The sequence below is a fragment of the Mangifera indica genome, chromosome 2 (assembly GCF_011075055.1).
Source record: "Mangifera indica cultivar Alphonso chromosome 2, CATAS_Mindica_2.1, whole genome shotgun sequence".
In the NCBI taxonomy this organism is placed as follows: domain Eukaryota; kingdom Viridiplantae; phylum Streptophyta; class Magnoliopsida; order Sapindales; family Anacardiaceae; genus Mangifera; species Mangifera indica.
This window is the reverse complement of record NC_058138.1, coordinates 21,373,068-21,490,061: the sequence shown is the minus strand read 5'-3', so window position 1 is coordinate 21,490,061 and position 116,994 is coordinate 21,373,068. Positions and strand designations below refer to the sequence as shown.

The 116,994-nt window shown below is 32.9% G+C and overlaps 12 protein-coding genes and 1 pseudogene across 31 annotated transcripts; 6 read left to right on the top strand and 7 right to left on the bottom strand.

Annotated features, from left to right (window-relative positions):
- The first annotated feature begins 3,790 nt into the window (after positions 1 to 3,790).
- Positions 3,791 to 9,657, top strand: LOC123201347. Of its 6 annotated transcripts, none has more exons than XM_044616821.1 (9): positions 3,791 to 3,935; positions 4,622 to 5,157; positions 5,899 to 6,290; positions 6,418 to 6,667; positions 6,848 to 7,013; positions 7,109 to 7,211; positions 8,223 to 8,354; positions 8,633 to 8,848; positions 8,957 to 9,657. In XM_044616821.1, the coding sequence occupies exons 2-9, from the start codon at positions 4,926 to 4,928 to the stop codon at positions 9,233 to 9,235; spliced, it is 1,770 nt and encodes a 589-aa protein (XP_044472756.1). In that variant the 5' UTR covers positions 3,791 to 3,935; positions 4,622 to 4,925; the 3' UTR covers positions 9,236 to 9,657. The 6 variants fall into 6 exon arrangements, with proteins under 6 accessions (XP_044472756.1, XP_044472776.1, XP_044472746.1 ...); XM_044616841.1 differs by lacking the exon at positions 3,791 to 3,935 and adding an exon at positions 3,941 to 4,001; XM_044616811.1 differs by lacking the exon at positions 3,791 to 3,935 and adding an exon at positions 3,954 to 4,258.
- Positions 9,658 to 9,728: 71 nt separating this feature from the next.
- Positions 9,729 to 14,621, bottom strand: LOC123201333. 2 transcript variants are annotated; one of them, XM_044616798.1, is made up of 3 exons: positions 14,290 to 14,621; positions 12,167 to 14,127; positions 9,729 to 10,621 (listed from the first exon to the last, which is right to left on the bottom strand). In XM_044616798.1, exons 2-3 carry the CDS (start codon positions 13,760 to 13,762, stop codon positions 10,235 to 10,237), a joined length of 1,983 nt encoding a protein of 660 aa, XP_044472733.1. In that variant the 5' UTR covers positions 13,763 to 14,127; positions 14,290 to 14,621; the 3' UTR covers positions 9,729 to 10,234. The 2 variants fall into 2 exon arrangements, with proteins under 2 accessions (XP_044472733.1, XP_044472725.1); XM_044616790.1 differs by having other exon boundaries at positions 12,167 to 14,142; positions 14,290 to 14,611.
- A 4,727-nt stretch (positions 14,622 to 19,348) lies between these two features.
- LOC123209262 (diphthine--ammonia ligase) lies at positions 19,349 to 26,583 on the bottom strand. Of its 4 annotated transcripts, XM_044627167.1 has the most exons (13): positions 26,410 to 26,580; positions 26,239 to 26,310; positions 25,541 to 25,620; positions 24,381 to 24,606; positions 24,258 to 24,290; positions 23,378 to 23,460; positions 23,195 to 23,267; positions 22,572 to 22,671; positions 22,326 to 22,490; positions 21,853 to 22,184; positions 21,032 to 21,366; positions 19,942 to 20,296; positions 19,349 to 19,785 (listed from the first exon to the last, which is right to left on the bottom strand). In XM_044627167.1, the coding sequence occupies exons 1-13, from the start codon at positions 26,485 to 26,487 to the stop codon at positions 19,570 to 19,572; spliced, it is 2,148 nt and encodes a 715-aa protein (XP_044483102.1). In that variant the 5' UTR covers positions 26,488 to 26,580; the 3' UTR covers positions 19,349 to 19,569. The 4 variants fall into 4 exon arrangements, with proteins under 4 accessions (XP_044483102.1, XP_044483101.1, XP_044483103.1 ...); XM_044627166.1 differs by having other exon boundaries at positions 22,326 to 22,671; XM_044627168.1 differs by having other exon boundaries at positions 22,326 to 22,671; positions 25,513 to 25,620; positions 26,410 to 26,570.
- A 1,668-nt stretch (positions 26,584 to 28,251) lies between these two features.
- On the bottom strand, positions 28,252 to 35,758 carry LOC123209155 (serine/threonine protein phosphatase 2A regulatory subunit B''beta-like). The gene is made up of 13 exons (XM_044626959.1): positions 35,167 to 35,758; positions 34,231 to 34,470; positions 33,935 to 34,040; positions 33,747 to 33,846; positions 32,386 to 32,491; positions 32,044 to 32,134; positions 31,537 to 31,678; positions 31,217 to 31,364; positions 31,017 to 31,126; positions 30,451 to 30,607; positions 29,794 to 29,919; positions 29,542 to 29,692; positions 28,252 to 28,792 (listed from the first exon to the last, which is right to left on the bottom strand). The coding sequence occupies exons 1-12, from the start codon at positions 35,317 to 35,319 to the stop codon at positions 29,552 to 29,554; spliced, it is 1,620 nt and encodes a 539-aa protein (XP_044482894.1). The 5' UTR covers positions 35,320 to 35,758; the 3' UTR covers positions 28,252 to 28,792; positions 29,542 to 29,551.
- Positions 35,759 to 37,239: 1,481 nt separating this feature from the next.
- On the top strand, positions 37,240 to 42,034 carry LOC123197687 (protein prenyltransferase alpha subunit repeat-containing protein 1). Of its 4 annotated transcripts, none has more exons than XM_044612025.1 (10): positions 37,243 to 37,452; positions 38,027 to 38,350; positions 38,758 to 38,868; positions 39,193 to 39,283; positions 39,623 to 39,691; positions 39,833 to 39,910; positions 40,227 to 40,316; positions 40,789 to 40,839; positions 41,423 to 41,659; positions 41,765 to 42,034. In XM_044612025.1, exons 1-10 carry the CDS (start codon positions 37,370 to 37,372, stop codon positions 41,888 to 41,890), a joined length of 1,260 nt encoding a protein of 419 aa, XP_044467960.1. In that variant the 5' UTR covers positions 37,243 to 37,369; the 3' UTR covers positions 41,891 to 42,034. The 4 variants fall into 4 exon arrangements, with proteins under 4 accessions (XP_044467974.1, XP_044467968.1, XP_044467960.1 ...); XM_044612045.1 differs by lacking the exon at positions 37,243 to 37,452 and adding an exon at positions 37,521 to 37,537; XM_044612039.1 differs by lacking the exon at positions 40,227 to 40,316 and having other exon boundaries at positions 37,240 to 37,452.
- Positions 42,035 to 42,442: 408 nt separating this feature from the next.
- On the top strand, positions 42,443 to 45,004 carry LOC123209207 (annotated as a pseudogene).
- A 185-nt stretch (positions 45,005 to 45,189) lies between these two features.
- Positions 45,190 to 48,463, bottom strand: LOC123209205 (pentatricopeptide repeat-containing protein At1g08610-like). 2 transcript variants are annotated; one of them, XM_044627067.1, is made up of 3 exons: positions 48,287 to 48,463; positions 48,075 to 48,130; positions 45,190 to 47,373 (listed from the first exon to the last, which is right to left on the bottom strand). In XM_044627067.1, the coding sequence occupies exon 3, from the start codon at positions 47,154 to 47,156 to the stop codon at positions 45,399 to 45,401; it is 1,758 nt and encodes a 585-aa protein (XP_044483002.1). In that variant the 5' UTR covers positions 47,157 to 47,373; positions 48,075 to 48,130; positions 48,287 to 48,463; the 3' UTR covers positions 45,190 to 45,398. The 2 variants fall into 2 exon arrangements, with proteins under 2 accessions (XP_044483002.1, XP_044483003.1); XM_044627068.1 differs by lacking the exon at positions 48,075 to 48,130.
- A 1,592-nt stretch (positions 48,464 to 50,055) lies between these two features.
- Positions 50,056 to 66,070, top strand: LOC123208858 (exportin-4). 3 transcript variants are annotated; one of them, XM_044626460.1, is made up of 32 exons: positions 50,066 to 50,370; positions 50,736 to 50,823; positions 52,394 to 52,502; positions 52,695 to 52,793; positions 53,577 to 53,619; positions 54,142 to 54,213; positions 54,302 to 54,397; positions 54,547 to 54,783; positions 55,040 to 55,223; positions 55,613 to 55,724; positions 55,821 to 55,907; positions 56,600 to 56,738; positions 57,023 to 57,119; positions 57,233 to 57,289; positions 57,395 to 57,504; positions 57,980 to 58,078; positions 58,758 to 58,831; positions 58,966 to 59,041; positions 59,383 to 59,619; positions 60,026 to 60,097; positions 61,377 to 61,448; positions 61,544 to 61,608; positions 61,698 to 61,800; positions 61,893 to 62,024; positions 62,454 to 62,597; positions 63,355 to 63,462; positions 63,584 to 63,634; positions 63,700 to 63,777; positions 63,853 to 63,966; positions 64,253 to 64,449; positions 64,618 to 64,687; positions 65,181 to 66,070. In XM_044626460.1, the coding sequence occupies exons 1-32, from the start codon at positions 50,260 to 50,262 to the stop codon at positions 65,367 to 65,369; spliced, it is 3,522 nt and encodes a 1,173-aa protein (XP_044482395.1). In that variant the 5' UTR covers positions 50,066 to 50,259; the 3' UTR covers positions 65,370 to 66,070. The 3 variants fall into 3 exon arrangements, 2 of the variants coding, with proteins under 2 accessions (XP_044482396.1, XP_044482395.1); XM_044626461.1 differs by lacking the exons at positions 61,377 to 61,448; positions 61,544 to 61,608; positions 61,698 to 61,800; ... (7 more) ...; positions 64,618 to 64,687; positions 65,181 to 66,070 and adding an exon at positions 60,256 to 61,347 and having other exon boundaries at positions 50,057 to 50,370; XR_006500848.1 differs by lacking the exons at positions 58,758 to 58,831; positions 60,026 to 60,097; positions 61,377 to 61,448; ... (9 more) ...; positions 64,618 to 64,687; positions 65,181 to 66,070 and having other exon boundaries at positions 50,056 to 50,370; positions 59,383 to 59,519.
- Positions 66,071 to 67,002: 932 nt separating this feature from the next.
- LOC123209772 (RNA-binding protein 42) lies at positions 67,003 to 70,878 on the bottom strand. The gene is made up of 6 exons (XM_044627909.1): positions 70,526 to 70,878; positions 69,946 to 70,123; positions 68,937 to 69,034; positions 67,470 to 67,566; positions 67,255 to 67,340; positions 67,003 to 67,165 (listed from the first exon to the last, which is right to left on the bottom strand). The coding sequence occupies exons 1-6, from the start codon at positions 70,757 to 70,759 to the stop codon at positions 67,112 to 67,114; spliced, it is 747 nt and encodes a 248-aa protein (XP_044483844.1). The 5' UTR covers positions 70,760 to 70,878; the 3' UTR covers positions 67,003 to 67,111.
- Positions 70,879 to 74,643: 3,765 nt separating this feature from the next.
- LOC123205119 (putative lysine-specific demethylase JMJ16) lies at positions 74,644 to 89,990 on the top strand. Of its 4 annotated transcripts, XM_044621964.1 has the most exons (14): positions 74,644 to 74,776; positions 74,933 to 74,988; positions 75,548 to 75,553; positions 76,908 to 77,213; positions 77,350 to 77,421; positions 77,755 to 77,832; positions 77,952 to 78,482; positions 78,638 to 78,862; positions 79,125 to 79,286; positions 80,298 to 80,666; positions 86,281 to 87,679; positions 87,779 to 87,882; positions 88,386 to 88,583; positions 89,339 to 89,990. In XM_044621964.1, the coding sequence occupies exons 4-14, from the start codon at positions 76,911 to 76,913 to the stop codon at positions 89,660 to 89,662; spliced, it is 3,765 nt and encodes a 1,254-aa protein (XP_044477899.1). In that variant the 5' UTR covers positions 74,644 to 74,776; positions 74,933 to 74,988; positions 75,548 to 75,553; positions 76,908 to 76,910; the 3' UTR covers positions 89,663 to 89,990. The 4 variants fall into 4 exon arrangements, with proteins under 4 accessions (XP_044477899.1, XP_044477888.1, XP_044477878.1 ...); XM_044621953.1 differs by lacking the exon at positions 75,548 to 75,553; XM_044621943.1 differs by lacking the exons at positions 74,644 to 74,776; positions 74,933 to 74,988 and having other exon boundaries at positions 75,010 to 75,553.
- Positions 83,812 to 85,091, bottom strand: LOC123205128. The gene is made up of 2 exons (XM_044621988.1): positions 84,248 to 85,091; positions 83,812 to 83,963 (listed from the first exon to the last, which is right to left on the bottom strand). The coding sequence occupies exons 1-2, from the start codon at positions 85,035 to 85,037 to the stop codon at positions 83,926 to 83,928; spliced, it is 828 nt and encodes a 275-aa protein (XP_044477923.1). The 5' UTR covers positions 85,038 to 85,091; the 3' UTR covers positions 83,812 to 83,925.
- Positions 89,991 to 100,326: 10,336 nt separating the features above from the next.
- On the top strand, positions 100,327 to 101,663 carry LOC123206890 (protein LIGHT-DEPENDENT SHORT HYPOCOTYLS 1-like). The gene has a single exon (XM_044624169.1). It carries the CDS (start codon positions 100,963 to 100,965, stop codon positions 101,563 to 101,565), a length of 603 nt encoding a protein of 200 aa, XP_044480104.1. The 5' UTR covers positions 100,327 to 100,962; the 3' UTR covers positions 101,566 to 101,663.
- A 7,153-nt stretch (positions 101,664 to 108,816) lies between these two features.
- Positions 108,817 to 113,948, bottom strand: LOC123196721 (probable low-specificity L-threonine aldolase 1). 2 transcript variants are annotated; one of them, XM_044610823.1, is made up of 10 exons: positions 113,838 to 113,948; positions 112,862 to 113,315; positions 111,978 to 112,089; positions 110,963 to 111,013; positions 110,760 to 110,831; positions 110,541 to 110,673; positions 110,335 to 110,397; positions 110,030 to 110,129; positions 109,565 to 109,631; positions 108,817 to 109,470 (listed from the first exon to the last, which is right to left on the bottom strand). In XM_044610823.1, the coding sequence occupies exons 2-10, from the start codon at positions 113,302 to 113,304 to the stop codon at positions 109,432 to 109,434; spliced, it is 1,080 nt and encodes a 359-aa protein (XP_044466758.1). In that variant the 5' UTR covers positions 113,305 to 113,315; positions 113,838 to 113,948; the 3' UTR covers positions 108,817 to 109,431. The 2 variants fall into 2 exon arrangements, 1 of the variants encoding a protein (XP_044466758.1); XR_006497726.1 differs by having other exon boundaries at positions 110,339 to 110,397.
- Positions 113,949 to 116,994: the final 3,046 nt, after the last annotated feature.

Below are 116,994 nucleotides of genomic sequence, written 5' to 3'. Positions count from 1 at the left end.
TGAACGCCTAAATGGGTTGAGAGAGACCGCCGAAGGGAAAGGAAGTTTCAAGAGGAGAGGTTGCTGACAATGGTGTCGGAGATGACACTGAAGATATGAAAACTAAACCCTAGGGGAAAACTGTCATTTTTTAAAATTTCAGTTGGAGGAAAACTTTTAGTTTATAAAGTTTAGGGGAGAAAAAAGAGATAAAATTTTAAGAGGTTAGAGTTCAGTTAATTTTAACTGTTCGCAGGTTGGTATTTGAGATTTTCAAAGTTAAAGAGAGATACTTGGGAAAACAACATACTTTAGGTGGGAAATATTCCTTTGGCCTTAAAATTTTTAGTTAGAAATAAAGATAAAATCGTTATTTTATCCCTAAACCCTAAAATCTTAAAAATTTTTATCATTTCCCCCACTTAATTTAGAAAATTAACAATTTTTTCTATCATTAAACTTTGAAAAACTTAGATTCCTCCCATTTCTATGTTTCATCTCCAGTGGCTTAAGGAATTTGGTCAGTGATAAAAAAAAAGTGACAATCTTCTTCAACAAAGAATGACCCATTGTTGTCCAGATCAGAAAGAAGCAACAAAGGACGACGCTTTGTCATCCTCTATTGTTTCTTTCAGACAATGTTTCGTCATCTTTCATAATAATGGGTGGCCATCTTTCGTGATGATGGGTGATCATGGGTAGAAAACATCGACTGTTGATTGAAATAGTGATGGCCAGAGAAGGAAAAACCTAGAGTTGAAATTAAATTTTTCAAACTTTAAGAATAGAGTGAAGTGTTAATTTTTAAAATATAGTGAAAAAATGATACAAATTTAAAAAATTTTAAAGTTAAGAGTAAAAGATTTTATCTTTGTTTTAAACTAAAAATTTTGATAATAGTTTACATAAAAATATATGTTTGAATTTTTTATTTATTATAGATATAATTTTGAAATTATATTAAATTTTGGATAAAAAATGGTTATTGGGCCCAATATAAATTGCTCGAACTGGAGTTCAAATTTGATTAATCGAATTAATTTCAAATTAAAAGTTGAATTTGTTTTGGTAAATCATATTCAAGTGACGATTTTGGGTTGACTTGTATTAAGATTCGGTCAAATCAAAAAAATCCTTACACCTAAATTTTTTTGTAAAATGACACATGTACCCCTAAAACTAAAAAATTATTTAAAGCACAAATACAGATAGTGGTGACGTGGTTCAAACCCTTTAACTGCCAGCCGACAAGCTTGGTAAAGTTTCCAAAAGTATGCTTGTATTTTTCAATGCTGCCGTAATCATTCCCATCCACTAACTTTAATGCTTCCCCACTTCCCACCTCTTTATTTTCCATCACAACTCCTCAATCTTGATCATCAGACCAACAACGGCCCTGATCAAACCACAACACAACGTCTTAACCGCACAGCACATGGTAGTCTTGCTAAAGTAACATCTGGTCAGAGCGATCTTCGAGATACTCGCATTCTTAAACGTGGGAAACTAACAAGGGCCTCCTATGAGTTAGTCTGACCAACAATTGAGTCTCACAGATTTTGGTTTATAACATTTTGGTCCCTATCATATAGGAAGACTCTAAATTGTTCAGTTATATTTTAATGAATAACAAATGTGTACTCGCATATTTTTCATTTATAAATAACAGAACCAAAGATTTTTCATTTATGTTTTAATAAAGGCCAAATGACTATTTCCCATCCAAAGTATGCATTTTTGTCAAGTTTCCTCCTATTAACTTTGAAATTACCATTTACCCACCTGTGACCTGTTAAAATTAACGGTTTAAAAAATAAAATTGTCATTTTGTCTGTATTATTAAAAAAAAACTTATATTTGATTTTATTTTCCCCCTTAACCCTAAAAATTAACAATTTCCTCAAACCTAAGTTTTAAAAAACTGTATTTTCCCTCCTAGGGTTTTCAATTTTCTGAGTTAGTTTTTCAACACCGTTTCTTCCTCTCCGGTGACCTCCAGGCCACTCCTCTTCCTCTCCGGCATGGTCTCCTTTCTACGGTTGTCCTAGAAGCTGTCGTCGACGAAGACAACTTGTCTTCGTCTAGACGGAGACGAGTTGTCCTCGTCTCTGACAAAGACGAATCGTCTTCGTCTTCGTCAGAGACGAAGACGACTCGATGACCGTGCCTAGCATAATTATCGAAAGGAGGAATCATAGGAGAGGAAAAGTCCCCTGAAGGTCGCCGAGAGAAAGAAACGGCACCGAAAAACTAACTCTGAAAAATTGAAAACTCTAAGGGAGAAAACACTGTTTTTTAAAACTTGGGTCGGGAAAAATTGTTCGTTTTAAAAATTTTAGGAGGAAAAATAAGATAAATTTTTCAGGGATTAGAGTTCCGTTAAATTTAACAGCCCATGGATGGATAAATGATATTTTCAAAGTTAATAGAGAAAAACTAGACAAAAACGCATACTTTGGGTGGGAAATAGTCGTTTGGCCTTTAATAAATGACAAAGTGTGCTTAAATATTTTAATGAAGTCTACGCAATTATGTATATTTATAGAAGGTGCGTTGGGCACGTAGGAATAAATGAGATTCAATAACGCCTGTATTAGATTGAATAAATTTTTTAAAATGAATCAATGAGCAAGATTGTAAATAATTTTGTAATTATCAAGATTCAAATTATGATCAAGGTCCGAGCCAACACGGCCAACAAATTTTGGGTATGACTAAATCCGCTACGACACATAAATATGTACAGAGTTTTATTTTAATTAAATTGATTCGATGTGATTTAATTATTTTAAATTATTTTAATTCGAATTTAAATTAAAAAGATTTGTTTGATTGTAAATATAACTTAAATTTGAATCAAATATTTTTTTATTTAAACTGAATTTAAATTACTTTTAATTTTGATTTATTAAGTTTAAACTAAATTTAAATTAAATTATTTTTTATTTAAATTAAATTTAAACAAATAAATATTCTGATTTATTCAATTATATCCACTCTTAAATTTGTATATAGTATCAAGGTCCATAAATGAATGCGCTTGCGGAACAAACGACACCAATTTTGATATGATTTATTGCTTGCTCTATTCCAATCTGTATAACGAAAACATTTTAATTATAATTATTATTTTTAATTATAAAATTTTTTATTTAAATAAAATTATTATTTTAAAACTGAATTGGGTACACTGAAGTGATAAAATCCTAAATTTAGTAATACATCCTGAGCCCAAAATAGAACAGGTCAAAAGTTTGACCTTATATTGCGCATATAAATTTCTTGATACTTGTGTAACCTCACATTTGCGCCTCCATTTACCGGACTAATCTACAATTATTTAATCACGAGACGTCGCTTTGGCAAGAGGGCATGGGTAAAATAAAAATGCTTGATAAATTTATTATTGCCAAGTTGTGGGGCTACATGAAAGTACACGTGTCAGTCAAGAATAGAGACCATCCAACGCCGTGGATGGACCAGAGAAGGTGTCACGATTCTCAGATCATATCCCAACCACTTCCCCACCAAATAAATTTGGTTGTTTTAAAGCGCCCCACATTTCCCGAAGCCACGAATAAGATAAAGCCAAATCAAAGTTTCATTCTTTACTCAACAGTTAATAGTATTCACTGATCAGAAAGCACCTTCTTGTTTAATAATTTCACCACTTCACTCGCAAAACAGCTTCCTTAATTTTCTTTTTTTTGAAATGACAGCCAGGAATGATGATGACTTGAGAATTGGGACTTGACAGTGAAAAGAGAAGACGATGACAGGACTTGAGTGGCCTGCACTTCAAATGGGGGGACCCCACTTGGGCAGGAATATTTTCTGAAATGGGTTTCTTTTGTGAACTGCAACAAGTGACACGAAAATCTAGCTGCGGATAAAATTAAGTGACAAAAAAAAGCTCCTTTTATTTCTTGAGAAGCCAAGCTAAAAACGTACTTGGGGTTAGTCTTTTAATGCATTTTTCTTTGCCTGTCTCTCCTTGTGGCGGTTCATGGTTTTGTGCCAAAGTAATGAAACTTGGTTACGGAGTCATTTATGGGTTCATTTTATCGCTGCATTTTCTGTCATTTCTTAAGTTATAGAGCTTACAGTTTGGAGCTTTCTGGCAACTCGCCTTTTGTGGCCATTTTTTAATCATTTGGCTTTGGTTATCAACTGCTTTCTTAAGGCTAACTGGGGTCGGCATATGTTTTTGTGCATGTTACTATTGAATGGGATTCTTAATTATGATAATTCGGATTAGGATCCAGTTACGGCTGTGACTGTGAGCTCTTTTCTTTAGCTTCTTCTAGTTCAAGCCACTTTGATATTTTTAGGATGATCATGTTATAGTCAACTTCTGTTTTTTTACGTAATTTTCTCTCTGCTTTAGCTGAAGTTTGTCCAAGGGACTCTTTACTTTCTATGTTCGTTTCTTTTTTTCTTTCTTTCTTTTTTTTTTTCAAAGATTGCCTTTATCTTTCCGCTGGGTTCCTGTAAGTTTAAATTTTGTTCCTTTTTCTGTTCCAGAAATCTTTTAACAACTCTAATAAATTCTGACTCTGTTTGTATGTTTTATGTCTAATTGTAAAGTTAATTTTGATAGATTGTATAGAATTTTGATTTATCTTCTCCTTTTTTTTTGCAGCTGGAAGGAAGATAGAAGTGGATCAGCAATTATTTAAGTATTTTTAATGTGATTTTTATGGTTGAGAAGTCGAGAGAAAATATTTTTCATATTTTTGTGTCTTGGAATAATTAGAGATAAATCCTTTTTCAAGCATTTGCTAAAGATGAAAGTCCTAAAGCACAAATAGAAAAAGAATTGAATGTAGTTTCATGTGACTGAAGTTATTAGTTAGCAAGCCAGAAAAAGTTTCAAGGAGAAGGCTAGAAGAGGCTTTTTGAGGTTCTTTACTATTTTAAGTACCTGACAAATTTTGGTGAACAAGATGGAGGCAGTGAACCAGAAGTCTATTGAAAGAGTTGTATCACAGAGAGCTCTGCAAATGGGGAGTTCATTTCCTTGTCAAATTTGTGTTGTGGGTTTTCTCTGTGGAGTATGCCTCACCTCTCTGTTTCTTGCTACTCTTACTTCATTTGGTAGTTTTGAGTTTGGGGGAATTTCATTGTCTTCCATATCAATGGGAACTCCACCTGGGAATTCAAGTTCAGAAATTATCAGTAAGTGAAATTATTTCTTCTTTGTTCTTGATTTGGCGAGTTTTCTTTCATTCTTTCTTCTGCTTATTTCTGCTTTGTGGTTGTGTGCAATCTTCAATTTGGTTCATTTTTTCAACCTTTCCTGAGAAAATTTCATCACCTTAATTACTTGACTAAAGAGGAAAGAAATGACATTCTGAAAAATTTGAGAAATCTTTGAAGCTGAATAAAAGGTTAGTGTCTCAAAAATAATTTTAATTGGGTTTCAGTCAATATTAAGCGCAGTTCATGGCTGTGAGATTTAATTAAAAAATATATATATAGGGAAGGGAATGATCAAAGAGTGTGTTCAAAGTAATATAAAGTCAAGAGTAATTAATTGATTACATTTATACTTTACTTCTGTAATTGCCTTTGACTTGATTTGCTAGATCATACTTCATGCTCATTGGTCCAACACACAAGCTTTGCTAGATTTGCTTATTATTGAAGTTAATGCTTTTACTTTTAAACTAGTGAATGGAAAAAACATTTTTTTGGCTCAAAAGCAATCAGAATTGGTAATGAACGTAGAGATAAATCGGAGAAAATTTTTAGGCTTTTGAAACTATTTTTACTTCATATTATCTTTCAAGTCATCCTCAATATGATTAGTGGTTATAGATGGATCATTGATTTGCATTGGAAAGCTTCATTTCTTACTGATAACTTGTAATGCTTTGCTTTGATTCTTAAAAGGAATTTTCTTGACTTGCATTGTAGATGTGGTTACAAGTACAGATTGCAAATTTAAATTGACAGAAAAAGAGAGATGGGTCGATTCACATCGAAATGAAAGAGAAGCTGAAGATGAGAGAGTGTCCCTATTATATTCAGCTTGGGGTGCTTTACTTACTGAATCAGCAATTGAAGAAAGAGAGTTTTCAAAAAGGTTTGGACTGGAAAGATCCAGTGTGCCAGAACCTCCTCATTTTGAGGACTGCAAGTTGAGTGCACGAGTAAATACACGCCGTGATACCCAATCTGAGAATGGGGACTTCCCTCCTTGGACAAGTTGGAAGGGACTACTGGACACGTATCCCACATCCACAGCCAATGAACAAATTAAACATTTTAGGCAGCGTTCCATTTTAGAAGGCTCTTATCCTCCTTGGGTATGTATTTGATTTACACAATTGAATCACAATGCATGTCGCAGCGATACTTGGAAACTGCAACATTTATGTTTGATGTATGTGTTTAATATTTATCATGCATTTTAAATATGTGAGCTTTTCGCAGATTACAGGGTCTGATGAGGAAAATTATCCCCTTACTAGGAAAGTGCAACGTGACCTGTGGGTCCATCAGCATCCATCAAACTGCACTGATCCTAATATAAGATTTCTTGTAGCTGACTGGGAAAGATTGCCTGGGTTTGGTATGGGGGCACAGATTGCTGGAATGTGTGGGCTCTTTGCTATTGCAATCAATGAAAAAAGGGTCCTTGTCACAAATTATTTTAATCGGGCTGATCATGATGATTGTAAAGGTATATGGTGACAATCTAGCTATAAATCTCTGTAAGCCCTTGTACCAAAGGGTTTCAACCCAAAAAAAGTAGAAAAAAAGTATAATTTCCTCAGACATCAAAGTGGTGAAAGATTTGGTTGAGAAAAAGGCTAACAATCATTATTTTACCGGGGACTTCATATGTTCACTGTTTTTGCAGGTTCATCTAGATCAAGTTGGTCTTGCTATTTCTTTCCTGAGACCTCACAAGAATGTCGAGACAGGGCATTCGAGCTTATGGGCAGTAAAGAGGCATGGGAAAAAGGAATCATAACAACAAAAGACAATTATACTTCAAAGGCAATATGGGCTGGAAGGACTCCTAGGCAAGTGATTACATGTTTAACCAGTTTCTACTAAAAAACTTTTGTTAAGTTGCCATTGGAGGCCATTGATATATTAATTTCAATATCTTTAACAGGGTATGGGGTGAACCTTGGAGTTATTTGCAGCCCACAACAGAAATAAATGGCAGTCTTATCGCCTATCATCGCAAAATGGATAAAAGATGGTGGAGAGCACAGGTGCCCCACAGAATTCAGCTGAAAATGAGAATTGTTTCTAAAGTTAATTATATAATACAATGTTTAATTGAACAACTAAAAATGGATTGCATTATTAAATATTCTATATAAAATTAATGATTTAAAAATTTAATAGGGATAGTATACATTTATGTCAACTCATCAAATTTAAACCATTAGATTGATTTATGATTTAGTGTTACAAATTTATGACAACAATTCAAGTTGACATAGCCTAAGCCATACTTAAATATTTAGATGTGAATGAAGTTATATTAACTTAAACTTTTTCTTAAATTGTTAACCCAAATTTAGGGTTTATTCATTTGCAAATCTTAATTGTTGAATTGATGTGAAAAATACATACCTTTAACTATCCTTTTAAAATCATTAGATTAAGAAAAATGTTATGTAAACACACTTTTAAATGCACAAATGATGTGTCATCATATGATTGAGCGTTATCTTTATTTTTAATTCAAAATCATTCAATCATATGATGACATATTAACTGTGTACTCAAAAGTGTGTGCGCATAGTCTTATTGTTAGATTAAAATGCATCAATGATCCTAAATTTTTGTCAACAATTTAAGCCAGAGTTTAAAGTTACTTTAGGCTACCCTTAGTGTATTTTGTATTATAATTAAATTAGCTTTAACATGAATTGATATAATTTGTTCCTTACTAACAAGAACCTAGTTTAGTATATATATTCTCAAATTTAGTTGGCATTTCCCAAGTCATGGGACAATAGAATATTTATATCTAGTACATTCTGTACTGTCTATTCTAATCTCAAGAATTAATCTAGTCTAGTTGTGCCCAACCAGCCAACAAAATGCTCATGTATTTTGATCCTACTGTCATTGGATTTTTTAAATTGCGGATCTCTTAGGGCATTTTTTTTGGCTATTATATATATATATCTTTGAGGAACATTTCCTATAGTAAGCAAATGGGATTTCTAATGGTGATGATGTGATTCACAAGTTCTTCACATTACTGTCAGGCAGTACGCTACTTAATGAGATTTCAGACTGATTACATGTGTGGTCTGATGAATGACGCTCGCCATGCTGCATTTGGGAAGGAAGCTGCAAAAATGGTTCTTGCAAGTCTTCCCAGAGAATGGCCAAAGGTTGTAAGTCTTTGACCTCTGCAATTTTGTTTGCCTGTCTTTTAAAGGAAAGGCAATTTTATGTCTCATGCACTTGAAAGGTTTTTTCTACACTGGTGCCAAAAATTATTAAACAGATTTCATGATCACAAATAACTATTACCTTTTTTAATGGGAAACCAGTAACCTATTTAACCCAGATCTCATTGCAAAATCTACAAGAAGTTGCAAGGATCATGTTGAAACTTATTCTAAGAAAAATAATTTAAAATAATTATCTTCAATGAATTCTTTAATTGCAGGATGTGATGAACAACTCAAGATCTGATATAGAAGAATTTGTATGGTCAAGTCACAAGCCATGGATCCCAAGGCCACTGCTAAGTATGCATGTGAGAATGGGGGACAAGTCATGTGAAATGAAGGTGGTTCAATTCGAAGAGTATGTGCGTCTTGCTGTTCGTGTTCGAAAGCGCTTTCCACATCTCAACAGCATTTGGCTCTCCACTGAAATGCAGGTTAGCATTTGCTACTTTTTCTCTCTCTCTACATTAGATATAGTATTTTAGTTTGTCTTTCCGATACACTATCTTAATCTTAAATATCAATGATCTTATTACTTTCAGAAAGTTGTTGATAAAACAAAACAATATCCCCATTGGAATTTCTACTACACAAACGTGCCACGTCAAGTGGGAAACATAACAATGGCAAAATATGAAGCAAGTCTTGGTAGAAAAACCAGCACAAACTATCCCCTTGTAAATTTCTTGATGGCTACTGAAGCTGACTTCTTTATTGGAGCTTTGGGTTCAACATGGTGCTTTCTTATTGATAGTATGAGGAATACTGGTGGAAAAGTAATGGCCGGATATTTGAGTGTCAATAAGGATCGATTCTGGTAGAAATGAATATGAACCATGGAGTTGTACAGCTGTGTTTGAAATTTGATTCAGACCTCTTCAAGACTGCTAAAGTCTTAAGAACCCTAATACCTCCCTTGGTGGTTGGCCAAAACATTTGTGATGACAGTACAGTACTGAGGAGTGGGGAGGTTACTTGGCATCTCAAAGCTGAATCTAATCTATTCTTCAGCTGAAGTAAGAATTCCGGTAGATTTATGAGGCAAGTTGAGCGCGGAAGCCAATTCTCTGATACCATGGGAAATCATTTTATCTGTTTGTGGGTTGGTAGACACTTCTTGTATATTGTTTGTATTGTACATGCAATCTAATGTAACATATATGTAACTAAAATCACCATATCCAATTTCGTATCTCCTGGAAACCATCTTCAGCTAAGAATAAATTCTCTCTTATAAGAATAATTGGCAGAACTGGTGCAACTCGTATGAAAAAATTGTTCATGGAAAACAATTCAGAAATAAAAGCAAATATGTGTTATGTAATCAAATTCTTCATTTTCCTTGAAAGAAACTAAAAAGAAGAGGGTATTATTGGCTACAATCTTGAAAAAGGAATACCAAACACAAAACTGTAAATTTGATGTTCACTGACTAAGATACAACATTTTTCAGTCTAACCGAGACTAAAATGGAAACAAACAATTAACAAAACGAGGGGATCCTGTTCCTCACCAATTTCACATCACATGACAATACAACAAGTGATCGCGTAAACATTATCTGGTAAATCCTATGCCAGACAGTGCTAAAATTAAGAATAAATGTCAGATGGGCACAGGAAGCAGCCTTAGCTCCTCCTTTCCCCGCTAAGTGGGTTGAAACCGAACAACCTGTATAGAGAGATTCCCTGTGCAACTATTCTTTCGCATCTTCAGTCAACTGATGCCTCTTATCACCACCTGTGTTTAAAAGTACATATTGATTTCCTATGCGATTATCACCACCTGTGTTTAAAAGTACAAAGAGATTTCCTATGCGATTATTCTTCCACTTCTTCACTTGCCTGATGTACCCCATCGCCACTTTTCGCTGCCGCTGCCTGTTTCCTGTGTTTCTTGCTCTTGGCTTTCTTGGCTTTCATGCGGCGCTTCTTCTCATTGGCATCAACCCAGGTATAGTCAGATGGTATCAGGAAAGGATCAATATCATCCTTATACTGGTGACTATCACTATCACTTGACTGGCCACTGCGACTCCCTTTCATCCATGAAATCCAAGAGGAGGATCCTTCTGATTCTTTTGACTTGGAATCCTGGAAATGTGCTGGGCTGGAGAGAGGGGTTGAAAACTCCTCCAGTGGCTGCAGCTCCTCAAATTTTGTAAAAGTAACAAGGACCCGAATAGTTGGAACAATAGGGATAGCAACCTGCACAAGGGAATATCAAAGATTATCACAATGTTCAAAAGAGTGTCTAAAGCACAAAAGATTAAACGCAATATATTCTTTTAGAGGACTGGTTATACAATTGGCATAAGATGAACAAAAATTCAATTAAACTGTATTTATAGTACAACAATTTAGTAAATGCCAGTTTCATGGAAAATTATCCAGAAGCATTATATTAGTATGACATGAACACAACTCAACTTCATAACATCAGGCATTTAAACACAGATCACCACCCATTAGACAGGCACAATAGTTCACACTTCCACGATCATATATAAAACAATCATCATCTACTATACAAATAGCAATTAAAGACAAACACAGCATGGAATACTGATAAGCAACTGCATTCTCCTACAAGAGAAACTATAACCATCCAAAAAGGAAACAGAGTTTTTACTTTTATGTGTGAGAGGAATTTTTTACAACTAGCTGCAATTACCATGGATTTCCTAAAATATTTGCACACACATTACAAGGCATAAGTAGATATCAAAGTTCATAAAAATTATTTTTTAATGCATCAGGCAAAGCCAGACCAAGCCAAAAGCAGCTTATCTGAAACCAGATCAATTATCTATAATATAAGACATGACTTGATCTTAACAACCAAAACGAAAACAGAGCTAACTACCAACAAAAATATAGTTCTGACTGGTCCAAGCTTTATTGGGCAAATACAATTCTTAGGCATGAGGATACAAATTCAGAGGTCCCCACTCCACTTCCTGAGCTATGAAGTCACAACATTCATTAAGTTTGCATCTGACTACAGTAATATAATTATTGAAACTGACCTAAATAGCTCTTGAAGCATGCATATACTGTATTGTGACAAAGGATGATAGAAGGAACTGCTCATAGCATCTATCTAATGCTAGGCCAGAATGCCTGTAGCAACCAGGACACTGGTCAGACGTGAGTACAAATTAAGATGTGGGAACACTGATCCAGAAATAGCTCAAACTCGAATTTATGTGTCAAAAATTAACATTTGGGTAACTGGACTCGTGAGAACAAAAGGTAAAGGTCTCCAGCAAAGAGATGAATATGGATTGATGTTTATCATGCAGCTGAGTAGAAGTTGCTCCTGGCTTTGCCCAAACCAAATGCACAGTCCATATTAAAACCATAACAAGAAGCTTTCAACCCCAAAACTAAAAGTTAAAGCACCTACCAGATCTAAGATAACTTCAAGCACAGATTCATTTGTCTCCAGTCCCAAGACAACTTTTTTTCAACTTTAGAGGAACAGACTCATCTTAAAACCACTTAGCTTATTTATCAATAATCCTGAACATTGTTACCCAGAAAAACAGATGGGATAAAGCACTGCCCTTCCCAAAAAGGTAATAATTGTAAATAATTGCATATAAAAAAAACTATATAACTTGTTTATGGAACAAAGCAGTCAGGTTAGCCGTGATAAGAGCAGCAGACAGCAAGAGAAACATACGAGAGGATAATTACGAAATCTATCATACTTAAGATAAACATAAAAGATAATACATCCCAGGTTACCTTGACAGGAAATGTTCCATGCGGCAGCTTGGTGGTCAAAAGCTCCCTAAGTCTCCTAACAGCCTTAACCTTGTTGGCTAATATGTCAAGTAAAGGCAGGAGCTCATCTGTTTTTAGAGGAAAATCTGGTGTCAACCAGAGGACAGGTCTCAAACCTTTTTTATATTCGCTCTCATTCTTAGATTCACCAATGGGTCCTTTCTTCTTTTTCTTCTTGCTGCTTTTGTCCTTTCCCTTCTTTAAATCACCCACATCCTCCCTCGGATATTCAGATGAAGATTTTTGATTAGCAGCTGGCTTCTGGTTGCTACCTTCTGGTGCCAACTTTGAGAATTTCTTCAAGAGTTTTGAATCCTCGGGATCATCACTGTTATTCTTGGTACCTTTCTTGCTCCAACCAAACCAGCTCTTCTTTTCCTTAGCAGCAGTATCAGTTTCACCATTTTCATAGGGGCCTCCCAAACCATTTTCTTGAGACCCAGGGACCCCATGTTCATCATCCTCACAAAGACCATCCGAGTTTCCCGTTCGAAGTGCAGAATCCAATTGTATCCTTTCCTCAGCCGTCAATACATCATCAAACTCATCATTATCACCACCATTTGCCAACCTTTCTTCATCTTCCACGGCAAAAAGTTCTTCATCAGTCATAGCACCCGGAACCCGCCTTGACTTCACACTAACCATCACATGAAGCATATCATAAACTCTGGCCTTCCAATTTCCAACCATCTCAGTTCTCTCTTGTCGCCTCCAATTCAAGTGAGGAACAAGGTCAGCCTGAGTGACATCAATGCCAGGTCGATACATATTAGTTTGAGACATCAAGGCCACTTCATGGGCAACTTCTGATTCTGTTGGCTGTGCACCTGCCCCTTCTAAAGCATTTGTGACTTCTTTCTCCTTATGTGAAAGAACAATCAAAGAACCAGGTGGCAAAGTTACATTACCATCCTCTGAGGTATAGCCCTCTCCTAAAAAGAGAAATGTTTGGTCCGACCGTTGAATGCGAAAGCCATCAAATCCAGCAAGGGTCATATCTGCGCGGAGATTGGATCCACGCTTCCAAATGCGATAAGTATCTGATGGGGCAATGCGACCAATAAACGGAATGACCGAGCTTTCAAAATGAAAAGTTATCTCCATGTAAAAATCACGGATACGATTTGCTGAGGCAACAATACGTGGAAGTCTTCGACACCATTTTGCCCAGGCAAAAGGCTGATAATGCCTAGCAATAATCATAGCTATTGACTCCTCTCTTGAGCAAACAGCTTCTTGCAAAGCACTCCAACCATTCTCATTCTGAAGGCTCCAATCTGCCCCGGCCGCCATCAAAATCTCTGCAGAGATTGGATCCCGCAGTCTAACTGCAAGGTGCAAAGGGGTTTCACGTCCAGGAACATCCCGCCGATCAATGACAGCCGAGACAGCATCAGCTTGGAGCTCAGCAGCAACAGACTCCTCTTCAGTATTAACCTCCCCAGCCTTGGCAAGCCGTGGGAGGTTAGCAACAATGTGCTTCAAGGAAGCATAGTCTCGGCGTGCAACTGCCAAATGAGCAGGACTATGGACATATTTGGTGAAATCTTCCATTGATTTTTTTCCCCAATTCACTTTCTAACTCACTTCTAAACGATAATTTCTCCCATTTTTGTAAAGCAAATGAAAAAAGCTAAAAAGCTAATTCTAATGAAATCCGCTATAGTTCTATCCTCGATACCAAGATTAGGGTTATAATCAATCTAACTGCAAGAACTTAAACAGCCCTTAAAAATAAATCAGTAACGTCTCAAAAGGTTAAGATTCACACAACTGCAATTAAAAGACTAAAGCTGTGTTATCTTCTTCGTATTCCTCAACTTTCTTTCCTTTTCTCAGCTCCCAAACGCTCTTATCACACTTCAATTGCCTGACTTTGAGCTCCACAGGATGCACTTGAGCTTCTACAGAGCTCAAATCTGCAAAAATTAAAACTAAAAAAGGAAATTACAAATAAGTCCAAATTTAACAAAAAAAGCATTTAAAAACCAAATCAAACGATCATTTTCTTTTCTTTTCTCATTTTCTTGGCCTCAATTTTCGCAGGAAACAAACAGAAATTACTGACGACAAGAAAATACCTGAGAGAGGAGGCGAATTTGAGGCGATCGAGTGAGTTAGTTGGTGATGAAAGTTTAGATTGATTCAGGTTCAAAAATTTTCAGGTAGAGAAAGAGAGAGAGAGAGAGAGATAGAGAAGGAAAATAATCAGACGGTTGGTGATAAAATGGAATAGGAGATCTAACGGTCTGTATGTTGCCTTCACTTACTCCAACTCCACCATTACTTTCTGACTCAGACTCGGACTCGGTTGTTTAACTCAGATCTCTCTCTATCTCTATCTGTGTCCGAATATTTTTTCTCGTTGCGTCTCTTCACCTTTTCTTTTCTTTTTTTCATTTTTTCACTCTCCCTGGCCGTTTTAGAGCCAGAGAATGCTTTCGCCTGTGTTTTGAGTTAAATTACTTATATGCCATCAACCTATTTTTTAAATAAATATTTTCCCTAAATTAGTTTAATTTATTTCTAAATAGAATGAAAATTGTTGATCTTTATATTTATTAATTATTTAATAAATTACTTTATTATAATTATGCTTTATATCTAACAAGTGAAAAGTCGATTATGACATCAATATTATGCAGAAAGGATCAAGTCTATTACAATATGGAGGAAAAAGCTATATTTTTTATTTTTAAAATTATAAAGATTAAAATAATAATAATAATAATAATTTAATTGTAATTTTTATTTTCCAGTTTTATTTTATATCGATGAAATTAATGTTAAAATCTATTTTGTTGGAAACTGATTAAATTACATTTGTGCCCATCGTTACGGGAAAGTAATTAACTCTCAGACAAAATTTTGCTTTTTATGAAATAATTCATTTAAAAAGGAATTGATTAAATTTTTTTAAAAAAAAAAATGTGCAAACACATAATATCTATATTTTTAAAGAGAAAACAAGAGAGAATGCATTTCCTCTGAATCCAAATATACATAAATATTTTTTTATAATTTATGGGCATAATTTTTATTATTATATATTAATAAATATTTTGTGATTTAATTATGAATAAGGATTCGTAAAGCTTACTTAAAGATAAATTAATGTGTGTAAGAATGATTAGTGCATGGATTATTACTAATTATTATCTTATATCAATAACAATAAAATTATACATATTTATTTTAAGTAAATAAATAAATAAATATTTAATATGTGTTATGATATAATTAAATAATTATCATAATTTATTATTTTTATAATTCTAGATTTGACCACATTTATTTACTTTTTTTTTTTCATATTTTTATAATTAATTATTTAAAATTTATCTTTTCTAAAATCAATTCTTGGGTATATACTATATCCTTGCATACAAATCCTATTTATGCTCAAATGATTAACACTTGGTCTCGTTCTCGCATATCAAATAATCGGTTTGACATTTATCATAATCGATCATTTAAAAAAGTAACAATAACTAGTTAGATATTTACATCAATTGATCACTTTTATAATTTTTTTGAATAAAATTGTTACAATGAGATCGACATAATTATTAAAGGCTAGTAGACCCCTTTCGGCTAAAAAGAAGTTCGGAGGAGGGTGAAACTTTCTATCACATTTATGTACAAAATCTTGCCCCGTTCTCCAAATAGGGTGTGATAAGGGCGGTGGTTAGGTAGCTCGAAGTTAAAAGGGAAGTAGGAAGACTTGTTCATGAGCACCGACGGTTTTGGTAAGCAAAATAGCCACCAACAAGTCTTGGTTGCAAAGCCAAGTCATTTGATTTTAACTGAATTTTGTATGTGAAGTGAAAATAGATTTTAAATGAAATAGAGAGACACCTCAGACTCACGTGGAACCTGACTGGATTGTACTTGTATGTTTTTTATAGCCCATGTGGCTCTAAAAGAGTACTTCTCTTCCTCTTCATTTTTGGTCCATGTTCTCAACTTCCCCACCTTCCATCTCCCATTTTTTCACAATGTGGTCCATTCCATTTATCTTTTTTTTTTTTTCATAATAAAATAAAAGGGTTTACTTGGTCATTAAAATATAAGCTTTTAAAATTTAAGAATATTTTTATATTAAAAAATTTGAAATTACTTAATTCATGTCACGCATGTATCTCGACTATAATTTTAAAATAAAATTATATATTAATAGATATAAATAAACTGACATGTCAATATATGATTAGATAATTTAATTATTTATTTTATTTTTAATTTAAAATTTTTAATAAAATAATAATACGTCAATTTATTTATACCTATTAATATCTAATCATTTATATATAAAAAAATTATTTATAATTCCCTATTGCATTAATATAATTATAAAAATTTTCTAAAATGAAAAGGTGGTGTGGTGGGAAATAATTCCTATGCATGTCGACTGCACCATCCTTGTTCAATATCTTTAAAAAAAAAAAAAGTGTTGTGGCCAGAAGATGCCATATTTATTAGACTAATAAGAACCATAAAATTTGGGTCTTTTATGCGATTGAGTTGGATTTAGATTGAGACATATTTATATAAAAGGTCAGGCAAATCTCTTTTTATAAGGTATGTAATTTCAATTATTTGTGCGGAGCATACTTAATAATGATTTGATTTGATTTCGTTGAGCTAATAACAATATGTTGCCCCTTTTCGCTTCTCAACAACTATAACTCACTGAGACACACATGCTTTTCTCTTAAAAATGTCTATCGGTCATGCCCATTTTGGTACCTTTCACCCATGTGCCCGTTGCCTCTCACAACTCATATATCCTTTTTCTTGCTCTCTCTGTGGGAAAGTCAGGCCCCTCCACACCGTACTTTGTGTGCATTTTGATTTGAGTAAAACGAAATTATTATAATAATTTATTTTTTATTAATAAGGTTACTTTATTTAATTTATTAAATAATAAAAAGGTTAAGGTATTAAATGATCGATAAATAATTTTAATTTCATTACAAATTTATCTCAATTTAATTAATTCAGTTTACTATATTAAAATATTTAAATAAAATAAAATATCAATATTTTTTATTATTCTAATCAAATAGAATAATTTTTTATATATACTAATTAAATTAATAATAAAATATAATATTTAATCATATGATAATATATTATTTATATATTTAATTAGATATTAAAAAATAAGTGTATATAATATTGATCTTAATCTATATGCATTGTTAATTTATGTTTATTAATTGTTTAATGTATCTAAAATAAATGATTCTCCAAATCACACATACTCTTAGGGCTAAACTGGTATCATTTCAACATTTTTTTTTAAAGAAATATATATACTGAGCATTTGCCCATAAATCATTTTAACAAATAGGTTAACTTCACGGGTTCTTTAAGATATCATTAACTCTAACGTCATAATAACTTTTCAATACTATTAATTGCTCTAATTAATTGCCAAAAACCTCCTCTATCATCAAAACAAATACATACATAATCACCAAAAACCTCCTATATTATCAAAACCAATACATACATAATAACCAAAAGCCTCCTATATTACCGAAAACCCCTTACATTATCAAAACGAAAACATACATAATTACCAAAAGCCTCGTATCAGATCAAAACCAAAAACCCCCTACACATACGTACAAGGTCACTACCAAAATTCCGGGCTAATAAAACAGAGCTACACTACATGGGCAACTGTCGATTCTGAGGCACAGGGATGAAGATGATGATACCAATTGAATTGAGCCTACAACTCACTAAATATGAGTAAGATACTTGCCTTCCACTTGCTATTTTATCACTTGTCCACTCCTTTTAAAATTTATATTTACTTTTTTTTTTTTTTTGTTTTTATGTCTATTATTGATACGAAGATAATACTTGAGAATCTCCCTGGAAAAAAAAACATTCAAAAGCTACATTACAATGTTGACCATTTGAAGGATTCACTGGTGTTTTTATTTGTCATTGATTTTGAATAATAATAAAACAAGAGCTATCATTCAATCAATTTCATTGTATGCAACAATGATTTTTTTTTCTTTTTTATCATATTGTTCCATTCAAATTCCTTTTCACACCTTCTAATGTCCATTTCAATTCCTTGTCAATGCCTTTTAAGAAAATTCTTGAATTGCATCTCAAATTGACAGGTTAACGTGAGTCATTATACAGCCTTTAAATGGGAATCCATTTTCCCATGGATTGTAACTTTCATACTTTGGTGGGTCTATGATATTCTTTCAACTACCCATTCAAAGGATATTTATATCATCCCAATAAAACTATTTTTATTAATAATGACTAGTAATTTATGTATTAGTATTGACGTGTCATTATTTAATTAGATAATTTTAATTTATAAATAAAATAACATACAATCACACAATGACACATCATCATTAACACACAAATTAGTATTTATTATTAGTCTACATGATCTTACTAATATACTCTAGTCAATTGTACGATAGAACCAGAGAAGTAAGAACAAATTAAATGAAAAGCTAAAAACATGCTTTTAGTTTAGTTTCTCAACATATGGCAACTCATTATTCCCAATTTTATTGAAAAAAGGTTTATACAAAAACATTTTTATTTTTACTATTTAGACGCAATTTCAACAATACCCTTTACATTGTCAAACACAATGAAATTATAAGAAGTTGACTGCACAATCCAGTGACAGAGTTCTAGAAGCAAAAGAAAATTCGTACATGAACTTGTCAAAGACCGTTTAAAAGCACTTAATATAAAATTCTCCTAAGAAAATTCTGGGTATGAATATTCACTATACCTAGGTCCCATGAAAGCTACAAATAACCAACCATTTCATCAATAATTCAATTGATATTTTGTTGTCAATTAAGATGGGGTACGAGGGTGACCACTACATTCAATTTTACCACTTAATTCAATAGCTTTTAGGAATTAGACATCAAATCACTGATTTTTACAAGCAAAAGTGTTCATGCTTCTCATTTATTTAATCTAATTTATGATAAATTTAAAAAATAAATTCTGAATTGATCTATGAATGAATTTTAAATGAACATTCACAGCAAAAATCATAAGAATTAAACAAAACCTTACCTCAATATCCCTTGATTCTGATATTGTTTTCACCTGTTCCACATGGAAAGCTATAAAATTAAAATTTGATTAATAAAGCACTTAAAATCTATTGTAAAAAATCTGAGGTATCAATGCCCAAAACTTTTAGCCCTCAAATGAATACTGTAGCTTGACCAAATTTTATCATCACTTGGTTTTACATGCTACCCCCAATCTTGGCGAAAAGATCAAGAATGTTATGAAATGGTTTTTCTATAAATATCTTAACATCAATTAAACTTTCCCAAGTTTCAGCATCTCTGCGCAAATAATTCGCAAGTAATTATATCATTCATGGATGCAGCAGACTTTCCAGAACCTAAGACTGGAACAAGGTTAAAAATGGTTTCCCCATCAATTTTCAGCCTCTGATCCATTCTAGTGAGTTCATTGAATGAATTGGTGAAGATGGCCGACAGTGTCTCCATGGGCATGCCAATGCTTGTTGGGATGTAGAGTCTCAAGTTCTGCATTCAAGAAACATCACTTGGTGAGAATATTTTGGGGAAAAAAGAATTAGCAGAAACAGAAGCAAATAGAATAATAAACACCTATTCAAAATTTTGCATTTAAGAAAGAGCACTTGGCTAGGATAGTTTAGAAGCAGTTGTAATGAAACTGACCATTACATCTCCCCAAGAGAAGTTATTTTCTATGATTGTTTTATTGAGAAGATACATGCAAAACTGTGATATTCTTTCCATTTGTCCCTCTGTCAGAGAAGTTTGATGAGTCACATTATGATTGGCACTTTGAGCCTCTGAACAGATATTGGCAGCAACTTCACCAGTGATACTTAAAAACATAGCACATATCTTTTCACCAATAACACATTTCTGAAGGCAAGAATCATGCCAATCTGCATGCTGGAAACCCCGATAATTAGGTGTGTTCATACGATATGGGTCTTGCACAATCTCACTCTCTGTTTCCAAATCCTCCGTGACATGAAGAATGGGTTTTATTTCTACAAGTGCTCTGCAATACCAAAGGAAATGGAGTGCATCTCAGTTAAGTGCAATTGATATCATAACTCACATGGAACATGATACAACAATGTAAATCCTCAATAAATCCCAAGGTTCTATATAGCAATTGCCTTTGGTGAAACAAATCATAAATTCCAATGATAAGTTCTTTCATCATAAAATTATACCATGCATTACATACAATATGTTTATTCAAAAAATAAATCATCAAATCAAACATGCAAGCAATGAAATCCTAGTACACATTTATCTATGTTACATGCAAAACCTTGCTATGCTAGAACATAATCAAGCTTAAAGAATTTGAGCTTCTTCTTATGAGCTTAAGGATTTGTAAATTGGGAAGAAAATCTCTCTTCTAATAATTTCCTGCCCAGTATACAACATCTGGAGTCACCAACACCACTTTGTCAATGTTAATAAGTGATATTAAGGGAGTGGCTTGCATAGTGCTGACTAGGACCCCAACATCAAGGTGCTTTCAATTGCTCTGACAATTTGTCACTGCACAAATGATATATACTAGTGCAACTACCATAACACTAAGAAAGCCTTAAGGATTTGAATACTTAGATTATACTTCCCAATTTTAGTATGTGAATGCAATGGTTTTTATTTGGTCCCCTTCAGGCAAGCAACTATATCAGGGAGACCCAGATAAAGTGAAGTCTGGTTCTCCAAACCTAAATTTATGACAGAAACAGTAATTGCAGAGGCTTCTTACCTTTTTGGTAGATCAGAGACAAGGACATACAGGAAAATGGGATCAAGTACTTTAGACATGCTTCCTTCTAAATAAGAGATTCTCAATTGCTTCAGAAAATTGTCCAGCTTGTCCAGTATTTTTTGTCTCTCAGACAATGCAACACGTGCTGAACAGTAAATAACAAAGAAAATAGTTGACGTAGATATTGAACTATTAAATCTTTTTGCCACAGCTTCACTGTTTTGTAGTGCTTGCTCCAGCTCTGTAGCAAGGCCTCCATCACACAGAGCCATGGTGGGAGGATCAAGGCCCAACTGTCCAGCCATGTGAAGTACTTCCTTATGCAAGGTCGCCTGAAAATGACAAGACCACATTGAATATGTAAGAAAACGGTAGCAAGAGTATACAAGTAATTAAAGATCCCTTAAGAACTACTACTATCACACCATATTCAACTACAAGCACATATCTCACTGAAAGCTAAATGTGGCAGCTTTCTTTTAGCATTAAACATAGGACCTTTGAACAATCCTTCATTTGGAGAGCATAGGATAAACCGTATCCCTTAACATCCAAAAACATAATCCTTGTGATGCAAAGCCTACTTCACAAAAAAGCTTGATTAAAATATTTATAGGGATTATAGTGTCGATGGTAGTATCAACAAAATGGTGCAGAAGGTGGTGGGGGTGGAGTGGCAACAACAGCCGTAATTGAGATGGAAGAGGAAATAGCATTCTTGCAACTTTAACACTTAAAAAGGTGAAATTTTTTAGTGACTCTACAAATGGACCCCAAATAACAGAATGTTAATAGTGTAATCTAGCAATTTATTATACCTGACTATATGGTCCAATGCAACTCGGTGCCCAGCAGGATATACTTTGTACATGTAAAACCTTTTTGCTTTTATCATTTCCCACTAGAACTTCAATGTATGCCTTTCCAAAACCAGATTCCAACAAAGGCAGTTCAATTGTACTGCGGGATGGAACACCAAGTGGGCACTTCTCCTGTGTAATAAATTTCACATATGTCTCATTTGCTATTGCAAAGTCATTCATATTAGCAATGTAGAGATGTACATAGAGGACATGCTCCCAGCCCAAACCATATCCGACAAGTTGTGATTCAATTTGCTTTAGCACAACTGTTAAATCTTCTTGCAAACCTGACAATTAAAAACAATAAAAAACAGCCAAGTGTCATAGCGCAGTCAGAAGCAAAAGCAACCGAGAACATATTTCTACACAAAGAAGAATATTTGCATGGAATTTCCAGGGCATAAATGTCTCAACCTTGTGATGTTTACCTGCTGAAGTTTTGCATGAAACTTGCAACCAGCAACTTATAGAAAATGCATTATCTTTCTTTGTCTTAGAACTGTAAAGTCTGTGATTTGTAACTTCAACTAGATTGGTAACTTCAGCAGTAGACTGGCTAATACTCTCACATCTTTCAGGATACTCTCCTTGCACTTCAAATACAACACCAGTTTTCTCTTTACATAAATTCTCAGTTTTCTCACTGCCACTTAATGAAGAGGACACTGACTTACTCTCCAAATGAAATGCCAGGGGATGAAGGACCCCAACTGGGGCAATGGCATCTGGGGAGTGTAGTACAACTTGAAATTCATCGAGCACAATTCGAGCATTCTGAATATTCTAAATGTTAAAAGACTAGCAGGAGATGGTTCAAGAACAATAACCATGAACATTTTCGTAACAGAAACAGCATTTCTTTTTTGTGCAACAGTTTGACATGAGTAAAATAAAGAAATTGTAGTGGTAAACTCATTTTCCTGTTATTTAGTGTTTTGTAAGGGTATTTTAGACTTTTACTTTGATTTATTATTAGGAATTGTTAAATAAAGGTTTTTGGTCTATCTATAAATAGGAACTCATTTTTTCCAATTTGTACTTGATTGTGAATCAATCAGTAACGTATTATCACCCTCAATTTCTGTCAATTTTTCTCCCCTTTCTTCAACCGATGGCAGATCACAAAAGAGAAAAAGAAATGGGAAGAATAATGCAAACAACCTGAACAACCTAATATCTGGTATCAACACCTACCATAAGGTTTTTTATTCAAAATTAAAGCATAAGAAAAGTAAACAGTGATGGTGGTCAATAATTGGATCAAACTGATTGAAAAGGGATCATAGAATGAACATACAACAAAGAGTGGACAATCAAGTGTCAATGTTTCATATTCCCCTCCTTCACCACAGACATTAATCCCATACAATCTGAAGAGATATGACAATATAAACAGAATAAGTATTAAGTTATAATTGGGATACGTAAAACCATGTAATAAATAAATAAAAAAAGAGAAAACATGGCAAGTATTTCATACTCTTTCAACTTATGCAAATAAGGATCCAAGAATGCTATTTCTTTGCCCAAGTGTTTTCCAGGGTCCAACCCCATAGCTGCAACCTGCAATATCAGATAGCTAACTTTTTCTACACTGAGGCTATAGCATGAAAAACAAATTATTCTACGAATTTCTAATTTGAAACAAATAACATAAAGTATAACTAGTAGATTAAGACACGAGAATTTCCAATACTAACTAATGGCATGGATACATATACTCATCAAAGCAAAAGTTTCTTCCCAGAGAATGACAATTGCTAAAATCTTCATATGAAATAATGTTGTAATAGGCAAGATACAGAGTGCAGAAGACTAGGGAATGAATAGCAATTTAGATCTTGTTTCATGTTAAGGAAAAGCAGACAACTCTTGTTTTCTATATTAGCTGGTAACTTGGAGTGTTTCTAGCTAAAGCAACCACTAAGAAAAACTCAGACCAAATATTATTTATTTAAAATCTTAAATAACTATAGCAAATTAAAAAAACAAAGAAGAAGAAGAAGATGAAGAGAACAAAACCAAGTATATGTTCAAAGGGTTACAGACAATTGATCAGATGAAATAATAGGATTTGATGTCTTGTTGAGTGAAAAAGGAATGAGTGGAGGGATATGAGTATATGCAATTAAACTTATAATACATAGTAGTAGTATCTAACTTAGCTAGTTCATAACTTAATTAAGTACATTTCAGCAGTTACTTAATATTCCAAAGAGGAAAAGCACAGTCATATCTCTATGGAAGAAAGTCAATGTAAGACCCTGAAAGTCATAAAATAAATACTTAGAATAACAGAAACAAGTTGAAGTCTTCACAAATTAAAGAAACAAAACAAATAACTGATAAATAAGTGATACCTTAACTGTGATTGCCTTAATACCACTGGTTATCTGGACAAGATGACAAAGAAAAACATCTTGTGTAACAAGAAATATGAATGTTGATCAATAAGCATTTCAAATTCGTTATCAGAAACTTACCATTTCATGAAGGAGAATTGACTGATCTTGCTTCCACAAATATGCCAGAGAAACTAATCCTAACCTAGAACAAACACTTTCCACACGTAGCCTTTGATAATCTGAAGCAATAGCACCTGAAGATACTGCTGTAACAGATGGTATTTGTCTTTTTACTTCATTCAACAAAATAAACAAATCTTCAACTTCATCTCCTGGTGTCATTTTGTAGGTAAGGTTTTTATACCTATACACAAACCACAAAGTAAAGCCAAACCGTGAAAAAGAATGCAATAGATCCATTCATCTTATTTAGCAAATAGATAAAAAACTTCAGCTTCATTGTTCATTCCTCATAAAATACTAAAACTTTCAAGTAACATTATAATCTGGTGCGCAAGAAGAGTTCTCCAATTTTTTGCATAAATTCATAAGCTAGCATTATCATCATCAAAATGCACAGAAACATGTGTATGTACACTGCATTGCATAACTAAAAGATTATATAAACTATTACAAGAAGTTACCGGTCCTACATGATTATATACACTACTAGAACAAGTCACCAGTCCTACATTAAAAGAGATGTTCATATTCATGTCTGAATATAAGTAATCTGAATTGTGTAGACTAAGAATCCACCCATTTCAAATTGATATATCTGTTACTTACTAATAAATAAGTTAAGAAACCACTTGGACTAAAAGCTTAAGATATTAGGTAACAGTCTGCCATTAATATTTAAGTCTAATAGGCTTTCAGGGTTGTAATGTAAGACCATAAGACTGAACAAAGCAAACTGCCATTCATTTGACAGATGAGTAATTCAATCACAAGAATTTTATCTTTGACATCTTATTAAGAAATCATTTGGCTTAAAAGCTTAGACCATTTAAGTATTTAAGTCTTAACAAAGCACAAATTCCGTATGGTTTGATTCTCACATAAATCAAACCCAAACTTAACAAGCATCCACATATAATCAAAGGATTTTTACCTTGATATGAATAACAAGTCCATATCAACTACCATAAGAAAACATAGAGATCTTAAAATGACCAAAACACAAATGCATGAAGATATCTATGTTTATACTAGTCTAGTTATGTAAGGATAAAACTAAAACTTGCCAAAATAAGACAACTGATTTTACCAAAGAATTTCCGTATAAAACGGCTTGCCTTGTAGAGCCTTGTATCCTTCTTCTGAACAATGGCAACCCCATGCACTCAGCATAGCTCACAATTATTTGGTGTCCAACCTGACAAGAAAAAAGAAAAGCATTAACTACCTGATCGTAAAGTTAAAAAAAAAAAAAAAAAACTCTTCACCGGCTTTATTATTCAGAATGCTTTCAAATAAAAGCATTCCATGTATAAGAACTTAAATGAAACTTTGAACGTATTCAGTCATTTTCCAAAAAGATACACTGTTTTTCCTAATATATAAAGCGTTTTTATAGATATAACATCAAGTACTTATCCAGCAAGCACTAAGTATTCTTTTCATTGCAAGAAGAACATTTCTTCATTTCAAATAAACACGACAAAAAGTAAATAAATAAATAAAAAGAACGTATTGACAGTTTGAAAGTACTTTTCAGGATGGAAAAATCATTCCATTGACTTCAATAACACTTCTCTTGTACATACAAACTCTCAAAACTTCTAATGAATTACAATATTATAAACCTAAAGTGTGCTACAGAAGCACTTAACAAAAATTCTTAAAAGCTTTATGAAAATTCACTTTATAAATGCCTCTCCAAAAACAGCTTCAATGAAAATCAATTCTACTCAGAAACACTTTCCGAAAGAGAAATTTCAAAACACATGGTTAGATAAGAGCATAAACAGAAAGAGAGTAAGAGAGTGCTCACAGTTTGATACATATAGCTATCCAACTCATCCACCGAATCATCAGACGGTAACAAATTCGCCAATGCAACAATCTACATATTATCGATCATCACATCAATCAATGCTTGAATATTTTGTAGCAAAGACCTAAAAAGACAAAGTAACAAAAAAAACATAAATTGATGATGAACCTCGTGGCCGTATTCGATGCATTTCATCATGGCGTAACAGCTGTCCTTGCCGCCGCTGACTAACGCCACGACCTTCATCTTCCTCTCCAATCCGCCACTTCACTGCGCCTTGGCCTTTGGTTTAGGGATAACGCTACTCACTGGAGATTGACTGGTTTAGTTACCACGTGCGAATGACTACACTGGTATAATTATTTCAAAGTCTTTTCTACTGTTTCCAAATATTTACTATTTTTGCTAACATTTTTTTATTTTTCTTCTTGTGGTTTTATCAAAAAAAAAAAAAAACTTGAAATTAATAATATAAATTATTTTCATTTTCACTCATCGAATCCCTTTCCATTATTATTATTTTTTTTATGCTCAGAGCTTGTTCTCATACAAATATAGCCTTATCCTTTAGTGTTTTTTAAATTTAAACACCTATTTATAAACAAATTTTTTTAATAAAATCATTATTTAATAAAAAAATTTAAAAATTACATTTTTCCCTCCAATTTAAAAATCTTATCATTTTTCAAATTTTCCTTCAAAGTTTGAAAAACGGTTATTTCCTCTAAGAGATTTGCTCTTCCCAACTGTTTTATAGTTTTCTCTCTTTCTTTTCCCTTAGCCAATCATCTCTCTTTACTTTGATTTTACCTTTATCAGAGACAAAGACTGTCATCTTTATCTCAAATGTCATCTTTATCTTCAAAAAAAGGATAGAAGAAAGAGGCGATTTAACGAAAGAAAAAGAGGGAAGGGCACCGATGATTGAAAAGAAATTGACCACCAAAGAGAAAGAGAAAAAACCTTAGGAGAAAAATTATTACTTTTCAAATTTTGAAGAAAATTTTGAGGAGAAATTATTAGATTTTCAAATTGAAGAGAAAAAATTATAAAATTTTAGTTTTTTAAATTTTTTATTAAATAACCGTTTGAGATTTTTAATAGAATTTATTACATTTTAAAAAAATAGAAGATAAAACTTAGATATTTTATCATACCTTAAATGGGAAAGTCTTTTAGCCTTTTTTTCTAAAGAAATTGTCCAGTTCGAGTACTTAAATCTAAACAATAAAACTATGTATACCTATTTTTGGTACACAATTTGTATACACAGATGAGATATTATCATATGATTAGATGTTTCTTTATCATATGATAACACATGTTTTAAAATCATCTAATTATATGATGACACATCATTGTGTACATAAATTGTGTACCAAAAATAGATACACATAGCATTGCTCAAATCTAAAATAACACATTTATCATAACTATGATTAACTTTTAGCTTGGAAATAGGATTTTTGATGATTTTTCAAAAAAATATATTGTAATTACATATTACTCATATTTTTCGAATTCAGCTGCTTTGGCAACCAAGAAATAACTTATACAAGATGTATTCGAGCAATGCCATTTGTCCGATGTTCCTCTGCTTACCTTTCCTTTTTCCCCCCTCTATTTTTATTTTTATTTTTTATTTTTTCAATTTTAGGAGAATCACATATGAGCGTTGCAAACACTTCTCAACGTGAGATTTATAAATAGATAACCTTAAGGTTCTTGGTACAGTTTTGTGGTATAAAAATAAAGTGTGATATTATATATACTTATTTTAGGTATATAATTATACACATACTAGTATATATCATCATATAATTAGATATTATTTTATCCTTAATTTAAAATTACTTAACCATATAATTACATATATAAATATGTACATATTTATATACTTAAAATAGATACATATAATTTTATTAAAAAATGAATAAAATCTCTCATTTAACACTATTATCTTGGTTTTAATCTAATAACCCCATACGCATCATACTCATGAAGACAGAATTTGAGATAAAACTTAGTATATTAAAAGATAAAAGAGTTATCATTATCCAAATAAATTAGCTATGTATTAAAATAAAAAAGCAAACGTCGCCAGGCACTCAAAGTATCAGCCATCACATGCAAGCATACAAGGGAAAAAAAACCTAAATCAACAAAGCCAAATTGACGTAAATAATACCTTTCAAAATGAAAAACTTGCGAAAAAAATAAATTAAGTAAACAGGTATCGGATATTACTCTTAGCATGAACTTGATTATCACCCCTCAGCAGAACACTCCTGTGTGCAGATATTTCGGTATGATGACGCCGTATGACTTCATTGCAATAATTGTTTAACAAAATTTGCACACGTGACCTCAAAAATCTTCCAATTTGTACATCAAAGTATGATAGATCGCATCAAGCAAAGCTTGAAATCCCCTCTGACGGTAAGAGGTATCAGTACAGCCCCATCGAAGGAATGACTCCTTCGAGTTGAAGGTTTCTCTGTACAATGCCCGCTTTAAAAACAAAAAAGAACTGAAGCTTTTCAGTGAGCACCTGTAGAGAAACTAAATTAAAAGAGTATTTGGAAGATAACTAGAGAGAAAAAAACATGTGAAAACATTTAATCTTCCAGGTTGAATGTAAAGTAAGAGCTCTCCAGCTACAAGAAAAGAGGAATGACTTGAAGGGGAAAAAGCGCGCGCGCACACACACACACACACAAAAGAAAGAAATTAAAAGTGCATTAATATAATTGCTAGTGTCATTTGCATGTTTAAATCAAGTGATGTCATCCACATGTATGTAATTTTTACCCCGAAGGTGTTTCAGTCTAAAAAAAATGTTTTCTTGAGCACTATTGCTGGAGTTAATGGCATTTGGACACCTAGTTCTGAGGTTGTCAAGCTTGGAAAAAAAAAGAATCAGGATTATTTAAGATCTTTCTGGTGCTCACTTTGATGATGTTAGGTCTCTCCTATTACAAAAGTTGCTCCATGCAAGAAAAATCATAGTTTTGTTATCTTTCAATCATCCAGCATCACAATTCTGTTACAGCAATTTGTTTAGCACTACAATTAACAGTGGACCCCAACTCATAGATCATCATGCCCACAAGGACAATACAGTCATTAACCAATCATTTAGATGGACTCTAAGCTATTACTAACTCTCTAGAAAAATGCCATTGCCATCATAATATTAGGGTGGTATAAATTTTAGTGTTGGAGAAATGAAAATTGAACGGACCAAATCATCAACTTTCCATTATCATCTAGACCAGCTCAATGTAAACTGTATCTTACCTAATTAAACTCAGAAAGGAGCCTCAAGGGACTCATCCCAAACTTCTGCACTTCCATTGGAGGCATCTTCAACATCTTCTTCCATTGAAAGCCTAATATATTCTCTATGTGCAAAGCGATCCCATTCTGTCAATGTAGGATTCTCACGCTCCTGTAACATCGGGCACATCACCATTACCGACCAGGTGGTACAAAACAAAGCAGTATCCTCAATTATATCAGTAGAACAACTAAAAAAGTTAGGTCATGTACCTGACGAATAAGAAACGGGTCACGAGATTCAAAGGCCATAAATTTATTCAAGTTGAAAAGAATATTGAAAACACTTCCTGAAAGTTTACTACCTTTCAAGTCATGTAAGGTAATATAGCTCTCATTCTGCAAGCAGAAGATAAAACACAAATGTCAAACACAAATAAAGACTTTAAATCAAGGAAACCTAACTCCTAATGGCAAATTAGAACATCCATCTTCCTGAATAGAAGAAAAAGTTTGCAGTATCAAGGAAACCTAGCCCCTAATGGCAAATTAGGAGAACCATCTTCCTGAATGGAAGAAAACGTTTCCTGTACAAGTGGAATGCAAAAGGAATCTATCTCAGACTTTAAAAAGAAAAATAATACTCAAGCAGCTACATTCCACCACATTTCAGGATAAATAAGGATCTACAAATTATAATCTAGAAGCATTTAAAAATTGATGACCATTAGAAGTCAATTTCCTTGATCATGCTTGCATGCACTCCTTATTATACAAAAGAACCAAGGGGAAAATAATGAGAGAGAAAAAAATGAGAAAACAACTAAATTTCACAAAGAGAAAAAAGCATGAGCCTCTGGTCCAATCATGTCAACTACAATAGGGACAAGAAAGACCACCACTAAAATTGCAAAAGAGGAAAGGATGCACCTCTGGTCCAGTCATGTCAATTATCTGACACAATATATCCTCAAAGAGCACAGGCTCTTGGGCCATGCATTCCATTCGATGCAACTGCTCTTCATAAAAGAATTGCATTTCATTCCGTGTGAGAACTCCATTTCCATCCAAATCTATACACTTGAACCTAAAAAACACATTGAATGTTACGAAACCATTAACAGAGAGAGACTTTTTAATGGCTATATACTTGTGCTTGTATGTATAATATTCATGCGGAAAAGAAAATATTAAGAAATTATCAAAATACAAGGTTCAAGCGAGTTCAATGTACATTGAATACCATTTGACTACAAGTGAAATCAATTTATTTTCCACTACTAGGTTACAATACATTTGTCATCTTCCATTTCTAAAAAATTATTATGGCCATATCATTCAGGTTCACATTTCAGTGTACTAGAATTCAAGGGGTTATGTAGGTAACAAATAAAATGAAAAAATACCTACACTCCTGCAAGAAACTTCTGAAGATATCCTACAGCAGGAAATTCAAAATAATGTTCTTAAGCATAAAAAGAGAGAGATATAGATACCAGTATTCAAGACTAGACTGTGATGACTTGTCCTCCTCTGCCAGTATGAAGTAGACAAAATCTTCATAACCCATCTTTCCTTCAACCTTACTAGTAAACTTTCTTGCAACCTGTGACAAAAAGCATTAAGTTAAATATATCTCTACATAAATAACAGTCATCTTGGTTTGATAAATAAAGAAGCCATCAGCCAGACAAACCTGAGAAAATACTCTATCAACAATCCTGTAGGTAAGTGCATGGTTGCCATATCTGATGAGGTTCTCTTTGTCGATCAAGAAATCATGATCTGTATCCAGCTCCCAAAACTTACAGTATATAACGTAGAAGTGTTCATATGAGAAATACCTGTAAATGGTACATATTAATAAATTAAATAGATACATAAAAAACATAAAAAGTGCATCCTAGATAGAATGTCCTAAACATACTAAGCATGCTTGGATTTATAATATGCTTCGTTGACTGCAACTGATCTATATTAAAAAGAAATATCTTAGACAAGTATTGGTAATACTACCTTAAAACTTTGTTGATGTCTTCTTCTTCATCAGCATGTTGCATTGCATCTATTAAGTTTCCACGCTTAAGCTCTCTAAGGGAAATATGACCACTTCCGGATCTATTTATATAATAGAATATTCTGTATATTACAGTATCAGCTGGTCCATTGCAATAAAATTTAAAGTTAAAAAATAATGCATATGATATAATGATTAGAAAGTTATACTAGTTAAAGTTGAAGTTCCATATTAGGAAACATTTAAAGGCACAGACTGATCCATGCCACATGTTTGTAAAGAATTTTTTGTTCTAACAAGTATATCTAAGGTGACAACTTTTGAAAAACTAAAGCAGATTGAACTATACATGCAAAACAAATAGTAGTTTGGGTAGACTTCAACATTCATAATCACTCAAAGGTCAACACATTTGAAAGAGGGGGGAAGGGAAACCGCCGGCAAAGTGCCAAAGATCTGCAAATTGTGAAAGCAATCTACATCTGACTAATAGATAGAAAACAAACCATATCTGTCCTGAAACTCAGGTGTGCTCTGTAAGAATTCCAATCCCGGATGAGTTGCCAACAATTCTCTGAGTAAAGGTTTAAAATCCTCCTGTTATCAAGGTAGCAAACTCTAAGCTGAAAATGAGCATAAATTAAATGATTTATCACAGACCCTAAAGAGATGTTAATATCAATATTAAAAATAAAAAAATTAAATTCTAAAAAACTATCTAGACAGATTACCAACAATAACATCCATAATTTTCTATCATAAAAAATAAGATTAAAAAATATTATAGAAAAAAAGAGTCACATTATTTAAATATAAATAAAAATAAGAAAAGATGAAGGAAAGTGCACCTTAGTAAGGTACTTGAGATCTGGCTGCTTTAAAATTGAAAATATCTGGGTTGCCATATCCATTGTCAAAATGTTACCATTGATCCAATAATCAACAAATGCATTCCTGCAAACACGTTAGAAGAAAACATTAGACAAATTTACTTTTCTCTGATGCTGCTTATAGTTTTCCATAAATAGCAACCTCCTTTAAAAGAACTGCACTCCAACGAGATTAAATGCAAGAAGTAATTAAAAATGAAGCTAAAATTTTCTGGGCCCAATTGCTTTGTGATTCCACAATGATTTTGAAAAGCTAAGTTACAATTTAAAAGTCAAAGTTGTATCTTAATATTTTAAATATTTTAAGGCAAGTTTGATTTAATATTCAAAATCTATTCCTAGGTTTGAAATTCAGAAAGCACAGAAAATGACTATTTTTTTTCATTTTCTTATTTTGTGCCAACCAAATATGTTTTTCTTAAAATTTCTTGTTCTCATTTGATTGCAAAAAAACAAATAATTGTATTTGCACTCTAAACCAAACAGGCCCCCACTTTTAACAAAACCAATAACTCAGATCTCTAGACAAATTCCTGTGCTGTGACTCAAATTAGTTTTAGTTAAGTGGTAACAAAGTTATGCCTTTGTATCCATCAAAAACACTAAACCACTTAGATCTTTGCCAATAACAGTCTATTCAACCACTATAACCTTTACTTAAAGGAGCTGATAAACTACACAACCTATTAATTTTGGGGAAATTCCATGATACCAAATAGCCTAGATACCAGTTACATTTGACCCATCAAATAAGGAAAAGAAACTATTCATTTTAATCCAATGGTTTTAATTTTACCACCATTGGATTGTTTGGAAGAATGAACATTTCTAAATAGTGCAAAATAACGAAGAGAACCATACGAGAGTTCCAATAATCACATATAACTTACAGATTTGATAGAAAGATTTTTCTTGTTTCTCCAAAACGAATTAATTTAGATTAGTATGACAGAATCTCCTCCAAGTTTGATTCTTCAAATTTTACCACTTTATTCCCAACTTATAATTGAATTCATAACTTCAGTAAAGTTTTTTAATATTTATTCAAGTAGTTAGAAGCATAAATGGCAGCAGAAGCAAAAACAACACAGCGCAAGGGGGACTATGAGATCTCAAGATAGAGAAGAGAGATTGCTATCAGAAACTGCATCTAAATCCTTCAAATACAAAGTGAAAAACTTTAGATCTAGATGATTTGAAGCAAAATAATGTTAAGTACGGCTTACTTAAACACAAAAGACCTTGCAGAATTAACAAGATTGAGATAAATAATCAGAAAGTTACGTTAACACATAAAAATTGAACAATAGTCAGCATACCTTGTGACATAACCAGTGTTATCAATATCTATCTTTTTGAAAAGAGCCATGGAGAAGAAGGATGGTAGCTTGCAGATTTCCCTAGTAACTAATTTGAATTCTGACATAAAAAATGTAATGAAAAGGAAAAATTAGCAGACGAGCAATGGAAAGGGCATGTACTGTGTAGTGTTTAACGCATATTTCACCTTGTAGATGCAGACCATCAGAGTGGCCATAGAAAAACTGATTAATCCGAAACAAACACTGTTCTTTTAGTTCACTTGGTGGTGGACGGCCATTCTGAAAGTAGAACTGCAAGATTTCATATATCCATATCAGATATTATTTAACTTAAACCTCAATATATAACTTTAGTAAACCGAGCACAAAAAAAGATCACATTTAAGAAAAAAATTACAAAAAAGACACCAATTTTTTCCACATTTTTTTTCTTGAATAAAGCACCCAAATGAATTTAGAAAAGAAACAGCATTTTGTCAACCTGGGGTATCAACTCTCTGACAGGCTCGCTAACTACTTTTAGTGGAGAGCCCAAATTTGAAGGGCCAGGCCTCTGTTTCATTATACGAGGAGAACCAGATGTGCTTCTTGGTGAAAGCGGAGGTGCACTGCCAGCAGGAAACAAAGACGGTAATGGATTGGTTGATGAAGCATGTGGGCTAGAAGAGTTCCCAGGGACATTCAAGGGTCCTGCCTTTGCATCATTTAGCAATGTTGTAACCTAGCCAAAAGGAGACAGTAATTAACCAAGATATGACCGACACATGAACTGAAGAAAAATAATAAGATATAGAGATGCAAATTCAAATATAAATAAAAGAAGAAAAAACCAAGTTTTGAAGGTATATCTTCCTAAGTTGCTATGATAAGTAACTAAACTAGGCAAGCTATTCTGTTCTATATTTAAGTAAGAACAATGTCCTCAATAAATTCGGGCAGGAAACTCCTTCCAGTTAACCAAATCTTACCTCAATAAGCCTTGCACACCACCAATATGGTTTCATGTCATTTACATTGTCTAAAATTTGTTCAACCACCATTAAAATTATACATAACACATTATTTGCAAGCTACAAGCCATATTGTCGGTGAAAAATCCCATTAATTGTAAGTCCATCCTAGAACTAAAATTTTGTTGTTTAACTACAATGACTCCACCCAACCCCTTCCTCCACCAAATGTCAATACTTGAAAGAGGAAGACAACAAGTATGAACCATCTCAATCAATTTATCAACAAATGGGGCTCGGTGTATAGAAACGCACCTAAAACTCCTTAAATCAAACAACATGCGAACGCACCATCTTAGAAACTAATCATAAATCCTCAATATACCCATAATTTCTTAAATAAAAACACAAATCAAACATCTAGACCAATTACATCTACTTATGTAGAACAGTGAAATTAAGAATACCAGTTTATTAGTTTCAGGAAGAGAAAGCCATTGCTCGAAGAGATTCTGAGCAAACTCTGGATTGGCTTTCAGTGCCAAAGGAGACATCTCCGGTAATTGCAATAACTCCGCGTCCAGACACGTCATATCTCCGACAACACTTTCCATACTCATTAATAGACCAAATCGAAACGCATATATATTACGTCTTTTGAGTCTTTAGAAAACAAAACATATGATAAAACCCTATATGTTACAAATCGAAGCTCGAAAATCTACTTTGTCAATGTCAACGAATAGATTGCGAAAAAAATTATAATTATCAACATAAAGATATTTTAAAGAAAATGTGGTCTGTAAAGAGAATGAAACCCTAGATCTTTGACAAATCCAAGGGCTTATTATCTATCTAGAAAGTGGTGGAGATGGTGAGGTTATTAGAGAGAAAGAAAATGAGGGAAGGTGTGGCAAAGTGAGGGAAAATTGAAGCAAGATCGATGTGCGATTCAACAGGGTGACTCAAGTGACAAATTTTAGGAAGAGACTTGATGAATGGTTGGAGAGATTTTTATTTTTCATTTTTATTTTGAAAAATGAAATTAAATGGCATCTGAATTTCTGAAATAATTGGACAAAGAAGCAAGACACGTGTTTACGTGCCTTGAAAATTATAATTAGATCTCTCCATTGAACCGGATAAACTCGAGATTTCATTATTGAATTGTTTTGAGATATATGAAAGGCCAAAAGACTTATTCCCACCCATGACATAGTGAAAATCTCAACTCTCATCCTTCAACTTAAAAAAATTCAGTATTTAAAAATACTCATTTTAAAGTTAATTTTTATTAAAAATTTCAGTTAAAATAAATAATAAAATTATCATTTATTAAAAAAATTTTAAAAATAAAATTTTTATTACATTTTCCTCTTCAAATTAAAAAATTTAACCATTTTCTTTCACTTAAAATTTAAAAAGTGATAATTCTCCCCCAAATCCCTAGGTATTTTCTTTCTTTCTTCTCTGGCAACGACGACAAGTTAAAATAGAGAAGAAGAGACAACAACATCTCTAACATCGTTGCCTTCTCTTTCTAGACGAATATCCATTGACGAAGAGACATCTCTATCTAGGAAGAGACGACCATCATTTCAAAACTGAGTTATGTCACCATTGCTCCCAAACCTTTTTACCACAGATGCTTTGTCGTTTTCTATCACTGAGAGAGAGAGAGAGAGGAGGAAGAGAGGTCATATAACTACATTGTCATCGTGTCATAAGGGAGCAAAATCACAATGACAGGTGCTAGGCTGATGGATGCTTGATCTCTGATAGAGGGATGGCCGAAGATGGAGGGAGGAGATCACCAAAAGAAGGGCAACAGATGGAAACAATTTGAAGTGTGAAATGAATGTTCTAAAAGTTTGGGGCTACAAAAGAAAAATATGAAACCCTAGAGTTGGTGGGGGAAATAATCATTTTTTAAACTTTGAATGGAAGAAATTATTAGTTTTTTAAACTTTGAGAAAAAAATATAATAAATTTTTAGTTTTTTAATATTTTTCTAAATAACATTTTTATCCTTAACCCTAATCGTGAATTTTAATAAAAAAGTAGATATTTGAATTTTAAAAAATTGGAGAATGAGAGTTGGCCTAAATAAAATTCACGTATTAAAAGAGGCTGAATAAAAAAATTTGTTTATTAAATTACCAATAGATAGGGCTTTATTTGTTAGGATTTCAAACGTGTAACACATTATATTATAAGGGATCTTATAAGTTGTTAAATTTATAAACAAAAACTTTAAACTACCTTACAGCATCTTCCTTGTGACGAGAACAAATCTGTGCTAAATTGTAGAGACATCATTTATATCTCAAAATGCAGTCTAATTAAGAGTTTTCATATTTTTAAGATAATAATGTCTGAAATTAGAAATTGAGTCAAGGGAATACTTTATTGTTTAATGATTTTTTCATTTTCCCTGAATAGAACAAATTTACGTAACTGCCCTTATTCTTGTTGCTTAATTAAATACTTACCTAGGGCGCTTGTAAGAATTTTCAGAACATTAGGGTTTTCGTTAAATTTTCAGAATCGAAAGGTGTAAATCGTTTTTAGGAAAAATTAACTCAAAATAGGAGTGGCTTCACTCTGCCCTTGGCGAAGTTGATTTTCCTATTGTTTTTCTGTTCTGCCAAACAAGCCCTAAGAGGAAAGATGAGCGAAAAGTCAAATTCCGAAGCTTTTGCTTCGGATCTTCTGAAACAATTTCTCTATATTCTGGAATCCGATCCACTCATGTAAGTAACACAGACATTTATATGGGCATTGCTGAATTTGGTAATTTCAGAATCTCAAAAGTGAAAGACCATATCTTGTTTGATGGTAACTTCCATTCGTAGAGATAGAGGGTTAGATTATCCAATTCTGTGTAAATTCTAGACTGTGCTTGATTATAATTATTAAGATTTTAGCTCAATTTCGACTTGTTTCGGCTTGGCTCTGTTTTTTTGTCTGTCTGTCTACAGAAGCTTTTGTTAGTATAAATTTGAATGGCTTTAATTTTATGATCTCGTTTTTATATCTTTTTTAATTTACAATTTGTCATATAGGGCAGCTTTGTTATATGAATATTTTTATATGTCTTAATTTGGCGTTCTTAATTTTATATTTTGTACTTCATTAACGATTGAGCAAGGAAGTAAACTATTCATGTCATGTATGCTATGCACTACAATTGTGCTCAGTACATCTTCTTTATTTGTTTCCTATAATGTTTTTAGAAGATAATCCAGACATTCCGAATGTTTATCCAGTTTTGATATTGAAATTTTCTCAAACTGTTCCAATTTTGTTGGCTGTATGTGAATGCAGTGATGAAGTAGGGTTCATTCATCCATCACAGTTTGCCGCTTTGAAAGAAGAGGCAGGTGGTTCCCTCAGCTCATCTGGAGGTGGAGCTTCGCAATCACAAAATGCTTTGAATAATGAAATTACTGATTTTTGGATTAGAGATCATAAGTTGGGCATTTCGACGCAAATTGTTATTTCATTGTACAAGGCAGCTAAAAATGCATTTATGGATCTGCATAGGCAATATAAGACATCCAACAATGAGACTCTTGAAAATGTGGTTATGATTCATAGCAGGGCTCTTTTGTTGCTTAGCTGTGATTTTGGCACTGCTTGGAATTCCAGGTTCCCCCATTTGCTGAATTTTCTCTTTCATTACATTTTCTGCAGTTTTTCTTTTTCTTCACTTAGGACGTAGGCACTCCCTGTGATGTTTCATCACTTGTCAAATGCTATACCTTCTTCCCTGCCCCAAGGGAGCTATTCTGTCTGTTGATTGCAATTAGATTCACTAGTAGATTGAATGTAGTAGTTTTCAGTATTTCTTAACACATCAAGTCCTATTTGTCTTTAACTTTCATTTGGTTACTCACTCTTCAAGCATCTGGACCTATATAATCAGCGTAATTAAGATTCAAGGACTGTTTTAGTAAGGCTGACAGAGATTGATTTATTGCATGACCAATAAGTTTTAGTGTAAATTTTTTTCTTGCTCTTAATAGGACACCAAATTGTATTTTTGTGTCACACAGGAAGTTAATTGCATCAAAGAAGCAGCTCCTGCCAATATTTATGGATGAACTTCGTTTGTCAGCTCTTGTTCTATCATATTCACCAAAAAGTGAACAGGCTTGGAGCCACAGGTTATATTACTTGATTTATTATTATTATTATTTTTTTAAATTTCTGTAGGCAAAGTATGTGGCATAAGTATCAGGTTTTTGGCCTTGAGACTACCTTTGTGACATAAGGATAGCATCAAGATTTGATAAGAAATACACAGTGCATCTTGCTTGTTCTAATTGTCTGTTGGCCCCCTTCTCTGCTTTCTCCCTTTCCTTCTGAATTCTGATGGTTGCCCACCTAAATATAAGTCTGAATTATGTGATTTTTTAGGAATTAAATTTTTACTTCATTATGGATTTAAGTGTAAAAGTTATTCTTACTCATATATCAGTTATTCTCAGGCGGTGGGTAATCAATATGCTATCTGGAAGATGTTCAACTCTGCAAGATATAATAGAGAGAGAATCTGAGCTAGTGGAAAAATTTGCCGAGGTTTAAATTCAGTACAGGAACTGAATCCTATTACATTATTAAGGTTTATTAACTTTTAAATTGAAGATTTCCATGATTGAATATGTTGCATTTTGATTTTAATATCAACACTTAGCAGTTGGCTTGATACATATGTGTCTAAGTAATGAGCCAGATCAGATAGAGGAAATCTTTGGATAGTTACAGTTACCCACTGCCACATATATTGGTAACCAAAGTAATGACATATGACATACCTTATCGTTCAAGTAAACAGTATTGTAAAATGATGAGGCAAAATGTACATGGGGGAAAACTGGTCCTTAATCTAATTTTGTTTTTTTTTTTTTTTTGGTGTAGAAGTCAAAAATGAACTATCGTGCTTGGAATCATCGATGTTGGTTAGTTTCCTACATGACAAGAGAACAGGTAAACTCTGAGGTTGTTGTATTGTGAAGTCATATAATAGTAACTTGTTTGTTAGCTGTTATATTTTCAGAATGTCACTTCTCTTATAATTAGTAAATCTGTTTTATTTCCTATTATTTACTAAATTTCTTGTGCCTTCAGGTGCTACATGAATTGAAGAGATCTAGAAATTGGGCTGGGTTGCACATTGCTGATAATTCTTGCTTTCATTATCGCAGAGTGAGTTCTTGTTGTATACATATGATCTGAAGTTAATATGTGAGTTCCATGCCTAAAGAAGAAACAGTTTGTTTGAAGACTAATGAGAATAACATTGTCAAACTGTTAGTTGCTGTGCTATTGGATAAAAATTGTAATGGCTTTTGCTCATCTTCATGCAGGAGGATCAAAAGTTGATCAGGACATAAGTTTTTAATAAAGATGGTGGAATTGCTTAAATTTAAGACACAAATGACTTAGAACATGTCAACATAAATTGAAGCATTACATAAAAACCTTCATGTCTCTTATGGTCCAATTTTTCATTGATTTTCAGAAGTTAATGCTTAGGAACTTTGAGGGTCTCCACCATTTTCAAGAAAATGATTCTTTTGGTTACAGTGCCAAAGCTTATCAAGTCTGGAAGGTATAAAAACTCAGGATATATGTTCAATGGCAATTTTTACCTATCTTAATCATCTTACAGTCTAGTCTGCTCCATATGTGCATCTGTTGTGTGTGGACACCTTGTGTTGTTGAAATTTGCTACCTTTTCAAGTTTAAGCTCCTTTGTATGTTTTTCATTATCCTATATTGAGTAGTCTCAGTTGATTTAAGGAAACATTTTATATTTCTTAACCTCAGATGGATCATTATTTACTAACTTAAGAGTGTAGGCAGTAATGAGAAATATGCAATTGCAACACTTGTGTGTATCCTTGTATTTCTCTTAGCAATCATTGAAGAGGTTTATTTTAAATTTCTTGAACAGAAATAGGTCCTTCTGTACCCAAAGGAAAAATTATATATGTGTTCATTTTCGACTTGTGTTGCTCCCTGCTTATGCTTTATGTTCAAACTTTAGTTTATTTATCCCTTTGATACTGTTGCTCTAACAGGAAGAGCTTGATTGGAATGAAGCTTTGATAAAACGCTATGTTGGGAGAGAGGTATGACACTCTGTGGTCCCTCTTCTTTTTCTTTTCCCTTTTCAGAAAGAGGAGACAGGATCACTGGCTTGTCAACCTGGGACTTCGCAACTGATTTCTTGATTTCATAATTTTGAGCATTTTGAAATGTTATCAGCTCTTATCATTGTTTTTGCGTAGGGTATGGGTACTCAAAATCAGAATAGGACCTCCAACTTCTACCACCATAGTATTCCAAATTGTGGGTTTATGAGAGTGATATGTTTGAATGTGTGATTTTAAAAAAAAAAACCTTTACTATATTTTCATTGTTATATTTCATACATGCAATGTTGGAAATAATTGATTTAAAATATAGCCTGGCATGATATAAGTGCTTTGGAAAGATTAATGCAAAATTTGTAACTATATTAGTGTTAACCTCTTTTTAACAGTAATTCATTATATCTGAGGCACTGCACATGGTTTCATTTCTTATTGAATCAAATGCAACCTTTTTGTGGGGTAAAAGGCACAATTTTAGTTTTATAGATCTTAATTGTAGACTTGTATATCACCACTCCTCTTGATGTATAAACTCCTTTGAAGCACTCGTTTTTTGCAGGCTCTATGGCTTCATCGCCGTTTCCTCTGCTTGTATTGGATGAGATATCTTGCAGCCAATCTCCTTGGTATTTCAGGCCAGTCAGAACCAAGATGCAGCATAGATAATGACATTAAAAGCTTTTTGGACCATGAGTTTTGTCTCTTAGATTCCTGTTCTACTGTTCCTGATGATGACTTTGAAGATTTCCAAGCACAAGCAATACATTCTGCTTCCTACATGCTGTGGTTAACCAAGGTAATAATTATTAGTGCTTCATAATCTCCTTTTTAATATTCTTTGAAGAGGTTACTGCCTCAAGTTCCCTATCAGATGCTTAAACATTACCTTGTTGTGCATCAGCATATTCCTAAGTCTCAGGGGATTGATCTTCAAGATAAGCTATCAGACCTGCTAAGAGTGTTGAACAAGGTGTGCCCGGAAAGGTCCTCCCTTTGGGATTATTTGGTGAAGAACCATTGTGAGTGACAGAACTAGACCTTAGCTTTCATCGATATACTACATTAATTTTTCTCTTTTCTGTTGTTTGGATTGGTTCTGTATTTCAACTTTGTTGTAACTTACTTATATGTAACATACTGTTTGCTTACATGGATGAGCTTCCCAGTTAAATATTGTGCACACTCTGGATCATCTGCTTATGCAATATTTTGTTATCCCAGAAAGTTTCAATGGATTCTTTTCAAGTACAAAACTTTACCAAATCCAACGGACTCAAGTTTCTGGAGCTTAGATTGTTGATGCACTCATTTTAAGCACAAGCCAATTCAATTTCCAACTCTAAATGAATGAAATTAGCAAACTATATGGTAATCAAATCTTTTAATCCAAAATTGTAAATAAGTAATATCGTATGTATAAATAAATAGTATATATTTATCCATATAATTTGATGTTGGGTGATTTTTAAGGGAGAGAAAATATGAACAATCAGATGACTTAATTACACCCCAGTATGTGCAGATATATAATGAAAAAGAATTGAACTCATTAATTATATATAAAATAAAATATCGATCAGCAAAACCTTCCTATAATTTACCCCGACAACAGAGCATTCTTACCCGACCCGATATCCATATATCTTATGTGGCTCCTTATCCTTAAGATGTCTTTCAAAATCCGACCGGAATCTGCCTGTATGAACAACTCAAAGAGCACATTATACTTCACTTCAGCCGCCAAATTCTTCTTCTCGAGTTCAAGTTGTTATTGTCGCCATGCAAATTTACAGGTGCTTTTTCTCCCTCTTCTATGAAAGTTAAATGACGACAAGTCATTCAAAATGTCACTATTTTCAGCTGAACTTGTTCCTCAAAGTCTCCTCTTTACCACCCAACAACTGAAACACACTTCAAATTCACACCAATGTAGTTTAGTGAGCTGCATAAACCCTATTCCTAATGAAAAAAAATACCAACTTTAGAAACTCACCGACGGTCGGGGTATCTACTGAAACAAGACCAACCCAGTTATCTTCTGATGTGAAAGTGACCCAGTTCCTGAAGCTTCTTAAGAGGTCCTTGAAGAAAGGCAAGTATGATGAGTCACTCTATTTTCTTGAGCGCATGGTTATTAAAGGCTGTATACCTGATGTTCTCGTCTGTACAAAGCTCATTAAAGGGTTTTTTTCATTCAAAAGAAAATGAAAATGCTGTTAGGGTGATGGAAATTTTGGAAAAATATGGTGAACCTATGTGTTTGCATATAATGCTCAAGGCTAATCAAATTGAATTTGCTTATAATTTGCTTCATCGGTTGAGAAGTAGAGGTCTTTCACCCGATGTGGTCACTTATAATATAACTATTGGGAGTCTTTGTAGTCGGGGAAAGATTGAGTCTGCCTTCAGGGTTTTTAATCAATTACTGAGGGATAATTGCAAGCCATCTTTTGTTACCTACACAATTTTAGTACAAGCCCTCATGCTTAAAGGTGAGAATGATAAAGCTATGGAGCTTTTGGATGAGATGCTATCTAGAGGGCTGAAGCCAGATATATTTACATATAATGCAATTATTCGGGGAATGTGCAAGAAAGGCATGGTAGATCAAGCTAATGAGCTTATTAGGAGCCTAAAATCCAGAGATTGTCAGCCACATGTGATATCATACAATATACTGTTGCGTGCACTTTTGAATGATGGGAAATGGGATGCTGGAGAGAAGCTGATGTGCGAAATGATTTCCACTGGTTGTGAGCCAAATGTTGTTACATATAGCATTTTAATTAGCTCACTTTGTTGTGATGGCAGAGTTGAGGAGGCAGCGAATGTATTGAAGGTTGTAAAGGAAAAGGGAGTGATTCCGGATGTGTACAGTTATGATCCATTAATTGCCGCATAATGCAAAGAGGGGAGATTGGATCTGGCAATTGAATACTTAGAATTATATGATTTCTGATGGTTGCTTGCCAGATATTGTTAACTGTAAAACAATTTTGGCCACTCTCTGTAAGCATGGCAATGCTGATCAGGCTTTGGAAATCTCTGAGAAGTTGAGTGAAGTGGGTTGTCCTCGGAATGTGAATTCATACAACTCAATATTCAGTGCACTGTGGAACTCTGGGCATAAGATTAGGGCGTTAGGAATGATATCAGAGATGCCAAGCAAAGGGACCAAACCTGAAGTATTACTTAGAATTCACTTATATCATGTTTGTGCAGAGAAGGATTGGTTCATGAAACTGTTGGGTTGTTGGTGGACATGGAAAGCACGAGGTTCCAGCCATCGGTTATTACTTAAAATATTGTCCTTCTTGGATTTTGCAAAGCATGCAGAATCGATGATGCCATTGAAATATTAGCAGCAATGTTGGAGAAGGGATGCAGGCCAAATGAAACCACTTACGTATTATTAACAGAAGGGGTTGGCTTTGCTGGATGGTGAGCTGAAGCTATGGAGTTAGCCAACTCCCTTTTTATTATGGATGCTGTTTCTGAAGATTCTTTCAAACGATTAAACAAAAGATTTCCTTTATTTGACGTATACAATGAAATCACTTAAATCAGATTCCAAGAACAGGTTTCTGTTGTTCTTCTTCACATATCTTTGGAATTGAATGTTTGGGATATATTACTGCTGTGTCTTGTTTTATTCTCATATCTTCTATTTCAGCATTCAGGCAAAGAAGATTCTGACAACAAAGATGCAGAAGGTAAATATGGTTGTCTCAATTAACAGAGATCTTGAATCGCTCATTGGCCACTGAAATCGATTCCAAGGAATTGCAAACGATTTAATGGAAGTGCAGATAATAGGGTGTTGGTTTGAAGAAAGAAATTATGAGGTTCATCTGAAGAGGTTGAGTAGATCATTCATTTATCTGTGGACAGATTTCATTCTGTAAATTTTGTTTTTGGTTATACTAATGGCAAGGATCACTGGCCTTGCAGAACAGCACAGCAGAGTAGCAATATGGTACTTCCTAGTATATTTTGACAGTAATTTATGTCCAATTCAGAGTTATAATGTAAGTATGAGGCTTCAGCATTTGCTTTTGATATAATTTCTTCTTATGTAAGCATGTAATGGAATGGAAACTATGCAACTCTAAAAGAACAGAAACATTTGTTCTTTTACTCACTACACATTTTCAGTCTAATTTCAAGTACATAAGGTGTTGAGTCCAAAAAAATTCTCTCTCATCATTAGAAATTTAGCTCATAATGACAGGATGCAACTTTAAGATAACAGGTTGAACATGTTCAAGTCATTTAAATGGAATGTATTTCTCCATGTGGCAGAAATTCAAAGCAGCTAATATCATATTCCTGACAAAAGAATGACTATATTATGGATTTTGTGGGAGTTGCTGCTTCTGCAGATGGAACAAATGCAATTGCAAATGGATGAATACACAAAAATTGAACAAAGACGGGGAAAAGCAAACTATATATTTTGTAAACCTTTTGGCAAAACACTATCATCAAGATTCCAGAAAGCATCTAATAAGGTTGCAGTTAGCTTAAACACTTGTTCAATCCAGTGTGGTACCTTCTTTAAGAACCTTCCATTCTATCAACTTTCGACACAACTTGTTTGCCTCTTCTGCCAGTCCAGCTTCTGCTGCACTTTTAAGTATGTTGGAATAAGTTGCTTCATCTGGCTTGGGCCGACGTGAGATCATTAATTCTAGAACTTGTATTGCTAATTCCAGATTCTGACTTCTACATAATCTATGGATGATCATCTTGTAATCACTAATTCTGATCCTATGGCCTCTTTTACTCATATCCCTCAGTACCTCTACTGCTTCCTCAACTAGATCTGCCTGGCAAAACCCCCAAATCAAAGAATGATGAGTAATATCGTCAGGAATGATCCCATTCTCCGTCATTTGACCATATAATCCCATTGCTTTCTCCATAGATCCCTTTTTAGCCAATCCATCAATCACAGTATTATAGCTGATCAAACAAGGCGAACAATTACTACCGTTCAACAAGTGCAGTAATTGAAGAGCTTCATCTACCATTCCCTCTTTACATAGAGCAACTAGGAGAGTATTATAAGTCACAATATCAGGCAATAAATTCCCAGAAACCATTTGATTATAAAAGTTGATGGCAGGATACAGAAGCCTATGTTTACACAAACCATTAATCAAAATGTTATAAGTGATCAGCGTTGGATGATGAGAGGTTTCATTCATGATTGAAAGAATCTTATCTACTTCATCCCAACACCCACGGCTACTGAGAGAATGGAGGAGTGTGTTGTAAGTTACAGCATTTGGCTCCAATCCATGAGAAAATATATTGTAAATGACCATAGCTGTATCCTCATATTTCCCTTGTCTACAATTGAAATTAATAAGCGAATTGTAGGTAACAATATCAGGGTAACAGCCCTCAGTAGTCATATCTTCCAATACTTCCATTGCACGTTCTGTTCCACAGTACTTGCAGACTAACTCTATGAGAACAGTGTATGTAATCACAAACGGAGGACATCCCTTTCTCAGCTGAATTTTCCAAAACTTGATAGCCTGCTCACATTTACCATTACCAAACATGCTGCGAAGTATCGTGTTATAACTAATCACATCTGGTGCACAACCACTCAAGCTCATTTCGTCTAAGAGACTAATGGCAGATTTTATACATCCTCTCCTGCAGAGCCCACCAATCATCATGTTGTATGTAATATTATCTGGAACCCCACCAGACATGACCATGATTTCAAGGACCTTCCAAGCTTTATCTATCTGATCAACTTTAACAAGACCACGGATTAAATTTCTGCAAGAAGGAAAGTCCGGAATTTGATTACGACGGGCCATTACATTAATCAACCTTGTTGCCTCGGTTAACTTCCCACTGATGCATAAATTATGTAGGATTTTGTTGTTGGTTTCTTCATCATTTTCAACAAAGGGCCCATCTGAAGATAATAATGAAGAATTTTGAGGCTTTCTTGTAATCATCTTCCCTTTGAATTTTTTATTAGCACCTACTACCGTACTTTCTGAGCTCCACTCATCTCGGTCAACTTCATTAACTCTGTCAATGTAAACAATTCCAGGCAGTGCTTGACACTTTAAAGAGAACATGTTTCTTCCCACAATAAAATCTCCTCTCCATAGAAGACAAGATCGAGTTTTGCAATTACACTTGATTGAACAACCTAAGTGAATTGAAGATGAATTCATAATTGAATAGTGACCAATCCCACATTTCAGGCCAACTCGTTTCAAACTAACTCGAGAATTCACAGGAACAACCGCATAGTCCATCTCCAATGCCCACTTGAATGAATTCTAACAAATTACTAAGCAGTACTTAACATGTTTAGTAACCCAAAATATATCACAGCAAAAACCAATTTCTCATAAAAAAAATAAAAACGTTGAGAGTTTATGTTCTTATTTCCTAGTTTCCGCATATCTTGAAGAGTATCCAGTGATCATTGTTCAGCTTCCTCTACCCTTCTGAATGAGATGAACACTCTACCTGTCAAAGTTCAGGTCAAGAATATTAACCAAGAAAATTTCCTAAGCATTATTCAAAACAATAAAAAAATGACAACAACATGGACCAGAAACATTAAGCCAAACTACCTATGTAACAATTTGCAGATGTTTAATCAAGGAAAATCTGATTAAAGTAGAGATACAATCCTAAGTTCTTGACAACAAACAATTTCAAATTTCCATTTCAAAATATTACACTTGGATGCCCTCTTCAACTTGCAAAAAAAAAAAAGTAATATAATGAAAGCAACAAACAGCAAATAAGAGAACCTCTGGAAGTTTAAGCTCAATCCTCAGAAATCACGACAAATCCCAAAACCCACCTTACCATAATCATGTGTAATAATTCCCTACAAATATGTACCATCTAATTCTACAAATATAAAACCAGCAAACAGGAAATCAAAACCAAGATTCAATATTACACAGATACAATACAAATGAATCCATCAGAACCCACTAAAAACACAGCAAACTTCATCTCCAAGTATTTCAAAATATTCAAACTAATCAAACTACTACAAATTCTAAAACATCCAATCTTTATTATGCAGGAAAATAATTAAATTATTTTGTTTTTTTTTTGTTATAATCACTCTCAAAATGTAATAATTACATAAATATTGAAAACAGAACCTTATCCATTTAATATTCAACATGAATAAAATCCAGCACACATACATGGAAATTAGCATTTTTCTGCGGCGTCAAATCCTAGAACCCATTTCCAAAGATAACTGATTCAGCAGAAAATATAAAAGTGTTTAAATCACAGCTACGAGTAAAAAAGAAACTTCGAATTATATAGACATATGAACATGCTAAAACTCCAACGTAATGATTATAATTAAACGATAAAGATTAAGAAAAGGCCATGAACTGAATTGAATTACCTGTGTTAGCTGTTTTGAATAGAACTTTGTGTTCTTGTTGGGTTGCTGCTGCTGTTTTTAACGAGTGACGTTAAAACCTAGGGTTGATGGTAACTGAAAATTTTCACTAGGTACTTATTTTCAAATGTAGTTTCTTTTGGCGCATACAAATAAAAAAATGTAATCTTAGCCCTTGATTTTGTGCTGTCTGGTATACATTCTTGCAGGAAGTTAATGTCTTGGTTTTATACATGCGAATGAGTCATGCCGAGGCCCATCAATTAACAGATGTAGCAGGTCAGGCTAGCTTGCTGACATGAGGGATTGCAATATAGCCTAGAGTCTCTTGGGCTTGCAGTTTGTATTTTTTAACGGGAGAAATGACTATGTCACCCCCAACTTTTGATGTGCTCTTAAAGTGCCACCCACGACAGATGAAAATCCATTTTTCCCACCCATGAGCAAACTGCCATCCAATTTTTCAGTTAGGGACAAGGGTAAAATCGTCATTTACTATTTAAAACCTTAAAACTTTAAAATTTTATCATTTCCCCCCCCAGGTTTTAAAAAATAATAACTAACTCATCATCAAAGTTTGAAAAATTTAGATTTCATCCCTGGGTGCTTCCTTCTTTGGCCACCACCGACGGCCGGCACATTCGACCGATCTCCTATCTCCGACTACAAAGGACGACGAAGGACGATCCTTCGTAACCCAGATCTGGACGACGAAGCGTTGTCCAGATCTGGAAGAACAGTCGAAGGATGACGCATCGTCGTGTTTGGACGACGCGACGAATATCTTTGTCTCCTCGTTGCACCTAGAGAAGGAGGATGTCAGTGACGACGTCGGGAGATGAAATTGAAGAATGAGGGTGAAATGCTAGTTTTGAAAGTTATGGGGGGCGGCTGTATTTTGAAAAATATGGAAACCCTAGGTTTGGGGGTGAAAATGTTAGTTTTTAAAGTTTAAAAATTTTAGGTAAGGTGAAAATGTTAGTTTCTAAAACCTAAGGGGGGTGAATGGTAAGACCCTCACATCAATTTTGGGAGATTAAATTGAGAGGTATTTTTGTCATTTCATCTAATAAGGGTAAAATATATATTTTACCCTTATGCAAATAGATATCATCCATATTAATGACTCATAGGTGGAAAAAATGGATTTTCATCTGTCATTGGTGACATTTTAAGAGCGCATCAAAAGTTGAGGGTGAAATAGTTCTTCTCCCATTTTTTAACAGACTGACGTATGAAATTATATATATTTTTAATTATTTTTTAAATTTTATTTTTTTAATTGATGGTATATCGTATATAGGTTTTACCTTAGAACTCCAGTACAGTCGATAATTTTGCAGATCATATCCCCACGGGTCATGCCAAATATGGGGACTTGAGTAACTCACCCCTTGTGTCTACTCAATTTGAATGGGTTCAAATACAAAAAGCTTTTAATTGAAATTTTACGTGCAAATTAAGTACTTGTATTGAAAATTTTAATTTTCCCTCATATTTTAAAAATTTTATGTACCCCTCATTACTTGAAAAAAACTGTAACACACATTATGTTTTAAGTGTTTATATTTAACCCTTTGGTAAAATTATTTCGAAATTATTTGTAAAAAATATTTTTGAATAAATGCTAAAATTTTAAAAATTTGAAGTTATCATATAAAAATTATATATTTAATTATTAAAAAATAATATTTTTATTTTCGGCTGTAAAATATAATTAAACGAGTCACCAGGCCAGGCCAGGCCAGTGAGAAAAAAAAAAAAATTATAAAACCCTGATATTTTCTTTTCGGGCTCAAAGAATCTGTTTACGTAGGGGCATTAATCAGGCAACTTCTGCGATTCAGTGCTCGCTCACTAAAACACTGTGATGAATATAATAGAATTAAATCCTAATCTATCACCTGTTTATTAATTAATCTTTTTTTGTTTTATGATGAAGTCGAATTGAAAAAGGAAGTAGTTTACTGATAAAGATGCAAGGATATTCAAATGGCGGAGGAGGAGGAAGAGAAGGTGGCCCTGCCGACTTGGCGAGGCTACAGTCTATCATGCAATCTATCGAGATCGCCTGCTCTAGCATTCAGGTGTCCTTTTGTTTCAGTACACTTCCATCTTTTTTCTTTGGTTCTGTTTGTTTCCCGAGAAAATGCAAAAATTTGAGATTACTGTTTGTTGTTTCCTAGAAGATGAAAAGGAGTATTAGAATCAGCTACAACTAACTTCTTTTGATGTAACTATAAACTATTTGAGTAGATTATTTTGTGGATGATAGATGAAGCTCAGGAGGACATATGGAAGTAAATTAAGTTAGATTGTTTTTTGATGGAGGTTTTTGAAGTTCATAAGGTTATATAGTGGTTTTGAGATTGCCTGTTTAATGAGAGTTTGTGTTTTATAAAGTACACATGTGAATATGGATGTCTTTCCTTACATATTGCTGTTGTGGCAGATGCATGTGAATCCAGCTGCAGCTGAGGCAACAATTTTGGCCCTATGCCAATCACCTCAGCCGTACAAGGCGTGTCAGTTCATTCTTGGTAAGTTGATTTAATTTCAGATGGCAGAAAATGAACCTACTACATTCATTTTGTGGTGTAATCACAAAGCGTTGGATTGCTTAGCACAATACATCAGTTTCATATATTGTGAACCTCCATTTTAAGCACAATGGAAAAGGGTATAATTAAGCCCTAAACACCCCTCCAAGGACCTTGCTTTGGAGGGACCAACATGGATAATCACTTTAACTTATAATTGATGTTCTTGTAAATATATATTTTAGATAGTGTTAATCAATGAAGCGTCTCTTAGCAACTGTGAATGTGCTGACACTAAATGTAATCACATTTCTCACACGGTTTTCTGGGGACATCCTGTTCAAATGTTAGATGCATATATGAAGTAAAGATTTATTAAAATATCTGAGAGAACAAGAAATCACTTTTTGAATATCATGTAATGTTTTTATTGTTTCCCCTGTTACTTGATAATACAATCTCTAACATTCAGTGAAGGCATTTTTCAACTTATATCAACATAGAATCATATTGCGGTTAAATGACTTTGTCAATAGTTAGTGAAGGGGTTTGTCAGTTTTAGTCAAGCAAACATTATGTGCATTTATGATATGCCTGTGTTGATACTAAGCTTTCTCTTATATTTTGCAATTGTTCCATTTCTTTTGGACATTACAACTACTGGTAATAGCTATTTATTTGAACTAAGAAACAAACTTCTAAAATAAACATGCTTTGTGTATTTTCCTAGCTTTGTATGTCAATTCTATTGCTCCTTATGACTGTGGTACATTCCAAGTCTTGTTTCTTTCTAACTTAGCATTTGAAATCGATAATTTGTTTATCTGAATAGAAAATCTAATTATCTTATAACTAATTGTTCTGTGTTGCGAATACAAAGTTTTTTGTTTTTATAAATAGCTGTTACATTTTATGGCTGTAGACCGGAAAGAGAGTCTGTAGAAATTTTTTACAAAATGAAAGAGAAGTGGAAAGGTTCTGATGAAAGAATTTATTTATTTTTAAATGCAAAAGTTCAAAGACAGTAAATTCCTTGGTTTTAAGAATGAAGGTGCATTAATGATGCCTGCAGTGTTGCTGTGATTAGTATGGCGTCAACTGGATGTGAGGTAGATGAGATTTAGTTGCTTCTATCAAGGGATGGCATTAATTTTCTTGGTTTCTCTAGTTGTAAGGAAATGGAGTAGATTTAATTCTTTATGAGGTATACTAATTTTGAATGATCTAGTGATTAAGAAATGTTTAAAACCTTTTCTTTTCTAAATATCCAATTTCCTAACTGTTCAATTTATATGATCATTAGGGTATGGTGATTATACATGTTTATGATACTATGGTCCCAGTCTGGTACTTCTTTGTCTATTGCAGTGGATTTTGTTTGATAAGTCTTAAATTGATGAATGATCAAAAGTTACCTTCTACTTCTAAATCTCTTGTTGGATTCAATAAAGTCGTTCACTTAAAAATGTGTTGCAGTGTGTTTATTGATATTTTTGCTGTGTAGTTCTTAGGGATTTGAAGATTCACTAGCCAATCTTTCCTGCTCAAAAATGGTTTCTGTTTATGTCAGAGAATTCACAGGTTGCAAATGCAAGATTTCAGGCTGCTGCAGCAATTCGAGATGCAGCTATGAGAGAATGGCCATTCCTTACAGCTGATGACAGGAGAGGCTTGATAAGGTAAATTTTATATTTGAATGTTAAATGTGGCTGTTAATATCTTTCTATACTTTGGCCAGTTTCTAGCGAGCATTGTGATCTTCACGTCGTATAATTATCACATGAAAGTCTCTTCGTCTTTCAATTTGATTAGTGCACTATTCACTTAATTTGTTTACTGGTCATGCTATAAATTATATATCTTGTCTGCAGTTTTTGCCTATGCTTTGTTATGCAACATGCTTGTTCGCCAGATGGTTATGTCCAGGCAAAGGTGTCTTCTGTGGCAGCTCAGTTGATGAAAAGAGGATGGTAAGCTACCCATAAATTTATGTTAAACATCAAAGTTAAGATGTAAAAAGTTCATATGCTACTTGTAGTGCTGACAATGGTATCTTTACATGCCATCTAGCTACTTCATGTTTCTATTTATCCAAAGACCTAAAGAAGGGGACAGGTGTCAGGATTAGGAATTTTTTTATGTTTGCAAAATGAGGTTTGTTATTTTAAAAAATGTGATATGATTGAATCTGTAAATCATGGGCACCATTTGGAAACTTTTGAGTTAGTTTGACTTAACTTAAAGGGGGAACAAGTTTCATTTGTATGAGGGTGCCCCATGGTGAGTAGAAATATTGTTCTCATCCTCATCTTAACTAATTTCCCCTCTATTTGCTTTGGGTCCAGAACTATGGGTAGTTTTTTATAACTGCAATCTGGTTAGAGTGCTTGTCTAGTAAGGTTATTGAACAAATTGTTTAGGTATTGTTAATAAAGTGGCCATGTATTGGTGGCAATAGGATTATAAGTGATTACATTGATCTCATTAAATAGGATGGATCATGAAAGGAAGGGTGAGTTCCTACAGCAGAAAACAAAATATTAAACAGATGATTTGATGTGGAATGTAATTTTTCTGAAGATATAATAAAATTGAGGATGAGGTAGTGAGGAAAATGGCTGCTTTGTTTATTTGCATCCATGCATTTCATTAAGATTCGAGTAACCTATTAGCTGATGATTGTGTAGAATTCTATGTTAGCCATGTAAGAAATTGGAATTTCTAATGTAATTTTGGCAATATAATTTATGTAGGCTTGATTTTACTGCATCTGAGAAGGAAACATTTTTTAATCAGGTATTATTCTTCCCTCTTTGATATTTTGTATCAATTATAACTTCTCCGAGCCATTGCCCTAAGAACTAATATTTCTTTAATATTATGGATTAGTAACCTTTTTTGTAGGCTGTCTTTCAGAATTCTGGTCATTGTAATTACACAGGCTCTGCCTCACATTTCTTCTGCTTGGGCCAATGAGTTAATATTTTCTATATGTGTGTGTCCGAATATAATACCAGATGTTAGTGGCTCATACCATTTCCCTACATCAGTAATGTGTAAAACTGTGATAAGTTGTGCTCAGAAAATGTAATGAAAGAAGGCAGAAATTGTCACAAGTTAGCCAGAGAATCACCATGGAGAATCATAATCTGGAACTCCTAAAATCCATAGGGGAATCAGATTAAATAGTGATTGCTTTGTAACTGTTTCATTGATATCTGTGAGATGACGTAGCAGCCTTTTTCAAACCTTAGTTTACTTGTTATTTCATTCTGGATACTTATGTTGGTTGGTGTATGTAACTGTCTATGGCTTCAGGTAAACCAGGCTATTTATGGTAATCATGGAGTAAACGTGCAGTTCATTGGAATCAATTTTCTGGAATCTTTGGTATATGTCACCTCAATTCTTGTTCTTATCTGCTTTTCACTTTCTCATGTCATGTTTTCAAATTTAAGGCTGAGATTTTGTTTGGCAGGTATCTGAATTTTCTCCAACTACTTCAAGTGCATTGGGCCTTCCAAGGGAGTTTCATGAGCAGTGTCGAATGTCATTAGAGCTAAACTATCTGAAGGTTCTTGAATGACTGTTGGCATTGTGCTTGCTATGAAGAATTATTGAAGTTATCCCTCAAATAATAGAGCGTTATTGTTCATAAGCTTCCATAATCATAATCCTTTTATACCCTGACTTTTTTTTTTTTTGGTGTGTTATGGATTATAGACATTTTACTGTTGGGCACGAGATGCTGCTATAAGTGTTACAAAAGTAATAATTGAATCTGATGCTGCGGTATCTGAAGTTAAAGTTTGTACTGCTGCACTTGGTCTCTTGCTTCAAATCTTGAATTGGGATTTCCGGTATAACACCAGTGGCACAAAAATGAGTATAAATGTTTTTTCAGCTGGAGTCAGGCAAGATAGTGCTTCATCTAAGAGAACTGAGTGTATCCTAGTGCAGGTAAAATAATTGCTCAAAATCTTTTGATTGGTAACTATGGTCACGTCTGGTTGCATATGATGGTATGATTTTATATCAGTAAAATAATACCTGCCAAAAAAACCACTTTTTAAAAAATTATAACCATTATAACTTTTTCTTTTGTGTCATAGCTTGCTCTAAACAAGCACATTTTCTATTTTTTAATGTGATTCATGTGACAGTTATAATTTTGTTCTCTACACATATCAGTGATTCATATTTATGTTGATTGTAGCCTGGTCCAGCATGGCGTGATGTTTTAATTTCAAGTGGTCATGTTGAGTGGCTCTTGAACTTATATGCAGCACTGAGACAGAAATGTTCAAGTAAAGGTTACTGGCTTGACTGTCCCATTGCTGTCTCTGTCAGAAAGCTTATTGTGCAATTCTGCTCCCTGACTGGAACCATATTTTCTTCTGGTATGGGTTTCCTCTCTATATTTTTACCATCATGTGTTATATGTTGTTGTTGGTGTTTGCTTGGCACCCTCAACAATAACATAACAATTTGATCATGTGATAGCTGTGTTGGATGGTTGTGTTTTATTTTGCTTGTCAATCACAAGCTGTCAATATGATAAATGCTTTAAGAATTTGGGATTCTTGTGCTTACTAGCTTGCCTTCTCAGCCGCTCTTGATGCCGAAAACTTGTCCTTAAAGGATGCCAGTTTCTCATTTTGCGATATTATCATTCTTACATATATTTGTTTTACCATTAAAATTACGTGATTTGTTTTAAATTCTAATTAGTTAGGGTGTTTGATTATATTTAATGTATGTTTTTTCGTTGGCATTCTCATTAATTTAGATAATGGACAAATGCAAGAGCATCATTTACTACAACTGCTATCTGGGATATTATCATGGGTTGATCCTCCTGATATTGTGGCTAAAGCAATTGAATCTGGAAGAAGTGAAAGGTCTTTTAGCCTTTAATTTTATTTGTTTCACTATTTTTTTTAATTGTACCTTTTATGTTTTAAATGGAGCCTCACATTTATTTTGGTTTTGTTCAGTGAGATGCTTGATGGTTGCCGTGCATTGTTATCTATAGCTACTGTAACAACCCCATTCATATTTGACCGACTCCTTAAATCGATAAGGTCTGTTTCAAATGTTTGTGTTGGGGCTTGTTAATTCTTTTTCCCCTTTCTTTATCTCTGACTCATGGAAGGGTTAGTACTTGGAATATGTCAAAGGAGGTGGCCTAATGTGTGCTTATCTTCTAATTGGTCATTGGTGTGTGTTGTGCAACACTGATATTTGAAGTGTTGATCATCTGTTCATCATTATTCTACTGCTTCAAGATTGTTGTATAAGCTTTTCAAGGAAGCAGGAGTTTCTTGAGTTAATTTGGTTTGTCTTTCATTTTTATTTTTAATGGTTGAGCTTGTCTTTAATCATCTTCATGCGCTTTAATTACTAAGGGATGTCATGACACCTCTTTCTTCTTTATTCACTCAATTTGAGATGTTGTTTTGCTTTGGTTTTTGTGTTCTTTTTCTTATGTCCTTTTCAGATTTGTCAGGTTTTGTTTTCAGTTTATGTTTTTTTAATTAAATTGTAAGGTTGTATATTTATGGTGCACTACTGGTTTGCCTATATATTACCTTATTTAAACTAAATCCATGAATTGTATCTGTTTCATAGATGACAAAAGTAAAAAAATAAGAGTAAATAAAAAATAAAGAGAGAGAGAGAGAGAGATTTACTTTTATGTTGGAGGATCTACAGTTGTATTTTGTAATTTAGTCTTGAAATAATTTTAGTTTTTCCATTTTTCCATAATGTTCAGGCCCTTTGGTACTCTTACCCTGCTATCGACCTTAATGTGTGAAGTTATTAAAAATCTTATGCTAAATAGCTCAGACGAGGAGACATGGAGTTGGGAAGCACGTGATATTTTGTTAGATACCTGGACCACCTTACTTGTGGTATAACTTTAGTATTCATTTACGCTTTTGCCTTACAATGTTGTTTTGATTTCTTTCCATTCATTGTTTAATACCTTTTTCAAGGATAAAATCCTAGTTTAGTTCAACCTGAATCTTGGAAATTAGTGTTCTTGTAAAGATTGGAATTTCAGTTTGCAGTTTATCATGATTGAGTTTGACCAAAAGTCACGCTTGTTACTGAAAGATGGAGTATTCTTTCTTCTTGGGTTTGTTTAGTAGTGGCCATCAAATCATAAAAAATAAATTGTTGGGATTTTTTTCAGTCAATTGATAGCAAGGGAGGAAATGCAGTGTTTCCACCGGAAGTGTTAAATGCTACAGCTAGTCTCTTTGCCTTGATTGTAGAGTGTGAGCTAAAAGGTAAATCAAATGCTTCACTGTTGATGTTCTTTTTTTTTTTTTGGGGCAGCATTTTCAATGCTATCATTCTTTCTATTATAAGTTTATTCTATAATTCATTTTTTGTTGTATAGTGGCTTCTTTGTCAGCAATGGATGACAGCTTCAACTACCTTCAGGCTTCCATTTCTGGTATGCCAAAAGACTACAAAAACTCCTGTGTATAGTTTTCCCATCTTTTACCTTTGTCGTCATTGGATCATTGTTGGTCCATATCTTTGTTTCATTTCCTTGCAGCCATGGATGAAAGATTAAGTTCTTATGCTCTCATTGCAAGAGCAGCAATTGATGCTACAGTTCCTCTACTTACAAGACTGTTTACGGAGCGCTTCGCACGGCTTCATCAGGTGCTCTTTATCTTTACATTACCATCATTTGGGGAACCAAGTTTTTGGCTTGTGGCTAACCGATTATAGTGAGTTTTTATTCTTATGATAGTGCAAACCGCTGCAGTTTCCTTTGCATATCAAGGCATGATTACTTCATGCACTGCATGAACTATTTGTTGACCAAAAATTGCTGAGATAGGAATAAGGCCATTTTTGGAAAGAAGAGCAAATAGTATTCTATTTAAATCTTTTAGCAAGCAATTTATTTCACTTGAACTTCAGTTCCGTATTAGGGCAAATGTATTTATACTGGTGTAGACATAGTAAGAACAAATGATATTATCAGTAATTAATAATATAGAAAGCAAGAATTAGGCTTTTTGTATAGATTTATTTCTCTTTCTCTAATGTATATATGTACACTTGTACACACAAATTGATATACCTTAATAATTCTGATTGGCACCTGCTTTTTATTTTAATTTGTCTATAGGGTATGATTGATCCAACTGAGACTCTGGAGGAACTTTACTCTTTGTTACTTATCACTGGACATGTACTTGCTGATGAAGGGGAGGGAGAGACACCCTTGGTACTTGGTCACTTTTTCTGCTTATTTCTAAACTTTGCCATTTCAAATCAGCCAGTTTTTACACATTTGTTCATTTTATGTTCTCCAATTTTACATGCTTTGCTCATGTGCATATCAAATCAGCCCCACTGTACAATATAATTTTGCATGAACTATTCTTGATGCAGAAAAATACCATGTTAGCTTCACCTTTTATCATTATTTTGATCAATTAATTAATTTATTTTATTTATGAAAAATGCATAAATATAAGAGGAACTTTTCATTAGTAAACAAGAAATCCAGTGAAAGACTCGCATCAGAAAGAAATAAGATCTATATGCCCAAATTTGTCATGTAAGATAAAGGTGCATATTTTATCCACCCAGCTTTGCAAACTTAATATGTACAGGATTATCTCACTTTTCCGTCCTAGTTTAATGAATAAAAAGGAGTCTCAAACCTTCTAGACCTTGAATTCCAAGGTGAAGACGAAACAAACCAGTCTGTCCATCTTCCAAATACTTTTTCAGCGTTTCTTATGAATTAGATTTTGTCTCATTATAGATGGCTGTTTGCTGCATTCCTGTTTGTACATAAATGTGATGAATTTTGGATGAACTTCCAAACATCACTGTATTTGAAGCCAGTTTCCTGTTACCCGGAATTCTATTTATGATTTTCACACTGTGATAATCAGGTTCCAAATGCTATACAAACCTGTTTTTTGGACACCTTGGAAGAGGATAAACATCCTGTTGTCATTATCTCTGGGTAAACTTATGCTTTCTCATTTTCACTTACCTATACAACTGTCAAACTGAACCAAAGTATCAAATGTTATTCATTTCAAGTTTGGAGCAAGAGATGCAATCGTTTATGTGATGCTCATTTTTTATTTGATGCAGCTCAATTATAAAATTTGCTGAGCAGTGTTTAGATCCAAAAATGAGATTATCAGTTTTCAGTCCTCGACTTATGGAGGTACCTTGTTGTTTTAATTTTCTTTGAGCATAAAATTTGCTACTTCACCAGTTATGCATTTATTACTACAAGCATGAACCCATGCATGATAGCTTATTCACATACATAATAGCTCCAATGAAGTGTGTCCTTTATATGATGAAGATCCAATTATTGTGGGAGACTATGATTGAAATTGTTGAGTCCCTCAATGATTCTGTGAACTTTATTTGTACAAAAGGGCTTTGCCATAATGGAATTAACAATTCTTAATGACCGGCTATTATTTTTTGAAATTTTGGTTAACCAATGGTCATGTTATGCCATTTTGGTATAATTGTTTGACCTAATGCCATATGCAGGCTATTGTCTGGTTTCTCGCAAGATGGTCCCAGACATATCTCATGCCTTTCGAAGAAATTAGAGATGGTTACAGCAATTTTGGTCATGATTACGAACATCAGCTTCAGTCTTTACATTCTAGGAAAGCTTTGCTCAGTTTTTTTGGAGAGCATAATCAGGGAAAGCTTGTGCTTGACATAATTGTTCGTGTTGCTATAACGACACTTGTTTCATATCCTGGCGAGAAAGATTTGCAGGTCAACATATAGAACCCTTTTCTTTTTATTTCACATTCGTTAAATGTCCGCTATTTCTACCTCTTGTTTACTTATGCTGTATGTGGAGAGTTCAACGAGTGAATCATTATATTGAGAGAGTTTGGAAACTAATTCAAGTTGCATTTTGCATCAATGACTTGACATAATTGAATAATGAAGGGGCTTTTTAGCCTTTTAATGACATACAATAAGTGGCTTTTTAGCCTTTCAATGACATACAATAAGTTTTCTTTCAAAAAAGAAAGCATGCCATCATTTATAAAATGGAAATAGTTCTCTGACTGTGGCTGATTATGCTTTCAAATCATTGAATGTGCTCATAGATCTTATTTACTGTCCAGGGAAAGAAAATCTTCAGATATTGAAATTATTTTATGCTTGACAGGAACTCACATGTAACCAGCTTCTACATGCACTAATCCAAAGAAAAAATATTTGTTTACACCTTGTTGCACTGGTGAGCATATGCTTCTCTGTAGTTTTGAATACAAAACCGCTACTTTGCTTATCTGGTCCTTTTCCTTATTTTTTTCTGCTGATCACATGCTTATCTGTAACTTAGAAGGCCTCTTTAATTTTTTTTTTCCTAACAGTGTTCAAAAAATTACTTTTCAGATGCATTAGGTTAACCGCAAATGTTCAAGTCTCTTGAAATCACATCATAGTGCAAAAGCATTAACTGAGCCAAGTTTAAACATTTTGTATGACACTGGACTAGTGTGGTTATATTGAGCATGCAGGGGTTTCTTGTCTTAGTGTCGTCCATTTGTATTATGATGACCCTAATTCAAGAATGAGATGTTCATCCAACCGGTAAATTTGATGATCTGAATAAATACTTAAATCTGATTGCTAATTTATTTGTCAAGTGAAGAAGGCTAATGTCGCAATAATTTTCCCAGTGCAGTACTATTAGTCATGCACTATTGGCCTAGGTTACAATTACATCATTTGAAATATGGGCAATGCTGTTATCTTATTAAGCTATGGCATCTGATATCTTTTAGTGGCAACCTCAAAGAAGAGTGTGTGATTGGCCATATGTTACCTTGTATTGTACACTCATACAGAGTTTTTTTTTTTAAATGAAAGTGCTTTATTTAGGGGTATTTGTACTGGACAATTGTTGATTTCCCCAATCAGAGGAAGTTGGTTTCTTTAGGCACCCAAAATTATATGGAACTTGAGTGTTTCCTAGCTGCAAAGACTAGAAGGGCTAACTTTTAATGTTTTTTTACCACATCAGAGGACTTTAAGCCAAGAAATGAAGTATGAGTTTATACTATTTCTATTGTCCTGTAACCATTAATACCAACTGGCCAAGTCTAAGAAACGGTTAAATAATAATTTTTAAAGTTGTTTGTGTTGGTGATTGATTGACTTCAAAACTGTTTGGTTCAGTGCATTTTTACTAAATATGGGTGCAGAATGACCTAGATTATCTTGTAGAATAATCTATATTGGCCATTTGATTTAGGCAGTGAAATAATGAACATTTCATTTATCAAATAGTAGAGCACGCAACTTGACAAAATCTAAATTCAAAATAAATGAAACAGACTGCATGAATCCCTTTGGGCCACCTGTTGGCCCTAAGTATCTGGACAACTCAATGACGAAGAAATCTTTTCCATGACACTTTATTTTAAATAGAATTGGAATCTTTTACATGACACTTACTTTTTAATAGAATTTTGGTTGGATACTTGAGCTAGTTATCTTGATATGTTTTGTAGGATTCATGGCGTGAATTAGCAAATGCTTTTGCTAATGGTAAAACGTTGTTTTTATTAAATTCAACTAATCAGGTGAAACTGCTATCTGATATCCTTATATGATCCCCTGATTTGTACAGTTTTTTATTTTTTGGCCCTTGTGTAACTATTCCTTCATGCTTCTCCAGCGTTCACTAGCTCAAACACTTGTTCTGTCAGCTTATGGAATGAGAAATTTAGAAGCATCAAATCAGTGAGTCTTCCATTCATCTGTTATCCTTGTGCATTTCTTGTCTGCTTTTACATTTTATGCCGCTAATTACCTGACATAATTTTTCTTAGATATGTACGGGATCTTACTAATCATATTACAACATATCTGGTAGAATTGTCTAACAAGAATGATGTAAAAAATGTTGCACAACAACCAGATGTCATTCTTTCGGTAAGTACATGACTCTTCTGGCTTAAAACCTTACAAATTCATGGATATCTTGAGGGATAATTTTTTCCTTCATTACATCTTACATCTTATAGGTCAGTTGCTTGTTGGAGCGGCTCCGCGGAGCTGCCAATGCTACTGAACCTCGAACGCAGAAGGCATTATATGAATTAGGCTTCTCTGTAATGAACCCTATTCTGCTTCTTCTTGAAGTTTATAAACATGAGGTATTAAACATTTCTGTGTCATACTATTCTTTGTCAAAATTAATTACCAATGGTCCCATCATTCACTTTTTAGTTTCACATCCTTCAAAAAATTGCCTCTAATTTTATTGTTTTAGTCACTAATCAACATCAAGTAGAACCTTTTTGCTTATATATATATGATTGATTGCTGTATGCATCTTGATCAGTTGTTACTTATTTTTGCTGAACTCTTCACAAATATTATTGTCCACTACTCTTTTTATCTTGCAAACATTATTTTAGTTTTTCTAATTATAATTTCAAATCGCCTACTATTTCAGTTTATGTTGGTGAATTAAAAACAATTGTACTTTTACTTTCCATTCTTAAAATTTAATCTAAAATCATCCTAATATGTTTCAAGGGTTGTAGTTCATTTACAAGTACTAATTTCTAATTGTTTCTTAGTCTGCAGTTGTTTATCTGCTACTTAAATTTGTTGTTGACTGGGTAGACGGACAAATCTCTTACCTAGAGGCTCAAAAAACTGCTGTCGTTGTAGATTTTTGCATGCGTTTGCTTCAACTTTACGCATCCCACAATATTGGCAAGGTAACTTTTATTTCTACCTGTGTTGCTCATATTAAAGCAATGCTAATCTAAAGATACTCGTGACAGAGTATAAAATAAGCTCAATCATTGCATCTGATTCTCTGTATTTTTTTTTTTCTTACCATTGCTAATTAGGTTGGATTTCTACCTTTCAAGTCTGCTCATTTTAATTGTACTTTCAAGTTTGAATTAGTTATCTTTGGTTTTGATGCATTTGGTTTGAGCCCAAATTAATTGTAACTCTCAAACTTTCTACCCTCTTTTGAGAAGGTGATTGATGAATTGAGATTACAATAGCTGTCCATCTTTACCTTCACATACGGGTTCTGTTCTATAGTAAAAGTACTTGTCTCAGGACTTGCCTGCCTCTGTGAATCACTACAAAATAGTTAAAGCAGTATGGAATATCATAGAAATTCATGCAAGATATGTTTTTTAGCCAACCACCGTACAAGATTTTATGTTTTCCTAGATGGTTGGCTGGTTTGGGGTTTATAAACACTGAACAATATGTTAATGCAATAGATTTTATGTTTAAATCTCCTTACAATTTTAGCACACATGTACTTGTTCATATAGATATATGAAAGGAAAGGCATATTTTGTTTTAAGGGATATAAGCCAAATTAGTCTTATCGCTTTAGTGATTTAACTACTAATCAGTTTAACAGAAAGCGAATAATGATTGTTGCCACATCTGTTGACATCAAATAATTTTTTTTTTTTTCAAATTGTCTTTCATTCACCATTCTTCCAGGTTTTAATGACCCTCTCAAGCAGCTTACTTAATGAGGCAAAGACAGAAAAATACAAAGATCTGCGTGCTCTTCTTCAACTTCTTTCAAGCCTCTGCTCAAAAGATCTAGTAAGTTTAGCTTTTTTCTTGTAAGATGTTTATTTACAACCTTGGGAGTGGAGTTTCCATGTCATTTGCATTGGGCATCCAGCGAAGTTTTTTAAATTATATGAAACAATTAATCTTGCAGGTTGACTTTTCTACAGATTCCATCGAAGCTCAGGGTACCAATATTTCTCAGGTAAGTTCATATTTTCAGTCCTCGTATGAGTCTCATCTATGGTGACTGATGTGTTGTTCTTGTAGGTTGTTTTCTTCGGCCTACACATTATCACCCCTCTGATATCCTTGGACATGTTGAAATACCCCAAGCTTTGTCATGATGTAAGAATTCTTCTTTGACGGATTGACCATGGTTTACCATCAGGAAGCTGATTTTCTGGATTTTTTATGGTGCAGTATTTCGCATTGCTGTCTCATATGTTGGAAGTGTATCCTGAAACTGTTGCCCAACTAAATACTGAAGCCTTAGCTCAAGTACTTAAAACTCTTGATTTTGGTCTTCACCATCAGGTAAATTTCTATTGTATCAGTAATAATGTTAATCTGTTGTAGATATGTATTTGTACTGCTCAAATTCTCTTTAAAAAAATTTTCCTTCTTTGTTACTGACATAGTTTAGGGATGTATGTATTGTTAAATATGCCGAGAAACATGGCCCTTTATGGCCCTCATCCCATAGTTGGCATCAGTCATATGTATTATCATGTAAATTTGTTGCGGGATGCTTTCAGAAACATTGACTCTTTGCCTAGGATATGTATCTGAGCTTTTTCCTCTTTTTATATCAATTCTACAGGACTCAGAAATAGTTGATATGTGCCTGAGAGCTCTGAAAGCTCTTGCATCCTTCCACTACAAGGAGATGAGTGCTGGTAAAATAGGCTTGGGTGCACATGCTGCAGGTCTCAAAGATTCAAATGGGAATCCACAAGAAGGGATTTTGAGTCAGTCTCTTTGTTCATTGTTGCAGTTACTGCTTTTTGAGGACTACAGGTAAATGGTTGTGTTTTGTATTATTATATAAAGGTACAGTCAACATCTGCTAAAGATGATATTGGCCCAGTCTGTCTGCACACGTGGTCTAACATAAGCAAGCATATCAATGTTAATTTTGCTTCTTTCAACCTGTACCTAATAGCTCAATTTCTTCTGTGAATTCAGTCCTGATCTGGTCAGTACTGCAGCAGATGCTCTCTTTCCGTTGATCCTCTGTGAACAAGGTCTATACCAGGTATATAAATCAAGTTTCCATGATTGTCAAAGTCATTTGAAGTTATCATGGAAATGTAAAACTGAAAATTTGTCAATTTGTTACCATCTTTTAGTAACTTTTGATTTAGTGATGAAATTCTCTAGTAAATAATTTTTTATTCATTATGGGAAAAAGTGTAAGACTGATCTTCTCGTGCCTATCAATGCTCCCCTCGTCTCAAAGACCATTTTTAGGTTGAAAAACAGTTTTAAGAACTACAGATGTTACCCTTTTTCAGTTGGGTGAGATTGGATAATAATACCTAGTGACAGGAGAGCTTCCTAGAACTCTGATGAGTTGTACTAAATGAAGCTATTAAGTTATATCGCTTTGCTGTTCCTATAACCTCACTAAATTAGTTTATATTCATACCTTAATGCAACAGAATGGAAAAATTATCAGCCGATATATGTAATAGAAGTCTGTTAAATGAATGTTCTTTAAGAGGATTGTTGATTATCTTTGGCTGCAGAGATTAGGCAATGAATTGATTGAAAGGCAGGTAAATCCAACACTCAGATCAAGACTGACAAATGCATTGCAGTCCCTGACGAGTTCAAATCAGCTTTCTTCAACTCTTGATCGTGTGAATTACCAGAGATTCAGGAAGAACCTAAACAACTTCCTGATTGAAGTTCGTGGATTCTTAAGGACAATGTGATGTGCCTAATCACATGTATATATGTTGGAGAAAACTTTTTGGTCTCTCAGTTGTTATTGTTGTGAGATTCTTAAATTGAAGGAAGAAGCCATTTGTCACAGCCATCACTTTCAGGCAATGTTTATGCATATTTGCCCGGAATGCAATTCGGTTGGTAAAACTCAGAAGTCCCAAGTGATGAGAACAAGGTGGAATGAGATGATTGATGCAGGATTCGAAGAGCAATTTGAAGTGAGAGATCACAGCGAGATCATGTTCACTTACCACTGCTGTCCTAGTTTTGCATGTTGATATCACCACAGTATAGTGAAATCTATTTGGAAAGCTTTCAGTGTGTTTGCCTGATATCTGTTATACTGCCATATAGGTCTTCCGGAATCTTGCACCTGTTGAAAAAGGTTAGCAGACGCTAAACACAACTCTATGTTACAAATTAAATCTGGATTCTGTGGAGCTGAACTCTCCCAGTCAGTGATGGGCAAACAGAACGATCTTGTCCCCGCAGGTTCATTTAACTTTTCCTTAGTTTCGTTTCAATTCGGTTCTTTTTGAGATGCCAAATTGTTGAGCATATTTTGTAGAATTTTTAGGACAACATAGCCCCATTTATTTGCTTATAGAGTGGATTGGTTGTTTATATGGGGGATTGACAGTCAGAGAGTTACGCACAAATCTACGTAAACGTAAAGATTTTCAGCTAATTAAGGCTGCACTATTGTTTTGTCTAGAATAGATTAGTAATATAAACCTAAACGCGCGATATGATAAAAATTATAAAGCGAATTTATTGTAGAGAGTACTTAGATTTGGCTGATATTGCCGCTCTGGTCCCATGGTTAATGATATTCAAATTAGAATAAGTTAAAATAGACAGCCATTTACTAATGCTAATTGGTCTAAAGGCGGCTTTCATATTTACTAATACTGCTTTCCCATAAATAGGGTTGAATTTGAACCTAGTCTGTTCGAATTCAAATTTGAATTCGATTTGAATAAATCCAAAACGAGTTAACTCTAATCGAGTTCGAGCTCGAGTGACTCATTAGATTTTTCAATTAAAAATTTTAATATAAAACAATATTGTTTTGATTAATATATATTAAAACGATATCGTTTTAATGACGAAAAATGAATCAAATTGAATTTGAACCGAATTTGAGCTTAAATTTGAGCTCAGTTATATGTGAATCGAGTCGAGTTTGAGTTCAAACGAGTTTAACTTGACTTAAATCTAACCTTATCTATAAGTGGAAAAAGAAGATGAACCTAAAACGTGCAAGTACACAAATAAATCTTTCTCACTTACCATGTGTTAATACATAATTGGATGATTTAAAATAATTGTAAAAAAATAAACAATTAAGTCATTAATTTACATATTGTCATCCTATTAAGATTTATTTATATACGGTTTTATTCTTACAGATTAGAAGCTGTCAAACTTGTAAAGCAAGAATTTAAGACGAGTTAGTTCCATCTTTGGATTGATTATATTTGGATTAAACCAAAATTTCTTGCTTGGGGAAAAAAATAAAAGCATAATCAAGTTAGATCTATCTTTTATGAAAATTTAAATGCAACCAAAATAATTGGTTACTGAAAAATGATATTGAAACAAAGAGAGTAAAACATATTCAGTCTAATTAAAGTCATCATCCATTTAAAAAGAGTAAAATATTCTTTTTAATACATTCTAATTGCTCACTTTCAAGTCTAACCATTAAGTGAAGACATTCCCCTGATCACTTGTGCAAGAAACTCTTCTTTGGAAGCTTCGGTTTCTTTTGATTCTGGTTCTGCCAAAATTCACATGTAAATCACAACATTAGCAGGGCTCACACAATAGGTAGATTAGATAAATATAACACCGCGATCAGACAGTTACCTTTTGCCTTCCAAGGGCATTGAAATCTGTCCTTTCCTTCCAATTGCTCTTCCGCAGTTTTATAGGTCGGTTTCCAACATATTTACCTAGAAGAAGGGTTGTATAAGTAACATTAATAACTCAAAAGAATTAATTTATTCAGTGACTAGCACATAATGCTCAATTTATAAATTAAATAGTACAACTTCATATTTAATCATTGTAGAATTACTTACCATTCATTTCTTTAAGAGCTGCAGCAAGGTCAGAAGGGTTTGCAAAGCTAACAAATCCATAGCCCTTGGTTTTGCCTGTCCGTTTATCTCTAACAACCTAACATCACCGTGTCAAAGGTGTTTATACACATGTTAAGTTTTTTATAATATAATAAACAGCCACAAGCCCTATTCAGAATATTCATCAAAAGAAAATAGCCATATGAAAATAAGAGAAACACTGTTAACATGATAACAGAAAGACATGAGGTCACACAGCATATGCACGAGCCACAATACATGGACATAAGAATCACTAACAAACATTGAAGATGAAGCAAAATAGGCAAATGCTACTATATTATGTCCAACCATATATTATACTATGATAAGAATAGAAAAAGCATCAGAAGAGCTTTCCCAGGCTAAAATGAGCCTCAAAGCAGGAGTCAAGATTTAAAGTCCCCTCCCAAACATGAATTGCAAACTTAAGGAGACTAAAGAAAACCACTGGCATCTAGTTTTTCACAAGAAAAGGGGGCAACCTTTAATGTCATGACAAATCCAATAAATCTGCGTCCAAGATAACACAACACAAACAAACATAAAGTTCCAGGGGCATCAGTAGACCAACTCCCATTAAACTCCTTTTTATCTCTATATGAATTTTTTTTTTCAAGAGGAAATTGTGAAATTATTATAATTTAAATTTTGAACTTTGTTTAAAGAAATATATTATAGAATCTATTTTTAAGGTCAATTGTTTTAACTTTCAATAAGAAACAATGAAGTTTGTATTGACTAGGAAGATGTTAAAAAAAGAACGAGTTTTCCACAAAAGTCAGCCCTTTTTTTCCCGAAAAGGAAAGCCCCATGGATAGTTCATTAGTATGGGGAAAGATGAGGTATCATTGTATGATACACTTTAATGCTTCTTAAAATGTCAATATATTCGTACCCACTTCAAGAGTTCAATGGACTAACCTGACTCCAACTCCAACTTGTTCAAATCAACTCAATCTGGCTATAACTCATGTAAGTCCATGAATTGGGTAAAATTAAACCAATTCAAGCTTCAGATGATTCCAACTGTTCATATCCAATATTAAAAGGTCAAGTCTGACTTCAAACTATTTGAGATCTCGTATGTAGATACAGATATTCAATTTTTTGATAAATGTTAGGGCATTCAAAACATCCTCAGACAAACTGAATGACTGCCAAATTGATGTCATAAGTAGACAAACTTGAAAATCATCAATCCATGTAAATTAGAAATCCAGTTAGCAACTCAGAAGCTAATCCCAGATCAGATGTCTAACTAGTTAAAAATTTGAAGACAGAGCCTACCTTAACATAAACAAACACAATACTACTTCTCTGTGCGCTTCAAATAGAAATCTGAAGAAGAAATACGAAAAAAGTTCACAGCAAAGCAAGCAATGTTTATGATCCAAGAATAAAAATCCAACTGAAAATGAAGCTTACCTTTGCCATGTTAAACGAAGGAAATCGAGAAAATGCTTTAGAAAGAACATCATCATTCACCTCATTACCAAGATCACCACAGAACAAGCGATAGTCATCTGCAGAATGTTAAAAATTAATTAACACATCAAAGTCACATGCGGTGGAAAGCCAATATATAAACAATTACATACAGAGAACAGTGAGTCCAAACTTAACAAATGATGATTCAGAATGCTCAGTAAAGGTAAAGACACTTCAAAAACATATGAGCATTTATATAAATCCAGCAAGACAAAAAAAAAAAAACAAAAACAAAAATTAAAAAGCACACATTTAGTAGTTAACTTTATTTTATTATTTCTTTGAAAAAAGAATAAGATTATTTTAAATATGAGCAAAATAAAACATTCATGGACCAGCAAATTAGCAATCAACTTTTCAAATGCTTATGAAGAACAAAAATCTAAAAATGAAGCATTATCTTAGTGTTGAGCTGTTTCCCAATTATGAAATATATAGGAAAACCTTGCAATACAAAACCCACAAAACTAACTTCTTCTCCCTACAATTATAAAATCTTTCAATCCCTCCCAAGTGAAATGACCCAGTATACAGCCATCACCACACTTGTCCATATGACACCTCTGTGGAGTAAGTTCCTCTAACTGCACGCACATATAAATAAAAACAAAACAAGAAGGACCTTGAAGTGTACTTAATAGCTTCTGCCCTCAATTTCCAAAATCAAGATTTCGAGAACATCTATGTCATTATATAACATCTGGACTTTGAGAATGGTATGACAGGAAACATAACTGAAATCATGTTATATTAAGGTCTGTCCCTTTTAGATTTAAAGATATGTCATCAACACCATTATTAATCATGAACAGAACCCTAGCAAAATCAAGTCTCAACTTCAGTATTTAAAAAAACTAAGAAAAAAATCTGAAGTGTAAAAAATAATTCACGAAATTACACTAAAGCCATCATCAAAACAGAGAAGTTAAATGCATCCAATTCTTACTTTCAGGCCAATCCGCAAGTGTGGGATCTTCCCAAGTTTGACCAGCAGCTTTACGAGGAATCGCTTTCTTTTTAGTTTCAGCCTTGTGCTCAATCTCACTACTGGCAAGTGCAGCCTTCACACTCTCAAGAGCTTCAGGAGTAATCGTCTGCGCATCCCTTTGAAACAACTGTTGTGCCTGTTCAATCAAACTACAATAAATCATCAAGATAAACCTAACAACAAAACACAATTCCACGACCAACTCAAAATCTAATTCAAGATTTGAGTGGCAAAAATTTAACTGATGCTCTTGTTCAATTCGACTACAAAATTATTAACATAAACCATACAACACGCCACACGTACAAAACCTAAAACTTTATTCATATGGAATCTAAATCAGTAATTTGGATCCCAGTTACTTAGACAAACGTGTCATGTCATTACGTATTTCTATTAAAACTTGTCAGATATTTAGAAAACTAATTCATAAAACACTTGCAATATTTTAAAAATTAATTCATAAAATATTGGTCAGATATTTTGAAAATTAATTCAAAAAATCAACCAAACCGAAAAAAGATGAAACTGCACGGACCTGGTGGTACTGGGGTAGCGAATAAACGGGGGCAGAGTAGACGGAGGGCACAACGGGAGCGGCCGGAGCAGCGACATAGGGTTGAGGATATGACATCGGATCGGGTTGTTGGAGGTGGAAAGGCAAAGGAAAGTAGGAGCTAGTTGTTGCGGTTGATGATGATGGTGTTGCGCTGTATGTGAATTGTGCAGAGGAAGAGGCCGATGGAGCCGAAGTAGAAGGTGGAATCGACATTCGGCCTAAAACGTCGTCGGATGATTCAAAAGAGTGATTCGTTAATTAGGGTTCGGGAATCAGAAAGACGAAGAAGACTCTAGCGCTTTGTTTTGGGCAACCGAGTAACGTCTTTTGAGGGTGGGCATTTTATCGCTTGTGTGAAATTACTATACACGCCCTTCGATTACTTGGAATTTTTGAAAAAAATTTAATAAGTTCCCTTGAGACTAAATTTTTTTCGAGTAATTTTCTAGTAATTCATCAAATTAATAATTTGTTAAAATAACATATAACAGAATTACAAACAGAAAAAGTAATTTACTTTTCTAGGTTTAGCAAATAAAAATCCTTATTAGAAATAAAAAATTCAACATGGGCTAGAGATGGGCCGAGCCCATGAAGCCCACGATAACATTCATTTATCCACATTCTTCTCATGGCATAATCATTATTCCCTGTGATGAAACGATTTTAACTTTTTAAATTTAAAATTTTCCAATTTTTTTCACCTCCTCACTAAGATCAAGTATTCGTTTTAACAATAAAAAAGTTCTATGTCATTTTGTACAGTATATTAAAGGGTTAATATCAATTACTTTTTAGCTGTAACTAGTTGTTTGTTTTTATTTTTCTCCTTTCATCTTCCTTGTTTTCATTTTTCTCCTTTTGCATTTTTTGGTTGTTAAAAAACATTCAAGGGAGCCAACAGGTTTAGATGCATTTAGGGCTCAAACGAGCAATGAGTCATCCTAAAGTTTGTTGGAGACTCAAATAAAAAAAAAAGTCTCGTATATAATAAAGGCCAAAGGACTTATTCTCACCCAAAGTATCTTCTTATCTCATGTTTTTATTCTTTAACTTTGAAAATCTTAAATACCTATTTATGAGTGATTAAAATTAATGATTTTAGAGGTAAAATTGTCACTTTATCTGTAATATTAAAAATAAACTAAAATTTAATCTCATTTTCCTCTCCTACACTTTAAAAACTAAAAGTTTCTCCTTAACCTAAGTTTTAAAAAATAACAATTCTCCCCTAAGGTTTAGTTTCCAAATCTTTGATATCAAATCCGATGCCGTCATTGGCAACTAATATCTCTCAATGCCTCTTATCTCTCTAGTGGTCAAGCTTTTCTCGTTTAAAAGCTTAAACGACATTGAAAATAACTCAACTTCTTTGGAAAGACGAAAACAACATCAACAAAGACGAGAATCTTGTCTTCATCGCGAAGACGATGTTTCGTCTTTCCCAATGAAACATCATTTCTTGTTGGGTTTAGGACCATCGGCCTAAGAAAAAGATGGTGAGGCAGTGACCATTAGAGGAAGAGAAAAGAGATGTTGTCAAAGAAGTATTGGAGATGGCGTTGGATTTTGAAAACCAAACCTTAAGGGGAGAATGCCATTTTTTAAAATTTGGTCTATGGGAAAAATTATTAGTTTTTAGGGTTTGGGGGGGGGGGACGGAAATAAAATTTTAAGGGTTAAAGTTTTGTTAACTTTAAACACTTATGGGTGGATAAATAAGATTTTCAAAGTTAAGAGGTGGAAACTTGAGATAAGAGGATACTTTGGGTGGATAATAGTATTTTGGCCTCAAATAAATATAATATAAGCAAGTAGTATATAAATGTGAGAGATTGAACCTTAACACAAGCCAATTGATTTTGTGTAATATGAGTTTTACTCTCCACGCTTATAAACCCAATATATTTTTTATATGATATCAGAGTATAAGTCAAATGACAGATCTAACAACCTAAAGTATTCTTAGATACAAATGATAACATACTCAACCAAAAACTTTCAGTGGTTGCACTTGAGTGAAGGTATTAGAGACTCAAATAAAAAAAAGAGAGTATCACATCTAATAAATCTAATATAAGTAAGTAGTATATAAGTACGAGAAATTAAACATTAACATAAGTCAATTAGTTTTGTATAATATAAGTTTTAATCTTCACACTTATAAGTCTAACATATTTACAATAGAGTTAGTGGTAATGATAATATCTAAGCAAATGAAGCTCATTAGCAATAGTTTTAGACAAAAAAACAGCTTTAAGTGAGATTTGGTAAATTCATATCGAATTGACAATGCCAAAAAGTTTATGCATAGGGGTGAAAACACAATAGTAGTGAGAAAGACTAATCACATAGCAGTGGGAAGTTGAAAGATTGGTTGGTAACAATGTAATTGTGACTACAACAGAAGAGGAATAGTTTCACTTGCAATTTTTATAATTTTTAGGGGAATTATTAATTAATTTAAATAAAAATAGGGGTATTTTTGTCTTTCCATCTACTTAAAAAATAACAAATTTAATAAAATTGAAAGTAGAGTTTTTAAACTTAAAAAGCAAAAAGTCATCCTCTCATAAAAATTTAAGTAAAAAATAATCATTCAACCTCTTCTAATTGATATGATCCAACAATCAAATACTGTTAAAATAAAACGACTCAATATTTCTTATTTTACAATCAACATACAATATTAAAAAAAAAGATATAATGTAACATTCTAACAAATATGATCTAACAACTGAATGTCTATTAAAATTAAACGGCTCAATATTTACTATTTTACAATAACCATATTATATAGAAAAGAATATGATGTAAGACAATATTCTAATGTACATAAAGCTTCAAAATGAGCTGTGTCAATCATGTAAATGTTAGTGAATAACTAGAATGAAGACATACATACATACACACACATACACACATATGTTCAATGTAGATTGCAAATTTATATGGATTTGCATTCATGGTGAGTTGCTAGTTCAATAATTTTACCTTTTTATTATTATTTTGTTCATTTTAAGTATTCAAATAACCTTTATTTTAATTATTTCATGTAGGTAAGACAAATGTGTATCATGTACATAACATCTCATTTCGATAAGCAATATATACCTATATCAATAAAATTAAATATATAATTTTGAGTATATTATTTGACACATAAATAATATATCATCATGTAATAAAATAATTTTAAATTAGTGATAAAATAATACTCAATTATTTATTGATACATTATTTGAATACTTATTATTGCTCCTACAATTTCTGTAATTATCTTATGGTGTTTGTAAAGTAGAAACTGACAAGTTCTCTCCTTTGTATTTTTTGTTGTTAAAGTGTTGCATTATTCTCTTTTTGAGTCTTATCTTTGTTTAAACTTTGTTATACCCTCAAGAAAAGTAGACTCTTTTGTTATTGTTGTTGCGTGAATTTCTTGTTAGCATAAGTTTTTGGTTTACCATTTTAGCCCTTCAGAAAGGAGAAGCTTAAGTTGATTTCGAAGTCTTCTTTTGAAGACTTGTCTTCCTTCTTTTTCTTTTTTTTTGGGTTAATGTATTTCCTTACTTAAAATTTTTTTTTTTTTAAAGTCTAGATAATAGGCATGGCTGATATTAAAATGTGAGTAATATGGCAAAATTAATAAAAATGACATAATAATTTTAGGATAAGGTATCTAAAACATGTCAAGAGTAATATTTCCATAACGTGCACTATAAGACTATATTACATATGGGGCCATATATTACTTAAAGTGACCAATTGTCAAATTTACTTTTAGTGGTTACTGATTTTTGTTTCAACATTGAACCATTAAGCTACGTGTATTATTATATAATTAAATAAGTTAAAATTAAATATAAAATAATATTTAATTATATAATATTATATTAATTAAATATTTAAAATTAAATATATGTAATATTATTTAATAAATATAATTATTAAAAGTGAGGGTGATAAATGGTAATTCATAAATTAGAAAATGTGCTGGAGCACAATCACCGAAAAAATAGAAACGAAAGAGACTTCACAAGGAACACGCATCCACGCGTCACACGAAAGCGGAAACAGCCTTCTTTCTTACAAATACAAAAACAAATCAATGGGTGCCGTGGCCGTCCGTTGAAATAAATAATATTAAATCCTACTTTTACAAATTCTTATTTCTCCACTCTGTCTCTCTCTGTCTTCCTTAAGGCAACGCTACTCCCTCTGTGTAATTGCGTGAGTGTCTTTTTTTTTTTTTTTACCTAATTTAATATCTATTAAATAGTTTTACTCTACAGGGGCGGTGCATTTTATTTTTTATTCCCAAATTGCCCCTCAATATGATGGAAGTATTTTCTACTAACGTATGATTTTGACTGTTTCATGCAACAGAAAACTGGCAGCATAATTAAAGCGGGTTAGGCAGACAGCCTGCCCTTTGATAAAAGGTGGTTATTTATTTCTTTTCTTAGTTCTAAGTTCTAACACCCCCCGAGAATATTGAAAAAAACAATTTTTTTTATATTTTTGTCCATATTGTTATTGGCAGCAGTTTCTAGAACTATTTATTTTTAAAAGATTTTAATTTTTGCTGCTCGCAATGACCCTTAAATTTTGTTACACATTTGCCCTTATCTTCCCTGTGTAGTTGATTGTGATTTTGAAGACCCAAAATTTTGTTCTAGAATTCTAGGGTTTGTTTGATTGATTTACAAAGTTGATATTATTTGTCATAGGTGGATTTGTGGGGTACCTTTTGAAGCCATAGCTTTTGCTTTCAGACTATGTGGGTTTGGCTTAGGGTTAGGGTTAGATCTGAATTCTGATAATAATCTGATTGATTGTTATTTTAATTTTTTTTTTTTTTTTGGTTTTTGAAAGAAGGGTTTGAGGTTTAATTTTTATTTTTTGAAATTCCTAATTTTGGTAATTTATTCTAAATCTGGATGCATTTAATGGAGTTTGAGCTGGATTGAGTAAACTGAAAATTGCAGACTCTTGGATCAGGAACCTGTAAGCCTAAAATATTTACACTTTTGATTTCTTAATTCCTTTTGTCCTTTTATGTAATTTTATCTGATTGCAGTGAGTTTCAGTGATGAATTTGTAAGTTTTTTCCATGAATTATTATGGTTAGACTGGCTGTTCTTGATTTAATTGTGGATAAACTATGGTGTGTGCATTTATTTGATGATGAATTTGATTTGAGTTTTATGAAAAAAAATTGTTAGGGCTTAGGATCAAACTGATTATACTTGTGTCTTCTGATGGAAGAATTTAGATGAATTTTTTAGATCACGAGCATGATTTGTTTTGTGAATCTGGACTCAGCTGCAAACTCATCTTGGATAGTCAACCAAATCTTTATTTAAGAAGAGCACAAATTGAATAAATAGATATTCCCATAAGTTAGGTGAATGGTGAATCTGCCCTTTACATTAACACTAAATACATTACCTTCCTTTTGATGGTTTGTGTCTTAATTTACTGTAGTAAAGCTGAAAAGAAGAAATAAAAGATACCTGTGAGATTTCATTGTGGTGATTAAGCATGGAGTTGTTACATACAGTGTAATAAGTTGTTATTGAGAAATTTAAATTTTGATGGTTTGAGATACTAGCATGCTAATGTTTTCGTTTTAGGCAGAAAATGTTTAAGTACTTGAAAGGTTATGTTCATGTTTACATGCCATCGTCTTTTGGATGGAGAAACTATGAATAGGATCTTCCTTATCTTGAAACTTTTCTTCACATTGCTGCTTCATTGCTGATGTTTATAGTTGTAAGGAATAGACCTTTGTATGTGTTTTGTTTAAAAGAGAGGTAGAACCTCAGGGAGGGGAGCGAAGAAATTCTGGAATAGCTATCTATCTGTTTTGATAAAGTTAATTTATGAAATTAATGTTATGCTCTCTCTGTCCCAATCCTTCCCCTTCCTTCTGTTCTAGGATAGAGCTAAATATTTGTTTGTCTATTAAAGATTTGCTCGTCCGTTAGAGCAAACCATGTTGTATTGTTTGTACACATTTTGCAATCTTACATTTTCTTTCCAAATAATGGTTTTCCATGGATTACCGATTATGTGCAGTAGAAGATAACAATGTTGGATGATTTATTTAGTATAGACCATGAAGTAGATAGCTAATTTTAACAATAATAATCTATTATAAGCTTTTTATTGGCAATTTCTGAAAATACTAGATTTTGCACTAGCTATCATGGAGTTGTACATAAACTCTGTCATACTGCAAGGTTATAGGACTTTAGTTGGGCCATTATCCTATGTTTGGAATTTTAACTTAAATTGTTCACTTTCTGCTTTAAATTATGATTTATAGATAGTATGACTTATTTTCTTGGCATTACAGTAAATGGGTACGGAACTCGTGAGAATATCTGTCAAAGAAGAGAATGATGAAGTTCCGCCAGGTTTTGAGTCATATGCAGTTTTCACCTTAAAACGGGTACAAGATACTGAAAAACATGATAGTGACATTAAAAGCAGTTGCTCAGCTTCTGCAAGTGCCTCTGAATCACAGCAAATTCAGGTAGAAACTGATGTCGGTGATTCTGATGGTGTGAAGACAAGATCCCTTCGGCGTAGACCATGGATAAACTACGGGCAATTTGGTCATAGTTCAGACGATGAATCTGATTACAGAAAACTTGGTCAAGTAATGTTATTAGAATTTTACCTCTTAAAAATTCTGGTTTTTTAATTTTTAGCTGAATTTAACAATATAACCTGTAATTTCATTTATGGAGTTCTATATGTCTTTGTAGTAACGTATTTGATGTTTGTTAATGCAGAATTTCACTGTAAAGCCTCGTCTTCCTAAGGGGGTTATCCGTGGATGTCCAGGGTGTAGTGATTGCCAAAAGGTTATCTTTTAAAACTTCTGTACCACATACTTTTTATGCAGTCTAACTCATCCAAATGGCTACACCAGAAAGATTCCTTTGTATTTTTTCCTATCTTATTGTCATGGCATTATCAAGTATCAACTTAAAGCAGTCTCTGTGAAGTATATTAGTAGAATCAATTACTTCTGAAGTACTCCAAGTATTTGACCATATTTCCTTGGGCTGGTTTTGCACCATGATTTCTGTTTGTCTGGTGATCATAAGACTAGCCGAACCTATGCAGTCTTGACTTTGTTTTTGATATATTTCTTCCTGTTTCTTGTCCTAAACTGTAGTTGATTTATGGAACAGATCACTGCAAGATGGCGTCCAGAAGGTGCTCGCAGGCCTGTCCTTGAAGATGCTCCTGTATTCTATCCTACTGCAGAGGTCTTAATTATTGCTCTCTGCAACTGAGTTATTTGAATGCAAAAGCTGGCTTTCTATCTACCTTGTGAAAATCTAGTGTTAGAATTTAGATTACTGAAGTGGTTTTATCCTTTTTCCAGGAATTTGAAGATACGTTGAAATATATAGCTAGCATTCGCCCAAAGGCTGAACCATATGGAATTTGTCGGATTGTTCCCCCGCCCTCTTGGAAACCTCCTTGTCCACTTAAAGAAAAACATAAATGGGAGAGTTCTACATTTGTAACCCGTGTACAAAGGGTTGACAAACTTCAGAATCGGCATTCAATGAGAAAGATTTCAAAGTTCCAAAACCATACTAGGAGAAAAAGGCGTAGATGCACAAAAATGGCCATGGATTATGGAACTGATAGCGGCAATTTCCCTGGATCTGGTTTCGGTGGATGTTTCGAAGATGAGAGATTTGGGTTTGAACCTGGTCCAGAGTTTACTCTGAATAAATTTCAGAAATATGCAGATTTTTTCAAAGCCCAATACTTTAGCAGGAATAGGAATGATATTCAAAATATGGGAGTTAACACAACCACAGATCAAGAGCACTGGGAACCATCAGTGGAGAATATTGAAGGGGAATATTGGCGGATCGTTGAGAAAGCGACTGAAGAAATAGAGGTATGATGGGTGAATTGTTATAGTTTTCTGGTTTGTAATTATTAATCGATTTGCTTCTTTGCTGTCTTTATTTTGCTTATTAGATATCTCTTCCTCTTTTCTCAATAAAGGTTGTGAAATTGAGCCCTTAATTGTTATGCTGGTTCCCTGTGCAGGTCCTATATGGGGCTGATTTGGAAACTGGGGTTTTCGGTAGTGGGTTTCCTAAATTATCGATTCAAGTTGGTTCTTCTTCAGATGACCGGTACATAAAATCAGGCTGGAACTTGAATAACTTTCCACGACTTCCTGGATCTGTCCTCACTTATGAAAGTGGTGATATATCTGGTGTTCTCGTGCCATGGTTATATATAGGGATGTGTTTTTCCTCCTTTTGTTGGGTAAGAATGCACACATTTTTTTATAATTGGATGGAATGAATATTGTTTTTTCTTTGTAAATTTTTATGTTTTAGCATGACAAATTCCAACTTTCGATCAGAATTCTGCATTCAAAATGAATTTACCTGATGAATTAACTTATCTTTTTGTTTGAATAAAATTTACTGTTGCTTAAATCTGAAGCCATAATTTTTTTAATCTGTTCTAGTTTTTGGTATTCTTGATTATTTACTTGTACTTTTGCCTACATGTGGGAGAACAGCATGTTGAAGATCATCACTTATACTCACTGAATTACATGCATTGGGGTGCCCCAAAAATGTGGTATGGTGTTCCTGGAAACAGTGCTGTTAAATTGGAAGAGACTATGAAGAAGCATTTGCCTGATCTTTTTGAAGAACAGCCTGACCTGCTTCATAAGCTAGTAAGTAAATATTCATGTCCTATATCACAATGCCTTTTAGTGCTATCAAGTCTAGTACTGAATTTAATTTTCTAGAAGCATGATAAACACATACTTGCATGCAGAACGGTCTGTCACATTTATGTTTGTTGAATAATTTGGGAAGGTATAACGTTTTTAATTTTATTAATTTAGTTTTGGGAAATAGAAAGATAAATCCTACTAATTTTAAAATGCCTGGTTGTACATGGTGTAGACTCATTTTGAAATTGGTCTCTTACGTGTGTTCAAGAAAGGCTATGACATTGTTCCTCATAGCTATAGTTCTTTATGATTTATGATTTGGTTCCTCTTTCTTTTCATTATATTTGTTGCATTTTAATCCATCTTGTTCCTCTCCCTTTTCTTTTGTTGATGCTTTTGTGTGTACTTATCTTTTGTCTGTTAGAAAATGAGCTCCCTCTTGAAAGGGTACTTGCAAATTCTCCTATTACCTTTCTATCATGATAACTCAAAACATTGCTTTCAATATACAGCTCCATAAAACCTTTGCTTTACGATCCCACCAAAGGTGTAATGTTTCTCATTCAATAGTGAGATCCTGGAAGCTGAACCGGAAAGGTTGTCACTTCCTTAAGAAGTTTAGACTATGATTTTTAGCAATGGATAAGAAATAAATGCTGAATTATCTTCACCACCCTTTAAAACGTCAACACCAATTAGGTGATAAACAAACTTGAGGTCTATGATCTGGGGTCACAGTCTTTCAAAAATTTGAATCTTACAAGAACTTCTGTTTTATACATAATCTGTAATAATAGAAATAATATAAATAAAGGAATGCAAATCCAAGATACTGAAATAGGATTTGCAATATGGCCTCCAAAAGCTATCAGCCATTTTTGAATCATCAAGTGAGAATTCTCTAATTCAGAAATAGGCTTAGAAATTAATATGCTTCCAAATCATTTATCTTTATATATATATATGATTCCATATTGCATGTCAGCCTGAACTTGTTCTTTCAAGCAGGTCACACAACTTTCCCCCTCCATACTGAAATCTGAAGGGGTACCTGTCTATCGCTGTGTTCAAAATGCTGGAGAATTTGTTCTGACCTTCCCTCGGGCGTATCATTCTGGATTTAACTGCGGCTTCAATTGTGCAGAGGCTGTAAATGTTGCTCCTGTTGATTGGTTGCCCCATGGGCAGATTGCTATAGAGCTATACCGTGAGCAGGGGCGTAAAACTTCCATCTCCCATGATAAACTTTTGCTTGGGGCTGCAAGGGAAGCTGTAAGAGCTCATTGGGAGCTTAATTTACTGAAGAAGAATAATTTGGATAACTTGAGATGGAAAGATTTGTGTGGAAAGGATGGAATCTTGGCAAGAGCACTTAAGGTCAACTTTGCCTCTCTTTATTCTTTTCTTGATTGAACTTATATAAATGGCAGATATGATAATCTTAGAAAGTTTTGAGCAAAAAATGGTGTCCTCCTCTTGGAGAAGAATGCTATTATATATTATGAATACAAGCTAAATTTTAGTTCTAAAAAATAGCTAAACTACCATATACAAATCTGTCTAAAAATAGCCTACAACAATAATTACAGCTGTACAAGGTATAGAGTTTGCCATAGAATCTGCCACAGAATTAGCCATAGAATGACACAGAATCAGCCACAGAATGGCATAGAATCAGCCACAGAATGGCATAGAATCTGCCATAGAATCAGCCATAGAATGGCATAAAATCAGCCATAAAATGAATGACATAAAATCAGCCATAAAACATAAAATCTGCCATAAAATGAATGGCATAAAATCAGCCATAAAATCTGCTAGCCTTGAATGACCAACTAATTCCTTTGACATCCCCCCTCAAATTGATGCTGGTAAGTCAACAAGCATCAATTTGCTAACAAGAAAGTTATGTCGCTGACGTGTCATGGATTTCGTGAAAATATCTGCAATCTGAAGAGTAGTGGAGATATGTGGGAGAGTGATAACTTGGCGATCATAGGCCTCCCGGATAGAGTGGCAATCAACCTCTATGTGCTTCGTGCGTTCATGGTAGACAGGATTGGCAGCAATTTGGATGGCACTAGTGTTGTCAGCATGTAAGGGAGTAGGTTGATCTGGGGAGAAACCAAGCTCTGTTAGAAGACCACGTAACCAAATGATCTCGGAGCATGCAGTAGACATGGCACGGTACTCCGCCTCGGTGGATGATTTGGAGACCGAGTCTTGCTTCTTGCATTTCCAAGAGATAAGAGCATCACCAAGAAACATGCACCATCCTGTAGTTGATTTTCTTGTGTCCGGGCAGCCAGCCCAATCTGCATCACTATAGGCTTGTAATTTGAGGGAAGAACCAGTAGGGAAGAATAAGCCACGACTAGGTGTGCCAAGAATATATCTAATGATGCGGCGGACTGCAGATAAGTGGAGATGTCGAGGAGCTTGCATGAACTTGCTGACAATATGGACAGCATAAGAGATGTCTGGGCGGGTGATAGTTAGATAAATAAGACTTCCAACCAGCTTCCGATACAAAGTAGGATCCTCAAGAAGTTCCCCTTCATCACGCCGATATTTCACATTAATTTCCATTGGGGTGTCAACAGAATTAGTGTTTGTGAGTCCACCTAGTTGAACCAAATCCATAATATACTTGTGCTGATTCAAGAAGATACCTTGAGGCTGATGATGTACCTCTAACCCCAAAAAATAGGTAAGTTGGCCGAGATCTTTCATGTGGAAAGTAGAGTGCAACAAATTCTGAAGTTTAGAAACAACCTCCATATCAGAACCGGTGATAACAATGTCATCCACATAAACAAGGAGAACAACTATGCCCTTAGATGTCCGTTGGAGAAAAAGGGAGGAATCATACTGACTTTGAGTAAATGAAAAACCAAGGAGAGTCGATCGAAACTTTTCAAACCATACTCGCGGTGCCTGCTTCAATCCATACAAAGAGCGTTTTAGTTTACAAACATCATTAGGGGAAGAAGTAGGCATACCGTAGGGGAGTTTCATGTAAACTTCCTCCTTGAGATCACCATGTAAGAAAGCGTTCTTTACATCCATTTGATGTAAAGACCATGATTGTGATGCAGCAAGGGCGAGGATTGTTCGTACAGTGGTCATTTTGGCTACCGGTGCAAAGGTCTCATCATAGTCTAGGCCATACTCTTGCTTGTTGCCAAGAACCACCAACCGAGCTTTGTGACGTTCTATGGATCCATCAGAACGAAGCTTGATAGAAAACACAAACTTACTACCAAGAGGTGTCACAGATGGTGGACATGGAACAACATCCCAGGTTTGGTTTTCTGCAAGTGCTAGAAGTTCTGTTTCAATAGCTCTCCGCCAACATTCATGCTTCATTGCCTGTTTATATGATGAAGGAATAGGAATAGAAGACACAGTGGCTGTCAAAGATAAAGGAGAGGTGAAACCATACCTATCTGGTGGTTTACGAACTCGAGTACTTTGTCTTAGAGGTGCTGGTGCAGTTGCTGGAACAGGATCAGCATTAAGGGAATGAGCTGAAGGAGGCCCAAGAGGTGCTGAAATCTTGCGTCGTTGGTAAACTATGAGAGGCTTAGAAGGTACGGATTCTGCAGAAGAGTTAGTAAATATTGGCAAAACAGAGAATGAAGGAGAAAGGTCATCCTTGTGTGTGGAAAAAAAATACTGATTTTCAAAGAAAATCACATTTCGAGAAACCCGAATACGTCGGAGGTTGGGATCATAACAAAGAAAACCTTTTTGGTGCACCGAATATCCTAGAAAAGCACATTGAACAGCCTGAGCTGTTAGTTTTGTGCGTTCATGTGTAGGAAGATGAACATAGCACACACAACCAAAGGTGCGAAGGTTAGAGTAATTTGGAGTATGACCAAATAATTGAAAGAAAGGAGAAACATGGTTTAAGGTGGGAGAAGGCAACCTATTGATAAGGTGGACAGCAGTGGAGAGAGCTTCACACCAAAAACGAGGGGGTACAAATGACTCTAATAGAAGGGTACGAACAACATCTAGAAGGTGGCGGTTCTTTCTTTCAGCCACCCCATTCTGTTGAGGGGTTGAAGGACAAGACCTTTGAGAAATTATACCATTGGTTTGCAGAAATTCTTGGAATAAATGAGACATGTACTCACCCCCATTATCAGAACGAAGAATTTTGATATTGGCAGAAAATTGGGTCTGAATATATGCATGAAAAAACTTAAAAACTGAAAACAATTCATCTTTAGAATGCAGAAAATAAATCCATGTGAAGCGACTATAGTCATCAATAAAAGTGACAAAATACTTGTAATTAGCATGGGAAGTAATTGGTGTCATTCCCCATACATCACTATGTATCAAATCAAAAGGCTGGACTATCTTAGGTGTGTGAATGGGAAATGGCAAAACTTTACTTTTTCCAAGTCTACAAGAATTACAATCAAATTGAACAGTACTAAGAGATGGTGATCCTTTATTTCCAAGTAAACCAGAATTTAGCAAAGCATGAAGTACATTAGAGTTTGGGTGTCCAAGACGTTTATGCCATGCTCGATAATCAACATAAGTAGAATTACAAGTGATAACAGGTAAAGAGGAACATGGAGACATAGGAAATTGAAGAGGAAAAAGTCGTCCTACTTTAGGCCCCCTTGCGATCATCTTCCCCGAATGCTGATCCTGCACAACACAACCAGATTTAGAAAATTCCACTTTACAATCATTTTCAACTAATTGTCCGACAGAAACAAGATTAGTGGTAAGGTTAGGAGAGACAAAGACATTGGTTATAGACGAAGAAACATCACCAGTGGCAGTGATAGGCAAAGAGTTGCCATCAACTGTATAAATCTTGAGATTTCCAGGATATTTACTCACATTGGTAAGAGATTTAACATTGTTTGTCATGTGATGGGAAGCCCCGGAATCAAAGTACCAAGGAGAAGGTTTAGAGAAGGGTTTACCTGAGAGTCCTAATGCGGAAAATGCAGAAATGATCATTTGTTGAATCATTTCAGGTGTCACAGATTGAACAGGAGCAGGAGCACTTTGTGTCAGATGTGCTGTATCCACAGAACTACCAGCACTAGAGGAACCAACTGAGACAGTATATGCTGTTCCAGATCTCTTGGGGGGTCGAATAGGACATTCCTTGATGATATGCCCATCCTTTTTGCAATAGTTGCAAAATTTTTTTGAACAATTTGAAGCATAATGGCCAAATCCTTTGCAACAAAAACACTGAATAGTACTCATGTCCCTACCTTTTGGCCTACCTTGAGCTGCATAAGCCATAGGAACAGAAGTGGATTTAAGTTGTTCCATGGTGGCTTGAGTAAGAAGTCGTTGCTCTTCGCGAAATAAATCATTGAGACATGCATCCAAGGATGGGACTGTTTCTCGATTCATCAGATTAGACCTGGTGCTTTCAAATTCAGATCTTAGTTTCATAAGAAATTGATCCCTCTTAGTAATTTCATGTACACATTGAACAGAGCTAAGACCTTCGGGCGGTAAGGTAGCATAGACAATATCAGTATATTCAACCCAAAGATTTATGAAGCTAGAATAAAAATCAGAGATAGTGAGACTGCCCTGTTGAAGATTTGCTAGCTCATGTTCAAGTTGAAATCGACGAGCAGTGTTGTGTTGACTGTAGAGTTTTTTTAGATAATTCCACATTTCAGCTGCAGTTTTGAAGGGTCGAAGATTCAAGATGATGTTGGATTCCACAGATCCTAGAATCCATGCCATGATTTGAGCATCCTTGACTTCCCACTTGGAGTGCTCATCCTTGTCTTTGTCTTTGTCAGGTGTAGGTTTGCTGCCATCAATATGACCCCATAAATCTTTGCCTTTGACGAATATCATGAAGTGAAATGCCCAGGCTGAGTAGTTTTTGCCATTAAAACGAATCAAGAAGACATCATACTTGTCTGAAGACATGAGGCTGAGATAACTCGATCAAAATAACTAAGAGCAAAGGACTGAACTAGGACTGAGTTGGATTTAAGACGAAGAGACACAGGAGAATTCAGAACCAAAGCTCTGATACCATGATAATCTTAGAAAGTTTTGAGCAAAAAATGGTGTCCTCCTCTTGGAGAAGAATGCTATTATATATTATGAATACAAGCTAAATTTTAGTTCTAAAAAATAGCTAAACTACCATATACAAATCTGTCTAAAAATAGCCTACAACAATAATTACAGCTGTACAAGGTATAGAGTTTGCCATAGAATCAGCCACAGAATTAGCCATAGAATGACACAGAATCAGCCACAGAATGGCATAGAATCAGCCACAGAATCAGCCACAGAATGGCATAGAATCTGCCATAGAATCAGCCATAGAATGGCATAAAATCAGCCATAAAATGAATGACATAAAATCAGCCATAAAACATAAAATCTGCCATAAAATGAATGGCATAAAATCAGCCATAAAATCTGCTAGCCTTGAATGACCAACTAATTCCTTTGACAAGATATACCATAGCTGAATAATGCTTGTGACAGAACTAAGTAGAAATTTGGAATTTTTTAAAGACAGGATGCTAATGCTAAAAGTGACTCCGAGCAAGATATCTGGAGTAACAGCAAATTCAGAGTAACTACTAGGGAAATTATCATTTACCAATCGTTTTTATCATTTACAAGTCAGTGCCCATAGGAAGAATTATCTTTTGAGATGGAAAATTTGGGATAATACTTGGGATGCAGTGGCACTTTTCATCCAAATATATTACTGTAAATGCTTAACAGTGTATTACTTAAGTGGTGGATGACAAATCTAGATATCATTTGGCAGCTTAATGTTGGCTCTGATAGGTCAAGGTGGCTTCACTGATTTTATATATTAGTTTAATTTGTTGAATTGTTTATATCATTTTCACAGAAAAAATCTCGAACATTAACTCTGAACCTACTACATCTGGTACTATGCACACTTACGTATCACTTTACACTCTTGATTTTGTTTATTTCTGCTGTTTAGACTCGTGTAGAAATGGAGCATGTGGGGAGAGAATATTTTTGCAATTCTTCACTAGCAATGAAAATGGACAGTAATTTTGATGCCACTAGTGAGAGGGAATGCAGTGTATGCCTTTTTGACTTGCACCTGTCTGCAGTGGGTTGTCATTGTTCCTCAGATAAATACGCCTGTTTGAATCATGCAAAGAATTTTTGCTCATGTGATTGGAGTGCCAAATTTTTCCTCTTTCGTTATGACATCAGTGAATTGAACATCCTTGTTGAGGCATTGGAAGGGAAATTAAGTGCAGTTTACAGATGGGCAAGACTAGATCTTGGACTGGCCCTGAGTTCATATTTCTCCAGAGACAATATGCAAGTTGATAATTTATATCATTCCAATGATGGCAAGGTACAGAAGGAGTTGAAATCCCAGCTATCAGAAGCCGGAATCTTTGGTTTAATGTCATTTCAACAAAATAATAATCCATCAGAAGCCAGCTTGCCTATGAAAGACATGAAAACATCGCCTACATCAGATGGAACCTCTTATGGAATTGAAAGAAAAAATTCCAATTTGAAGCTGAAGACAGAAGAATCTATCCATTTGGCTTCCAGTCTAGGTCACCCTGCTTGTCAGTTCTCTCCAGAAGATATGTCAAATAATGCTGAGCAAGCTGACCAGAAATCTTTGTTAGATAAGTCTTTGGTTTTGGGAAGTACTACTGTTATACTTCTTAGTGACGATGAAGATGACGAACCAAAAGAGGCAGTTTCAAAAAGATCTACAGGAAGTTCTGTAAAAAATGTAGAACTTTCTGGGCGATTGGCTTCTTCTGAAGATAAAGCAAGCACATGTAATCATGATAAAGATCCTGTCTTGTTTGCATCAATAACTGATGCTGCACTAATGAGTCAAAAGGATTTGTGTTCCGTATCTGATGTACAAAGGCTTAATTATTCATCTAGTACTATGCTAAAGAAAGATGAACATCATCCAGATGGTGGAAAATTGTTGGGATCTAACCCACCAGAATTTTCCTGTCCTGTAGGCTCTACACATGAGGAATCTGGTAGAATTCTTTCTGGTTCCACAATTAGTGGGGAGACCAGTTGTCCTAATGTGCAAAATGCTGCGAGTAACCTTCAGCATCTTCCACCATGTGATAATGGAAAGTCTAACAATGAGGACAGTCATGAAAATTTAGGAACAACCTCCAGCTCAAATTTAGTGAGCAGTGAGAGAACTAATTCTGGAAATCCATCTTGCTCACAAAATAGCTTAGACAGATGTTTCCGCCAGAAAGGTCCTCGCATTGCAAAGGTTGTGCGGAGAATCAACTGCAATGTTGAAGCACTGGAATATGGCGTTGTGCTTCCTGGAAAGTTTTGGTGTAACAGCCAGGCAATATTTCCCAAAGGTTAGCACATGGATTCTTTATACAGATGATTAATTGTGAGAGATGATCAACTACATGAAGAAGAAAAGTACTTATGCTACTCTATTTTACTGAATGCAGGCTTTAGGAGCCGGGTTAGGTACATAAGTATTCTAGATCCAACCAATATGTGTTACTATGTTTCAGAAATTCTTGATGTAGAACGTGACAGACCGCTCTTTATGGTAATTAGTTTTCTTCCTCTTCCTCAAAATTACCTTTTTGTCATGCTATATATTATGCTATATACCTGCTAATCTTGCTCTAATGCAAGGCTCCTGCAAGAAGTCTGGGGAAGTGGTTTTCTGGTATTTTTAAGATATTAAATGAATGATTCGTGATGTATCCAACTGCTAAACGATACTGAACTAGGTTAAGTTTTACTTGCTGACACAGCTACTTTGTTGCTTCTCTGTGCTTCTATGGAGAAAGAAGAATCATAATGGTTTGATTATCCGATTTCAATCCAATTCCCGTGGCTCAAATAATTTAGCATTATGTCATTGAGTCATATCATCATGCCCTCCTTTAAACTAAGGCTGAACTATATTTTGGTTGGACCTAAGAGAGTATTCTTAGGGTTTAATAATTATGTGTGTCTTTCCCTTTTCTTCTTTCATTCTCTCTAAACTGCAGAAAATCAATAACCTGATATCAAGTCGGCATGACATACTTGTATAATTTTCAGGTTTCCTTGGAGCAAAGTCTCAGTGAGGTATTTGTTCATGTTTCTGCTGCCAGATGCTGGGAAATGGTGAGAGATAGAGTAAACCAAGAGATAGCAAAGCAACATAAATTGGGAAGGTCAAACCTTCCTCCTTTACAGCCTCCTGGGAGTCTTGATGGCTTTGAAATGTTTGGATTTTCTTCTCCAGCAATTGTGCAGGTAAATTAGCCATTAGGGCTAACAACAATATGATCAATTCAAGTTCTTGCACAATTTTCATTCTTTTTGCATGTGTCTTCTTCTTTTCTCTCTCTCTCTTTTTTTTTTTCAAATGTATTCTATCTTTCGAGTAATCTGGGACGGAATAGAACCTACTGATGTATAATTCTGGGACCTTTAACTTGGACTAATAGAAAAGGGTTGACAAATAACGTATGAGAGCAATAATTAGTCTTGAATGGCAATATTAGCTGTAACTATGCATGTTTTATGTTTGCGTATGTGCTTTTTCTTTTTCCTTTTTATTTTAGCTTGAGTAAAAAGTTGAGGTTCAGGAAATAGTTACGGCCTACTGAAAACAAAAAACAGCTTGCTATCTTTTGAATGGAACGTTAATTGATAATGGAAGTTTGCTTGTTTCCACCATTATGACCTGCTGACATTTCTTTTTCAAACAATTGAGTTGGAAAGTTATTGCTGCCATGAATATGTTAGGACTCTTTATGAAGTGCTGTACATTGTTCTCGTCCTCCTCGTTATTAATACAATTCCTTGAAAATTTGTATCTTTGAAGCACTAATAAAATTGCCACAATCCTCATTTGTTTTTTCTTCTCCTTCTCTCAATCTTCTTTGCCCTCCTATGGCTCAAGCATTTCTGCATCCCCTGATTTCAGGGCTCATTAGTTTTCTATATTATGAGAGATATGTTCATTATATATGAATACTTGGTTCAATTTTCATTTGCTTTAACAGGCCATAGAGGCAATGGACCATAATCGAGTTTGTTTGGAGTATTGGGACTCCCGGCCCTACTCCCGGGCTCAAATGCAGATTCAACAACCTTCCCAAAATAGCAGTAACTTAAGTAGGGCATCTGGGGAACAAAATAATCGGGATTCATCGGGAAGCCACCTCTTGCCAGTTGGAGCTGATACAATTCTCAGAGGTCTCTTTAAGAAGGCAACTAATGCAGAACTGCACTCACTTTATAGCATTTTGAATGACAATAGGCCAGAAGCTGATCGATTCTTGTTGACTCGACTTCTTATCGAAGAGATTCACAATCGCCCTAGATGATTCATTCATTTGGATCAAAACCATACCATGGCAGTTTTTGACTTCTGTAAATTCCCCAGTTCTTACATTCACCTACAGTCCTCATTCATCAATTTTTTTTTTTTTGGTTTTTCCTTTTTCATAGATAAAAGAAAAAAAAAAGCTAGAATATAGTTTATGGAATTTTTTTCCTGGAAATTCATCCGGTGATTGCCCCCATTTTTTATTTTATTTTTTGAGTTGTACGTTGTCCACGGTGTCTAGCAGGGCATACATTCCAACAGTTTTTTTTTGTGTTTTTAGCTGTGTAAAACTTTGACCTGAAAATGCCCATGGATGTTTCTCTTAACAACTCAATTGTGTCACTTGACACATGTCCAGATGTGATTTGGGTTATATTTTAAGTAATAAAATTGGTGAAATTGAATAGTAAAATAAACAATGTGATATTAGAATTTTGTACACATAATTTACAAGTATTCTTAGATAAATAATATATCTTTAACTTTAATTATTTGAGATTATATGTACGTAAGATTTACTACTATTTCTGAAAGTCTTAATCTTTAATCTACATGTACGTAATATGAAGTGTCAAGGTGCTAAACCTGGGGTAGGACAAGGTAAATCGGCCACACGCCTAAAAAATTAGTTCATATTGGGCCCATTTTGTTGTCAGCCGGGCTTCTTATTAATCATGTACTACAACTTAATATATACATGGGCTAATTTTAAATTTACCACACTTGGGGGTCTCCATTGCTATATTTGCTTTACCTCTTCCCACTAATTATTAATAGCAATTTAAGTATTTTCTTCCAAAAAACATAATTATTAAAAGCAGTACGGTTTATTGAACAAATATGAATTTCACAAGAATTATTTTTATCCTCTATTAAATTTATTACAATTATGGGATGGGTTAATGAGAATGTGTACTTGAGGCATCACTCACCTATAATAAGGTTTTATAACTAATACATCTTTTTTATTTTTACACACATATATATATATATATATATATATATATATATATATATATATATATATATATATATATATATATATTTCATTTCAAATCATTCCAACTCTATTAAATGGATTGTCAATATATCAATAAAATTATGTATATCTAATTTTAAAAATCTAATTAAATAATATATTATTATTATATAAATAAATATTATTTTTTTATTAATTTAAAATCATTTAATTATATATAATACGACGTTATCTAAATTGAATGTATATATAATTGGTTAGAATATAAAGCTTTGTTTCACATGTCTAACTTTGTATTTTATCTTACTGTCTTTTTTTTAATTTTTCTAAATGAATATTGACTGTTAAAGCAGCATCTATATTTCTATTTTATTTCACTAAAAAGAAGTGCAACATAGTGGGGGCTCCATAAGTACTACCATCAGAACTTATGCTTTCAAATTTGGCACTTAATAATTTATATTTACTCATAACACTATTTATTATGCTGCACATAATGTTAGACATAAATATTATGGTTGAAATAGATTAAGTTTTTTGGTAAAACACAAGTGTTAATCATTTCCTTCCTTGTATGATAATTAATAATATCAAACTAATACCATAGTTTTGAAGATAGAAAGTTCAGTAATGCTTTTTATTTATTTTAATTTCCCCCTTGTGAGATCATTTAATAAAATTCATCCGTTTTGTTTGGAAAGTATCAAAAACTACCCTAGATATAAAAACAGAAAAACCCTTCCAACTTTTCAGAAACCCTCTAAATTTAATATGGAAAACCAAACAAACCCAGATAAGCAAAGAAAAAGGAAAGACCAATAATGGGATTAGACAGGGTGGGCTTAGCAAATTAAAGTTTGAAAGAACTGTTGATAAAAGCCTTTTGTTTCCTGAACAAGATGCAGGTGATAGTAGGTGGGCAAAACAGATTACCTTTGCACAGAAGAGCTGACGAATTATCCATTTTTGTATCAAAACTAAGGAATGAAATAAAATTGACACTATTCCTTGGTTTCAACAGCTAGCTATGAATAGTAGTCTGCATCTGTACAGGAAAAAATGTATCCCAATTTGCAGATTGAGATTCCAAATGCAGGCATTGTGTTTCTTACTCTAAGTGGAAGTTGCACAGTTTTCCTTATTTAGTATTATGTAGATTTGTGCATGGTGATTGTTATTTATTTATATTTGTTGCTTTCATGATTAATAGTATTATTGGGTTCATAAACATTCCCTATTCCCAACCACTCTCACAAAATTTATACGTAAACAATAATTTAACAAGGTTGGAGACCTGGAGCCTGGATTTGTTTATCCATAATGTAATTTTTTAATTGCCTGCAAGTGAAGTCCCAAGAAGAATTTACAACTCTTTTGGCACTTCAATGAAAATGGTCCCTCCTGCCTGTATCAGTCTAACCCCTACTCCCATTTCATGAATTTTTGTACACTCGTTTTGTTAAATGACCCACTGATATGTACTTCTGTCACATTATAATTGGTTGATAAACATTAAATAATGAGAAGGGGAGTCTAACATCTTATACCCACCTGGGTGAGTGAGATTTTTGAGAAATGATAGTCAGGACTTAACGGAAAATTTTGCTTTAAGACTTACCATTTGAGATAGGTAAGAGACAAATTTGAACCATACTAAATAGGGCGGTGTGGTGGTTTGCAGTAAAACAGGTTCTTCTAGAAATCAATCGATGTGCAATCAAAAAGTTTTCTCTTAAATCAATCATTAAAATGCAGGTAGATCAAAATGCGGTGACTAATAAACAAGAACTAAAAAATTTTCAACTAGAAGCGTCTAATTCAATGAAATTTGACTAGAAATTTAAAGATATATTGACAAATAATCAATCAACTAGTCGATTTTAATTCTAAAATTTATAAAATAAAATGTTTGCTTTAAAATAAAGTTGCTGTTAAAATTATATCAAAGGATTCATTCAGATTATACACAATATGATATTTTCACATCGCTCATTCAATAACATATTAACTTTTTTCATAAACAAAATAACATTGTTAGATTATGTTCATCTAATAGTAAACTCACATTATAGTGACAACACATATATTATAGACCGTAAACCTATTTATGTCTTCTCAAATTTTAATCATTATTATAGTGATCGATCTTATATAATACTCTAAATTATATGCATTAATTGATGATAAAAAAATATATCAACAAGTGTATAGGATTGATCACAACTCTTCAAAACCCCCACGAAAATATACTACAGGATGTTGCAAAGGCTATTAGTAACATTTCTTCTTAATTTAACTATAAATAATAATAAAGAGAATTTTAAGACATTTGAGAATAAAATAATTCTAAAACCCATTTAAAAATTTTAAAACATTATTATTTTCTTAAGGGAACACCAGAATTACTTCAGTAAACTCCAAATAAATACCCTAAACTTCATCAAACCCTAAAGCCAAAGTTAGTTATTCCTTCAATATTCGAGTAGATTAAATTTTGTCCCCAACTATATCATTCATTAATTTCCATTTAACTTTTGGTAACTTTGCTTCATGATTCTTTGCCCAAGTTTGCCAAATCACATAATGCCCTTTCTCTTTCAGGGCAACAACTCTCAAACAAGTTACACAATTTGAATGAACCAAATCATTTCCCAAAGTATAGAACATCAATTTTGATCCTTAAAGATATTTATAGTTTGTTAAGAAGAAGATTGTATTTGTGGGTAACTGCTATGAAGTTTCATGAGTTGTTGTTTATGCTGAATACAAATTTTTTGTCTTGCACTAGACCGGATGTGATTGAAGATAAATAGAATTCTTTAACATTGCTTTAAATTTTAGATCTTATATTTCCTTTAAATTGTACACTTAATTGTGTCTTAATATATATTTGTAAAATATTTCAAATATTTTAATAAGAAGATTAATATTATATCTAGATAACGTATAATTATATGATTTAAATGTTATTTTATATTTAATTTAAAATCACTTAATTGTATGATGATAAATTATTTAAATATCTAATTAAGTACTTAACTCTAGATGTACGTAAATACACAGTTTCATGTTGACTACGGTGTAAAATTAATATGCAAATCTGGTATCAAATTGATGGTAGTTTCCAACAGAAAACTTGCAATGGATCATAGCATATAAACACTACAAAACATCGTTATGTTGCATAAGACTATTTTCAATAAGATTTGATTGTCTTGAGAGTGGGAACCTGTTTTCAGTGGAATTATGTAGCTTTCTTTTTCAATCGACCCACACAAGTGATAATTAATCAATGGCCAGCAAGATATTCCCCTCCACAATCAAAAGATTATTGGATTAATTTTACATTCTTATTTTTCTAATTACCAATTTTTTAATTATGTAGAAATTATATCATATATGTATTGTCACTTAATAGTTGATATTCAAACTCCAAATATTTTAATTTTCATCGAATTTTCTAAACAAACTAATGGATGGTTCCCCATTAATTAATTTCATTTTAAATATTTTTGTTTATTGAAGAGTCAATACAGATCATCATGTTGAATTGCCACCCACTTTTGTCAATTCAGTCTTACAAAATCAAGTATTATTATTATATATATAACTTTAATGTATTTTTCAAAGGGTGAATAAAATTCTAGTTTAGGCATCATTAAAAGTCTTTTATAGGTACTGTGGAGTAGTACAATAATTAAGCTTTAAAGCAGAAAAATATTCTTTCGGTTCAGAAACAACTGCCCTCATCAAAAAGAAACTTGGAAAGAAAGTCTTGCGATTTGACAAGGCTCTTTTGTTTTTTTTAATTAATATTTCTAAATTCTCCTTCAATTTTCCAATATATGATAAATAATTTAATTATTAATTATTGATGTGATTTATGTTGATTAATTAGAGGAACAAATAAATACAAATATAGGAAAGATTTTTCTCTTGGTAATTTAGCAATGAACAAACTTTATTATAATGACTCCAAATTAATAACTCTACTAACTCTTAATAAAAAAAATGTAAAAAAAAAAACACAATGCTATTATTTACATATATTTATTTAAAATTCATTTTAAAAAGCTATTTATTTATTTAAGTTTGAATACCTCTATATTTATTTGATATAAATATTTGAAGGTGGTGTTTATTTTTTTAATCTTAAAGTTTTCTTGTTGGAAATATATAAAAAATAAATAAATATAAAGAGTATATATAACATTATCCATGAGATCTCTCCTTATACATATGTGATACCAATATGAGAAAATGTCAAAGGAGGAGTTTATATTAGATTATAGTTTAACAAAGAATCATAAACTTCATCTTTTCAACTTCAACCGAATAACAAAAAACAAAAAATTAAGATTGAAAGTGAAAGTTTAACCAAACAATAATTCAATAATCTAACAATAAGAATATAAACAAAAGATGAAAATCAATCTACATATCAAATGACGTCAATCTTTGGTAGAATTACAAACTTATAAGTTACACCATGAATCTTGGCTTGAACAAGATTGTAAACGTCAATAATGATGGGTTTACAAAATTTATATTATTGAAGAAATATTTGTTTATTCTACTCATATAATTGGAAATAGATAGTGACTAAAAGAATTAAATTATATAAGAATGTATTTGAAGTCATTTTTATTATGGAGATGAGTGATAATCTACTAGAGTAAATAAAACCACGAAAAAGTCGATTAGGTTATAAATGTCTTTGCTAAAACTTCTTTTTTTATATAGGAAGATAAATCACAACTAAAGAAAATGTGTTCAAGAAATTTAAAAGAAGATTTGCATAATATATACTCAAATGATGCAATAAGGTCATGGGATGATTTATGTTGTGTATTATCCCTTCAAAGACCAACCAAACAATGAATGAGTGTCTTTGGATATGCCTTGAAAACTTAGAAAGATGGTGAGTAGACTCAACATTATGCTTGTCTTTCACTCAATTTTAAGTCCAAGTCAATGAAAAACTTACTGGATGAATAAGCCTTCCAAACGCAGAGGGAAAAAATCCCCGCACGCAAGGAAATGGAGATCAAGTCCCATAAAAATTAAAAGAAATTTTTTTTTGAACATTTAGACAAGAGAAGAAATGCCACCTAACTTAATTATACCCCAGATTCAGATTTTTAAAATAGAAAATTATATAAAGAAAATTTTGACTGGTTCACAGACCCGGTGTTAGAACTTAGAAGTTATAACCAATCCCATAATTGAAGTTCATGAAACAACCATTATTTTTACGATACCAAGATATAAATATATTAAATTAATACCAAGCAAGTACATTTTGGAGGCATAGTACAACAATTAATCCATTATTTCTAGGAACTAACAAAAACGAAGTTGTTCTCTGTGTAGCTAGAAAGAACCTCTCGGGAACACCCATTATCCTGCAAACTTCACTCCTGCCAACAATATTTATTTATTTATTTATTGTTCTCAAACTTTTGACATGAAAATTTTGGAATTTTTTCTTTTTCAAATTACATGAAGTTGTGGGTTCAAAATGTTTTATCAAAACTTCATTTCGTATGATTTTAAAATCTATCATGATTCTTTTGTTTTTACAACTTTTTAAATTAAAAGGCTCAAGATAAATTTACAGTTTGTCAAATCAAAATAATGCTTAAGAAACTCACAAATTGACTCTTCCATAAAGATTTAATGCCTTCATCAAGAGGTATTTATCAGTCTTTTTTAGCATGTTCTATATTCATGTCAATTCATTATAAGGTTCCCTTACAATGATATTTAGTCTTGTGTAGGTCAAACAAATTAATAATGCGAACTGGTAGTTTGCTTTTATATAGCAGTTGATTGGTTGCTTTCCATAGGGAGGGTAAAGACTTAGTTCTTTTTGTTTCTACAACTATGCCATTGTTTATGCCAAATTTGGGTCTAATGTTAAACTGTAACACTTTCTTCTAAGTGTAGCCACATCAAACAACTTTAATGAATGCTAATTTTTTTTTCCCTTAATTATTGAGATATTGACTTATTGTTGAGTTATTTACCTACTATTTTTTCTTAGTTTCTTTGTCTTTTGAATTTGATGGCTAAAATATGCTTGGGAAAAATCATGTATTAGAACTGCTATTCCACATTTTTCACGTTGCTTTGCATATTTTTGACAATATTAGCTTACAATGTAGAAATTATAAGATAAAAGGGCCTATGACAAACATGCCTGCCATCATATTTTTATTGAAAATTTCCAGTTCTTTTTTGACAACTTAGAATTGTACATATCCATTAAGTTTTTCATGGATTTTGAATGAGCATGGTTTAGGGAGATAATGAGAAATATGGTTGGCATGAATATTTTAAGAGTACTCGTTAATGCAACGGGGTGGGTTTTAAGAGTGATCCAGTTTATGAAAAAATATGGAGTTATTCAATTGATAAATGATGATGAAGAGAGTGAAATTTTGGTAAAGTTAGGGTTTGGTTTAAGGTTAAAAAGATGTGGGAATTCAATTGCAAGGGGGTGGGCTTTTATAGGTTTTAAATTTTGAAACTTTGTCATCGTTACACATAGAAATCTCAAGCATAAATTCATTATTTTTAATATTATTTTAATATATGACTAGAAAGATATATTAAAAATTTACAATTTTATTAAGAGTTAAGCTATGTTAATAATTTTATTCTTAAAAAATGATATCCATATACCCTATTCATATCACATCACTTCATAAAATAATCTTTAAAGGTAAAATAATGAGAGTAAATCTTTTTAACAACTGTATTCTGACAGTTTAAACTTCTCATAAAAAGAATATTTTTTTTTTTTATAAAGAAAAAAATTATCTAAATCTATCTGTTTGTATGAAGATTTGATGAAGATTTGATCCACCACATTTGATATAAAATTATAAATTTAATGATTATTAACTTTATAGTCATTAAACAGAATAATTCAAGAGTTTTGTCACGTTCTAATGGCAATAGATTTTGAACTTCTACCCTATTGGATTATGCAAGGGGATTCACCTGGTCGAGTTTACCCTTGGGGCCAATCCAGGACACCTGCTAGATGTGTGAGAAATTGTTGTTTTTTTTCTTTTGAAGTATTGTAGGTGGGACAATGTAAATTTGTCATTTAGCAAAATTAAAATTTAAGGAAACTTGTCCTATTTATTATTAAGATTTAAGCGCCTACCAACCTGGAATTTTGAAGAATTTTTAAAAAAATAAGAGTAGTCACTGTTTGATCGTGAAAATTAAATTATTTCCATAAATATATATATAAAAGGAATATAATAATAAATAAATATATAAATAATAATTTTATTATTAAATATAATAAGAAGAATCTTGATTAATTACTGTTCATGTGGATACGAGGTACATAAAAATTGTAATAGTTAAAGAAAGTGGAGCCATTGCTATGACCATTCACCTAAACTGAAAACTACGGGTCTTCAGTCATAATAATGCAAATTTAACTGTACATGTGAACTTCAAATTCTTGCTAAATTTGCCAAAAGTTTGATGCAAGATCCTGATTTTTAGGAAGACTGCATCATAAAATGTCCTAAGCATGACACCTGAGTCAATATCAATATGTTTCCATCAAACATTTCTCACACATATTTATATATACACAATTTTATATATAAATAATGATATATTATTATTTAATTATATATTATTTTATATTTAATTTAAAATTATCTAATTTTATGATGATATGTTATTTTTTATATATAAAATTATACAACATTCTATTTAGAAATGAGGTTGAAAATTTTTAAATGCAGGATCGATGTTTTTCAAGTTTATGTGTTTGTATTAGTTATGTGTTGATATATCATTTGAAAACATTAATAGAAGATTTACTATTTGCTTGTAATTAAGACACCGAACAATCTTTTTTTTTTTAAATTCTAAATATCAGAATTAATAAATATGAGAATAAGATAAAAAAGTACATAAATTATATAAATATAATGTAATAAATAGTAAAAAATATGTTTATAAAAAAAATTATAAAATTTAAATACATAAAAGATATGAAAGGTATATATACGGATTTAATATGATACATCATCTATAATATGTTTATAAAAATATGATAATATTAATAATAATTTTAACTCTTTTTATAAATCTTTTAGTTAAAAATTTAAATATAAACTGTCTAATTAACTATTAAATTTAATATAACATAATATATAATTAAGATTTAATTATCATAAAAAATTATTTAGAAATATTAGAGATTTTTTTAATAAAATATTGAATTTTTTGTTATAATTATGATATTATAATAATTAATTAAATGTAAAAATATTTTAATATCTTGAAAATTTATAAAAAAATAAAAAATATATATTTAATATGAAAAACAAATAAAATATAAGTTTAATATATTTTGAGTTAAAAAATCTTCTGTCTTTGAACACTAACATTGGCCTAGATTCACCCTCTTGATTGGTTTATAATGAGACAAAGCTTATTAACTAAGTAAATTAACATATTATCCTTGTAACTTTTGTCAAATGATGTTTTATATACACAAATAAAATTATATATATAAATAAATTATATAATTAATTTATGTATAAATTAAAATAATAATTTATAATTAAATAATATGATTATTTACTTTTTTTACTTCAAAATTATCTAGTTAGAGATTATTATATCAAGTTATATATAAAATTTTATATAATTTCTTTGTACATATAATAATATTTTATATATTTTTTTTACTAATTTGAACATCAACAATATAGTTTAATATTTCGAGTGATATTATGTGTATAAATAATAAATATAAATTTATATACAAACGATAATATATTATTATATTATCGATTATTATTTTATTTTAAATTTAAAATTATTTAATTATATATGTTATCATTTACACATAAATTTGTGCTCCTTGTTAACGTATAACACCATCCACTAAATCTCATTTATATTAAATAAACATTTTACACATGATGAAATCAAATCAAGGAAGCTGTCTAGCTTATAATGTTCATATGGAAATTTGAAATGACTAGGACTCAAGTCCTAATTTTCACTCGAAGGAAAAGGAAAGAAAGTAGATAGAAGGGTAAATTAGTAATTGCTGTGAAGGTTCCTTACTTCCTTCTATCACAAATTCACGTAATAATATTGGTATCAAATATCAATCAATTCAATTTTCATACTTTTAGACAATAGGCTGTTGTGCTTGCCACGCAACTGAAAAAAAAAAAATGTACATAAATAAAATATATAATTTTATAAATAAATTAAAAAGATTATTTTAAATTAAAATTTATTATAAACCTAAATTTATATTTATTAATCTTAGAAAATTTTAAATATAAATTTAAAACCTAAATTTAAATTTAATATAATATTTAAGATTTAAAAAATTATCAGATATAAGTTTAGATTTAGATTCAATTTTGGGTGAAAATATGTTTATTTATTTTATAAGTAAAATAATATTTAATTAAATAATAATATATTATTATTTAAAAATAAAATTATATGATTATTCTGATAAATAATTTGATTGAAAAAGGATAAAAGTGTGTACATGGCAGCGTATTTTAGCTTTTGTACTACCTTGGGTCACCGTCAACTTTACTCACTGGTAAATCTTGTCCTATTTTTAGCAAATGCAGTCTCTTGTCAACTTTACTTATTACCTGAGACCTAAGACCTCCTGTTTAACCCAATGGATTGTTCCCTTTCTCTCTTTCTCTCTCTTTCTTTCTCTTTATCTACCAGGAGTTCAACTCCAGTTCTCATAAAGAAAATCTGATGGCTCTGATCTCTTATTATCATCTTTTTCGTTCTTCAAGTTAATTACTTACTGTAACCATCCACCCATTTGTAACTTCAGTCCTGCCACGTTTCTTGAAGGCCTATTTGCTTTTCTTTCGCTCAAATCAATTAAAACCTCCAACTATTCTTCTCTCTTCAATTTCATTTCTTCTTCTTCTTCTTCTTCTTCCTCTTCTTCTTTCTGTCATGAAGTATTAAGGATTCCATGCAGAATCTACCTCACAGATTTTCTCTCTTTTCTTCAATACATGAAGATTTGGACTAGTACTCAATATCTCATAATCATCAGCTTTTAGTTCACTATTCAGTAGCATAACATCAACATTTCTACTATTTTCTCGACACTCCTTAAGAGTCAACTCTTTAGGGTTCTTTCTACCATCAAAAGAGGCCAAACGTTAGAGGAAAAAACCCTAAAAGGAGCCGACAAGCAGCCCTAGAGTGGTTATTTTATCTTCAAATATCATCTCATTTAAGATCTGATCGAGAAAAAAACAAATTCATATTCTATGGATTTAGTTTCTCCACCAGCACCACCACACACTGCGGGCTACTCAAGCCCCACTCACGCGAACCCAATCGCCAACACCACCGCCACATCAAACAGTTCAATCAGCGCAAGCTCTTCATCCCCATCAAATTCAACAACTCCCACGACGCCAAGCCGCTATGAGAACCAAAAACGCAGAGACTGGAACACTTTCTGTCAGTATCTGCGAAACCACAGGCCCCCTCTTTCTCTCCCCATGTGTAGTGGCGCTCATGTCCTTGAATTCCTCCGCTACTTGGACCAATTTGGAAAGACCAAGGTCCACAACCAGACTTGTCCCTTCTTTGGACTCCCGAACCCGCCTGCCCCCTGTCCATGCCCCCTCCGCCAGGCGTGGGGGAGCCTCGATGCACTGATTGGAAGGCTCAGAGCGGCCTACGAGGAGCACGGAGGGAGACCGGAAGCAAACCCATTTGGTGCAAGAGCTGTGAGGATTTATCTGAGGGAGGTTCGTGATTTTCAAGCCAAAGCGAGAGGTGTTAGCTATGAGAAGAAGCGAAAGAGGCCGAAACAGAAGGTAACCGTTACACCATCACCGTCGGATTCTGGTCCAAATGAGTGAAAAATAATGAAAAAAATAAAAAAATTAAGTAAAATAAAACGAATAACAACATAGACCCGTTTATGTCTTGCATTAATCCTTTGCTTTATAAGTAATGTATAGGGTGTTTTTACTTATTTTGTGTTGTTCCTCTAGTTTCATTTGGGTGCCCTGAATGTACCTTGATTTGCTATATATTATTAGTTATGTTTTGCCTGTTGGGTACCTTAAAATTGCTCTTTCAGAGGGCACTCGAGTCTTGAAGAAGCAGAAATGTAGTAGAAATTAATGACTGCAGCGAGTGAGATGATATTATACATATAAAATTTATCTGGTCATTAATATTCACTTGGTCTCTTGTGTATGTACCATAAATTTTGTTAAAAATGTTATTGCTTTCCTCAGTGCTCTTTCTTCTACTTCTTCTGTTTATATACTGAAATTCATCAAATTTCCTCACCCTTTTGCCCACACAAAATATACATATAACATCAGAATACAATAAAGATATGCATGTAGAATTGTCTTCCTCGTTATCAAAGCAATAGAGCTTGATAGAAGCTCAATTATGATTAAGAAAAGCTTGCAATTCAAACCCTTTCACTTTTGTTTGAAACAAAGCAATTGCTAGGAGATAGCAAGCAGACATTGTGAATGTTTCACGAACATGGAAAACTACAACACAGCTAGCTCTCTGATCTCTCTTCAATTCCCTTTTTAATTATGTAATTGTTTAGAATTTTTTCAAATAAAATATATATCTAACGAGGGACAAAGAGTAGGAGAGGTGGACATTCACGAGAGTTTAAAGGGTGAAGTCGGTTGGGTAGTAATTTAAAGATAATCTCAACAGATCTATTATTAGGCAAAAAGACAAAACCTAGATTCATTTTTCCTAATATTGATGCCAGCTAAATAACACACACGTTGTAAAGTAATTAATTACTTTGGAGGGTAGTCTATACATGAATTGGAATATAATTGGGAGATTGAGAGTCTATTTGCTATTCCACTTGGGCGACAAGCTTTAATTTGACATGATTAATTGATTAATTTAATAATGATACTAGTTTTTTATTAGTTGTTATATGAAGTTGGATTGCCCTTTTGGGACTACCTGATTTGGTGTCACCTTTGAAGGATTCACCATTAAAATACTCAAAAGCTTTGAGAGCGAATTTAACAAAATCAGTAAAAGTTGATACGATGAGTATAAATTGTATGTAGAGCTTGCTGATGATACAAGAAATGATGCTCAGCAGTACGTTTGGTGAATCTGTGGAGATTGTGATTAATTCAACTGTTGAAGAATCAAAGCTAAGGATTTGATGGCAACAACAAATATAATAATTAATTAGCTTAAATATCTAACTTATTTGTTTGAGATGATTTTTATGGCTTTTGGATGTTTTGAAATCTTTTATTTACATAATTTACTTATAGGTTTTGGCCTGATTCTCTATGCTTCCAGGATACTGTATAAAGGGTATGATATATTCTTTAAATATTCTCCTACTTTATTTAGAAGCAATTATGCTTAATCGATTATAATTAGCAAAGGATAACAACATCTTGAGGTATGAAAATTTTTTTTCTATTGATGGAATTGAATTTTTTTTTAAATTGAAGAGAATGAATAATCAAATTTTTATATCGAAAAAACTAAATTTTTAGATTTTCTTATAGATTAGACCAAAATTTTAGTATTTCCTAGTGAAGTTATAGAATCAAACATAATTAGGTTTGTTTGTTTTGAAAACAAGTTGATTGGTTTGATAATTTCAAAAGAAAATAGTGAAAGTTTAGTCTATTGAATAGAAAAACTTTAAAGTTTAATTGCTTTAATAGAAAAATTTGAAAATTCGACCGTTTTCAAAAGGAAAAAACAAAGTTTAGTGTCTTCAATATAAAAAAAAGGTGATAGTTTGATACCTCTTGATGATATTATACTAATTCGCGGACAATATTAATTATAATCTTTCAATATGAAATTTTTATTTTTTAATCTGTTATAATATGTAGTTTCCTCGTTGCCTGTATATGGAATTAATGGATCATGTGAGGATTATACTTTGAAAAATAATCCTTAGCACATATTTTTCATTTTCAATTTATTCATTTTGGTTCATCTAGATTTGATTTTGAAGGTAATTATTTTGAGGCACCAGATAAAGAGATTATGTTGAATCCATGGATGTGCATATATTCTTGATTCTGATATATATGATCTGATTGTATAGGGCATTTGCACAAGATATATATAATATGTTATATCTGAAAAAGAAAGATTCATGATTTTTATCTCTATAATCCCAAATGATTTTTATGTCAGATATGTTTAGATCCAGGCTCAGTCGTTTTTCTGATCCAAATGATATATATATATAAAGAACACATGATATTCTTCTTGTGTTCTTGTTTCCAGATTTGGATATCCTATTTTTCTTTTATCAGTGAACCTTGTTGGAGAACTTAGTTATCTGAGACTGCCCTAAATGTGTCTGCCATGCATTACAAAGTACCCAAATTTTAGAGTTGTGTTTATGGTATTTCTATTTCGGGTAAAGTCTAAAAGTAGCTTCAAGAATAAAGTGAATATGCTTTCCTTATGATCTCCAGCGGTTTCTCTATCGATGTTCTATGAATGTGAATTTGGCCTTGAAAACAAGGACTCGTGAATCTTGCATGTATTTGTAAGTCTACTATACTGGAAATAAAATTACTCAAGATCGATTTTCAATTGGGCTGATTTTAAATGCTGCAGAAATACAAAAAAAATTAATAAACCAAAACGTTGGTGGTTTAGAAGATGGATGTGATCTTCCATCCACTACAAACTGTACCGCTTTACAATGGAAAATGACTTCATGTCTTTTCAGAAAAAAATATTGGAAACTGTGAAGAATGGTCGAGGACTTGAGGCATATGCATGAACCTGAGGTAGCTATAGCCAATCGTTTTCTTCTGGTTCTCTTTCAAAACACTCTGATGCATTCTAAAGGCAACAGTGAAATTGCTTTTGAATTGCATATTTTTGCATAAATAAATTTGAACGAGTCATTATTATCTTTTACCTAAATTTTCTAGTGTTTAACTATTTAAATCTTTTCACATATATATATATATATATGTATATATATATATTTACTTTGTCTTGCAATCTCGCATCCTTATATGAACACTTATTGAATCGATTTAACATGGCTTTATTTTTGTTAGATAAACCAAAATTTCATGAACTCTGAATTTTCAAGATTTGATAATGCATTTTCAAAAAAGCTTCTTGAAAACGAAAACGGAATTTGATATTGAGTAGTATTGTATTTTTTATTAAATGAAGAGATGTCATCTCGAAAATTTCAACTATTTTGTTTCCTCTTTTTATCAAATGCAATATCCCTAGCAAATAGAGGAATGTTTAGCTAATAAAATTTATGTCGTCATAACAAAATACAGTTTCTTTCCCACTTTGATATATTAACCTGGTGAAAAAAAATGTTTAGTCTTCGTAACTAAATTGACTTGTTTTGAGAAAAATAGGTTTGCTCAAAGCCCGAAAATGAGTACGCAAGAAAAATGTAACAAGCACTCCTTTATAGTTTAGATTCAAATTTAGGGTTTTTGATATGTATTTATCTTAACAAAAAAGGAATTTTTCAATTAAAAAAAAGGAAGTAAATGAAGATAAGGATGAGAAATATCACTGGAATTGGGGGTCGTGTCGAGATGATATATATATATATATATATATATATATATATCCTATCACTCTTTTGTCTTTTCATTGTTTTCGTCTTTTTATATTAATATATTTATTTAAAATGTTAACATGTTTTTATAATGTTAATTTATTTATATTTTTAAATTTTATTTGTGTGTTTTGTTATGCAATTAACTTGGTTAGCATATGTTATTTATGACATTTGAAATAAGAAATTGTTTTTAGCTTTAGTTAATTTTGTTATTTAATAGTTTATGTTATGTTTAAAGGGTACGAAAATGAAAATTTTCTTCAAGGGTAAGAGACAAAATTTTTTTATAATTCTTATAACGGAAATGGGTCAAAAATTATGATTGATACTCTTTACAAGGTAGGGACAAGAAATAGGATATTCAACCTTGTCTCTCTCGTAGCCATCACTAGTGAATGGAGCATGGTCTCAATATTTCATAAAGCTTGGGTAAGAATAAAGTGGGAAGTTTGTCAAGCCTCATATATTCTCTAGCAAGGTGATTCATTCCACATGGCTAGCGAAAGAAACCTAAATTCTTTCAATAAAGCTTGGGTTCCCATAGCCTATTAAATGGAAAATTGCCACATCACACATTGTTAGCAAATAGAGTTTGCTCGATTTTATTTTTGTAGGATAAGTTCCTATAAATAGTTACCTACAGATATGTTTTAAGATAGGGATGACAATAGAGAGGGGTAGAGAAGAGATTTCAATCTTTGTCATCATCCTCGTATGAGATATCAATACTTATTTTCGATCCGTCTTCTTTACAAAGATGAAAATGATTTCTCGTTTTCTCTCCGCGAAGAAAAATTTCTGTCTTGTTCTCATAGGAAAAAATTCCCTTTTCGTACTCGTAATAAAAAATATATTTTTTATACTTTTTAAACACATTATAAATATATTAAATAATAAAATTAAGTAAAATTAAAATTAATATACTATTTCAAATATCACAATATAATATATTAACTACTTTAATATGCACAACAAAAACTTAAATAAATTTGAAAAATATAAATAATATAAAATTATAAAGATATGTTAGTATTTTAAATAAATATATTAATATAAAATGACATAAGAGGGGTGGTGGGGAAGAAACACATCTTTGTCTTTGATTATGAAGATTTTTTTCATTTTTGTTTTTGTCTTTTCTTTTTTATTTCTATTAGAGAATTCTCTTTGTTAGGGGTAAAATTTCAAAAATTGAATTAAAATTATTATCTCCGTTTTAAGGGAAGAACACTCATGTAAAACCCAAAAGTAAATTTGACAAATTCTATTTTCGATTCTTTTAATATAGTTAATAAATACGAATATTTTAGATAGTTGCATTAAGCTGTAAACAATCAATGTAATTAGGTTAAAATGGAGAATATTTACTCAATTGAGCCAAAGTATAACAGTTAGTATCAACGAGGATTCTACTCAATCGTACAACGTGAAGTAGGTAAATTTCTATGGATAAGACTGAAAACTTTATATATATATATATTTGCAAGGAAAAAACTATAGATTATTTTTTTTGGAAGGCTAGCAAACATATAACATGAAAATGCATGTATGTAATTGATATCTAAATAATTTAAAATTAAAATTATTTTTGACATGTCAAAATAATTATATGTGATAAATATCAAAATAATTTATAAATTAAAATTTTAAAAAGGCCTAAAACATTTTCAACCTCATTTTAATGCATTTTTAGTCACATCCACAAGATTTGAAAAACCCAAATCCTACCCATGGGCTAACTTTCTTTAAAAAAATAAGGGCAAAATTGTTATTTCATTAATTATATTAAAAAAATATAAATTCATTATGTTTTTTCTCCATAATTTTAAAAACTAATAACTTTACTCATACCTAAAGTTTTCTAACTTTCAAAAGTAAAATTCCCCCTCCCAAAACTTAGGGATTATTTTTCAGATGTTTTCTGACTACCATCTCTGACAATCGATGATAACACTTCAATCCACTATTCGTTGGCCACCAGATCTTCACTCTCTGATGGAAAAAGAGGCGACGAAGATGCGTTTTTGTCGATTCCAGACGAATCAACGAAGATGAGCATCTTCGTTATTTTTTCTGAAATCAATGAAGACCCTTATCTCCATCAATTCTAGACAAATTGACGACGATGAGCATTTTCGTCGATTCTTCTAGAATTGACGAAGACCCTTATCTTCATTAATTCAATAGAATCGATGAAGATGGGTCTTTAGTGGGTCATCTAGAAGCTTCGAAAGTGGCCGATGAGATAGTGGGTTGAAACTTTTTCTTCGGTGGCTGGAGATGGTGGTCGGAGAGCCTCTGAAAAATAAGCCTTAGATTTTAAGGGAGGGGAGATGTTACTTTTGAAAGTTGGAAAACTTTAGATAAGGGTAAAAATTGTTAGTTTTTAAAACTATAGGAGAAAAATATAATAAATTTATATTTTTAAATAATTAATAAAATGATGATTTTACCTTTACTTTTTGTAACAAAGGTTAGCCTATAGGTGGGTTTTAGATTTTTCAAAACCCATGGGTGCATCGATAATGCACTCAAACTTGGGGGTGACCAATACTTTTGGCCTTTTAAAAATCTGGAAAGCCTCTGTATTTTTATTGCCATCGCTGACAACAGTCAGATGTGGAGGCCTGTCCATGACACGCCTATGCTAGTGCCCATAGCCATGTCAAATCAAGTTATTTAAAAACAATATATTTTAATTAATTGATTTATAAAGAAAAATTCAATTTAATTACCCCTAAAAAATAATGTAATTTAAGAGGAAATTATTAAGGAATGACACTATATATTAAAAAAAAAAACCTCGAGTGGACTTTTATACATTCCGTACACACTATCCCGCATTCTACTATCAAAGACAGCTGACACGTGCACATTTATGTGGTCCCCACTAAACGCGTTTTCCCGCGTGCAATTTTGTACTGGATGTCGTGCGGGGGCCAGATAATTCCCAGTCCCACTTACCAAAACAAATTTAAATAACCATAAACAATGGGCTGTGATGTGACTCATGTGTTTGTCTGCCTACTACCTCGTGTATGAAATATAAGTAGATGCATAAGACGTGGAAAGTTTTGACCCGCTTGATGTGCTAAATAATGCCCGTACGGCGAGAGATCGAGCCTTTGATGTGCGTGCGTGATTATTTACCTTGTTTGGCCGTTGCTCTCTTTGCTATTTATGGGAGGCATTATGATTAATTTGTTATTATTTTAATAATTTAATTTCAAGAAAACAAATTAAGTACTATACGGATTTAGGTAATTTTCTCTATTTTTGGTGATCACGAGAAATTTATTTTTTTAATACGGAGAAACCGATAAAGATTATTTAGCACAACCTCTTTTTAGGTTATTTTGAATATATTTTCCTTTTTTTAAAATTAAAAAATTGTCCTCCAATTGGTAATACTTTTTTTTTAATTAAGTATTTATTAATACCAAATTTTCAACTGTGTATTGTAAATTCGAAATTATTAATTTAATTTTTAATATTAAGTTAAAAACAATTAAAATTAATGTTAGTTCAATATTTTTTATCATTATAGAATTCAATGGTACAATGATATATCATGTCACATCATAAAGTGCAAAAATAGAATTAAAATACACTATGAGGGGAGGAGAGCATAAATAAAGGAGCAAATGAATGGGATATGAAAGCAGGCCTCTTGGGCCTGGCTCACTGCCATTTGGGGCCTATAAATGTGACAGCCATTATTAGCTATCCATGGTCGCCAATTCATTTGCGTTCAAGAAATGATAGATAAAGAAAGTTTGTCGTTAAGAGAAGAGTCTGGTGCCAAATTGTCAAGAGTAAACTTCTCCAGAAGAAACAAATTAAGAAAATGTTATTTGAGAGTTAGAAAATGCAGCTCCAAAAGTTGTTGGGATTTTCCATTCTTCCTTGGATTAAAGTTGGCAACTAAATCAACATTAAAATCAAGATTCTCATGTAAAGGAGATGCAACAAATGGTGTAGTTAAAAAAGAAAAATCAGATTTTAATAGATATGGTTAGGAGTATATTAACTCCTTACCCAAATTCTTATGGATTCATGGCACTTAATAGATTATGCCTCTGATTCAAGTTTTAACAATTTTTTCTTTTAAACTTATGGATTGCAAGTTCTTCCACTAGTTCCCATTTTCTGCCTGTGCTCCACTCAAAGCTTGCTGCAAAATACATGTAAACGAAAGTGTTAAGTTACAAGTTTAATGTTCAATTCTGATTGAAGAAATTAACAGATGACAATGTGGTATCAGTCACCTGAAAGCATGACAATGTGTACTGCACATCACTAGCAGAAATTTGATGGTGGAGAACAATTCGAATTCTGATATCAATGAAAATATACACTAGGATTAGCATGTTTTAACCAATCATATAGTGACATATCATTATTGGTATCTGTTAATACTTATTATAAATGCAAATCGTTTTATTTTACATTATATGCATCATTGTGGAAGAAATTAACATGAAATGTAGAGCCACTACTTTAAAGAGCCATGGCTCTGATTTGGTTTTGCAGAACCTTTTGGAATAGGGAGAAAAGCAACACAGGAAAGCCCTTCAAAAATAAGTTTTAACTTGTATTCTATATAAGCAGAAACTGGAAACCCTGCAAAAACTTGTAGCATGTACTTTCAAGCTAGGTGGATAAAGTGCTTACTTGAACATTCAAAACGAACAATGGGAAGAATAAAATCATGGTCGAGTATTTTGACATACCTCTTTGAGCTTTGTGGCATCAAAAGTACACCACGTTCTTCCAAGAACTTGCATAGATGGTCTCCTTTGATTTTTGCGCCCTCCTCTATTTCAAAAAAAACTGGTAATATGCAGGAAAAGAGGTGTGTATTAATACAGTACTCTTTTCAAAAACTCTTGACTGAAGTTTAGATATGAGCCCTACTAACAGATTGTAGCCTCATTTCTCATTTAAAGATTGAATAGCAAATCTATCAGAAATTCTCCAACCTTGAGTATATAACAAATAACAACTTGCCAAGATCTGAACTTTGGTTAGGAAACACTTACAATATTTGTCTCAACAGAATCAACATCAACTCTTAGACCCTTAATTTGATTCAATCCTTCTGCAAATAACAGCAGCCAAAGGAGATCCAATAACTTAAAAAGTCATAGTAACTTATGATAAAGTGAACAAAGAGAGTGAATATCCGTTTCATCAACCAAAGATGTAGGTTCATCAGTACACCCACACTAGAGAACTATTTACCTGCTAGTATTTTGGCTTTTTTGTGGTCAGACTCAAGCTTTCCAACATTCTCTTGTAAAGCAACCAAGGCAGCAGCACAAAGGATGCCAATCTGTCTCATCCCACCACCCAAGGTTTTCCTAAGCCTTCTAGCCTAAACAAGCAGAGAGGGAAATGCTTAAAAAATTCTGGGAACTCTGAGGAAGATAGGAATCCTGACTAAAAAAATTTCACCATTACCTTGTCAATAAAGCTTTTGGAACCAACAATAACAGAACCAACTGGAGCACCCAGACCTTTTGATAGGCATACCTGGTTCAAAAATTTAGATGCATTCAGAAAGTGCAGATATATGGATGATAGGAACTATACCAAATGTGATAAGACCCACCCAAACTTGCATAAGAAAATTCATAAATAACATAAGAAATGAGTATTCATACCGAAACTGAATCAGCAGCTTGTACAAGCCTATGAACGGTTACACCGAGTGCCTGGCAGTACATTATTGTGGATTAGATACAACAAGAAGTTTTGACAAAAATAAGATTGAAATTTTCCATTTTTGTAAGATCCAATGACAACAATGAGAGCTGAAAATATCCAGAGATGATCACTGCATGATGCGCACACAGTTGATATGTGAAAGGCCAGATTTATGCCACTAAAATGATTACTAAATTTGTTTACCAACAAACTTAAACAAACAAATGGGCAATTGAAACAGAGCTGAGCAAAGTGCCAGAAAAATCAAAAGAAATGATCTCATTAGAATAATCAGTTTGACAACCATCAGCATTGAAGCTATTTCTCTCCTGTCATTTTATCAGAACAAGGATTAGAAGAATGTCCCCAAAACCAACTCAATAACATTTCTCAGTGGTATATATATGTCTTTATAAGCTTTTTCAGGTTGTTATCCATGAAACGAAATAAACCAAGTTTCTTTGTGTAACCCTTTTATGGTTAGTTTTGTATCCACACAATAAGCTGGGATTTCCAGAAATGAAAAACACATTTCATTATGTTTTCTATAAACTCCAAGCGTTCATTTTTTGTAACAGATTACCATTTCAATCAATTTTTCATTCAGCCATCACTGCTAAAAACAATTCTTTGTCAAAAATGCATTTAGTTTCTAGATTGCTTTTCCCAGACTTCCTGTGAAAGCGGTGGAAATCATAGTTCTAATTTGGATATAAGCTAGTGTTGCTGACATTTTACCACCAAATATATATAGCCACTTTAAAATTTAAAACAAAGAATTTATTGATATTTAATTCTTACACTTAAAGATGCCAAACCTAAAATTTTATACCAATCAAGAAAATTAATTCTAGGGACATCAGCTTCCTATGTCTATTTCCATGTTGGATTACATCACTATAGAAAGGCATGCCATAGAATGTTATAGTCGTAAAGACTTAAAACATTTAGAAGGAAAAGAAATTAACTCACAACTGCAGCATTGAAAATTCGAGCTCCATCAATGTGAAGCTTTAGACCATGCTTCTTGGCTAGCTCTCCAACACTGTCTGTATATTCTACAGAAAGGCATTTGCCACCGCAACTGCAGTTAAGATACCAGATATAAATTTATGTAGCACAAAAGACAAAAGAATAATCAAATACAATGTATTCCAAAGAGAAGAGTAATAATGTAACCATGTGGGTGATACCAATTTTTTCAACACACCAGTTAGATGATCTACAAATATTTTGCAAATACAGAGCATATGCCATAATTCCTTTTCCCAGATTTTTGGTTGAATGGATATTTTTATCATTAAATATACATTTACGATTGATATATGATGCCTTATTCAAGAGAAGAAACAATTCTCAAAATTCAAAAGGATCTGCAATAAGTACATTCCTCCAAACATAAGTGGTTAGCCAACTTTTTGTTGTTGAGACTCAACACCCATTTTGCACCAAAAAGAATCAAGAATGGGCAATAATATCTTCCTTACTAAGGCATAGAAACTGAAGGATAAGTGACATTGTGCTTCTCAATAATCTCCGAAACAGAGTAAACTAATATTCACTCAACTGATGTTAAATGGAAATCACAATAAAAATAATTTTATACTGAAGAGGCACCTGCCATCCATTCCATCTCTCATACTAGCTAAATTCAGACCATTGATAAATCAGCTTTAATTTTTAATGTGAAAAGAAAACACAGAATAATCCACTAGCAGAAAGAGAACCTGCAAAAATACTAAACTCTCCTATTCAATGCAATCAAATGCAATTGGAGTATCCAGATATTGATGGAAGTGTATAGAAATATACGTGCAGCCTAGTTCAGAAACAACCAAAGTCATAAATAAACTTACTTAGCTTGTGTATTCTCCAAACAAATAAGCCTAGTAGTTGGGTAGACGAGCTCCCCTTTTGGATTTCTGATGGCAGCTTCAATTAAATCGACATCCATTGTTCCATCTTTGTTGTTCTTTACTGTCCTTGGATGCACACCTCCAATTGTTGAAATGCCTCCATTCTCATAAATATGTATATGAGAATTGTCCCCAAGAATGACTTCACTTCCTCTTATCTCACAATGAACAAGCACACTAATGAGATTACCCATTGTGCCAGATGGGACAAATAGAGCAGCTTCCTTTCCCGTAACTTTTGCCATTTCTGATTCTAGGCGGAAGGCGGTTGGATCATATGTCAACACATCATCATCAACTTCAGCAGTAGCCATGGCAGCCCTCATGGATTCAGTTGGTTTGGTCACTGTATCTGACCGGAGATCCACAGTTTTAGTTACCATTTTCGCTGAACCTATCCAAAAGGAAAGGTTAAAAAAAAATCAATAACTCTGCAATTCTTAAAGCTACAAAAAGGGGAGAAGATGAGACTTTCAATAAATTGATGCTTACAGAATCTTCTTTCAGCCACCATTGTTGGATAAAATTAACAAAATGATCAAATAATAACAATCAAGAATTCCAACAAAACCAAGTAATTTATATATGATGAAACCAAAATCTTTGCAGTGAAAGTGGAAAAGAAGATTAACAATAGAGTCTGTGACATGTTTGAGCAACAATTTTTACATCCCTTAAAAAAGGGAATAGCCATGTTTTGTTGAACAGAGCATAATTTCAGATTATGTTGAATTTCTATACGTTTGACACTAATCCTGGCCAACAATTTCGTATAGTTATGGGCTGGCAATCCAAATCCTAAAAGGGATGTGTTAGTAAGACTCACAATAAGTCCATTTTATCTATAAAAAATTGAACTATTCTCAGGGAAATCGAGAAACCAAAGACAAAGTGAGGGAGAGAAACAAGTTCATACCTGTCTAAGCCTTTTTCTTCTATAACTTAAACCAAGATGGAAGCACTTCAAATGACCCAAAAATTCTCTCTTTGCGGCCAAATTCAACTTATTTGAGAAAATTTTCTCGATCTGCAGACATACAACAATTAAGAAACCCTTTTAAACAGAATCAAAAGAATATATCATAATATTATAAAACACACCGAAGAATCAAGAATATATACTGCATGCTCAAAAGCTTTACCACTGATTTAACTCAGGGAATCTTTGTACCACAACACCTACCTCTTATCGCCCCACCTTTATATATACAAATGGATCACTCAAATCTATAAAGTGAATAGAAAACCAAACTTCTATCTAATTTCTTATAAATTTATCGTGACGTGCAAGGTTGCATGTATGGAAGGTGAAATAATCTGGCGTTGCCTAATTCGGCCTTTAATTTTTCCGGATTTGTTTATTTTCATGCAAAATAAAAAAGTTGGCAGAAAAATTGCTGAATGTCACATTAAAACCCTGAATAGTTCTAGAAAACTGGCTCCAGCAAAGGCAATGACAACACAACACATTTATTTCTTCAAATTATATTTATTTTTTCTTTTGTGGGCTTCCTTTTTTCAATTGAAAAGATTTTGGGGCATTTGATTTAAAAAATATTTTATTATCAAAATAAAAAATTATTTTAAGATAGATTATTTTAAAAATTATTAAGCATAAATTATTATTATATTGATAAAACTAGATAGATATAAATAATTTTATATTTGATTAAAGATAATACAAAAATATTAATATATTATTTTATTTAATACCCTTAAAATAATTAAAAAACTTTGCTAAAAGTATAAAATAAAACGTGTGACTATGAAATATCATCAACTTGCCAAAAAAAAAAAAAAACCATATAATCAAAGATGGTGGCATAAAAGATGAGATTTGTTTTGATTAGTAATTCTCAAATTTGGTTAAAATTAATATGGCCAATAACTATTCCCACCCAAGGTTTGATGGAATGACATTTCCACATGTTAAGTTTGAAAAACCAATTTTTCACCTATCTATTAATTTTAATAATCAAAGGAGATTGTGTTTAATTTTCTAAATATTATGATAGAGGTGTATTGTGGACGTCAATGTTATCTTTTAAAATTTGCTAAGTATTAATTTTATTTTTTCTGTTTTATTTAGAAAATTACCATACTCACTTCATGTATTTTAAATATAATATAACCTCAATAGTTTGTAATGTGACATTTAAATCTTTATTTTATTGTATATTTTGGGATGTGACTATTAATTCGAAACTATGAGAGGTGTACTGAAATTTAAAATTTTCAAAAATACTCAAACTTTTTTCCAATTTCAAACCCTCCATAAAAATTCATTAACACTTCTATTTCAAAATATTTAATTTAACTCTAAACATATGATTTATATCATTGACACTCTATCTATATTTGTATCAATATTTTTATTATTTTAAATTAAAAATTAATATAAATTAGTGTATAAAATTATTTACTAAAATTTTTGAAATAAAGTTTAATTTGGCTTGGGGTTTTTTGTTTTTTTCAATAAATTTATAAAAATAATTTACATATTTTGTTAGAAATTTAATAGAGGAGTGAGAAATTGATTTTTCCAAACCTAACAAGTGGAAATCTTTTATTCATCAAACCTTGGGTGGAAAATAGTCATTTGGCCTAATTATATTGAGTAAGCAATGTTATAAGCACAACTTTCAAATATCTAATAATATATTTAAATAATATATTATCATATAATTAATAATATATATTTAATTATAAATACTTAATTAAAAATTTAGATAATATATTAATATTTAATGGTATATTATTTAGATAATTAATTAAATATAAAATTAAATACGTATACTTTTATTGATACAATTGGCGAGGTGGTGGCGGCTTTGCAATTTTCCACAAGAGAATTTGTTTTTGGCCTCCCATTTGGTGGGAAAAGACTTGTTGTGGTTGTGAGTCAAACCTAGGATTACATAGTAGGCAACGCGGAAAGTTCGATGAAAGAGTAGTTTGTAATTTCAAAACACTACTAAACATCTTCAATTGACATCTGATTTATGAAAGGGAAGAGACTATTTTCCACCCAAATTTAGATCACGCTCACCTACACCCATGAGAGATAGAAAATTCTAATTTCCACCATAACCAAACTTAAGATGAAGTTTAATAAAAATTTTAACTTACAACTTTGTAATAAATTTATTTTGATAATTTTTTAATATTTAAAATGAAGTTATAATAAAAATATTTTATATTATTTATCACATTATAAAAAAATTATAATTTTTTATTATTTTAAATTAAATAAGATAATACTAAATAAAAAAATAAATTACCAGAATAACCCCAAACAAAACTTGATAAATCATAATATAATATAATGAACGTACCTGCATGCAATACGGTTAGTGCTGAATTCAAGTTCTTGCAACTCGAAGAGAATCGGAAATGACGAGAAGAGCTCTATTTAAAGTGTTGCAATGGCGGTCAAGGTTATCGGGGAAGGAAGATAGCATTTGTGTTGTGCTTGGTTGGGATGATATCTCTTGAATTCCACTGGCTGGTTGTCTTTTTGCCGTGTGCGCTTCGTTGGAATTCGATCTTTATAGGCTGCTCTGTTTAAGTGGTAGGTGGCTTGATTTAAATATGTCAAAGTGCCCACTAACTTATTACTTTCTAAAAGCCAAGGGGGACCAATGATTTTGATTTATATATTGAATTGAAACATTTTATAGGCAATAGGAACATTCTGTTCCTCTAAGAACGCAAGAGACACAGTTTCAGAATATTTTTGTATTTAAATTTCCCAGAGTTATATGCTTGGTCAAATTTCTAAATGGGTTAGAATTGTATTCTCCGGAAATTAAGAATTTAAATACAAGCACGAAGAAGAATAAATAATATTACAACTGAAAGCAACAAGAACCCTGGAAGCTTTTAATGTGGACAAGAAAACATTGCCAAACAAGCACTCATGCATGAAAATTCAGCCTAACAACTTTAATTTCTTTTGAAAAACATATGGACAATAGTCAAAAAACCCAAATAATGGAGATGATAACCAGGAAAAGTTGATGGAATGAAATATTTACTGAAAAGGAAAAATTAATTAAACGTGTGATTAGAGA

Coding starts and splice junctions, on each gene's coding strand:
- LOC123196721 (XM_044610823.1), bottom strand. CDS start 113,304: ATGGTAACTAAAACTGTGGATCTCCGGTCAGATACAGTGACCAAACCA. Junction 112,090..112,861: donor TTGGAGAATACACAAGCTAA/GTAAGTTTATTT, acceptor TCTTAACTGCAG/TTGCGGTGGCAAATGCCTTT. Junction 110,130..110,334: donor TGTTGAGACAAATATTGTAA/GTGTTTCCTAAC, acceptor GCATATTACCAG/TTTTTTTTGAAATAGAGGAG.
- LOC123206890 (XM_044624169.1), top strand. CDS start 100,963: ATGGATTTAGTTTCTCCACCAGCACCACCACACACTGCGGGCTACTCA.
- LOC123197687 (XM_044612025.1), top strand. CDS start 37,370: ATGAGCGAAAAGTCAAATTCCGAAGCTTTTGCTTCGGATCTTCTGAAA. Junction 38,869..39,192: donor GAACAGGCTTGGAGCCACAG/GTTATATTACTT, acceptor AGTTATTCTCAG/GCGGTGGGTAATCAATATGC. Junction 40,840..41,422: donor AACGCTATGTTGGGAGAGAG/GTATGACACTCT, acceptor CGTTTTTTGCAG/GCTCTATGGCTTCATCGCCG.
- LOC123205119 (XM_044621953.1), top strand. CDS start 76,911: ATGGGTACGGAACTCGTGAGAATATCTGTCAAAGAAGAGAATGATGAA. Junction 80,667..86,280: donor TCTTGGCAAGAGCACTTAAG/GTCAACTTTGCC, acceptor TCTGCTGTTTAG/ACTCGTGTAGAAATGGAGCA. Junction 88,584..89,338: donor CTTCTCCAGCAATTGTGCAG/GTAAATTAGCCA, acceptor TTGCTTTAACAG/GCCATAGAGGCAATGGACCA.
- LOC123209155 (XM_044626959.1), bottom strand. CDS start 35,319: ATGAGTATGGAAAGTGTTGTCGGAGATATGACGTGTCTGGACGCGGAG. Junction 34,471..35,166: donor TTCCTGAAACTAATAAACTG/GTATTCTTAATT, acceptor CCTTTTGGCTAG/GTTACAACATTGCTAAATGA. Junction 32,135..32,385: donor ATCTCAAGTACCTTACTAAG/GTGCACTTTCCT, acceptor CCTTGATAACAG/GAGGATTTTAAACCTTTACT.
- LOC123209262 (XM_044627166.1), bottom strand. CDS start 26,487: ATGAAGGTCGTGGCGTTAGTCAGCGGCGGCAAGGACAGCTGTTACGCC. Junction 24,291..24,380: donor CAATTCTCCTTCATGAAATG/GTAAGTTTCTGA, acceptor CATCTTGTCCAG/ATAACCAGTGGTATTAAGGC. Junction 22,672..23,194: donor TTGATTGTCCACTCTTTGTT/GTATGTTCATTC, acceptor TAGAATATTCAG/AATGCTCGAATTGTGCTCGA.
- LOC123201333 (XM_044616798.1), bottom strand. CDS start 13,762: ATGGAAGATTTCACCAAATATGTCCATAGTCCTGCTCATTTGGCAGTT. Junction 10,622..12,166: donor ATGGAACATTTCCTGTCAAG/GTAACCTGGGAT, acceptor TCCCTTGTGCAG/GTTGCTATCCCTATTGTTCC.
- LOC123205128 (XM_044621988.1), bottom strand. CDS start 85,037: ATGGCATGGATTCTAGGATCTGTGGAATCCAACATCATCTTGAATCTT. Junction 83,964..84,247: donor TTCCGCATTAGGACTCTCAG/GTAAACCCTTCT, acceptor TGTGTTGTGCAG/GATCAGCATTCGGGGAAGAT.
- LOC123208858 (XM_044626460.1), top strand. CDS start 50,260: ATGCAAGGATATTCAAATGGCGGAGGAGGAGGAAGAGAAGGTGGCCCT. Junction 55,224..55,612: donor TGGAACCATATTTTCTTCTG/GTATGGGTTTCC, acceptor TCATTAATTTAG/ATAATGGACAAATGCAAGAG. Junction 60,098..61,376: donor GTTTACACCTTGTTGCACTG/GTGAGCATATGC, acceptor TATGTTTTGTAG/GATTCATGGCGTGAATTAGC.
- LOC123209205 (XM_044627067.1), bottom strand. CDS start 47,156: ATGGACTATGCGGTTGTTCCTGTGAATTCTCGAGTTAGTTTGAAACGA.
- LOC123209772 (XM_044627909.1), bottom strand. CDS start 70,759: ATGTCGATTCCACCTTCTACTTCGGCTCCATCGGCCTCTTCCTCTGCA. Junction 67,567..68,936: donor CTTCGTTTAACATGGCAAAG/GTAAGCTTCATT, acceptor CGGTGATGTTAG/GTTGTTAGAGATAAACGGAC. Junction 67,341..67,469: donor AGCTCTTAAAGAAATGAATG/GTAAGTAATTCT, acceptor CCCTTCTTCTAG/GTAAATATGTTGGAAACCGA.
- LOC123201347 (XM_044616821.1), top strand. CDS start 4,926: ATGGAGGCAGTGAACCAGAAGTCTATTGAAAGAGTTGTATCACAGAGA. Junction 7,014..7,108: donor TGGGCTGGAAGGACTCCTAG/GCAAGTGATTAC, acceptor TATCTTTAACAG/GGTATGGGGTGAACCTTGGA. Junction 7,212..8,222: donor AAAGATGGTGGAGAGCACAG/GTGCCCCACAGA, acceptor CATTACTGTCAG/GCAGTACGCTACTTAATGAG.